Below are 144179 nucleotides of genomic sequence, written 5' to 3'. Positions count from 1 at the left end.
CACTTCCGGTCTACTTCCGGTTCACTTCCGGTTCACTTCCGGTCTACTTCCGGTTTACTTCCGGTCCACTTCCGGTCTACTTCCGGTCCACTTCCGGTCTACTTCCGGTTTAAGTTCAATTGGACACCAGGCCCATCTTGCATATCTAGTACTAAGACAATGCAATATGCAGAGACCCTCTAGAATTGCTCCGTGACTCTCTCATTTCTTACATCATAAACATATGATTTTTCACCTATGAGAATGACACTACATATGGTGTCATCTGGTAAAGCCTCGTGGAATTCACAGATAATTTTAATGTTTGTCCTGTCATTAACCACAACTTGTTTCCTTTTTGAAGTGTTGATTACAAACATGGGTCTCTGTGTTTTGAATTCATCTGGTGAGTAATACATATCAGTACTGCCAGTAGTGACACGTTTGAAAGCCGAAAATGCCTCATATAATTTGAGGAAATCATCCTTGGACATGTCTAAATTGTAATTTTCTCTAGGAAAAACCTCATTTCTGCCATTTTTAAGATATATGTTCTTGATGTTGCAGCTATCAAATTTACTTGAATTTTTTTCCTGATTATTGTGTCTCCCAGTCTGAAACAATACCACTACAAAATCAGGCATGTCGTATTGTATGCTGGAGAATGAATTTGTGGCATCAAACTCATAATATGTACCAGATGCGGGCTTCTGTACACATTGATATGTGTAAAATTGCAGAGGAATCTGTGGATTTTTTATTATATCAGCTTTGTATTTAAGAGCATAACTGGCCTCATATTCAACAACTGGGATTCTTAACTCCATAGTCTGAATAATGCATTTGCCTGCATCAGGTAGGGTATTAGGCAGAGCTTCCCCTGTAGAGTTTAATGTGCTGTACCTCATCAAAGCATTATTATCATTTGCAGCTCTTCTAAATGTAATTCTTAACCCACCCTTCCACATAATATCTTTGTAATCCGAGAAGAATCCTGGCAACAGGCGCATGGGAAACAGCACTGTGTGATTTTTAGATAATATCTTATCACCAGCCTCAAATCCACCTATTTTGTAGTAAGAAGCCTCGGTTTTGGATAATTTTAGAGTGGCCAAAGCCGTGGAGGTAATGCCGGGATAATCCACTCTGTTTATAACAACACCATGTTTTCTGATCTCAATTTCAGAGAACAGATGCGGCACAAAATTGTCCACCAATCTTATATTTGAATTTGCCGGATAATCTGTTCCATCGAGCTTTACAACATCAAATTTGATGTATAGATCTGCTCTGTGGGGGTGTATAAATCCATCCCCTACATCAAGATCAACCTCAATCTCTGTGTTGGGTTGATTTAAATTTGCAAATGTCCTCCTGTTTGGAGGGAATGATTGTAGCTCATAACTCTCAATATTTTCCATTGTATGTATTTTTATTTAAATATTAATCTCTATGATAGCAGTTGTTGTGGCTCCAGCAAAATCAACTAATTCTTCTTTTTCATTAGTGACCATCAATTCAATATAATCTATTCTATTATGGCACACAGGAAAATATAATGTTGGGGATGGATTGTAGATGATTGGCTCCATAAATTCGGAATTAGGTTTGAATGTTGCAATGATGCCAGTTTGTTTGTGAGTGCCTATGCCATTTGATTTGGTGATCATACCCTCAGCCACATTACAGTGAATATTCAGAGTCTCTATGGCTAAGAATTTGGGTATATTCATAGCAGTGTGTTTGATGCCTGCTTCAAGTTTTGTGTTGTTCTCAAAGCCTAACAGCTCTCCTATAGTACCCAGATGCACTGTTTCTGTAGCAGATACAATCTCTACTCTGTGAGTGACAGAATTTTGACTTAACACTACACCTCTGGGTAATTGAGCATTTAGAGTAGATAGATTATATTGCCCTGGAGTGATGACAATTTTTTGATCCCCTACTGCAATTTTGTTGTTGTGGTGCGTAATATTAGGGATCAAGTACATGCCGTAAAATGCCCTGAGAGCTATTGTTTTGGGATACACTATGTCATCATGCAATTTGAGTTTCAATATTGAATTTTGGCTGGTGAGATGGAATACCCCCATGATGTTTCAGATACCACAAGGCTTTTTGAAAATCTTCAATTGATGGTTTATTTATTTGAGACATATATCTAAGAACAGATAAACACAAATGTCCGCAATTAACATCTTTGAAGTTTTGAACACGGGCATTATTGTAATAAAGATTAGGTGATTTTAGATATTTTACTAAATTTTCAGGTGGAACACCTCCAAATGAATCAAACACAAATGCCTTATTGTTTAAATATTTAAGATAACAGATCCAGTGAGTGCCCTGATTTTTGTACTCATCCAAATTAACAATGCCACACTCTCTGTTGAGTGGTTGCTCTGGTAAAGAATCAGACATGTACACACCTCTAAAATGTTTGATGCCCAGTGGCTTGATTAAAGCTTCAATATCTTGGTTTGTAAGCGGCTCTTGTTTTTTTTAAACTTATTCATGGCTCTCTTAACACCTTTGCCTTGTTTCTCCATGGCCAGGTTATGGCGCCTCTGCTCATCTAATTCTGCCCTATTTTTCTTGGCATCTATTACTGTTTTTGCTATGGCAGCTGATCCCCCAGCCAAGCTCCCCACAGCCCCGAGAGCAGCTAAGATGGCAGGGATGGTAAATATGAAACCCCCCACATGTGATTTTTTTCTAGATTGCTGTAATTTTTTTAATTGGGGGGTACTAAGCGACAATTTCATACCATGTCCCTTTGCAAGACAAGAGCTTTTTTTCTTGCGCTGCTTTTTGGTCAAAAGACTATCAATAGTTTTAAGAGATTTGAGACCTGCATAAGGTATTTGATACATAACACCCTTGGCCTTCATTGTAGGTTTATTATATACATATTCACAGCCCCCACCCCAGTTTTTGTTTGGTGCTCATAGCTATGGTGGTCCCCAATGCTGCTATTTTTTCACTCAAAGAAGCATCTTTGCTTACAAATCTACCAAATGCAGCCTCTTCTAATTTCTTGTCTGCAACATGTCTCTTGTCAAGGTCGGTATGTGTATTGTATGCTATGTCATGGTCTCTACAAGCAGCATCTAGGGGATTAACACCAGGATCCCCTCTGTTTAATCTATGATCCAGTTTTGTGCCTGGACCACAATACTGATAGCCTGGAATATGTAGTTCAAATGGCAGCTTGTTTATAATATCATTAACCAACCCCCGACCCTCAGAAATATTCCAAAATTTAGGTGGTAGAGTATTAATAATTTTTATGAGATATCCAATCCCCTTAGGGTCATTCACTATAAAATTAGACAATTTTGTGCTTATCATGTCCATAATTCCAACCTTTTCATTGTAAAAATTGTGGTTGCCAGCATTTTCCTCCCCAGCTATCACCAATAACCTATCTACAAGTTTCCTGACATCATCAACCCAGACAAATTCTTTGGGCAGGGTGTTGTATTGTTTGATTCCACTGCCAGTCTTGATCTGTGACCATATGGGCTTGATTAAATTATTGTATTTTGCCCCACTGCTAGACTTGACTCTTTTTTGTGTGGGATCATTGTTCTGGTATAGAGCATCTGATTTTATTAATATTTCTTTGTAATCCTCATAATCTTGCTCTGTATAGCTGCCAGGCCTCTTCCGAGTCATCAATTCCCACAATCCAGGTGTGCCGAGATACTTAACAAAAGCACCTTTTTCTCCGAGACGAGATTCTGAATAAACAATTATATCATCTCCCATAAATGTTACTCTGAAATTGCCAATTCTATGTATGATGCTACCATCAAGCTCTGTGTCAGCATATAAGCCAAACACCTCATCTTTGTTGTCTTTAGGTGTGGTTAAATATTTTTGAGCAAGAAGACCCAATTCAATAGGATCCTGAGTAGCTTCAATTCTTCGAGGAGCAACAGGACTAGGTGTATGAATACTGGAAAGTGGGGTGAATGGATAATCTAATATGTTCCTTGCAGCTACAGGTACAAGCTCTGTGATCAAATCTTGATTTTGCTCTGTAACAGTTTTGATATTCTTACCTAAATTATTAATAGCATCAATTACAGGCTGTTCAGTTTGTTTGTGTTTTTCATAAATTCCTCGGTTCTCTGATTTCCATCCCTTAAATCTTTTTACAAGATAATCTCTTAATTTAAGATCGTCAATAATTGGCCTTTTCATGGTTATTTATATACGTCTCAACGTCTAGAAAATCGTTGATTTTATTTCTGTATTTGCCACTATTGGGTGTTCTTGTCATATCAATTGTGACAAACCCATAACTGTCCTGGTTCCAGCACCTGCTGCAAAATATAGAAAAATCATTGTAGCTCAAGTCCCCACCTACATATTCATCATGTATGTGTTTGAGGTTGGTATGATCTTGATGAAACACACATATAAAATTGCTGTTGTCTCGGATCAGCTGCTTCGGAATTTTAGAAAAAGTCTGTGCCAGGTAGAAGCAATCAATGTTTTTGTGCCGCCCCTGTGTAAAGAAATTCCTAACCTTGTTTTGATTATCCAGTATAACGTCATCAAACACAACAACAGAATTATCGAGACATTCATGAAGTGGCTTAACATCTGGTTCAAAAGTGGCTATATGATGGATTGGATATAGCCACTTTTGAACCAGATGTTAAGCCACTTCATGAATGTCTCGATAATTCTGTTGTTGTGTTTGATGACGTTATACTGGATAATCAAAACAAGGTTAGGAATTTCTTTACACAGGGGCGGCACAAAAACATTGATTGCTTCTACCTGGCACAGACTTTTTCTAAAATTCCGAAGCAGCTGATCCGAGACAACAGCAATTTTATATGTGTGTTTCATCAAGATCATACCAACCTCAAACACATACATGATGAATATGTAGGTGGGGACTTGAGCTACAATGATTTTTCTATATTTTGCAGCAGGTGCTGGAACCAGGACAGTTATGGGTTTGTCACAATTGATATGACAAGAACACCCAATAGTGGCAAATACAGAAATAAAATCAACGATTTTCTAGACGTTGAGACGTATATAAATAACCATGAAAAGGCCAATTATTGACGATCTTAAATTAAGAGATTATCTTGTAAAAAGATTTAAGGGATGGAAATCAGAGAACCGAGGAATTTATGAAAAACACAAACAAACTGAACAGCCTGTAATTGATGCTATTAATAATTTAGGTAAGAATATCAAAACTGTTACAGAGCAAAATCAAGATTTGATCACAGAGCTTGTACCTGTAGCTGCAAGGAACATATTAGATTATCCATTCACCCCACTTTCCAGTATTCATACACCTAGTCCTGTTGCTCCTCGAAGAATTGAAGCTACTCAGGATCCTATTGAATTGGGTCTTCTTGCTCAAAAATATTTAACCACACCTAAAGACAACAAAGATGAGGTGTTTGGCTTATATGCTGACACAGAGCTTGATGGTAGCATCATACATAGAATTGGCAATTTCAGAGTAACATTTATGGGAGATGATATAATTGTTTATTCAGAATCTCGTCTCGGAGAAAAAGGTGCTTTTGTTAAGTATCTCGGCACACCTGGATTGTGGGAATTGATGACTCGGAAGAGGCCTGGCAGCTATACAGAGCAAGATTATGAGGATTACAAAGAAATATTAATAAAATCAGATGCTCTATACCAGAACAATGATCCCACACAAAAAAGAGTCAAGTCTAGCAGTGGGGCAAAATACAATAATTTAATCAAGCCCATATGGTCACAGATCAAGACTGGCAGTGGAATCAAACAATACAACACCCTGCCCAAAGAATTTGTCTGGGTTGATGATGTCAGGAAACTTGTAGATAGGTTATTGGTGATAGCTGGGGAGGAAAATGCTGGCAACCACAATTTTTACAATGAAAAGGTTGGAATTATGGACATGATAAGCACAAAATTGTCTAATTTTATAGTGAATGACCCTAAGGGGATTGGATATCTCATAAAAATTATTAATACTCTACCACCTAAATTTTGGAATATTTCTGAGGGTCGGGGGTTGGTTAATGATATTATAAACAAGCTGCCATTTGAACTACATATTCCAGGCTATCAGTATTGTGGTCCAGGCACAAAACTGGATCATAGATTAAACAGAGGGGATCCTGGTGTTAATCCCCTAGATGCTGCTTGTAGAGACCATGACATAGCATACAATACACATACCGACCTTGACAAGAGACATGTTGCAGACAAGAAATTAGAAGAGGCTGCATTTGGTAGATTTGTAAGCAAAGATGCTTCTTTGAGTGAAAAAATAGCAGCATTGGGGACCACCATAGCTATGAGCACCAAACAAAAACTGGGGTGGGGGCTGTGAATATGTATATAATAAACCTACAATGAAGGCCAAGGGTGTTATGTATCAAATACCTTATGCAGGTCTCAAATCTCTTAAAACTATTGATAGTCTTTTGACCAAAAAGCAGCGCAAGAAAAAAAGCTCTTGTCTTGCAAAGGGACATGGTATGAAATTGTCGCTTAGTACCCCCCAATTAAAAAAATTACAGCAATCTAGAAAAAAATCACATGTGGGGGGTTTCATATTTACCATCCCTGCCATCTTAGCTGCTCTCGGGGCTGTGGGGAGCTTGGCTGGGGGATCAGCTGCCATAGCAAAAACAGTAATAGATGCCAAGAAAAATAGGGCAGAATTAGATGAGCAGAGGCGCCATAACCTGGCCATGGAGAAACAAGGCAAAGGTGTTAAGAGAGCCATGAATAAGTTTAAAAAAAACAAGAGCCGCTTACAAACCAAGATATTGAAGCTTTAATCAAGCCACTGGGCATCAAACATTTTAGAGGTGTGTACATGTCTGATTCTTTACCAGAGCAACCACTCAACAGAGAGTGTGGCATTGTTAATTTGGATGAGTACAAAAATCAGGGCACTCACTGGATCTGTTATCTTAAATATTTAAACAATAAGGCATTTGTGTTTGATTCATTTGGAGGTGTTCCACCTGAAAATTTAGTAAAATATCTAAAATCACCTAATCTTTATTACAATAATGCCCGTGTTCAAAACTTCAAAGATGTTAATTGCGGACATTTGTGTTTATCTGTTCTTAGATATATGTCTCAAATAAATAAACCATCAATTGAAGATTTTCAAAAAGCCTTGTGGTATCTGAAACATCATGGGGGTATTCCATCTCACCAGCCAAAATTCAATATTGAAACTCAAATTGCATGATGACATAGTGTATCCCAAAACAATAGCTCTCAGGGCATTTTACGGCATGTACTTGATCCCTAATATTACGCACCACAACAACAAAATTGCAGTAGGGGATCAAAAAATTGTCATCACTCCAGGGCAATATAATCTATCTACTCTAAATGCTCAATTACCCAGAGGTGTAGTGTTAAGTCAAAATTCTGTCACTCACAGAGTAGAGATTGTATCTGCTACAGAAACAGTGCATCTGGGTACTATAGGAGAGCTGTTAGGCTTTGAGAACAACACAAAACTTGAAGCAGGCATCAAACACACTGCTATGAATATACCCAAATTCTTAGCCATAGAGACTCTGAATATTCACTGTAATGTGGCTGAGGGTATGATCACCAAATCAAATGGCATAGGCACTCACAAACAAACTGGCATCATTGCAACATTCAAACCTAATTCCGAATTTATGGAGCCAATCATCTACAATCCATCCCCAACATTATATTTTCCTGTGTGCCATAATAGAATAGATTATATTGAATTGATGGTCACTAATGAAAAAGAAGAATTAGTTGATTTTGCTGGAGCCACAACAACTGCTATCATAGAGATTAATATTTAAATAAAAATACATACAATGGAAAATATTGAGAGTTATGAGCTACAATCATTCCCTCCAAACAGGAGGACATTTGCAAATTTAAATCAACCCAACACAGAGATTGAGGTTGATCTTGATGTAGGGGATGGATTTATACACCCCCACAGAGCAGATCTATACATCAAATTTGATGTTGTAAAGCTCGATGGAACAGATTATCCGGCAAATTCAAATATAAGATTGGTGGACAATTTTGTGCCGCATCTGTTCTCTGAAATTGAGATCAGAAAACATGGTGTTGTTATAAACAGAGTGGATTATCCCGGCATTACCTCCACGGCTTTGGCCACTCTAAAATTATCCAAAACCGAGGCTTCTTACTACAAAATAGGTGGATTTGAGGCTGGTGATAAGATATTATCTAAAAATCACACAGTGCTGTTTCCCATGCGCCTGTTGCCAGGATTCTTCTCGGATTACAAAGATATTATGTGGAAGGGTGGGTTAAGAATTACATTTAGAAGAGCTGCAAATGATAATAATGCTTTGATGAGGTACAGCACATTAAACTCTACAGGGGAAGCTCTGCCTAATACCCTACCTGATGCAGGCAAATGCATTATTCAGACTATGGAGTTAAGAATCCCAGTTGTTGAATATGAGGCCAGTTATGCTCTTAAATACAAAGCTGATATAATAAAAAATCCACAGATTCCTCTGCAATTTTACACATATCAATGTGTACAGAAGCCCGCATCTGGTACATATTATGAGTTTGATGCCACAAATTCATTCTCCAGCATACAATACGACATGCCTGATTTTGTAGTGGTATTGTTTCAGACTGGGAGACACAATAATCAGGAAAAAAATTCAAGTAAATTTGATAGCTGCAACATCAAGAACATATATCTTAAAAATGGCAGAAATGAGGTTTTTCCTAGAGAAAATTACAATTTAGACATGTCCAAGGATGATTTCCTCAAATTATATGAGGCATTTTCGGCTTTCAAACGTGTCACTACTGGCAGTACTGATATGTATTACTCACCAGATGAATTCAAAACACAGAGACCCATGTTTGTAATCAACACTTCAAAAAGGAAACAAGTTGTGGTTAATGACAGGACAAACATTAAAATTATCTGTGAATTCCACGAGGCTTTACCAGATGACACCATATGTAGTGTCATTCTCATAGGTGAAAAATCATATGTTTATGATGTAAGAAATGAGAGAGTCACGGAGCAATTCTAGAGGGTCTCTGCATATTGCATTGTCTTAGTACTAGATATGCAAGATGGGCCTGGTGTCCAATTGAACTTAAACCGGAAGTAGACCGGAAGTGGACCGGAAGTAGACCGGAAGTGGACCGGAAGTAAACCGGAAGTAGACCGGAAGTGAACCGGAAGTGAACCGGAAGTAGACCGGAAGTGGACCGGAAGTGAACCGGAAGTAAATATGTGTGGGTGGGTGTGGGTGGGTGTGGGTGGGTGTAGGTGTGTATGGGTGTGGGTGGCCTAGTTTTAAGTGTGGCCAAAAAAAATATCAAGAGGGGCATATTTTTAACAAATTTATGGACAACAATCTCACAGAAATGCCTTTTATAAGTATAGGCAAATCAATCTGAGGGTGGTCATACTTTCTCATGGAATCCATGAGGGCTTTTTTACAAAAATCTTGGATTAAACAGGGGTTCCACACTAGAGCAAAAAACTCATATGGCCATGTTGAGCAAGTTTTAAGTATAAGCAAATCTGCTAGAGGGGGGTTCATACTTTCGTGGGTTTATAATATATACTTTTATACTACTAACCAACGATAGTTGCTTTCACACTCTCCAAAAAAGCATGGATATCACACCCTACGATGTAAACGTGCGACGATTCAAAGTTATGTTCAGAGCAGTGTTTTCAAATTCGTATCGTGCTAGCTTGCTACTTGGAGCATTGACAATTTCTCAAGTTTGGCGATATTTCTTCAAATGGCGGGCCATATGGGAGATGGTAATCAGCTTTTCACAGTTACCCCAACGCTATTTAGCTCCTTTTGGAATAGTGCCAAAGGGACCAGCTTTTCACAACATTCCAAAATTTCTGATATGTCTTATTTACATAGAAATGTTGACTGGGCGATTGTGATGAGACTCGCAATACAGTAAAGTGATGTGTTACCAAGTCAAATTCTGCATGCAAGCTTAGATGTCGAGGGGGTTGCTGCTCTCGTAAAACTCAGTAACCCAAAGGGTGTTCGTATAGAAGACCGTAAACCTGGCTACCATCAGCGAGCTCCTGGGCTTCGAGAATCACACCAATCTCAATCCAATAGGAGTAAGTACACGTACTATATGCCGATTACAATAGAAAAAATCTAACTCTCTGTAAAATTTTGTTTAGAAGTTATAATCAATCAAGAATAATTTTGTCAAGTGGGCAAAACTGGGAAGGGGGACATGTAATTTTCGAAAATGGCATGTACGAGTAGTTAACCCACGTCCTTTTCTATAAACTTTTGCCGGATTTCGTCAGTTTCGTTCTATCTCTACCCGTTTCGAGATATGGACCACCCAACAATTTTGAGGGTTGGCCAACATTGATCGCAGCCTGTATATGGATCCTCCACCATCACAAAATGAATGTTTAAAATCAAACCTTTTGTCCATTTTGCTATATTTCTTGCCGTTTTCGTGATATAGAGCACTTAAAACACTTTTGGAAAGTGGGCCAAAGTGGTTACATCGTTTTCGATTGCCAGCTGCTAGGTATAGCTTAGCGTAACTTATAAAAATCGCATAACATAGGAGAATTTGCAAGACGCGAGTTGGATAACACTGCTCGTACCATATTGTCCCCACAGCTTGAAAGACTAAGCTGAGCTATGAAACCCACCAGGATCCCTTTTAGAACACGCAGCGAGAAGCTACGCCGTGGAAACCATGAAGTTTAAGCAAATTGTAAAAACGCAGTAGGCTTCTTAAAAAACACACATAGTCAAACGCTAAGCCCCATAGGGACCCCCTCTGACAGGTCTAGAAAGGCCCCTATGAGGTTTAAGCACGTCACCAGTAGCTAAGGGTCCCTACGAAAATACATCGTAAAATGCTATGCCGAGCATCCGTGTACCATCATATTTTTTGGATGCTCACAACCGGCCACTCCAATACTGATTAGGGAAAGATCTGCCACGATATAGAGTGATCATTTTAATTTCGCCTCTAGACCGGGGACATAAATTTGGCTAGTTAAGCGAGTCATGAAATTGCATGAAAATAGTACAACCCCTGAAACCACAGCTGATGAAAGGCAACAGGACTCACCCCAAGTCCGTGGCGAGTTGATGTGTGTTTTTGAACCGGGTGATTCGCTTGAATATGCTCACTAAAATGAGTAAAATCAGCCTCGCACAGGGGAAACAGCGTTCGAATCGAAGCTAAAACCATGTTCTTGAAACACACAAAAACCGGATGTGTTTTTAAATGAAGAGTTACTACCTACATGCAGACCATAATCCAGATCAGAAAGACTCAATATGACTTCGATCGCGTCAACGCCAACATCGCAAAATTGCGTGAACAGTTTCAGACCTTCGAAATTCGTACGTTGGAAAGCATCAAGGCAAAGCTTTGGATGGACGCCTTGCACACTGCCATCGCCGAAACCTAAACCAAGTTCCAAGCGCTGGAGACTTTCATTGTAAATTTGCATTCGTCCAGCGAACTTAACGCCATCGCCCGCAGCGTGGCCAATATCAAACTTCAACTCAAGACTTACCTTGTTTTCGGGAAGCTGCAAGGTACCACAGCCCAGTAGTGTAAGTTAAGCGTTTCAAAGTCGTACTTGGTACGAGCTCTTTTTTAGCCTCTTTTTTTATCAAGTGAAAATCGGTTTTTGACATATTTTGACAATTTTTTGTCGATGTTTTAGCGTTTAGCGATGTTTTAGTAAAATTTCCCTTTTTTCCCACTCGTACTTGGTACGAATGCCACGATCTTACGTGATATAACTTAACCTATCCTTTTTTTTTATTACGTGCTAAACTACACGAGAGCCTCTACATGCTTTGACCTACTTTAAAGTAGACCCAAATGGACAGTTCACAAACCGAAAATGAGGCTCGGAGTGAGGCTCGGTGAGGCTCGACTTAATGGTTTGCTCTTGTAAGACATAAGCCTCATTTTCTCGCAGTGTTGCCAACACCTTACTCGAAATAAAATCACCAAGGTTTTTTTTCTTGGTCTAACCTATGTTATTGAACTGCGTCGTCACGTCCAAACCCGCATGAATTCCGGACACTATTGGTTCTATTCATATTTTTTCTTACGTATAGGTGTACATGATGAATCCCCAAACAGATTTTTCCTAAGTCTTACAGTTTCCAAGATAATCCCACTTCCGGTCGCCATTTTGGATTTCCAAGCATAGGTTCTATTCATGCTTTTTCTCACATATAGGTGTACATGATGAATCACCAAACAGATTTTTCCTAAGTCTTACCGTTTCCAAGATAATCCCACTTCCGGTCGCCATTTTGGATTTCCGATCATAGGTTCTATTCATATTTTTTCTCACATATAGGTGTACATGATGAATCCGCAAACAAATTTTTCCTAAGTCTTACCGTTTCCAAGATAACCCCACTTCCGGTCGCCATTTTGGATTTCCGAACATATGTTCTATTCATACTTTTTGTCACGTATAGGTGTACATGTTGAATCCCAAAACAGATTTTTCCTAAGTCTTACCGTTTCTAAGATAACCCCACTTCCGGTCGCCATTTTGGATTTCCGAACATAGGTTCTATTCATACTTTTTGTCACGTATAGGTGTACATGATGAATCACCAAACAGATTTTTCCTAAGTCTTACCGTTTCCAAGATAACCCCACTTCCGGTCGCCATTTTGGATTTCCGAACATAGGTTCTATTGATATTTTACTTACATATAGGCGTACGTGATGAATCCGCAAACAGATTTTTCCTAAGTCTTACCGTTTCCAAGATAATCCCACTTCCGGTCGCCATTTTGGATTTCCGAGCATAGGTTCTATTCATATTTTACTTACATATAGGCGTACGTGATGAATCCGCAAACAGATTTCTCCTAAGTCTTACCGTTTCCAAGATAAACCCACTTCCGGTCGCTATTTTGGATTTCCGAACATAAGTTCTATTCATACTTTTTCTCACGTATAGGTGTACATGACGAATCCGCAAACAGATTTTTTCTAAGTCTTACCGTTTCCAAGATAACCCCACTTCCGGTCGCTATTTTCGATTTCCGAAAATAGGTTAGTAGATAGTAAATGTGACTCCCACGCCAACTCTGATTTCTTGACCAAGCGACCTCAAAAACCTGAAAAACTCACTTTCTCTCCACGTTCCGCGCCTCATTTATTGCGCTGACGATGTTTCACAGCGTAGAAAAGCAGTGATGAGTGAATTTCACTCTCTCATCCTCTCATCCTTTGAAGGATGAGTGCACCTTATCGTAATTTTCCAAGTCCGGGACCAATGTTTATATATCGTGACCTTTGTAAACCTCTCTCGGGGGAACGATGTGCCACACACGCGCGCGCGTGCCTCTCATTATTTCCGTATTGTGACGCAAACAAACAAATAATAATTGTTTTTTTAGGATCCCTGGCCCCTATAACCTCGCCAGGGGTGCGTGGTGCCCAACCAAAAAAAAAGTAAAAGGTTCTAACGACTGCGGTTATAGATAACCACACCTCTATAGAGTTTCACGTGTTTTATTTTCTCAAAGGTCCTATGGGACACCTCTGTTTGTCAAAAATTCGAGATATTTGCAATTTAACGCAGGACTTAGAAAATTTTCGTTTTGTGTTCGCCCTGAGAAAATTCTATATAAAATAACATACCTGAAAATTATATTCGCAGTAGATTGATTTTTTTGAGTTTTGTAATCACTTCAAGAAATTCTATATAAAATAACATACTTGAAAATTGTATTCACAGTAGATTGAATTCTTGAGTTTTTGTATTCGCACACAAGAAATTCTATATAAATAACATACCTGAAATTCTATTTACAGTAGATTGAATTTTTGAGTTTTGTAATCACTCCAAGAAATTCTATATAAAATAACATACCTGAAAATTGTATCGCTATATACTAGATTTTTTTATTTCTGTGATTTTGGAGAAAGCAATGGCATCCACCACCAGTTTCAATCATAAAAATGATAAAACTGAATGTGTTACTTGCGAAAAATTAATATCTAAAACTAATATTAGCAAACACAGGGCAAATGTAGCGAAACAGGTTCGAGAATTAATCGTTTCTTACCTTCTAAGTCTTGTGCTCGATGTGGAAAGATGATTAGCATTACAAATTTAAGTAAACACCTCAAAATTTGCAAACCATCGACCGGACAAGCATCGAAAAGGAAAATCGATAATGCAGATACGGAAGCTTCCACTTCCAAGCAAATTAAATTATCCAATGAACGCAAACCAATTAGATCTGCATTCAACGACCAACTCCAGGATTTTTCAATTAAGTCAGAAGCAGGCCGTGACATCCTTAGTTTCTTGCATGAAACGAAAACATCTGTACTAAATATTTTGAAAGATAAACTTGAAAACAACTCTATAAAAGTATACGTTGTTCTGTTTTCCGAATACGAGAAAGTTGATGGCACAACGAGTATTTTTTATCATCGTACAAAAAACCAGACTCTTCATTTTGCTGACGTCGAAAATTTGGACAACTTCTATTATAAAGTTTCCAACGAGCTGGTTAAGAAACACGACGATTTCGAGGCTAAAGGGTCGGGATGGTCTCTATGTGGAAGTCCTCACACGTTAACCGTTTACGTGAACCAATTCTCGCCTCTTCGTGCATCCAGCTACGTTCCTCTTCCACCGAACATTCAACACAAGAGGGCTGTGTTAAATATACAGAACAGCGATAACAAGTGTTTTCTCTGGTGTATATTGGCTGCACTGCATCCTGTTCATTGGTCAAATAATCCAGAACGGATTTATCATTACAAGCAATACGAGACCGAGTTTGAAAGTGTAATGTCTGGCATCGAATACCCGGTGACATTGTCGGATATAACAAAGTTCGAAAATCGTGCAGGAAAACGCATCGCTATTAATGTATATTCCTTCACGTCAGATAAATATCTCGTGCATCCCGTCAGGATAAGCGATATCGACGATGACGATGCTCGTGTAATAAATCTTCTTCTAATTTCAAACGAGGATGTTCATCACTACACGCTAATTCGTTCTCTATCACGTTTGGTCAGAAGTCAAACTACCAAGTATAAACATTGCATCGAAGTTTGCCCGAGATGCCTAACCACGTTCGACGATCAAAAACAACTCAATTATCGAAAATACACCGGACGTCAAATTGCTATCGAGAAACTTGCCGAACATAAAATTTATTGCGGTGACAACAGACCGGCTAGAATGTTGATGCCCGAAACGAACGAAGTCGAAGAATTCAAAATGCACAAGGCATTGTTGAAACATCCCGCAATCATCGTCGCAGATTTCGAGTCTTTCCTGAAACCACTCTCCTACTGCGAACCGGATCCTGAAATTTCCTCCACAACGCCGTACAAGCTTCATCAACCTAATAGTTTCGGCTATGTTGTTGTGCGACGTGATAAAATAAATGAAGCATATATATACCGCGGACCAAATGTAATCGAACACTTCCTGGAAAAAAATGGTGGAGGAGGTTGAGGTAATTGGTAGCGTACTGCTTACATCAAAACCGATGGCACCTTTAACTGAAAATGAACTTCAAAATTACAATTCCACTGAGGTGTGTCCGGTATGTGATCAAAGTTTCACTGATGAGAACAAAAAAATATTCCACCACGATCATTTCAGCGGAAACTACATAGGTGGAATTTGCAACACGTGCAATCTTAAAATCCAGAAACCTAAATTCATCCCCATATTCTTTCACAACGGAAGCGGATATGATTTTCACCACCTGGTGAGACATCTTGGCTACGATCCGAAACGTATAGGTGTCTTGGCCGAGAATGAAGAACGCTACATTAGTCTCAGCAAGCAAGTGTCGATTCCGGGAACGAAAAATACAATCGAGATGCGCTTCCTGGATTCGTATAGATTTCTCTCTGCAAGTCTGGATGCTTTAGCGAACAAACTCACCGACGATCAATTCAAAATAACTAGAGCTAGTTTTCCCAACGTAGACATAGAACTCGTTAGACGTAAAGGGGTTTATCCTTACGAATATGTTAGTGATAATTCTAAATTTAACGACGACACTCTCCCACCTCCAAGAGAATTTTACAGCAGACTCAGAGAGAAAGGAATCACGGACGAAGAATACCAACACGCGCAACTCATGTGGGAGAAATTAGAATGTAGGACACTCGGAGACTACCACGACGCATACTTAAAATTAGACGTGACGATACTCGCGGATGTTTTTCAAGCGTTCAGGAAAACGGCAACGAATATTTATAAATTAGATCCAGCGTATTTCTACAGCCTACCGGGATTAGCGTGGTCGGCAATGTTATTCCAGACAAAGGTCAAGCTGGAACTGATATCGGACGTTGACATGTTGCTATTCATCGAAAGAGGGATACGAGGTGGAATGGTGCAATGCGTACAGAGACATGCAAAAGCTAATAACGTACACATGAAAGAAGATTACGATTCAAATCGAGCATCGAATTACATCTTCTACGCCGACGTTAATAATCTCTACGGACATGCCATGGTTCAGAAACTTCCTTACGGGGGATTCGAATGGTTAGATCCCACTTCGATAGACATTATTCATTTCGACGATAGCGAGTGTGGTTTCTTCGCAGAGGTAGATCTCCAATTCTCCGACCACCTGCACGACACGTTTTCGGATTTGCCTCCGACTCCCGAAATCAAATGTCCACCCGACACGGTTCAAGACAAGCTTTTGTTAACATTGGACCCTAAACAGAGATACGTCGTCCACTACAAGAATCTCCGGTTTTTTGATTGGGAAGGGTGTTCAGATAGTAAATGTTAGAAGAATACTAAAGTTTAAACATTCCACGTGGTTAAGACCTTACATAGAAACTAACACACAACATAGAACAGCTGCCACTTCCGATTTAGACAAGGACTTCTTTAAATTAATGAACAATGCGGTGTACGGAAAGACCATGGAGAATGTTAGAAAGCACGTAGACGTGAAATTAATTTCCGATAAGAATAAATGTCGGAAGTGGATAGCCGATCCTAGATTCAAGTCGAGAAAAATTTACAACGAGAATTTGGCACTTTTCAATCTAGATATAAAATTGATGAAATTCAGAAAACCAATTTACGTTGGCGCAACGGTTCTCGACTTGTCGAAACTTTATATGTTCGAATTTCATTATGACGTGATGAAACCCTTCTTCAATGATAAGATGTCACTTTTGTACACGGACACCGACAGCTTCATTTACAGCATACAAACACCTAACCTATACGAAGACATAAAAAATCCTTCCATGCTTGAGTATTTCGATACTTCTGCGTATCCTCAACCCAACAGATTTGGGATTCCATCTCGTAACAAAAAAGTCTTAGGTAAACTGAAAGATGAATGTAACGGTGATATTATTGTCGAGTTCGCGGGTTTGCGTTCGAAGATGTATGCCATGAGAACAGAGAGTAGCGTCACGAAGAAAGCAAAAGGTGTGGGCAAAAATACGGTGGAGAACAAACTCACCTTCCACGATTACATCGATTGCCTTTACTCACAATCGACGATACTAAGTATAGAACAAAGAATCCAAAGTGTAGACCACGTGATTACAACAAACAAAGTTAGGAAAGTAGCATTAGATCCGCATGACGATAAAAGATGTATTTTGTCTTGTGGAATCCACACGTTGCCTTGGGGACACTATCGTTTAGAAATTAGTAAAAATTGTAGGCAATGCAAATGAAAAAAATGAACTTAAATAACTATAAAATAAAAAAAACTTTAACTATCTCACATACACAATAAATAACTAGCAAGGACAATGAATCACTTTGAATCACAACGTTGCAACGTTTAGAAAGTCGTTGATTTCGTTTCTTTATTTTCCGTCGTTGGCTTTCCTCGTCATGTCGATCGTCGCGAATCCGAAATCGTCACTGTTCCAGCAAGAAGAGCAGCGTTCCGAAAATTGATTGATCAACAGGCCGTTGAGTTTAGATAACATGGAAGGTAGAAATTCATGATCTGCCGTGCGGTGTACAGTCTCCATTGTTTGCTTTCGGAAACCAAAGTGATTCATTGTCCTTGCTAGTTATTTATTGTGTATGTGAGATAGTTAAAGTTTTTTTTATTTTATAGTTATTTAAGTTCATTTTTTTCATTTGCATTGCCCTCAATTTTTACTAATTTCTAAACGATAGTGTCCCCAAGGCAACGTGTGGATTCCACAAGACAAAATACATCTTTTATCGTCATGCGGATCTAATGCTACTTTCCTAACTTTGTTTGTTGTAATCACGTGGTCTACACTTTGGATTCTTTGTTCTATACTTAGTATCGTCGATTGTGAGTAAAGGCAATCGATGTAATCTTGGAAGGTGAGTTTGTTCTCCACCGTATTTTTGCCCACACCTTTTGCTTTCTTCGTGACGCTACTCTCTGTTCTCATGGCATATATCTTCGAACGCAAACCCGCGAACTCGACAATAATATCACCGTTACATTCATCTTTCAGTTTACCTAAGACTTTTTTGTTACGAGATGGAATCCCAAATCTGTTGGGTTGAGGATATGCAGAAGTATCGAAATACTCAAGCATGGAAGGGTTTTTTATGTCTTCGTATAGGTTAGGTGTTTGTATGCTTTAAATGAAGCTGTTGGTGTCCGTGTACAAAAGTGACATCTTATCATTGAAGAAGGGTTTCATCACGTCATAATGAAATTCGAAAATGTAAAGTTTCGACAAGTCGAGAACCGTTGCGCCAACGTAAATTGGTTTTCTGAATTTCATCAATTTTATATCTAGATTGAAAAGTGCCAAATTCTCGTTGTAAATTTTTCTCGACTTGAATCTAGGATCGGCTATCCACTTCCGACATTTATTCTTATCGGAAATTAATTTCACGTCTACGTGCTTTCTAACATCCATGGTCTTTTCCGTACACCGCATTGTTCATTAATTTAAAGAAGTCCTTGTCTAAATCGGAAGTGGCAACTGTTCTATGTTGTGTGTTAGTTTCTATGTAAGATCTTAACCACGTGGAATGTTTAAACTTTAGTATTCTTCTAACATTTACTATCTGAACACCCTTCCCAATCAAAAAACCGGAGATTCTTGTAGTGGACGACGTATCTCTGTTTATGGTCCAATGTTAACAAAAGCTTGTCTTGAACCGAGTCGGGTGGACATTTGATTTCGGGAGTCGGAGGCAAATCCGAAAACGTGTCGTGCAGGTGGTCGGAGAATTGGAGATCTACCTCTGCGAAGAAACCACACTCGGTATCGTCGAAATGAATAATGTCTATCGAAGTGGGATCTAACCATTCGAATCCCCCGTAAGGAAGTTTCTGAACCATGGCATGTCCGTAGAGATTATTAACGTCGGCGTAGAAGATGTAATTCGATGCTCGATTTGAATCGTAATCTTCTTTCATGTGTACGTTATTAGCTTTTGCATGTCTCTGTACGCATTGCACCATTCCACCTCGTATCCCTCTTTCGATGAATAGCAACATGTCAACGTCCGATATCAGTTCCAGCTTGACCTTTGTCTGGAATAACATTGCCGACCACGCTAATCCCGGTAGGCTGTAGAAATACGCTGGATCTAATTTATAAATATTCGTTGCCGTTTTCCTGAACGCTTGAAAAACATCCGCGAGTATCGTCACGTCTAATTTTAAGTATGCGTTGTGGTAGTCTCCGAGTGTCCTACATTCTAATTTCTCCCACATGAGTTGCACGTTTTGGTATTCTTCGTCCGTGATTCCTTTCTCTCTGAGTCTGCTGTAAAATTCTCTTGGAGGTGGGAGAGCGTCGTCGTTAAATTTAGAATTATCACTAACATATTCGTAAGGATAAACCCCTTTACGTCTAACGAGTTCTATGTCTACGTTGGGAAAACTAGCTCTAGTTATTTTGAATTGATCGTCGGTGAGTTTGTTCGCTAAAGCATCCAGACTTGCAGAGAGAAATCTATACGAATCCAGGAAGCGCATCTCGATTGTATTTTTCGTTCCCGGAATCGACACTTGCTTGCTGAGACTAATGTAGCGTTCTTCATTCTCGGCCAAGACACCTATACGTTTCGGATCGTAGCCAAGATGTCTCACCAGGTGGTGAAAATCATATCCGCTTCCGTTGTGAAAGAATATGGGGATGAATTTAGGTTTCTGGATTTTAAGATTGCACGTGTTGCAAATTCCACCTATGTAGTTTCCGCTGAAATGATCGTGGTGGAATATTTTTTTGTTCTCATCAGTGAAACTTTGATCACATACCGGACACACCTCAGTGGAATTGTAATTTTGAAGTTCATTTTCAGTTAAAGGTGCCATCGGTTTTGATGTAAGCAGTACGCTACCAATTACCTCAACCTCCTCCACCATTTTTTTCCAGGAAGTGTTCGATTACATTTGGTCCGCGGTATATATATGCTTCATTTATTTTATCACGTCGCACAACAACATAGCCGAAACTATTAGGTTGATGAAGCTTGTACGGCGTTGTGGAGGAAATTTCAGGATCCGGTTCGCAGTAGGAGAGTGGTTTCAGGAAAGACTCGAAATCTGCGACGATGATTGCGGGATGTTCCAACAATGCCTTGTGCATTTTGAATTCTTCGACATCGTTCGTTTCGGGCATCAACATTCAAGCCGGTTTGTTGTCACCGCAATAAATTTTATGTTCGGCAAGTTTCTCGATAGCAATTTGACGTCCGGTGTATTTACGATAATTGAGTTGTTTTTGATCGTCGAACGTGGTTAGGCATCTCGGGCAAACTTCGATGCAATGTTTATACTTGGTAGTTTGACTTCTGACCAAACGTGATAGAGAACGAATTAGCGTGTAGTGATGAACATCCTCGTTTGAAATTAGAAGAAGATTGCGGGATGTTCTAACAATGCCTTGTGCATTTTGAATTCTTCGACTTCGTTTCTTTTCGGGCATCAGCATTCTAGCCGGTCTGTTGTTGCCGCAATAAATTTTATGTTCGACAAGTTTATCGATAGCAATTTGACGTCCGGTGTAATTTTGATAATCGAGTTGTTTTCGATCGTCGAACATGGTTAGACATCTCGGACAAACTTCGATGCAATGTTCATGCTTGGTTGTTTGGCTTCCTAGTAATCGAGACATTGAACGAATTAGCGTGTAATGATAGACATCCTCGTTGGAAATGAGAAGGAGATTTATTACACAAGCATCGTCATCGTCGATATCGCTTATCCTGACGGGATGCACGAGATATTTATCTGACGTGAAGGAATATACATTAATAGCGATGCGTTTTCCTGCACGATTTTCGAACTTTGTTATATCCGACAATGTCACCGGGTATTCGATGCCAGACATTACACTTTCAAACTCGGTCTCGTATTGCTTGTAATGATAAATCCGTTCTGGATTATTTGACCAATGAACAGGATGCAGTGCAGCCAATATACACCAGAGAAAACACTTGTTATCGCTGTTCTGTATATTTAACACAGCCCTCTTGTGTTGAATGTTCGGTGGAAGAGGAACGTAGCTGGATGCACGAAGAGGCGAGAATTGGTTCACGTAAACGGTTAACGTGTGAGGACTTCCACATAGAGACCATCCCGACCCTTTAGCCTCGAAATCGTCGTGTTTCTTAACCAGCTCGTTGGAAACTTTATAATAGAAGTTGTCCAAATTTTCGACGTCAGCAAAATGAAGAGTCTGGTTTTTTGTACGATGATAAAAAATACTCGTTGTGCCATCAACTTTCTCGTATTCGGAAAACAGAACAACGTATACTTTTATAGAGTTGTTTTCAAGTTTATCTTTCAAAATATTTAGTACAGATGTTTTCGTTTCATGCAAGAAACTAAGGATGTCACGGCCTGCTTCTGACTTAATTGAAAAATCCTGGAGTTGGTCGTTGAATGCAGATCTAATTGGTTTGCGTTCATTGGATAATTTAATTTGCTTGGAAGTGGAAGCTTCCGTATCTGCATTATCGATTTTCCTTTTCGATGCTTGTCCGGTCGATGGTTTGCAAATTTTGAGGTGTTTACTTAAATTTGTAATGCTAATCATCTTTCCACATCGAGCACAAGACTTAGAAGGTAAGAAACGATTAATTCTCGAACCTGTTTCGCTACATCTTGCCCTGTGTTTGCTAATATTAGTTTTAGATATTAATTTTTCGCAAGTAACACATTCAGTTTTATCATTTTTATGATTGAAACTGGTGGTGGATGCCATTGCTTTCTCCAAAATCACAGAAATAAAAAAATCTAGTATATAGCGATACAATTTTCAGGTATGTTATTTTATATAGAATTTCTTGGAGTGATTACAAAACTCAAAAATTCAATCTACTGTAAATAGAATTTCAGGTATGTTATTTATATAGAATTTATTGTGTGCGAATACAAAAACTCAAGAATTCAATCTACTGTGAATACAATTTTCAGGTATGTTATTTTATATAGAATTTCTTGAGGTGATTACAAAACTCAAAAAAATCAATCTACTGCGAATATAATTTTCAGGTATGTTATTTTATATAGAATTTTCTCAGGGCGAATACAAAACTCAAAAATCCAAGACAGTTCAGTTTTAACGTGTTCATATTTGAAAAAAAAATGCAAAATACGTCTTGGAGATTTCAACCAATCCACTTTACTAGATTGGCGAAACTCTAACTATTGTTATTTGGAACCTTTAACCTTTTTTGGTGACGTAGAGTTGGCGTAGAGAGGTTGGGTTTAGTGTGTCGGTCGAGTCTCGGTGTCCTCTGTGTACCCATACCAAAATAAACATAGGTCGTCATAGAACCAATTTTTTTCATCAATCGAAAATTTTCTAAGTCCTGCGTTAAATTGCAAATATCTCGAATTTTTGACAAACAGAGGTGTCCCATAGGACCTTTGAGAAAATAAAACACGTGAAACTCTATAGAGGTGTGGTTATCTATAACCGCAGTCGTTAGAACCTTTTACTTTTTTTTTGGTTGGGCACCACGCACCCCTGGCGAGGTTATAGGGGCCAGGGATCCTAAAAAAACAATTATTATTTGTTTGTTTGCGTCACAATACGGAAATAATGAGAGGCACGCGCGCGCGTGTGTGGCACATCGTTCCCCCGAGAGAGGTTTACAAAGGTCACGATATATAAACATTGGTCCCGGACTTGGAAAATTACGATAAGGTGCACTCATCCTTCAAAGGATGAGAGGATGAGAGAGTGAAATTCACTCATCACTGCTTTTCTACGCTGTGAAACATCGTCAGCGCAATAAATGAGGCGCGAACGTGGAGAGAAAGTGAGTTTTTCAGGTTTTTGAGGTCGTTTGGTCAAGAAATCAGAGTTGGCGTGGGAGTCACATTTACTATCTACTAACCTATTTTCGGAAATCGAAGATAGCGACCGGAAGTGGGATTATCTTGGAAACGGTAAGACTTAGGAAAAATCTGTTTGCGGATTCATCACGTACGCCTATATGTAAGTAAAATATCAATAGAACCTATGTTCGGAAATCCAAAATGGCGACCGGAAGTGGGGTTATCTTGGAAACGGTAAGACTTAGGAAAAATCTGTTTGGTGATTCATCATGTACACCTATACGTGACAAAAAGTATGAATAGAACCTATGTTCGGAAATCCAAAATGGCGACCGGAAGTGGGGTTATCTTAGAAACGGTAAGACTTAGGAAAAATCTGTTTTGGGATTCATCATGTACACTTATACGTGACAAAAAGTATGAATAGAACATATGTTCGGAAATCCAAAATTTCGACCGGAAGTGGGGTTATCTTGGAAACGGTAAGACTTAGGAAAAATTTGTTTGCGGATTCATCATGTACACCTATATGTGAGAAAAAATATGAATATAACCTATGATCGGAAATCCAAAATGGCGACCGGAAGTGGGATTATCTTGGAAACGGTAAGACTTAGGAAAAATCTGTTTGGTGATTCATCATGTACACCTATATGTGAGAAAAAGCATGAATAGAACCTATGCTTGGAAATCCAAAATGGCGACCGGAAGTGGGATTATCTTGGAAACTGTAAGACTTTGGAAAAATCTGTTTGGGGATTCATCATGTACACCTATACGTAAGAAAAAATATGAATAGAACCAATAGTGTCCGGAATTCATGCGGGTTTGGACGTGACGACGCAGTTCAATAACATAGGTTAGACCAAGAAAAAAACCTTGGTGATTTTATTTCGAGTAAGGTGTTGGCAACACTGCGAGAAAATGAGGCTTATGTCTTACAAGAGCAAACCATTAAGTCGAGCCTCACCGAGCCTCACTCCGAGCCTCATTTTCGGTTTATGAACTGTCCATTTGGGTCTACTCTAAAGTAGGTCAAAGCATGTAGAGGCTCTCGTGTAGTTTAGCACGTAATAAAAAAAAAGGATAGGTTAAGTTATATCACGTAAGATCGTGGCATTCGTACCAAGTACGAGTGGGAAAAAAGGGAAATTTTACTAAAACATCGCTAAACGCTAAAACATCGACAAAAAATTGTCAAAATATGTCAAAAACTGATTTTCAATTGATAAAAAAAGAGGCTAAAAAAGAGCTCGTACCAAGTACGACTTTGAAGCGCTTAACTTACACTACTCAGCCCACATCGAGGATGCCTCGGCATAATATAAAACGGTTTGGCGAACTTTCAAGAAGCGCTGGAAACCAAGTTGCCGGTCATCCTGGGCACCTTGTTCAGGGTTCAACAGCAGATTACGAAATTCGAAAACCTGAAGACCGAATTCGAGCCGTCGCATTTCCATCACCTGATCGACGACATACTTGGTAATTTGGAAACTCTGTAACAATCCACGCCTATCCAAGATGATATAACGTAACTGCAAGAAGGCATGCGTGCTGCTGCGAACGCCTTCGAATTGGACGCGGGGAAGAAAGCTTTGACGACTCTCCGAACATGGTGACCACCTTGCCAACCTTTTAGGAACTAAAGGCCGTAAAAAGAACTATGGCCTGATTACTCAAAAACGAGGACATCAGAAACATCCAAACCGAAATTGCGTCGCTTCGAGACTGCATCGCCACCCTGCCTGCCAACCAAAGCATGAGTGAAATGCATACGCTGTTTGCAGAGATTGGGAAGCAGGTGCACGAATACAAGGCCCATACTTCGAAGTTGACGTTCGTCTAAACATGCAGCAGATCATCTTGAACGTGAAATTTCCATTCGGCATCATCGAGGCTAGAAGGGAATGGGCCCTGGTCACTTTCGGCAGTTTGCTTTGCAAGTTGAAAGAGGAATTCAAACATTTTACGTCTACGTGAGAATCAAGCCATTCTGCAACGAGGTTTTGCCAACCATGGGCGAGCATCTGATATCCGTGCAGAGCAGAAAGATGGTGGTGCAGATCTAAGTTTGAGCCAACGTGAACACCCTATACACCGGCTTCGTCATCGAACTGTAGAGTTCATCTCAGCCTTCAATCCGAATGGCAAACTGTACATGCTGACTCCGGCCAAAGCCTACCACCAGTTTTTCCTCGACGGCAAACTTCATTTCGTTAAGGTTTCTTAGTGGTCTACCATGGCTTTGACGAACATTGGAGACGAACCTAAAATAACCAACGTGGATTTGGTCGTTTTCACGCATCCGGAAACTCGCGAGACGGTTTTCCCCAAAGATGCCACTCCAATCATCAACATCGAAATGGGCGACAAACAGTACATCGAGAATCTGGTCTTCTCGTCGGCCAAAACCCCGATCGTAGCCATATTCATGTTTTCGCATCATGTCTAGGCAGGCCATCGTGGGCGAACGCCACAAACTGGCATGACATAAATACCCATGTCTACCGGTGGTGACCAAAGGCATCGACGAAATGTGGCAAGACGACCTGGTCGAAATGAGCAAGCGGCAACCTGGGGATTTTACATGAAATCAACAATGTTAACAAGTAACTTCTGACGGTTACAGACAACTTTCCAAGTTCGCATGAGCCCTACCCCTGAAATCCAAAGTGACGTGTGACCCATGGAAGCCTTCAAATCTATTTTCGAGCAAGGGAGAAGATCGCCATGCCATCTGCAGACGGCCATAGATAAATAATTCTACAACTCTATCTTCCAGCAATTCATTCGAAACACACCATAGAGCATCCATCATTCGAATTACTGCGACATATAAGCCAGCATCATGAAGCGATTCAGCAAGACTCTGAAGAAGCGCATGTGGAAAAGGTTCGCGCTTCAGGGTAACTACAAGTGGGTCGACATGGTACCGGAAGTCGTGGACAATTACAAGCACACCGTCGACGGCACAATACGCAAAAAACTATAAATGCGACGAGACAAGTTTGATCTCCACCGTTTTGTGTCCAAAGTGTTGTCACACTTCCAAGAAACCAAAGTACAAAGTAGAAGAACGAGTGAGAATCAGGAAATTGAAAGGTGCGTTCGAGAAAGGCTTCACCAGAAACCAAAGCACCGAACAATTCAATGTAAGTCGAGTCTTGCCAGGAAGCAGGCACACATGTTTAACAATGGACAACAGCGCCAATATTTTGAGAGAACGCTCTTACGAGGAGGTGCTTAGCAAACTCTATTCCGTTACACGTAGCTCATCGAATAAGGGTTGCGTAGAAATAAGAATAAACTGCTGGTCAAATTCCTGGGAGTTCCGAAAAAAGTTGGATCGACGGCGGCGAGGTGATCCTGTGACAGCTTGGAACGTGGTGATGACCTTACCGATGCAGCAACACCAAACTCGAAAGAACGGTGAATTGCTACACGACATCATCCGTTTTCTCATCGTTGGTCCTTCGGGCTGCCTAAAAACTAGGCTCTTCGTGGACATCTTCCTACTTGCACCTTACTGCTCACGCCTAACTGGTTGGACTGGATGAACAGACATCTTTACGTGCTCTCCAAAGGTTTGGAACAATCAATGTATCCGCAACTGGCAAAACTGTACGAGGGACAGGATATAGCCACTTTTGCATCAGAAACAGACACAATACAAGGTTTTTAAATCCATGGAAGTGAAGTAATCGAGAAAGCTGGAATAAGTAATATCCAAGGAGCAGAAAATTTATCTGACGCAACACAAAAAATAGTAAACGCTATAAAATAATGCACATTGCAAAACAGACAACCGTTATTTTGAAATTTCCGTCCTGGTTTCCGACGACGTGATTTTGAAATATCAATATTAAATCGCTACTTCTTCACGCAGGGTCGTCACAGGAGCACGGACTGTTCTTACCTGGCGCAAAACTTTTCCAGGATTCCCACACAGCTGGTTGGCTACGATGCCAAACTCAGCTAATTGTTTCGTCAGGACCACACCAACCTTTAGCACGTTTACGACGACTATGTGGGTGGAGACATCGACTACAATCAGTTTTTTGAATTCTGCACTTATTGTTTGAATCGAGACGATTTTCGATTTCGACGATCGAAATGACGCGAAAGCCAATCGACGGAATGTACAAAAAAATCTACAACTTTGTAAATGTTGCAACGTTACGAGAAACGTTGTGACGTTTAAAAAAAAAACTCGCGTCGAAAATGGCTAAACGTAAAACACAGGATAACTTGAAATTGCGCGACATCCTGACGAGACGCTACAAGGGCTAGAAATCCGATAATCGCGGTTTCTACGAAGATCAAATGTGTTATAGACAAAACAAATATATAATAACCAAACACGTACCGCTTGCAAGCTCGAACCTACACAAATTATCATCCGACACCTCTCTCCAGCATTCACACTCCGCTAACATTAAAAACACCCATACCTAAAACTCAAAGACATTGACAGTACTTTCACGGACAAGATCGACTTGGGTACCTCAGCAAAGGATTACCGGAATACTTGAAAATTTGACAAAGACAAGGTATTCGGATTGTACACGGTCATGGGACAGAACGAAGGCGGCGTGGTCTGGAAAATCGGGAAATCGAGAGACACCTTCGTCGGCGACGACGTGAAAAACAACCTAGGCGAAAAAATGTTTGAGCCAGGTATCACTGCACCGTGGAAGTGTGGGAACTAATCACCACAAACTATCCCAAAAAGACTACACGGACGAAGATTATCAAAATTACACGGAAATATTAACGAGGTCGGATGACATGTACTAAAACAACGATGCCACGCAGAACCGCGTCAAGTCCAGCAGTTGGGAGAAATAGAATAACTTAATCAAGCACATATGGAACCAACTGAATACGGTCAGCGGCATTAAACGCTACAACACACTGCCTATTTAATTCGTGTGGGTATGCTACGTGAGGGAGCTCACGAATCGCTTGCTGGTTATCGTGGGCGAAGAGAATGTAAGCAACGAAAACATCCACAACGTGAAGGTGGGCATTGTGGACATGATCAGCGTCAAGTTCGCAAACGACATAGTGAACGACGGAAAGAACATCGACTACCTCATCAATATCATCAACACCCAGCCTCCCGAATTCTGAAACTTGGCCGCGGTTCGAGCCTTAGTGAAAGACATCATCAACAAGCTAGCCTTCAGAATGCACTTTCTGGGTTACCAGTACTGCGCTTCGGGTACCAAACTCGACCAATATAAGGAGGGGCGTCAACGCCACGAGGCAGCATCCAAGATTCACGATATCGCATACAACACGCACACTGACGACATCGACGCACGTCACGAAGCCGATTAAAAACTGAAATATGCGGTGTTCAGAAGTTTGGTCAGCTAGATGCCTCTTTAGGAGAATGGGTTGCAGCGTGGGTCACGACCATCGCCATGAACACCAAACGTAAATTGGGATGGGGCACATCAGAGGCGTGGCGTGCATGTAACCGCTGTTACCGCAGGTAACAGAAAAATATCAAAAATTGAAGAACCTGTTTTAAAATATTATTAAGTACATAAACTGGTAATATTGTCGTAAAGTAAATATTGCAGACTGACTTTTTTCTGACACCGGCAAAAGCGAAGAGGAGGACTGTTCCGGTACCCTCCTGAGGCAACCTGAGGAAAGGGCCCTGAGCCCACGCAAGGAAGATTTCGCGCCCCGGCAAAGACTGTTACGGCGGGATGAGGAGGCGGGTTATGTCATGCCTGTTTAGCCGCCACAGTTGCCGGTGATCCTTATCGGATACAGATCAGTGTTGCCATATTCAATTGACAGAAAAGAGCTAAGTCGCCTAATCGGGTCTATCTTACTCTGAAGGTGTCCACTCACACTGGGGAAAAGCAACCTACCAAGTGATATTTTGTATTTACACTAAATATCAGGGATTACGAAATTCCTCTTTGTTCTTTTTCGACATAATGGGCGAGAAGGAGAGGAGAGGGATGGATATGGTCAAGGAGTCCGCTGTCCTAAAAATGTCAACCTAAAATTCTATATTTCACACATATAATATTATTTCGGCTACAGGAATTTGTGATAATTGATAACTGTTGAAAGGGCCGATTGCGATTGACATACGTTGTCGCAGGAATGCGATAATTTCGGATTTGAAGCAATGTTTTTGGGTGAAAACATTACTTACAAGCATAATTTCCGTTTGTTATCTTATCATGCTCTGAAGTGTCGGGTGTCGCAGGTTCGAATCCTCAGCAAGAAATGGTTGGTTATTTCAATGTTTGTTGTTATTATTTTACTTACATAATTATAAAAATTAATAATTACATCCGCAAGAAAATAATAATTTTATTTCAATAATTCACCACGCATCCTCATCGTGACTATTATCCTATAAAGCGAAAGCCTTAAAGCTAGGAAGGGACGTAAAATATACGAAATAGTATTGGTGTCAGAAATGAGATTTCTGTGGATATGGGCCGCGTCCGAATCGGCAGCAGATGTCACCTAGAGCACCGTTCCATCCCGGGATTCAGCAAACCTCCGTTGTCCGAATTCGCGGCAAACGTGGAATCGGAGTCAAGAGCAGATAGGCGCGACAGATGCACGCTTGAACTCGTTGTGACGCTGCGCTTGGCAACCATATTCTAACTTTCACTTTGTACAGGCAACATATACTGATTAGAGGATGTAAATCTCAGTTATACTTTAACATTTTATCAATAATACTAAGTGTAGAAAAATTGTAAATGCTGAAATAGCGTGTTACATTTTTAATATGAGTAGCAAATAGGTGGAAATCATTGTCATGTTTGTTTGGCGTCTGCCTTCTGCTTTCGTGCGATGCGCCTGCGCCCCAGAGCGCGATGGGTGAAGTTCGGGCTGACACCTAGCGGGAAAAGTGACAACCGTACTACCAGGGGACATGTAGATTCGGACGACTTGGACGTGACTTCGACGGTACGCGAGAGCAACGGGAGAGAACGGGACGGAGCGCTTGCCAATCCGGACACGGCCTTAGCAAAACATGCGAGTGGGAGTAGTTAGGAAACAGATGAAGACTACATCTACTCTACATACGTCTTATTTGAAAAGAAAAGTTTCACGATTTGGGCAAATCTGGTGTCTTTCGCCTTTGTGTGGTTTTCGGGCATTGTCAAATAATTAACAAGCGAAATGGAGCTTGCTCTGAGTTCCGAGGTGGTGGGTTCGTCCTATCTAAACAGTGTGTGTACTTGTGCGATAGATGGTATTTCTGTATGTATCAAATTACGTATTTCTTTATTAGGCTAATGTTTATTGTTTCAACAATCAATGTTTGCGATTTCACTTCAGTGCTTAAGCCAACATTTTTTCTCCTAGTTGGCGCTGGACTGGCTACCAATTTGCTAGTTTTCGACTCACACGATACTTATCAGCGTACTTGTCGATAGACTTCTGTTCCCATACGAGGGAAGTTGTAATGGCGGCCGCGTGAGATGTAAACAATGTATCACTTCACATTTTTAAAAGCCGATAACTATTCAACCGAGAGGAATAACGTTTCGTATAAAACGTTATTAGGTACAAAACAATGGCGCTGATTATATACATACATTACAACGTTTACTATACAGGTATGGAAGAATATTTTAGTTGTTTCAAATGTAAACACCGTGCACACAGTGTAACTCAACGCGCATTTCATGCTGTATACGTTATACATTGCGGGAGTGACACTCGGAAACCACAGACAAAAGCGCTCATTTGCACATTCACAGATTATCTTCACATGGCGAAACTTTGCTCTGATTGGCTGTTCCACAGAATCCAGTCGAGGAAAGCAAGTAGCAATTAGAACATGTCCTATTCCTCCAAACCAGTGAAGCAGTCAGCCAGGTGGCCATGATTTCTACCTAGAAAGTTAGTTCAGCGGCAACTGGGGCATTCCTACTAGAAATCCAGTTCCATGTGATAGGGCCTTAACTTTACCAAAACTAGTATCGAATTGCAGTCGTACCAGAATAATATTATACGAACTACTTGTAAGATATGGGGGGGCATGAGGTGGGAGGCACCCAAGTCTTACGGCTCCTCACTTAAATGTCCTACTGATAACCGGTAACACTTTTAAAAATCACACGCCACGACACTGGGGCCCATATATAACACGTCGTAGAAATGGCACAGCTTTCCATAATAGAACTTCCTCTCGAACTGCTGCATGAAATATCATTATACAAATTCGACGGAGGTGATGAGATTGTTGAAAAACTTTTCAACTTTGCTAAAATATCGCCGGAATTTCGTCCACTGCGAGAGATGGTTCTCATGAACCATTTTCGCAATATGAGCGGCATGAAGAGCTTGGAAAATCCCACATGACGCGCTACACGAGATTCGGAAGGCAACGAAGAGAAGACTATGATATTCCGATGATTGGTATTGCTCGAACGCAGAAACAGATTGGATCATTACGCACCTCATTGCGTTGTCCGAAGCGCGAACTTTTTTTCCTTGCCTCCAACGATATATAATGTAACACACCGTCAACATAAAGCCAATGGAAGTCGTGTACCAGTTGCCTTTCGCTAATCTGAAAGCTCTGATGGGCCTCGACGGATTACTTGCCAAAAAACATTGAAAGGCTACGGGATGAAATTAAGGCACAGCACTCCTCAGTTGAGGAGATTGCAGCGTTCGAGAGAGAAAAATCACACCGCAGGTTTCGTATTCAGTATACCGCCCATCCTGGCAGATTTTTTGGCTACGAAAACTTCAGACGGGTTTCCATGAGTAGTATAAAAGTGTATTTTCCACCACATCTTTTGAAGGTTTTTTTTTCTATGGATTTAGCCTTAGTTGTATCATATTATGACGACTTTTCTGTGGATTTTATAGCATTCGATGACGTTCCAGTACAATTTTCACAGCATCTCGGTTTTTCCTACCTCATCCTTTTGTAGGTATGCCACGATCGTAAGTGATATAACTTAACCTGTAATTTTTACGATCATTTACGGGCTAAGGTAACCTGCAAGTTTTTTTTGTTACGTATTTTTTCTTACGATCGTACGTGATATAACTTAACCTATAATTATTTTTTCACGATCGTTCACTAGTAGTTGGAATCGGTATGAGGTTTCACCTACTTATGTAGGAGCTGGAGGCAAACCTTGACCTACTTTTGTAGTATTTGAAACGGTGGAGGCTGGCTGCGCCCTTTGACCTACTTTCTATTTTTAAGTAAGTAAGTAGCGCCCTCAGAGTAACCTTCCATAGGCACTTCTCTAATTTTTCACGTTACGTTCGAACCTCGAGATCCCTCAAAGTAATCTTCTACGATGAACTTCTTATTTTACACGTCCTCGAGGGCCCTCGGAGTAATCTTCTACGATGTATTTTTCTTTTTTTGATGTTTCACGTCCTCAAATTCAAATTCAAATTCAAATTCAAATTCTTTATTTACGTGGGCGAGGTTCAGCCTGAGGCTGTTCTGCCACCTAACCCGTGTCATCGATTACATTTAAATTTACATTTCTTATGTTATTACAATATTAATACAGTGTACAATGAACTGTATGATTTAGTTACAAAATCTATTGATAAAGTAATTGTAATAAATGTATGAATAAAATGATACAAAAATTGTGAAAAGACAACTACATAAAAATAAAATAAAATGAATAAAAAATAAATAAAAATAAAAAAATATGTAGACAAAATACAAAACAAAAAACATACAAGTTACATCATAGTATTTGAACACAATCTCTGCTCTGCAAAAAGAAAATTCTTTACTTCATTTCGAAAAGATTCTATTTTAGATATGCTCGACATGCTCTTAGGTAGGGCACTCCATATTTTTGCTGCAAAATATGAAAACGACGACTGATATGCCTGTGTGTTGCAGAGTGGAAGGGTAAATTTGAAATTATTTCTTGTATGGTGGCTGTGAATACTGGTGCGAGGGATCAACATGTCTGCCAGATACGACGGCTTTCCAGATGTAATAATTTTATGTATAAGGCAATATGTATGCAGTAGTCGCCTACGGTACATATTGAGGATATTATTATTATTGATGGAAGGTAAAATATGTTCACGCCTGGGGATGCAAAATATGAACCGCATACACGCATTTTGGCATTTTTGAATTTTTGCTTGTAAAGTTTTATTTATTCTACCAGAGTATACTACGTCACAGTAGTCGAGAAATGGATATATGAGTGATTCAACTAATCGCTGCTTCATTTCTGAAGATAATAGTTTGTTAAATTTAAACAAGAATCTAAGTGTTCCAAATGATTTATTGATTTGGCGGCTAATATGCTCATCCCATGATAGACGAGTGTCAAATATCAGTCCAAGACTTTTAACTACTTGAGCTCTAGGTATGACATCATCATTTATTTTAATTGTTGTATTAGTGTACTCGACCGAACCAATAGCATTTCGAGTTCCAATAAATGTATAATATGACTTATTAGCATTAATTTTAAGGCCATTTGCATCACACCATGTTTTTATCGCACCCAAATCATTACTTATGTATTCAACACTTATTGCAATTTCTGTTGGATTGAATGATTTGGTTAGTTGAGTGTCATCAGCATATGAATGTACGTTACAGTATTTGACAACTGAGGGTAAGTCTGCAATATAAATCGTAAACAATAAGGGACCTAGTATAGATCCTTGTGGAACACCAGATGAAATATATAAATTATTAGATAACAAAGTAGGCGACAGTTTTACACGTTGATTTCGGTTACTTAGATATGAAAAATACCAGTTAAGGGTAGATTGTGAAAAACTGTAATATTTCAGTTTACTGAGTAGTAATTTATGTTGTACCGTATCAAATGCTTTGGACAGGTCCAATAATATTAATGCAGTGAGGAATTTCTTATCCATAGCCTGGAGGACGTCATTTGTGACTTTCAGCAAAGCCGTAGCAGTGCTGTGTGCCGGCCGAAATCCTGACTGTGAGGCTGGAAGAATATTGTTTTGGGCAATGAAGCTAAATGTCTGTTTATAGATTATTTTTTCTAGTAGTTTTGAACACACAGGCAGAACACTAATAGGTCGAAGGTCGTTTACACTAGTTGGTCGGGTCGTCTTAGGGAGTGGTGTTATCAAAGCTTCTTTCCATTTCCTGGGAAATACGGATTTCTCGAGCGAAAAGTTAATAATATGTGTGATAATAGGCAAAATAAAAGATAGCGATAACTTCAGCATTGTAGTTGATATTCCATCTGTACCAATAGCAGTAGACTTGATTTCGTACAAGCATTTTCTTACAGTATAGTCATCCGCTTTTTTAAAAGCAAATTCGGGAAGCATATTATTAAACTTTTGGTTACTAAATTTTAAACATTCTTGAGATATCAGACGTTGGTCGATATTTAGACTATCAATTGAATTAATAAAGTGTTCATTTATCTCGTTTGCATTGTCAAACGTGGAGGGGAGATCATTTTTATTAGAGCCAATGCCTACAGATTTCAGTTGCTTCCATAAATGCTTTGGTTGTCTTGGTGTTTTATTAATGTTATGCTCAAAGTAACACTTTTTTTCTTGCCGAATAACGGATGTCGTGAAATTTCTCAGTTCTTTGTATTCCTTCCATGCAATTTCACTTCCGGTTCGTTTGAATTTACGAAACGCATTGTCCCTTTGTTTCATCAACAGCTTCACATTCGATGTAATCCACGGCATACGTTTGTTACGAACTCGTGTTTTACGGACTGGCGCGTGCTTGTCAAAGAGATCAAGTAAGTTAGCATTGAAGTACTCTACTTTCATATCCAAGTTATCGGTGTTATATATTTTTCCCCAGTTAATTTTTCTGCATCCTTCACGAATTTATCATAATCAATATCACCGTATTTTCTGTGGTATATAATTCTGTTCACGCTTTCTGGTTTGGTATACGCAAGTACAACGTGCGTCATTCTATGATCGCTATTGCTGACTGGCTCACCGACACCATGTTGGATTATATTTTGCATGTTGCTGACAAACGTCAGATCAATTAATGACTTAGTCGTGGAGGTTATAGTGGTCGGTTTATTGATTATTTGCGTTAATTGAAATTGATTAAACACATTTTGAATGTAAACGACGTCAGCACAGTCTGGATGTAAGAAATTAATGTTGAAATCTCCAGCTATAACAAGGTCATTAACTAAGGGATACATTTCGGTCAATATATCTTCTAAAATTGACAACTGTGTATATGGAATACGCTTAGGCCTGTATACGGCACAAATACCGAGACGTTCCTTTTTTATTTCAACCGTAGCTGCAAGGTACTCAACGTCAAACTCTCCTTCGATTTCGAAAGACAACGGATGTAGTTTTAGTCCCTCCCGTGCGTACATGCAGACACCCCCACCCATGCTGTAATGGCGATCAGAGCGTATTAAGTCATAACCTGGAATTTTCAATGCATTATCCGTTATATTGCAAGTTAACCACGTTTCTGTTATAACAAGAATGTCAATCTGTTTCTCTGTAATTTCGATGCATATTTCTTGAAGTTTGGGGAATAATGACCTGACGTTTACATTTGCTATTTTGAGACCCAGGGAGCAACCGGTTCTTTTGTCATCGGCGAGAGGGTGACGGAGGACATGCCCTAAAGCAGTGGAGTTCATTTCAAGGGGGGTGGTAGGTTCTGTTAGAGGCATAACGGTAGAAGTAACTTCTGGAGGGTTGCAGAGCAGAGAGAGGTTGCAAACTCACTACATTTATCCGCAGATGCATAAAGGTCACAAATATAAATAAAAGTTTTCTGCTTTTTACGGTACTTTTGATCATTAGAAACTTATGAATATGTTTATTTTCATTTACTAACAATTAAACTTTGCTTATGTACAAGAACGTAACTCACATTTACGAAACTAAACTGTAAAATTATGCAGTTGAGATTAAAATATTGAAAGTAGTAAAGAATAATGAAAGAAGCAAAACACGTATATATCAAAGAAAAGAGGAACTTAAACATGTAGAAGCTACAACTTAAGACTAAATGTTTTCCCGATAAATAAAAATTATAAGAGTAATGTCATGTTTGAATTTTATGTTATGAAAGGTAAAAGAGATTTTAAAAATGATAAAGTTTACAGATCACTCATATCTTTCCGGTAAGCGTTCAAAGTTCATCTAATTGCTTTTTGCAAGTGATGAAGTGCTTCACGTTTCCAATGTTTATTACGATATTCCCATCTTGGGTTCAACAATTCTTGTAATTGTATTTGCTCGTCGCCAGTTTCAGAAGCTCGAGACGTGCGCGGCAGAGATCTTCTGTGATGGTGATATTAGAACCCTTCAGTTTCCGTTTATTTCGAAACACACTTGCTCTCTCACGGTAAGTAGTAAATTTAACAAGAATGGCTCTTGGCTTACCTCCGTTCTTCTGTCCTCCTACCCTGTGGCTTCTGCAAATATCACCATGCTGGATTTTGATTCCCAGTTGATCTTCAAACAAGGTGGTTGCTATGTTATCGGTATTCTCGTTGGAAGTTTCGGGAATACCGAATATCCGGATGGAGTTCCTCCTCTGGTACTGCTCTAAGTCGTGCAATTTGTCCCTGAGCCCTCGGAGTTCCTCATCCTTCTTCTTCAGTTCATCCTTCATGCTGTGCATTTCTTCAACGTTAAAGTTTAGTGTTTCCTCCAGACTTTGAAGCACTGATTTTGTCACTGCCTCGACTATCGAATCCACCATAATTTTCATCATTTCAGGTGCCTGCACAGCAATCTTCACTTCCTCACAAACACGTTTCACAAATTCTACGTTGTTCCAGTTGGAAACACTGCTTACGCTGTTCGGTGATCCCTGGTTCTTTCCAGATTTTTTCGGTGCCATACTGAACGGTGAATTAGAAAATAGTACAATACAAGGCACAAAGTAATAAACCGAAGGCGTGTTATCTGCAAATGCACTTCTCAGATATTAATCTCACCTTACAATATTAGTTTGACCATTAGAATGTTAATTTACTGCAGTTGTTTACGTTATTTCGGGAGCACAAACGTTACGGACTAGCGACCATACGCCATGTTCTCGGTGTAATCGTCTACGATGTACATTTTTTGTATATTTTTTACGTTACATGCGAACCTCCCAGCAATCAAAAATGTTTTGGTGGACCAAAAAAAATATTTCGTACACGTACTCTACACATCTTCGAAATGTCCCCATGTGTGTGTGTGTGTGTGTGCGTGTGTGTGTGTGCGTGTGTGTGTGTGTGTGTGTGTGTGAGTACGCAGATATATTCTTGTGGGAACCAGCGTATGTTTAAACAACTTTCTTAATGGGACCAAAAAAATTGTTGGGACTTTTTGCAGGTCCCAACAAAGAAAAGACCATTGCGAGACTCCTCAGACCCCTTTCGACATGTACGCGAAGTATTTCGAAGGTACCAAAAAGTCGCTATTTGTTCGATTTGTGTGTTAACCTGTGTGTTCAACTCTGCTAGCTCTGGAAGCTTCACGTCTGTGTAAAAGTGTGGTGTTTAATCGCATCTCTTGGGAACAGGAAGTGTGGGTGTGTAAAATCTTGGATCTATTTCGCATGTATTGGTACTGAACATCCCAGGGGGTTGAGAGGCGAGGAAAGGTACGTGCGGCGGCCGACGGGGTTCCCCTCTCGCCTGGCCGTCTTGTTGCTTCCGAGCTGTCAATGTTGCCAACTTAAAACTTTGGAATCAGATCTGTTTTTCTATTATCTTCTTACCCTCCAAGTGTAATTGTAATTGATTTATTTTATTTTACTTCGCTTTTTGTACCACTGTTGGCTAATTTGCGAAGATGTGGATGAGCGATGATATCATGAAATTGATGAATCGACTCCCACAACATCCATGCCCAGACCGGGATTCGACTTCGGGAACCCTGGTGTCGTAGCGCGATGTGTTAACCACTCCACCACGAGGGTCGGCTTTAATCCTGCAATCAAACAAAATGCTACCATTGAATTTATTCCTCCAAATGTGACCCTTCTATATGTGCCTATAACAAATTATTAGTTGGGTTTTACTATAATACTGGTAAATACAGAAATCCATTTGTAAAGCTCATTTTCTTCCATTACCAGGAAACAAAGAGTAGAGTTATCAGATGTTATCAGTAGAAACTCGTTACTTGTCTCCTTTCGGCCATGATGAGGATAAGAATGGAGATGTCTGACCAAGGCGACAAGCGATCCGGCAAAAGGGAGGGGGTGTTCATATCGAAGTGACAAGTGACACGATACCTCTGTCTACAAAGAAAGCGTTTTTCTCAAATGCTCTAACAGACCAAGGCGACACGCTGCATGATATCCATGACTTTCAGAAGCTGAAGCCGAAAAGCGACACGTTTCGAAACGAAGAAGCAAGTCTCGCCTGTTAATTCCGTTTGTCAATATCCTGAATTGGGTCGCCTAGGTCTGGTGTTCGGGCTTAACAGTGAATGCTTACTTGAAGACTGAAGTGGCTTGTCTTTCTTTTCGCTTGTGACTTCGGTATGAACTTCAGTGTCATTTGCAGCCGTCGTTTGCTACTTGTTGCCTGTCGTTTCGGTTTAAAATCTCTCTGTAAGAAAGCATTCAATGCGTAGGCATGACCATCAGACCGAAGCAACACGATAACGTCCCCAGTGCGTGAAACAGTCAAGTGGCACGTGTAGTTTGTCGTATCACATTTGTTCGAAAGTTTTATTTATTTAAGAATTTTTGTTTCCAAAGCCATTTATCGCTTCGGTACGAAAGTTCAATTGGGACGAAGCGACGAGCAACGAGGGGTTTCTCACTGAAGTAACACTACCCGTGCAGCATAGGATATATCATTGAGTGTTTGTTTCCAAGTGACACGTGTCGCTTCTCGCTTCGGTCTGGAAGCATCCCAAGACTCGTACGGTATTCGAACGAAGGATCCCTATTCGTAGAACACGAACACAAACGTTTATACTTCTCAAAGTTAACGGCTTGATTGCAATCTTTAACTACATTTAATTTCAATGCAGTTCTTTTTTTAACAGTCGTGTTTGGCAACACTGATAAGTGAAGCGAAGTTTTCACTCTCGCCTCTGCAGCCGCGCCGAAACCGTGGACAGAGAGCTGTTGATGTATTTTTGCGACGTTGCATGCTACACTTATTTGACGTCTTCTGTACTCGCTCCCTCTGTTTAACGTGCGACTAGACGAGAGGGGAAAGTCTTCACCCGACAACCTCGCAGGGGCAAAACAATCGCTTCCCTGCTTGTAGTAAGTTTACCGCGCATTTCCCCCCTGTGTCTGTTGTCACGGTATCTTACGCTTGATCTCTCCATTGCGTTATTTTCACAAAGTAGGAACTGTGTCCTGCTCGTCACTTCGGTTTGCGTGTGTTTCTTCAAAGTTCAAATGTAAAAAGATAACATACAAATGCTTAGGCAGAGATATTCGCATTATTATATGCGTATAATGCATTTGCTTATACATAATTGATTGATTGATTTGGTGTTTTAAGTCCACTTTATACACAATAAGGCTAATCGGGACTGGACCAACAGTTTAAAGTGGGATCCGAACCACTATGAGCTTCCACCAGTTATCGAACCCGGGACCCCTTGATTACAAGGCAACGACGCTACCACTGCGCCATCTTATGCATAAAACAACCGAGAGAACAATGATATGTACATTTGATAATGGTCCCCACCAGAAAACTTTGAGGGAAAAAGCTCGAGTTGAAGATATCTATTTAATTTTTTATATAATGCCTCGAAGCAACACATTTGCCTTCTATGACCTTAACGAAAACATTAAATCCACTGTAGTAAACATTACTTTCTAGATATCAAAATAAAATGTAAACGACATAAATACTCTTCCCGTTTCTAAACCTGATAATTTATAGCCGTGTATTTGATTGCATTTTATAATTAATAATACAATTAAGTAAATGGTTACAAAGTATTCAGGTTTAGTGAAAGATAGCGTATTCCTTCCCTCAGTGTGGTCTTTATATAACAATACTTACAAAGTTACTGAAGCAAATGTACTTGAAGGGACAGCGAAGATTTTATGCCATCAAAATATATGTGGCGACTGCTACTAAAGTTAAAGTTCTCCCCTGTGTATGGCAGTCTGCCGTGACACCATTCGAGCAAATGATATGGCTCCACACATTCTCGATCTCTGCCGTAGTGAAGCATACATGAATGATACACACCACGCTCTGATGTATCTAGGGGTCGGGGGTTCGACACGCGGTGATGGAACATGGCAATGTGTTCCCTTGACGGTGCCCTTCATCATTTTCATCATATTATTACTCATCTTCGTCGTTTGGATTAGCCAAAAATGAAAAAAGCGACGCTAAAATTCATCTAATCAAATGTATTCATTACTTACCTTCCAGCCTCCATGAAGAAGTGGCTACGAAGCCAGAAGCCCTACTTTTGAATCCTGGGTGAGGAATGAATATATCATCGTGTTCATTCGGATTCCACCATTAATGCTCATTAACGATTAACCTACGACGTAGAAAAACGATAAAAATTAACGTAAATATACGTCGCATTCTTCAGTCGCTTCATTAACGTGGATCATTTCACTATCCTAGGGGGTAAATTTTAGTTTAGCAACGTAAAGAATATTCACTTTCGAGGCAATCCAAGGCATTGAGAAGCAGGGGTGTAGCAAGGGGTGGAAGAAGTGCGCGACCGCACGGAACTTCGCGCTTAAAGGAGGTTGATACGAAAAATGTTATAAATAGAAGTGGGGGGCAAGGAAAATGCTATTTTTTTGTGGGCAGTAATATTAAAACATTCTGTATTTATCTGGTTTTAAATTCTAGTTAAACGTTATAATTTGAATGAATACGTCCAATCAGAGGCATAACATACAGGCAGGCAGGTCTTAAGTCTAAGGGGCACGAAAGAAGTAAAAAATGATCGTCGTATTTCTCATGTGAAACAGTTAGGAAAAATTTACGATAACTTGTTTAGACATTTTTACACATTTCCTTTTTCATTGAATAGAACGTCCTTTGTCTTGTATTCTATTCATTCTCTTGACCTTGTACTCCCGATTTTAATAAGTTAACAACAAAAACCTCTAAGTGGTACGAAGCAAGCGCGAGACATTTAAATGCTTGCGTTGTTTTATTCCTTCCTAGAACAGGCCCGTGCCCAGAATTTGTTTGAGGAGGTTGGAGACAGATCCGAAAATGTGGAACAAAAGAGAACATCCGAAATGCTATTGGATTTGTTGAGTTAGGTTATTTTATGTCGATTTTCTCACACTTTTGGCTGATCGCGATGATGAGGATGAGTGATGATATGATGAAATTGATCAAGAAACACTCACAAAGAACGTCCATGCCCAATCCTGGATTCGAACCCGGAATCCACAGCATTGTGCTAACCGCTCCGTCCAGGTGGTCGACCCTGGTCGGCGAAATGCTGTTGGGAGTACTGGATGTGACCACCAACGTTTCGGTAGTATTATTGTAGGAGCTAGTGCTAGCTCGTAGATATAGTGCTAAGTGTACACCCAACGGTAAAATCAATATGTCCATCTCCACCGTACTTTCATTCAGTCTGTTTTCCACAGTGTCATGATAATGGGTTGAAATAGAAACGCAGTCAACATAAGCTTCGCATCAAAAGAATCAATGACCCCTTAGAAGAACACAGGATGTAGAGTAATGAGAGAATTAAAATGGTGGTGAACAATTTGCCTTCTATTATCTTTCCTAATTGTAGAATTGTAGAGTTGCAATGTTAAAGTCCAAAGTATCGGGAAGAAATCATTGTTAATTATTAATTAATTTTTATTAATAATTAGCAATCATTATTAAAATGAAGAACATGTCTAAATGGAGGTTTACGCCCTCCAAAATAAAACCTCGAAACATTTAGTCAAATTACGACTTGAGTTTGAAAGAAATTGGGACAGGGATTTGAAAGAATAGACTGTCCCGACTAAATTGGAATGTCTTTTAAACACGCATCAATGATTATAAAACAAAAATTACAAGGACAGTTTACTTTCCCTTGGCAGATAGGGTTTAGCACAGTTCTGGCGCAAAAGTGAAAAAAGGGGGGAGCGACTGCTCACTCCTACTTCCCTTTAATTTCCGCCATTGGATGGGGGCCTGGCATTCTAATCTCATCCAGGGCTTCGCTATATGTTGCTACGCCACTGTTGAGAGAGGATTACTAAATTCAAAAATCCATCTTTCGAAGCGTCATGCATGTTTTGTGCAATTGTTTTATACTTATTGTTAGTTTATTTAGTTTATTTGACATCGCATTTCTATCACTTCTGGCTAATTGCGAGGATGCAAATGAATGTCAGAAATGAATGAACGGTCTTAGCAATAGCAACCAATTTTCGCGACGTGTACCTCCTCCCCACTATCTTGCCACTCATGTGTGCCGTGTTCTTTGACATTCTGACATTGTCCTCGGTTTTCTTATAGCTTTTCTTTCAATCAAAATATGTGCACAATGACAACGTGACTACTGCTGCATTTGCAAACTGGAAGTAACAAAATGCAAGTCAATGTATACTGCTATAATCTAATTTTGTATTGGTATAATTGTTATTTTCGCTTGTCGATCGCTACTCCTCGCGGACTCCTGCCCAGATTTCGAGTCGCGATGCAATGGAAACAGCATGCGGCGTTTTTCCCAGGCTTGTTTTTCAATGAAGTTCAAATGCTATGGAAGAATAAAGCTTTGAATTCAAAGCGTTTTGAAGAAAAACTAAAGTAAATTTTGCATTTAATTCTAACGATTTTAATACAAAAGAATACCGTAAACTATGTAAACATGTGTAGAATTAGCAAATTAGAATTCAGATCGACAAGTTACTTTTCCTGGATATTAAGGTAAAGAGATAATGGGTTGTTGCAAGTCTGATTTGTGAACAGATAGACTAATCGGGACTGAATGGGATCCGAACCAATATGTGTCTCTTCTGTCTCTACTGGACCCCTTGATTACAAAGCTTGATTAGAAATTGAGGCGTTCTTAGTCCAGCATTATTATATGTATAGAAAAATTTCAAAACTGGGAAATATACAATATTGCAGGATTTAAAAAAGAAGTATAAAATAACTGTAAATTTAAGAGCGAAAAGGAGTTACGAATAATATATATTCAAAATTATGTTAATGTTTCGGGCCTAAAAGCTTAGAAGTATCAGTTAAATTGATTTGAGGTTTTATTATAAATCCACTTTATGTACAAATAGGTTAGTCATGGTGGACCTAGAGTTTAATGTTGAATTATAACACTACGTGCCTCCATCGACACAGGACCCCTTGCTTACAAGGCACCGAGATTGCCACCATCGGGGTGGCCCTACAGACATACTGTCTGGCTACCTTAGCTGAGACCATGGACGAAAGTGCGCATGCGTCAAATGGAAGTGTTCATTGGCAAAATAGGGGCACTTTGTTCAGGAAGCGGGTTTCGTGAAAATCGTCAGCTGTTGAAAAAACAATGAATTTTAAACGTAGTAACATCGCCGCCAAAATACGTATAGATGTTTACGAAATATGTAAGGGTACAGAATGAAAAAAAAATAACAATCCATATTCTATATAAGCAAACGGAACATATCAGGAAAGTATGCATTACGTCACATTGGTAGATAAACTTGTTTGTAAACATGGAACTTTATTTTCGGTCATTCAATTTAATTGGTATCCTTATTAAATCGTATAATTAGCACAAATGTACACAGCAGTAATCAGAATAGTATTCAACAGTATTGTTATGAAAACTATTATAAATACAGTAAAGAAAATGTAGTAACTGAATGGTTTGTGGTTTGTATTATATCAAGGGTGTTTTGTAGAATGTGCAACAGGAACCAATACGTCTTTGTTTTCTTTGTTCCACTTCGAAACGGTTTGTTACGAATTGTAAGATACATCACAAACACAACACAGAAAGCAGTAATAAACACAGCAAGCGAACCCTACAGAGCGACCACAAGGAAAAAAAACCTTCGACAAAAAGTCCCAGCGTAGCTTTCCCTTCTTCCATTCAGCTCGTGCCATAAGGAAGCCTATTCCACTCTCCCCCTCCCTTCCTCGCTGGAGTACGGTGCACAGGCTTTGCGGGTCGGCGCAGGTTTTTTTGCTTGTGCTTTACTTTAGCAGTCTAGAGCCACAGGGTGGTGTTCTACCTGCTTCCCCTCTCGCGTTCGGAATCGTACTTTCCAGCCAGTTTCGTTTCCCTTGGCCGGACTGTACCAGTCAAATTATAATTTAGAACTCCAAGTTACTAGGTGACAAAAAAACTACAATAGTAGTGCAGTAAATATGCCTTTGAAATCAACCCTGATTTTTTGACCTCTAAGAAAACCGCACCAAAACCTCAAAAATTCACTTTTTCTCCACGTTCCGCGCCTCATTTATTGCGCTGACGATGTTTCACAGCGCAGAAGAGCAGGTATGAGAAAATGCACTTCTCATACTTCAAGTACGAATGCACCTTATCGTAATTTTCTAAGCCCGGCCATGTTTATATATCGTGACCTTTGTAAACCTCCGGAACGATGTGATATTTCTGCCACACACACGCGCGCGCCTCTCATTATTTCTGTATTGTGACGTGTTTTTTTTTCAAGCAAACAAACAAATAATAATAATAATTGTTTTTTTTAGGATTCCTGGCCCCTATAACCCCGCCAGAGTGCGTGGTGCCCAACCAAAAAAAAGGTTCTAATGGCTGCGGTTAGATAACCACACCTCTGTAGAGTTTCACGTGTTTTTTTTTCTCAAAGGTCCTATGGGACACCTCTGTTTGTCAAAAATTCGAGATATTTGCAATTTAACGCAGGACTTGGAAAATTTTCGAGTGATGAAAAAAATTGGTTCCAAAACGACCTATGTTCATTTTGGTATGGGAGGACAGAGGACACCGAGACTCGACCGATGCACTAAACCCCGACCTTTCTACGACTATTCGTTGAAAAGATACGAGTGATCAAAAGTTTTGGAGGGTGGGTTAACTTCTTACCCCTTGACCCCAGGACCACCAAAAACTTGGTACACGTATTCTACACCTCCAAAATCGACAGGGGTATTTAACGATACCGGATGGGGGTGTTTTTCGATATATTTTTTCGATAACTCTTACCATTTTCGAGATATTTGCAATTTAAGATTTTTTTAACGCTGGATTTAGAAAATTTTCGATTGATGAAGAATTGGTTCCATGACGACCTATGTTTATTTTGGTATGGGAGGACAGAGGACACCGAGACTCGACCGACACACTAAACCCGACCTCTCTACGCCTACTTTACGTCACCAAAAAAAATCGACAAGGGGAGATTTTTCGATAACTCTCAGTTTCCGAGGTACTTTAATTTTTTTGATAGACGACAATGACGGAGTCGTGAATGAGTAAACATCTGAACTCGGTGAACAAGTCAACTTTTTTCAGTATGTCAATATTTTTTTTTTCTTATTTCTTAGTGAATAGGTTAGGTGACTTGCATCGACGAAGGCCTTCTGGCAACACGTAATTCGCTAAAATATGTCTTTAACTATTGTCATTTAGGAACCGCCTCAGTCCTGTTGTTAATTTGGAAAAGGTAATTCATCAAAAAATAACAATGAGGGGCGGACAATTAAAGTTTCCAAGTGACAATAGTTAGAGTTTCTCCGATCTAGTAAAGTGTGGATTTGCTGAAATCTCCAAGGCGTATTTTGCATATTTTTTTTTCAAATATGAACACGTTAAAACTGAACTGGGCTAATAATTTCTTAATTGCAATTATTTTTCCAAAAGAAACTTCTGCAACACAGAAATGTTGGCAAGAATACCCATGTAACCTAGTATTTTTTTCTCAGACAAAATCAATAGTTTTACATTCCAAACATTCCCCGAGTGTGCGTGCGTGTGTGTATATGTGCCGTCGACCTGTTAAGAATGTCACGTCAATAATACTAGCTTGGATATGTCATGACCTTCTCTTTTTTATAGAGAAAAGAAAAAGTGAGAGAGAGGGTCATGTAACTGGTGATTTCCTTGGCTAAGGGGAATTTTCTGAGAATTCTTTCCATTCCAATTATTCTTGTATATGTGTGTGTGTGGTTGTGTAGAGATTGATGCGCTTATGTATGTGTGTAAACATTAAGGCATTGACCTGTTAAGAATGTTACATCGATAATACTGTCTTGGAATGTTATGCCCTTCCTTTTCTCTATAAAAAAGAGGGATTTGTGTCGATTGCTTGTTTAAAAAGAATTTCCCAATTATTGGTTTTGTCACAAGAATTGTTTGCATTCCAAACATTCCTGAGTGTTTGCATAAAGATTGATACACTTACAGCTATATATGTGCATTAACTTGTTAAGAATGTCACATCAATAATACCGGCTTAGAAATGTCATGTCCTCTTCCTCTATAGAAGGTCATATAAATGTGCTAATTGGTTGGCTAAGGGGGATTTCCTGATTAGTAAATTGAGGTTATAAATACGTACGTATAAAGGTTTTGCTAATATGGAATGCTAAAGCTCAGTATTTGGCTCTCTCAGGGATTCGAATTCTATTAGGTTTAACAGCATAGAAATTTCACAGCAAGAATTCTCATATTTACTGACGATATTCTTAACAACCTGTGTTGTGATTCCACTATAAACTGTATACAAAATATGCAGTCCCTAGAATGAGATGGATGAGGCTTATGAACCTCGACCTATACAGTTGTACAATCTGGCAATGAATGGATGTTTTTTTTTATTATTAAGCATAGCAGAGTGTTTTCGCTTATTTTAATATCAGGCAACAATGTTAGAAAGTGTGTGCATGGCCCCAAGAATACAATTTAAAATCACTAATGTGATATGGACCTCCCCGATGGCGCAGTGGTAGCGTCGTCGCCTTGAAACCAAGGGGTCCCGGGTTCGATACCCGGTGGAGGCACAAGTGGTTCGGATCCCACTTTAAACTGTAGGTCCAGTCCCTTACTGTGCATAAAGTGGACTTAAAACACCAACTCAACTCAACTAATGTGATATGAACTTTTTTTTTCATTTGTGTGTATTTGAATATGAAAGTGAGGTACTTTGAATGATTGAGGGGAACAATCACAAATAAGCTTGCAACGGTTAACAAACGTTGGAACGTTTCGGTAAACGATGTTGATGCATCCAATAGAACGTTGAAACTTTTATATAGGAACGAGAGAGATGGACGCATTTCTGAACGAATACTGAAAAAAAAAAAGTTTTGTAGGAATTCCCTTGTCAATATGAATACCATGTTGCTGCCTTTTGGTTTCTTAAATATGTTAAATTATATTACATTGAATATCAATTAACTAACTAACTCTCTAGATTTCTTGAATCCGAAAAATTCATGGCTGCAGCAATATAGTTTTTCCATTTGTCCTTATCCTGAGCAAGATTTATATATTCCATTTCCATCTTTACCGATTTCTTTTTAGGTTCGCCTCCAGCTTCGTTTTGGTCTCTTACCATCAGGTGTTCCCCAACAAGACTCCTGCAAAATCTCCTTTATTCCTTTCTCATTCGTGCCCACCTAAGTATTCGTGATTTAATCATCAATCTAATAATACTTGGAAACTAACATAAATTATGTACTTCTAAATTATATAAACTTCACCATTCACTTGTTTCTTTATCCCTTTTAGGCTGAAATAATTTTCCTAAGGATCTTATTTTCAAATACTCTCAATTTATGATCCCTTTCAATATAAGAGACCAAGTTTCACACCCATATAATACTACAGGCAAAATTACTGTTTTGTATATTTTAACTTTTAGTTTCTTAGATATTAAAAACGAGAAGACAAAAGTTTATGAAGAGAGAAGTAACATGCATTTCCTGAATTAATCCTACTTAAGAGACCTGTAGGAAGACCAAGACGAAGATGGAGGGACAAAGTTGAGATGGACCTAAAGGAAATCGGTAGGGATGGAAAAGAGTATGTAGAACTTGCTCAAGATAGGGACAGATGGAATGCCTGTGTTGCTGCAGCCATGAACCTTCGGGTTTAAGAAGGCTAGGGAGTTAGTTATTTAGTTAGTTAGTTAGTTAGAATGTCTCACTGCTACACGGAAAATTCTACAGGAGTTTTATTTTTCTTGGAAGTCTGAGATTCACCAAACCCACATATAGTACTAATTATCTTCATCGTTGCAATATAGAAAAAAAAACATAAGTATTTGTGTTGTGAATATAATAGCCATGTCACGGCTTTCGATGTTATCTGTATAAAAAAACAACAAAAAAAAACTTGAGGATCATGTCGGAAATAAACTTGTAAAGAGCGAGGCTTGCAGCATGAAGCTTCGAGGATGCCAGTTCCAAATTAGCTCCGTATTAACCAACTAATTCTCTTGCCTTCTTAAACCCAAAGGTTTAGCAACAAAAGCCTTCCACCTCTCAATTTTGTACTAATCGCACAGCTGGAAGCTTGCGTGTATCACCCTCACTGTTTATTCAGAATTTTGACTTTAACTATTGATCATGAATTTTTATTGCATGTTTCCCATGTCAACACAAAATATATATTTTCTCTTGGATTAATTTTAACTATGATGATGAAAATTTAAGAACGAGTAGAGAGAGAAAGAGAAAGAGAAAGAATACCATAACTAATAGCTTCTAACATTTTAAAATATATCCTACCATATTCTACATATTCAACGAATTCATTTGATTACAATGCAACAACATTTTATTATTACATCATATATTTCAATATTTTCATAGTCCTCCAAACATTTGACAAAAAATGTTTTTTAGTTACGAAGATAGGAAGAGCAACAAAAGTGGTTGGATAATTTCGAGAAGTATTTCTTAATAGGGGACAATGTTTTTTTATTTTTTTTATTTCTTTCTTTCGTGTAACCACTATGTTATCGATGGGAACAAGGCAAGACCAACATTACCACTATATTATTGTGTTGAAGAGGATTTTTCCGTTATCAATTGTGTCCACACACAAAAAATTAGTACATGTCTGCATCCATACCAAGATAAAAAAAGATCGAACCATGTCTCACCCCTTGTAACTTATTTCATTTTTTACGCTTGTGCTTGTATTTGCTCTCTTCGGGTTTAAAAAGCCTAGAGAGTTAGTTAGTTGGTTGTTTCCCACTGTACTATTTCAATTTTTGAATAATCACATGTTAGTTATAAACGCATCATTCACATCCTGTCTGATCATATATGTGTTTGGGTTGAGGCTCCGTATCTACCTGCAACATTTCTTTTCTTCTTTTTCTTGTTATCTACTTTCTATATTGAACATTAGAAACAACACATTCCCATTAACAGTATTTCATGTTATGCAAAACATTTAAGTTTATACACCATCAGAAGTTGGATTGCAACAACGTTACCACTACGTCATCCGACAAAAGTCAGGATCGGTATTGTTATATTTTATTGCTCAGGTCATTTCTTTTTTTTAAATATGTATAGCTATAATGAACATACTAACTTAAGCCCTCAGACTCGTAAACCAACAAATATACACCTCTGTTAACTGCCTTGTATTTGGGGAGGGGGGGTGTCAATTGTAGCTGTTTTTGCAAATTTTCGTACTGATATCGCCTTAGCAGATCAACAGAAATCGTCTGAAGTTTAAACTCGTGGCACCTCCCAATACCGTTGCAAGTTTATTTGAGACTGTTACCCTCAATCATTCAAAGTACTTCACTTTCATATTCAAATTCACACAAGTGAAAAAAAAGTTCATATCACATAAGTTGAGTTGAGTTGGTGTTTTAAGTCCACTTTATGCACAGTAAGGCTAATCGGGACTGGACCTACAGTTTAAAGTGGGATCCGAACCACTTGTGCCTCCACCGGGTATCGAACCCGGGACCCCTTGGTTACAAGGCGACGACGCTACCACTGCGCCATCGGGAAGGTCCATATCACATTAGTGATTTTAAATTGTATTCTTGGGGCAATGCACACACTTTCTAACATTGTTGCCTGATATTAAAATAAGCGAAAACACTCTGCTATGCTTAATAATAAAAAAAACATCCATTCATTGCCAGATTGTACAACTGTATAGGTCGAGGTTCATAAGCCTCATCCATCTCATTCTAGGGACTGCATATTTTGTATACAGTTTATAGTGGAATCACAACACAGGTTGTTAAGAATATCGTCAGTAAATATGATAATTCTTGCTGTGAAATTTCTATGCTGTTTAACCTAATAAAATTCGAATCCCTGAGAGAGCCAAGTACTGAGCTTTAGCATTCCATATTAGTAAAACCTTTATACGTACGTATTTATAACCTCAATTTACTAATCAGGAAATCCCCCTTAGCCAACCAATTAGCACATTTATATGACCTTCTATAGAGGAAGAGGACATGACATTTCTAAGCCGGTATTATTGATGTGACATTCTTAACAAGTTATTGCACATATATAGCTGTAAGTGTATCAATCTTTATGCAAACACTTAGGAATGTTTGGAATGCAAACAATTCTTGTGACAAAAAAAATAATTGGGAAATTCTATTTAAACAAGCAATCGACACAAATCTCTCTTTTTATAGAGAAAAGGAAGGGAATAACATTCCCAAGACAGTATTATCGATGTAACATTCTTAACAGGTCAATGCCTTAATGTTTACACACATACATAAGCGCATCAATCTCTACACAACCACACACACACATATACATGAATATTTAAAATGGAAAGAATTCTCAGAAAATTCCCCTTAGCCAAGGAAATCACCAGTTACATGACCCTCTCTCTCTCTTTTTCTTTTCTCTATAAAAAAGAGAAGGTCATGACATATCCAAGCTAGCATTATTGACGTGACATTCTTAACAGGTCGACGGCACATATACACACACGCACGCACACTCGCGGAATGTTTGGAATGTAAAACTATTGATTTTGTCTGAGTAAAAACAACTAGGTTCAATGGGAATTCTTGCCAACATTTCTGTGTTGAAGAAGTTTTTTTTTGGAAAAATAATTGCAATTAAGAAATTATTAGCCCAGTTCAGTTTTAACGTGTTCATATTTGAAAAAAAAATGCAAAATACGCCTTGGAGATTTCAGCCAATCCACACTTTACTAGATTGGAGAAACTCTAACTAGTGTCATTTGGAACCTTTAAGTCCCCCCACCATTGTTATTTCTTGATCAATTACCTTTTCCAAATTAACAACAGGACTGAGGCGGTTCCTAAATGACAATAGTTAAAGACATGTTTTAGCGAATTACGCCGGCATAAGCTAAGTACGTGTTGCTAGAAGGCCTTCGTCGTTGCAAGTCACCTAACCAATTCACTAAGAAATAAGAAAAGAAAATATTGACATACTGAAAAAGTTGAGTTGTTCACCGAGTTCAGATGTTTACTCATTGATGACTCCGTCATTGTCGTCTATCAAAAAAAAACTAAGTACCTTGGAAACAGTGAGAGTTATCGAAAAATCTCCCCTTGTCGATTTTTTTTGGTGACGTAGGGTAGGCGTAGAGAGGTCGGGTTTAGTGTGTCGGTCGAATCTCGATGTCCTCTGTCCTCCCATACCAAAATAAACATAGGTCGTCATGGAACCAATTCTTCATCAATCGAAAATTTTCTAAATCCAGCGTTAAAAAAAATCTTAAATTGCAAATATCTCGAAAATGGTAAGAGTTATCGAAAAAATATATCGAAAAACACCCCCATCCAGTATCGTTAAATACCCCCTGTCGATTTTGGGGGTGTAGAATACGTATACCAAGTTTTGGTGGTCCTGGGGTCAAGGGGTAAGAAGTTAACCCACCCTCCAAAACTTTTGATCACTCGTAAGTTTTGAACGAATAGTCGTAGAAAGGTCGGGGTTTAGTGCATCGGTCGAGTCTCGGTGTCCTCTGTCCTCCCATACCAAAATGAACATAGGTCGTCATGGAACCAATTCTTTTTCATCAATCGAAAATTTTCCAAGTCCTGCGTTAAATTGCAAATATCTCGAATTTTTGACAAACAGAGTTGTCCCATAGGACCTCTGAGAAAAAAAACACGTGAAACTCTACAGAGGTGTGGTTATCTAACCGCAGCCATTAGAACCTTTTTTTTGGTTGGGCACCACGCACCCTGGCGGGGTTATAGGGGCCAGGAATCCTAAAAAAGACAATTATTATTATTATTTGTTTGTTTGCTTGAAAAAAAACATGTCACAATACAGAAATAATGAGATGCGCGCCCGTGTGTGTGGCAGAAATATCACATCGTTCCGGAGGTTTACAAAGGTCACGATATATAAACATGGCCGGACTTAGAAAATTACGATAAGGTGCATTCGTACTTGAAGTACGAGAAGTGCATTTTCTCGTACCTGCTTTTCTGCGCTGTAAAACATCGTCAGCGCAATAAATGAGGCCCGGAACGTGGAGAGAAAGTGAGTTTTTGAGGTTTTGGTGCGGTTTTCTTAGAGGTCAAAAAATCAGGGTTGATCTCAAAGGCATATTTACTGTACTATTTACACTAACCCCCTCAAAAAATACCTTACCTCACAGAATATAATACTATAACACGGAATTATCATTACCTGCAAACTATATGAGTGTTTCCAAAGATCTGCTGCATATATATCTTCCCTCATAACAAAGATCAACTAAAAATTAAAAAAAAACGAGCGTTTCTCTATTTGCAGTCCGTCTTTGTTTACGTGTAGCGCGAAAGGTTAAAGTTTTAGTGTTTGAAACCCAGAAAAGCATGTTTTTGCACTTGTCCTTTCTTGCATCATGATCAGATGTACAAATGCCTCAGCTCGATATATTTCAACTTCAGAGATCTTCTGCTGCTTGCAGGAGTGGATGTTATCTGCTTCAAACTCACTTGTTCCACCTGCCAGGCTGCGAGAGTAGTGCTTTCAATTATTTTGACTGGTATGTAATTTTCGCTGCTGGCTGCAAGCAATGTGTAACAAAATTATACCTCATGTGAAATAACATGGCGATTGTTATTATTATTATTATTATTAAAGATTAATTAGTGAAATAGTTTTCTCTTTCGCTAAAATTAACATAAAGAAGATAGCAAAGAATGAACTATGAATCAACGAAATTAATAACAGCGTTTGCTTTTCTTTGACGATTTAGTTAGGAAACAGACCTGTGATCCAATATTTCGTTATTATATATTATATTATTCTTCTTTAAATCTTGTATCTACAAGGAAAATGAAACAAAGAAACATAAGGACGTCTTATTTGAAATTTTTAACCCCGTAGCGTGAAACGAAAAGTGAGAGGGACTTCGAAATGCAACAGTTAACTTTAGTAGTTGGTTCTTGGAGAGAACGTGCGTAATATTAATTTAGTGAATGGTTTGTCCAATGAATGATTAAAAATTGCAACAGACAGGCGGAGCAAGGGGCGAAAATCCCGTGGATAGAACGAAATCACTATTTGCATTGGGAACCATCAAACATGATTTAGTTACCTAACAACCACTGCATACCCAACCCAAAACTTGACAAATTAAAAGTAAAAGCGAGCAAATGTAGAAATATTATGCAACAGATATTGGTCCCTCATTCCCAGCTGAATTGTATCCTTAAACATCTCTCACAAGTGACTTATCGAAAGTTTCATCTGCACATGATTTTAACACTACCTCTCCAATTCTACCTCTCTCTACAGAGGTATAGCATGTTAGATAGCCGGTGGAGGCACATAGTGGTTCGGATGTCATTTTAAAAATATAGGTCCTGTCCCATTTAACCGATCTGTGCAAAAAAAAGTGAACTTAAAACTATACATTAAAATACTCCGATCTCCGCACGGACTGCTTAGCACAGAGTTTACGAAGCCAATGGTTACGGTTCGCATCTCCTCCTGGACGTGGGTGTGCTTTGTAAGTGTTTCTGCATCAATTTCATATTTTCATACTATCATCACTCATCCTCATCGTCGCGATTAGGCAAAGTGGTAGAAAAGCGACGCTAAATAACAAAATAAAATCTTTGCAGACACTCGCAAACAACATACATAAATAGAAGAAACTGAACAGGAGGAAATGTTTTGTCATTTCCTTTCACAAGTGTGTTTGTTTTACATTCAAGGGAACTTAAATAATGCTTTGTGATGGGCCAAAAATATGTAGATTCCTCACTGACAGTCATTTGTTTTCTCCTCTCCACATCGCTTTTAGCCGAGTACCGCCTTGTTGCCAGTTTCCTTCCGTGCTTCGTTGTCAAAAGCTTCAAAAAAGAAAAATATTACATCTCTACTTTCGATGTCTAAGGTTCATGATGATACAAATGCTTAGCACTGAATAAAGGCGACGACCATCTGTTCAAGAATGATGAACATTTTGACAACGCAAGGAAAGGATTACATTGTAAAGAACTGCTTGCGTCACCCACGCTCCGACCGCTCGCTTACTGTTGGACTTATGCACGTTGTGTTTCGGATACCACGTTTAATTATAGGTCAGCACCGATTAGCCCATCTTTGCATAAAGTACACTTAGAACTAAAGTTAGCGTGATCACAGGTTCCATTACCGAACATTTCGGTTTCTTGAAGGCAATTGGGGAGCTACGTGAAATAGAGGATAAAGGTAACAGCGGCAAAGGGATTCGATATGCTGATCCCGTGTCAACTTATAAGAAAGCCACTTAACAGGCCTTTGTTATTTATGGGCGTTTCGCCACGGAGTTTTTCATCGTAACTGTTATGGAGATGATTAATTTTATATAAGATTGGCGAGAAAATATTAACAAAACATGCTATTATTGTGTTTCACGTGAATTCTGTTACTTGGTGATAGATGGGTGTTTATTTATTTATTTATTTATTAATGCCTTGTTTTAAATGGCGGAGTTAAGGCCGTACAAAGCCTTTTCTTCCACTCAACCATACATTTAAAATTATACATTATTATATAATACAGAAAGTACACTAAGTCATTTCACATAGGTCCACACACACACATTATACTCATACACACAAGTCTTAAAGCCCTGAATATAACACACAAAATACAAAATATATAATACACAAAAAACTAAATATGGAATGAAAGAATGCAAAATTTAAAATTGTATTTAAGTAACTGCAAGGTATTTTAAGAATTCGTTCACTTGCACATGCTTTTTAGTCTGCTTGACAGGGGAAGATCTAACGACTACTCTGAAGAGAGTGGCGAACACGTCTGCTAAAGGAACCGACGGAGCTTACTGCTCTAGTGCTTTCTGGCAGCTGATTCCATAGTCTTACAGCCGATACGGAGAAAGAGTTGGAGAAGAAGTTTGATCTGTGGACAGGGGTAGAGAGATATGTCAGAACAGTGGCGTATTTAGAAGGAGTTTTAGAGCTAGGTAGTCTTATTTTTGCTCAACTTTCCTTAAAATAAAATAAAAATCAAATTTAGGAAAATATGGCATGATCTAGGAGTGGTAAGAAATATCTGATAACCCCTTATGATTTGATTTGATTTGATTTGTTGTTTGAAGTCCACTCTATGCACAGTAAGGCTAATCGGGACTGGACCTACAGTTTAAAGTGGAATCCTAACCACTAGTGCTTCCACCGGGATTCGAACCCGGGACTCTTTTATAACCCCGTTACGTTCACATTAGGGATGGCCAAACGGATCCGGATCCGGATCAAAAGGTTACGGATCTGGATCCGGATCCGAAAATTCCGGATCCGGATCCGGGTCTGAAAGTTTCGGATCTGGATCCGGATCCGAAAGTTCCGGATCTGGATTCGGATCCGAAAGTTTCGCATCTGGATCCGGATCCGATAGCTTCGTATCACAATCCCATTATAATATTATCACACCTTAAAAGGTATTATGATCTTCGATTACAAAGAAATTTTTCATTATTTAGTCCTACAAGATTTTTTTTCAAGTGTTGTTCCTAAAATACTTTGCTACGCATCGGGTAACACACTCGTGCACAAAAATAATCTTACTTGTTTAACATAAAATGTCAGAGGTGATTTTGTAAATGCCATTGAAACGAATATGTATTCATTCGAATGTATTGGAAATGGAAACACACATAAATGTGAGACATTCCATTCCAGGATGAACCCTTTAACACATATAACAAGATAGAAATGTTATACAAAAATTATACAATAGTTCTACAGTTACAGTTTTACAAATTAAAATAAAACATTATAATATATGCAGTGTTATATAATTACAAAGTGTAAGATGAGGACAAATTGAAGTGGGGATCTGACCCCTGTGTCCCGATCCGATTTCCATGAAACTTGGCAGGTGTGTGTATAAACGGGCCCAAATGAAGAAGTACGTGTTTTTTGTTTCGGCTAAAAATATGTTCTAAGGGCAACCTCCCCTCAAACGTGAAAATGATGACAAATTGAAGTCGGGATCTGACCCCTGTGTTCCCCTCCGATTTCCATGAAACGTGGCAGGTGTATAGAGGGGCCCAAAGGAAGAAATATGTGTTTTTTTTGTTTCGGCTAAAAAACTGTTTTAGGGGGCAAAACCCCCTCAAATGTCAAGATGAGGACTAATTGAAGTGAGGATCTAACCCCTATGTCCCTCCCACTTCCATGAAACTTGGCAGGCGTATAGTAGGGCCCAAAGGAAGAAATACGTGTTTTTTATTTCAGCTAAAGAACGGTTTTAGGGGGAAAAACCCCCTCAAATGTCAAGATGAGGACAAATTGAAGTGAGGATCTAACCCCTACGTCCCTCCCATTTCCATGAAACTTGGAAGGTGTATAGTGGGGCCGAATGGAAGAAATACGTGTTTTTTTGTTTCAGCTAAAAAACGGTTTTAGGGGGCAAAACCCCCTCAAATGTCAAGATGAGGACAAATTGAAGTGAGGATCTGACCCCTGTGTCCCCCTCGGATTTCCATGTTACTTGGCAGGTGTGTGTATAAACGGGCCCAAATGAAGAAATACGTGTTTTTTTTTGTTTCGGCTGAAAAACTGTTTTAGGGGGCAACCCCCCTAAAATTTGAATATGAGGACAAATCTAAGTGGGCATTTGACCTATGTGTCCCCTCCGATTTCCATGAAACTTGGCAGGTGTATAGTGGGGCCCAAAGGGAAAAATACGTGTTGTTTTTTGTTTCAAATATAAAACGGTTTTACAGATAAAAATCCACTCAATTGTCAAGATGAGGACAAATTGAAGTGGGGATCTGACCCCTGTGTCCCCCTCCGATTTCTATGAAACTTGGCAGGTGTGTGTATAAACGGGCCAAAATGAAGAAGTACGTGTTTTTTGTTTCGGCTAAAAATATGTTCTAGGGGCAACCTCCCCTCAAACGTGAAAATGATGACAAATTGAAGTCGGGATCTGACCCCTGTGTTTCCCTCCGATTTCCATGAAACGTGGCAGGTGTATAGAGGGGCCCAAAGGAAGAAATACGTGTTTTTTTTTTTTTTGTTTCTGCTAAAAAACTGTTTTAGGGGGCAAAACCCGCCTCAAATGTTAAGATGAGGACAAATTGACGTGAGGATCATCTGACCCCTGTGTCGCCCTCCGATTCCCATGAAATTTGACAGGTGTATAGAGAGGTCCTTTGTCCCCTGTTTCTTCCTATGCTATATTTACGTGGTTTCGGGGTCAGATCCACACTTCAATTTCTCCTCATCTTGACATTTAAAAGGGGGGCTCTATACACCTGCCAAGTTTCTTGGAAATCTGAGCGGGAGACTTAGACCTCCCTTGTAAGTGTATTAATTAATTACAAATCGCGCACCCGCGCACACACACTATACATATATATATATATGTGTGTGTGTGTGTGTGTGTGTATGTATGAATATTATATATATATATAAGTATATTAGCAGGTAACAAAATGTTATAAGCACATTCTTACTTTCCAGAGAGGCGCATGTGGGATGGCAAAACGGATCCGGATCCGAACGTTCTGGATCCGAAAGTACCGTATCCGGATCCGGATCTGAAAATTTCGGATCCGCGGATCCGGATCCGAAATATTTTAGGATCCGGATCTGGCCATCCCTAGTTCACATCCCTCTACTGCATTTGTGAGTACGGCACTGAAAGCGTGGGGAATACTGCCCGCTAATAAAATGTAGAGGGTTTCTTAAATAACGATAACAGCAACGGGGTGTGTAACGACCCTGCTTGGTCGCCATTTAATTATTATTAGACATTGCGTGGTCGCTATATTCTTTTTAATCGGATGAAAGAGTTAAGCGGAATGTCCCTGCGAGCCGTAAGCTTTTAAATGTATTCTGAAAACGTTAACGGTTCCACCTCTACGTTTACTAGCTTCATTCATTATTAGACCCTGCGTGGTCGGTATATTCTTTTTAATGTTATCAATTATTGGCATTTACACTGTTCAACGTGTTGTTTAGAATAGCAGAGTCCTGCGAGGCTCATTATTAATTGTATTGTCTGAATGCACACAGTTTTAGTTGTCACGTGCGTCTAGTGATTTTCCCACTAGTGATTTCTCAATGACAAAACCTTGATATTTCTCAGTACGAAGTTTGCAATATGTAAAAAAATTAGTTAGGAACCCGTACGTGTAGTTAAAATTGTCACCACCCATGCGCCACCGCGAGTATAAAACCCAGAGCAGCGAGGCCGGAGCTCAGTTGGCTCCTGGATGTCAACTGGCAAACATCCTGGGAAAAACCGGCCATCCAGCCAGAAGCCTAGCAGCCATCCTAGAAGGAAAGAAGGAAGGAGGAAGAAAGAAGAAGAATAGCCTAGCAGCATCCTAACTACCCGGTCTAGGTGCCAGGTTCTACCTGCCCAGCTTGTCTAGGAGCACCTAGACCTCCTTCCTAACCTGCCGCCCTTGTACAGGAGACACCGGTCGGCTTGCCGATTCCTAGCTAGCATCGGGGGTGTCGCGACATCCTTAAATCCTTTACCCAGCGCCCGCTTGTCGGAGGTGCTGGCTGGCTACGGCTAGTTCCCAGCTGTGGTTGGGGGTACCGCACACATACTACTTTCTCTTACAGGGGAGTCCGTGACGTCAGCAGCGAACAGCGCCTTAATAAAAATAGGTTCCTATACTCCCCCTGGCGCCTCACTGCGAGGAATAAATTGAATGGTCCCTTCCCCCCTTTTGAATCCAGAAGTGGTGAATGCACGTGTATGGTAAATGTAAATGCACTTAAGTGATAAAGGTTAAAGACTAGTGTGCTAACAGACTTTCTTACGATAAGTTTATAATAAACATATATATATATAAAGCTGTTGTTCACGTTTTACCCAGCAAGCCCTGAGATATCTAGAATCTGTGTTCAACGACTGGTAAGAAGTTAGCATTTATGGGTAGACTTTTGCCGTCCTCCTAATTGAAGTGTTTAGATTGTGGTAATTTTGTGTAGGTGGGACGTTGCAGGTGTAATGCATGGCTTTACTGCAAGAGCCTAAATGTCAACCTCTCTTCCACGTCCTGTACTCAGGGAGGAAGGGGGGTTGCCATTAGGCTATCCTAGGCTATAACCAAGGGCCAGACAAAAATTAGATGCTGAAGGGTCAGAAGTGAAAACCATGGCAAACTGAAACATGCCAAATCCCTCTACTTGCTTATTTCGTTAACGAAGGACTATCTAGCAATTAAATAAGTTCTTTCACCATGGCCTATTTTCAAACTCACCTAGATCATACAAACAGTATGTACAACTCTATTGTTCGAATATAAGTAATTGTTCCTCGAAAAAACTAATGTAAACATTTTGAATGCCAAAAAATAAAAGTCAATTGGGGGGATATTGGCGACCAGAATCAACATCATTGTATACCGGTTTACCGGTTCGCGTGCAGTGTGGCTACCATAATAGAGTGTTGATTCGTTTTCCTTTAGTGCGTGCGGTATTAGTGTTGTCTGGCGAAATATATATTGAAAGTGGATGTTTCAAAGGAAAACGAAGTTTAATGAGTAATTTTTAATCAGATGTATCAATGTTTTGATCTTTACAAGTGTTATTAGTACAGAGCATGATGCAGTTAGTGAAAATGAAGTACCATGAGAACAAATTATTAATATAAATGTCTACAGTGCCCAAAAGAAATGATAGTCCAAATTCTACATATCCCGCTCTGGATGGGCTACATTTTGCAGACAATCGGTGCTTTCGCGTCTAGACTCAGATTCAGTCTCTTTGTCCATATATTCTTGTTATTGCCCTCACATCAATTCCATCCTAATCTTAGCGATTGACCAAAAGAGACAAAAGCGAGAAGTAATATTATTCAAATTAATCTCTATATAACAGCAGCAAATGTCTGTGTCTTCCTCAAATTGAGGATTCCTCTCGCAGATATCCCATATAACATGAAGGTTAGGATGACTGATGAAACAGATTGTTGGAACAAAAAGAATTTCATGTCCAGGTTTTCCAGGGTGCGAACCTAGGACACCGAGTTTTGTTGCACGCTACGCTAACCATTCAGCCACAGAGCCGACCTGAAATACTTTGTGCTTGCGGGAGTTATTCTCGAGACGCACACGATATAAGTGGCTAGATGAATAAGACTTGCATTAGCGCCTTCCGGTGTGCGCCGAGCATTCAACCATATCGGTATCAATACCTCAACTTGATGTGGTTTCAAGGTGAATAGTATGTATGCCCCCATACTTCAAGTTGTTGTATTTCTGCCGTCCAACTTACAGATATGTATGTGTAACACAGTGTTAATGACCAGTTACATATGAAAAATGGGATATCCGTTAAAATAAAATAAATTATAATTGCATGATTGTGGATTAAAGGTGTTGCTTTGTTAGCTGACTTTCGCAGTTATAACTATCGAAAATTAAATATGTGTGGTTAAACTTGCCTAAAATCAATTGGTAAATTGCTTTACATTATCACACAAATGTCAAGTTAATGTACTTGAAGCTAATATATATTTTAAGTTTGAGACATCACAGAGGGCGAAGGGGTGGTTGTTGAAAGACTGCTGAATTCGCCGCATTGTTGCTTCAAGGGAAGGAGGGAAACTCGTTCAAAACGTAAATACTCTCATCTAAAACTAGAAATGCTAGTGGCAACAAAGAAAGAGAGGAGAATTGTTTTCAGCACTCTGTCCTCAATATTTCGCATGCATGTACTATTAAGAGAAGCAGCAACTTGAACTTTCCTAAAGGATAAATGAAAAATCTGCTGCTACCAGGGGCTCTACTTTCTACACTAACTCCGTGCTATTAATTCGAGGAGACGGTTGTTTTCACATATTGACTCACATGATAGTCATTTATGAAAATCCGCGCTTTTGGTAGATCATTCCCAATCAGTGACATGAATAGATATTGATACTTTTTAACATTAAAATTCAAGAAGCAATTTTTTAATGAATAATTTCTTCTTTTGTTGCAAATAATTGCAAAATTATCATCATAATAAATAAGGAACGAATTATTTCACGAGTGTTACACACGTCATATTTTATCATTCTCTAAACCTCAAAATAATATGTTAATATCAAATCAATGCTTTTTCTTGTTCACATCACAGCACCTCCAAATTAGCCGCGATTGAAGGATGTGGGAGGCCCTACACATCGTTTTACCTAGTCTAATAGATAGTCTTGTCATTGTTAAAAGACTAAACAAAATGCAGGACTACATTTAGAATATAATCGTTATATTTGCACCTTCAATCACTGCCACAATCACTGAAGGTGCAATGTCTATAAAGTGTTTGCAACACGCTCCGAAACGTTTGCCGTAATCATTTCAATGGGTGTGATTTCGCGCAAACAATTGTCGGGGAAGTTGTTGGCTGAATATCATCCAATAGAAACAGCCGCTGAGGTTCTAATGGTGATCAAACGCCGAACCGCACCTTTAAATGTGATACCGTTACCACTACACCATTGGGGACAATTGCGATAGCAGAAAACGTTTACACTTTTTCGCCATCTTTATTTGCAGTTGAAGTTAATAATACAGCGAACTTGAATCATATTGGGAGTACTGTATTCCCAACTAATTGCCCCCATGCACACGCCACTGTTGCTTGTGTATATAAGTGTTCACTCACTTACAAGCGAAACCGAAACTCGAGCTCTCACCGAGACAACTCCAGGCGCCGTGAAACAGATAACGGTTAAGCCACTGACTTTCGTTGGAATATGCATTTCTATTGTCGTGGCCTTTGAGCCACTGCTTTGGTTGCGATGAAGTATTTTGGCAGGTGTCCTATTTCGCTCCAGGATACATGCAAGGCTTAACAGAATAATGTTAATGATATGCATATGATATAAAATGGTGATTATTATTCGGAAATTAATACGTGATTTTTCTTCTGTAGAGTGTAAGAATTTTTTCTTCAAAATAAAATTATCAACAATGAAATAGTAAAAAAAAATATTTAACCAGAAATCAACAAAGTGAATAACAACGTTTGCTTTGCTTTTGATATATTACCAAAGCAATTACCGACCTTTTTTTAATACTGCCGATTCTGTGCGTAAATGCAGTCAGTACCCCTTCCTCCAAAATGATATGTTTACTGTATCTTTATATATCTCTGGCTCTAATTGATTATTTATTTGCCACGTAAGACAGATGAAACTGACGTAGGAATTCGAACCCAGAATTTATTGTGCTAATATAATGAGTTGACCGACATTTAACAATCGTGGCGTCCTTTAACTTTTCCAGGCAGTCATAGCCGAGATATATAAAACAACGTTTCGATTATAATTTGTTGGTTAAAGTTGGATAATTTTTTTAAGTAACGAAAACGCTTTGCTCATTTCCGAATATCACCTTTCAGTAAACAAATTAATAGATTGATCGAGTTCGTGTTTTAAGTCCACTATACATACAGTATTGTTAATCGGTACAAGACGTACAGTTTAAACTGGGATCCGAACCATTTTATGTCTTAACTCGTTATCGAACACGGGACTCCTTGATTACAAGGCGACCAAGTTTTCTACTACGCCAACAGGGAGTCCAGGTAACCAATATATATATATATATGTTTATATATACTTTTTTGTCTATAAAACACCCGATATTAACACATTTTCAAACAACATCTTGTATATATGAAGCAAATTAAAATTGATATGTGAGGGCATAGGAGTGCGCACGGTGGTTGCAGTGGTGCATGAACACCTCAAAATGCGTCCTCAAAAAATTAAGAATGTAGAAAGAACCATTATAATAATGAAAATAATGTCTCCCCTGCTGTCTCGAGATTTGAATTTTAATGGTCGGATCTTTCTAAAGTTAAAGCCAGAAGAGTGAAACGATTTGAAGCCAAAGTTGAAATCCGCCTAGAAAGATGACCCTTCGTTCGGGATTCCCCAGTGATAAGAGGAAATCCTTGATTGCTTAACGAGTGTCAAGCAAGCTATTTTGACAAAACAATAATAATACAATGCCAACAATACCCACAATAATTTGCAAAATGATCTACGTAATCAGTGCGATGTGTGTAGTGGTGCAACAGTCTACGTTAGAGAAAACAGGGTTTGAAGTAGAGTCCCATTGATTTGATTTTTTTAACGTCGCATTTCTTCTTCTTTTGGCTAATCACGACGATGAAGGTGAATGATAATAGGATCGGATGGATGCAGCAGTATTCGAATGAAGGGGTGAAACGGGGAATCCCCCCCTATTTTCCCCATGTCCTGCTCTACATTTATATTTTTATTCCCAACCATGGGAAGAAAATTTCCCCCTCTGAACGTGTACTTTGAATGGAATGACAGTCATTCACTGTTTGAGTCATAATTTCGAGCTTGCTCTTCAAGATGTTTTTAAGAAAGATAGCCATTGCACCCTAAATATTTTATGGATGCACTTTACTTTATGTTCAGTCAAAACAGAAAAAATTAAAAGGATCTGTTCTAGAGTGGTCAAGCAGTAGAAACAACAATGATGGAAATTAACTTAATGTTTGACATTTGTTGGGTGCCATCAAATCAATCTGTGTGGGTAATAATAAATAATTATCTGGTTCTTGTACATTTCTCTTAGAATCGTGAACTCAGTGCAGCTATCAGTTGAAAAGAAATAGAAAGTGCCAAGGAATGCTGAAGAAAGTACCAACTTAGTTATTTGTAGTACAATTTTGACTTTCCCCTGTTTTATTAGATTTCCTCAAACAGTTTCCATTGCCTCTTCAGAGAAGAAGTGCACGTCAGGAACTGGCTGTGGCAATAACTTACTTTAGCGAAGTACAAACTTTTCAACCTCACAACATTTATAGTATTCATCACAAAGTAGGTAAAATAGATCAATATTCTCCTTATTATTATTCCATTTACTAGACATGGCATACAGTTTTTCTTGCATGTCAGTTGCGTTACTGAATTATAATTAGATTTATTTATGTGTGAATAACGTAAATATCTTCACAATAAAAAGAAAACGTGTGCTAATGTGAAAACTCATATTCATAAACCATAAGTTAAAATTTCATCTTCGCACATCTTATGGTTTCTTTGAAAGGGGAAAATTAACTTGTGACAAATAGGCTAACATTGTCCAGATAGTCAACTGAAACACACCTTTAGGCACTCCCATATGAATTAGTCTGTACATGCACATGTGTAGGGGGAGGAGGGAGAAAGGAGACCGTATATTTGAAAAATTCATTAACCAAATGTATGAGTGACATTTCCAGAAGCTGAATATTTAATCCCCGGCATCATGATGCATGACTGAGACTGCGTATCGTATCGTTATCTAAATAACGACAGAGAAACTGATGCTCGACCGGTAATGACACACTACTAATTGATTAATTGATTTGATTTTACTTCACTTTTCTTCCACTTTTGGCAAATCGCGAAGATGAAGATGAACTCTAGTTTTATCCCGATATTTAAGTCGAATTAGTCATCACGCACTGTTATTTAAAGTAAACCCTTCTTCCACAACTACACGAGTTTGAATAGAAACGAAAAGCGATAAGAAATGCAGTAATCTGCTGCTAAAAGAGCGCGATGTGTGCGCTTTAAAAATGTACGAGCAACTTTTTTTTGCTCCGTGATTAACACAACTCCCAACTTTTTAGTCGCTTGCCGCCATAAGGCTTAACTTACAAAATGTCACAGGCTCAACTACAGTGTTTGCCTCGATCAATACTCTCATCAGAAGCAATGTAGGATAAAACGAAGAAAGAGTATCTTATATATACCTTAGAGTGTCATAGTAAAGCTTACTCTCCTTTCTCTGAACTTGTTGGAATTAATATTCCACATTTGATTAATTAAAAATTATTTATTTATTATGGTGGCCAAAGGACTGATACTTTCTTAATACTGATACTTTCTTAATGCCACTCGCCCACAAAATATTTAATAACATTTTGAGACGTTTCGGGCGAAAGTATCCCATTTCCCAGTTAATCCGTCCATGACTAAATTTACATTGGAGGGGCTATTTTACGCTTAATGGAGAGAGTTTCTTCTATCTCTGAGTCCCATTTTGGTTATGTTATGTTGCTCTCACCGTAGAATGATGAAGTAATGGCATGATAATTGCACAAACACAATGAATCGTCTATGCCTAATGTACGTATGCCAATAAAATTGCTTATAATGATAGGTTTCATTAGATATATTTAATTCGCTTAGTTTCAGTTAACCGCAAAGAATTTGGATCGAGTGTCTTCAGCACGTACTGCAGGGTCCGTGGTAAATATGAAGTTAAGGAAACTGTCCCGTAATATTTCAATTCTACCAGAAAATACACCTGGAAAAATAGGGAGACAGAAGGGTGTGTATTTTAGGGACAAGATATCATTGGACATACCCATAAAAACATATGAAGATAAAATATATGGGTTTCAAAGATCGTTTATTGATTGTACTTATGTTGAACTTGCTTTCAGTGAGGTGAGAGGTTGTACAGAACTTATCCCCTTTATGTTGTCGCCGAAGTATGCCGTGCTATTTTATATTCTGCCGTTGACCTCGGTCTCCTTAGCGATTTTCTTTCAATCCTTAAATTTTGTATTGCATATGACATAGTTATAAACATAGTGAAGGACAACTTGCCTGCTGGAGCAACTGCAAACTTAAAATAAGAGAATGCAAGTAAAATTATGCTACTACAAGCAGTGGCGTGCCCAGGATTTACAAAAGGAGGGGTTACCTATACTTTGTCTTGGCAGTCTGCCCTCATTTTGTCATATTTTCCTACCTTTGACATTTTTCTTTTAGGAATGCTGGGCCAAACTGGGGGGTTATAACCGCCACTACATCCCCTTGGGCACGCCACTGACTGCAAGTTTAATTTGTGGAAGCAAACGTTATATTTCTCCTTCCTTGATTCCTACTCTTCGCCGACCCTTCTCCAGACTTCCAGGAGCCATGTACTGACACAGCTTGCAGAAGCATTCTTCCCAAACTTGTTTCTGTCCGACTCAAATGCTAGGGGGAATAAGGCATTGGTTAGCATCGTTTCTCAACCTATGGGGGGCGACTCACAGCTGGAACCCGAAGGGGTGTTTGGTTTGTGGCGAAGTCGGACTTGAGAATTTATTTGCTGTCTTACAAAACTATTACGTTTGAAATACTAATATATATTATTTCAATATTTTAACCCGTGTTGTACCTACTGTAAGCTATACATTTCTGTTCATCGTAACCTAACCTCTGGAATTCAAGGCGCCTTGCTGTTGGACGCGCTCTTCTTTTCTCGGTTTATTGTTTCCTGCCCTTGCGCAAAGTTTGATGATGGAAATGGACAATTCCGTCTTTCATACAATACTGGTAAAATACTTCTATCCCAAATAACGTAGTTCAGGACACCACATTATTTGTTTATTTACCTAGTACCTACAGTACTGTGCGCCCATTTTACACCGATTACAAAAACGAAAACAAAGGAAGTTTGACACAAAACATTTACACGTAGATTGTTATTTTACAAACACAGACGAAGCATAAGGTCTGGTCAGGGCTCGAAATGGACCGTAGCCGACCGGAACGGCTTCCGGTTCGTGATTATCTGGAACCGTTCAGTTCCGTCTCGTCAGTTCAGTTTCTTAGATATTTAGACATGGCTACTCTTTAAGCATTGAAAACAATTGATTCACCTTGAAGGACGATAGTTTCGGAGTTAAGGATAACCATGTTCCAAAGCATTTTCTTCTTTGGTGAATAATATGAATAGCCGGTTTGAAGACTCAGGTATATTTTCGCACACAGTCCCATAAATTGCACATACATGGTATTTAGATAATTGTGAAGGTGTGTGAGATGTCAGGCAAACTTTGTAAGCGAAAGGATGTGTGCGTCAGTAGTTAAAAATCTTCGCACCTACAAAGAAACTCCACAACACATTTCCACGTCACTCAAAGTTTATGTGAATTCTATCAAAATTGTTCCAATATCTACATCTGAATGTGAACGCTGGTTCAGAGATTATATCTTTTCTTGGGTCATAGAATAAGCTACATCGCTGTACGTCAATTTCGATAATGTCCCTTTTTTTATCAGATATGAGCTCCAAATACGATTTAAACCTTCGTTTTAAAAGTTATTGAAAGACAACAATGGTTATCGGGGATTACTTTAATGGAGTGTTTCACGACTTTTCTGCTTTCATTTGTTTATTTTATAAAAATATCAGGGGCTGTAGCCCATTTAGCCCAACTCCTTGTGCGTACGCCAGTGGCCTGAAGTGACTACACCAAACAACAGAAAAGCTTAGTCAGGCTGCAGCAGATGGGACCTTATCAAACTATCTCTCAAATACGAACTCGTTAAGCCTCTTGCAACGGTTATTCGATTTGGACAAGACGGCGCCACGGAATCACGATGCGTACCTTACAGTGTCTTCTGTTCCACCCTTCTTTCTCCCTCTTCTATCTCTTCTCATATTTTTCCCCCATGTGTTATATTATAGAATTAATAAATAGATTTTTAATTCCGATACATTTACAGCGTAATTGCCCTTACAATTTTGAGAAATCTTTACGTGATTCTGGGATTAGTTTTTCTGATTAGCCAAATTGGTTTCAAATTCACTTTATTCTCTAATGTCGGATTCAAATCACGGTTCAATGTGTCTCGCCAGGAATCGTACCTGGTACTCATTTTTTTACAAGGCGTCGCGTCCTTCCCGACTGGAATTAAGTTATATTGTAATAATACATAACAACCTTTTTAACAGACCCTCTGTTCGCATCTCTGTCTGGTTGAAAGGATTTTGTAACGTAAAGGTAACTTCCCCGTGCATACTGCATCATGCCACATTCAGGGGAACTGGGTTAGAGTTCCACACATTCTCGATCTCGGCCATTTTGCAGGTGTTGGGATCAGCACCAGCTCCGCCTTTAACCTGCAGGTTTGCCTCCAGGTACACACTGATTTGAAGGTGGATAGCCCCCAGAGCCGCTTAATTCGGTGACAATTCCGGGAAAAAATTCTACTTTAGATCAGTCACACCGAGAATAGAACTTTTGTATCCCGTGTGGAAGTCAGACGTCAAACCGATTAGAGCCAGTAATTGGGGTTAATTGGGACTGGATATAGAGTTGAAAATGCGGTCCGAATCACTGTACCATAGACATTCAGGGCTCAGCATAAATCGTTTAACTTGGATACGATTTCAGATATCATGGAAGGAATCATTAGTGACTGGGATGGATGTCACTTCAGTTTACCTTTCTACGTATTTCTTTAGGCCATGTTTGAGTCAACAGCCGACTGGTTCCATCAGCACTATGAGGTAGAGGTAAGGGACTCGTCGATTAGGGGGTCGAGGGGTGTAGTCTCCCCTACCCACTTTTTCCAACTTTTGTCCCCGCACTATGCTAAATCTTATGTACCAAGGGAAAGTAATTTGTCCTTGCCCCACCCCCACTTTTTGCACCTTGTCCCCTAATTTTGGAACCCAATCGCCGCCACTGCCTCTGGCAGTCGCTTCGGTTGGTTGAGTTTTCGACTCGCGATTTCGAAATTGTAGTTTAAAGGTTCGAGTCTTGATCAGGACATGTTGGTTCATTTGTGAGTGAACTTCATATAAAAATCATGCATCATTATCGATACAATTTCTTTTTAATAGGTAGAAAATAAAAAAAATCATTAGAAAATAATATTAAATATATGACACAACATTAATTAGGTGAAACCGTTAATTGAATTTGATATTCAAGGGTACGTCATAACCTACTCCTGCTGACGTCACACTTCAAATCGCCGAAACAAGTATAATGGACCCACCTGTATATTACTACCTAACGACGCTCTGGATTGAAAACAAAAGAACAGCGAGGGATCCACAAGAACACGGCAACCGAAAAGGGAGTCCAAGTATAGATTGTATTTGCGTTTTTCTATTTTGGCGACACGTGAAAGTACGGAGGATTGAACGGACATTCACAAATATCCATACCCAGGCCGGGATTCAAGCGCAGATCCCCTGCCGTCGTAGCGCGATGTTCTAACCACTCCGCCACGGGGGAGGTGGGGCTGCAACAAAATGAATATTACACGAAAGAAGTTTCAAATGTAAGTTGCAACAGGATATTAAAGAGGTAATATTTTGTAAAGTTTGGAAAATGTACAAAGTATGTTTCTAGTAAGCTAGGAAGAATAAAGGAATATGTGATATATTTTACTGTACACGAGTTACAACTGTCTGTCAGAACAAATACACTCGTATTTTACAATGACATTCTGACGGGCAGAGATTCCAAAGAAAAATGTCACTGAATCAACACAGAGACGCAGAGGACACATTGCTGCAATGTTACTACCTCATAACGTCACTCGAAGTTTCATAATCTTGTATATGAAAGGCTGAGAAGAGGTTGGTCTCAACCTTGCCTGCGCCGGCCCCTTGGCCGAGTGGTTAGCACATCGCGCTACAACGCCAGGGTTCCGGGGTTCGAATCCTGGCCTGGGCATGGATATTTGTGAGTGTCCATTCATCAATTTCATCATATCATAACTCATCTACGTCTTCGCAAATTAGCCAGAAGTTACACAAGAAGCGAAGCAAAATAAATCAAATCTTTCATTCATTCAACCTTGCCTGCTCCCTGCGGTTGCCTATCGCAAGGATGAAGTGTTTCGAGGCAACAAGGTGGTAAAAAGGGTTATTTTTTGTATCCCGCGTTTGAGACAGGGGATCGACATCCACACACGATATTTAAACGTGACTGTATTCTTGCTTTTGGCGCAGGTGGAACTCGTATTTCTCGTGCTTCACTGCAGGGAGAAATCCCGAAATAAGAAAGGAGCGGAGTCCGGTAAAAAAAGGCGCAAAAACGAAAGGCTAATTGTCTATGAACTTGGACGAAAAGAAGCACCAGCAGATTTCTTGGATGACGTGGAAGTAGAGGTCAGGTGACCAACAGTTATCGTGATTGGGTGGTTACAAAGGATGAGATTTAGAAAACGTTTTCTTCTTCGCTTCACTCGCGAAACAAACATTTCTGTAAACTTCACATTACGTTCATACTCTCTACTTTCAATTAAATATTTATTCAATTATGCACTATTCAATTAATATTGAATTTGTTTCAGATGAAAGATTCTATTGAAATTTCCATTAAGAGACAGGATTTTATTCTTGTAAATTTACTGTACTGGATCTCTGAGAAATGAACACTATTAAAGAGTAAAGTGCTCCTCTGTGCGTAGCACCACGCCATGAAGGCGTATAGGGGGTGTGAGGGTAACGCCCCACACTTTCTTGATCCGGTCGTGAGTGCAGGTGATGTGATCAGCATCATGCCCCTGTCCCCTGTCATTCGAAGCTAGGTGGACGCCGGGGCCGCAACCAACGTTAGAAAAGTTCCCGGATATGAACCGGCCGGGGATCGAACCCGGAATCTTGAGCATGGTAGTCAGACGCGTTACCGACTGAGCCACCGCGGCCTTCTAAAATTAACACTATTGTCATTTTAAAAAGGAATGAAATAAGTGACTTTTTCCTTCGCTCTCTTTGTTGAAATATAGTATATTCGCAAAAGCCACGTGATGCGACCTCCTCCTTCCCCAAGCAAATAATTCCAACAGAGGTAAAATTTTAGTTAAGTGGGGAAGTGGCTAGCACATCGCGCTGCGATGCCAAGGGTCCAGGGTTGGAATCCCACTCGGGCTTGGTTGTTTGTGAATGTCCATTCATCAATTTCCTCACATCGTCACTCATCCCCATCTTCGCAAATTAGCCAAGAGGCACAAAACGCGAAGTAAAATAGTAGGGACAAATAGAGAGTTCTAAGCCACCCTCATTGGGGCTCGTGGGGCTCGGTGGGGCAGAGCACAGTTTGGTTGCACATATTCGCTTTCCCGGCACACAAGTACGACAGTGTCTTTGAAAATGTAGTAGTACAGGTGGCCCGGTACTCAATCTTCATTTGGGGCTCGTGGGGCTCGATTGCCTTAATGGATTTCTCTCGTAAGGCGCAGTGTTGCCAACTCCTTACCCGAAAAAAATCACCAAGGTTATAACGCTCGTCGTAGCCTTTTATGATGTATATTTTGAGAGCAGTGTTGGCAACACTGTGGGGGCACTGTAGCCTTTTATGAGGGGGGGTTTATTGCCCTCTGTTTACATCTGGCAACACTACCGTAGATTTTTTGACAGTGTTGTTAACCTACTGGGTTTTTCACTGTAAATTTTCATCAAAGGACCTGAGGGGTCCATGTATTTTTTATGTCTGGCAATACTGTTGGGGGCCTAGTGTTGGCGACACTGTGGGTTTACTGTAGCCTTTTATGAGGGGGGTCTATTGCTCTCTTTTTATATTTGGCAACACTATTGGATGTTTTGTTTGAGGCTTGGGTTTTGCCAACCCATCCGAAGAAAATTCCACTATATGATCTTTCACTGGCTAAGCTAACCTACAAATAGGAATTGGCAACACCGACGAGTCTTGAATTATTATTTGAGGCTCGTCGGTGTTGCCTACCCACTCTACAAAAATTCTACTATATGATATTTTGAAACTTTTGAATGCAACTTATCGTAATTTTCCAACTGTGGGACCAAATGTTTATATATCGTGACTTTTGTAAACCTCTTTCGGGAACAATGTGTCGCACACACACACGTGCGCGCGCGTGCCTGTATTGTGACGCAAGCAAACAAAAAAAAAACTTTGCGTGTCATTACAAAAAAAACTTTGACCGTATTCTTAAATAACTAACAAAGACAATGAATCTTTTTGGCTTCCGCAAACAGATCAACATGGAGACTGCACCACCAAATTCCAATAACCTCTTACCTTCCGTATTATCTAAACTCAATGGTTTACTGATTGTTCATCTCAACAGCATTTGGACGAAACTGAATGACGATGTGGGCAAGATGTTTTATGTTTTTAATAACAATTTACATTTCTACGAAATTCCGATCGACGGGAAACTTCAAATCACCGTGAATCCGGAAAACGCAGGCGAAATCAAAATTTCTACCGGAAAGAATATTTTTCGAATCAAGCACGACAAGATGCTTTCTAACATTACGTACGATGTTTCTGCAGGAGATTATCTTTACATGGAACTTCTCGGAGATTACGACAAACTCATTCCTCTTTTTGTAGAATTACGAATCGTCTATCCTATTATAAATAACCGTTAACCAAAAATGCCTAACGACATTTTCGGCAACACCAAGCGTGTAGACCACGCAGAAGAGATTCTCATGTTGGACATTCGAGTTAAGAAGTTGAGGACCGATTTGATTGCTTTGCAGGAGACCTTAAACAAAAGTTTAGAGTCGGAAATCGCTACGCTCCAAACGCAATGTCTCGACCCCATTCTGAAAATCGATTCCGAACTGAAAACGCTCATAAAAAATTATGTCGACGTACCTTCTTACGACAGCGTTCAAAATATACAGTTGAGCGTGGATTCGCTTCAAAATGATTTGGCCAAATTACAGCAATTTCAATCGAAAAATGAAGATTTGGAAAAATTGAAACTCGAAATCGAAGAACGAACTTCCGCAATAGAAAAGAATTTCTCTGAACTTCAAACCGTCGTGAACGATATAGACGCAGAACGCTTGCATGTCGTTGTTTCCAAATTACAAGAAGAATTCACCAGCACGTTGGAAGAAATTAAATCCAAGTTGCAGACTTTGGAAGATACAATGACGAACCTACCATCGTCGGACGAACTGCAGGTCATCGGTAAAAGCGTCGCGAACATAAAAATTCAATTGGAGGCCTATCAAGATTTCGAACACATTCAAACCACCATCGCTACGCTTCAGGCGTCCTTGGAATTGATCAACGAAGAAATTAAAAATATTCACGCTGAAGCGAGAGCGTTGACGAGCATTCAAGACACGTTAAGCACGGTTCAGCAGAAGATCGAATATTTAGAAAATTTAAACGTCGAAACGAATCTCGCTCATTTTCATCACGTACTCGACAACATACAGGGTGACTTGGAATCGTTACGGACGAGCGTACCTTCGAGCGAAGATTTGGAAAAATTGAAAACGGCGGTGACGGCACTATCCGATTCGAACGACATCAAAAGTTCATTAAGCGATCTCGAGAGTAGGGTGGCCAATCTCCCCACCTCCAAAGAATTGCACGCTTTGAAAAGAAACATATCTCGAATGCTGAAACGACTAGAAACGGAAACGGCGAACGTGGAACAGATTCGAGACGAAATTAGTTCGCTGGTGTCGACGCTGCCCACTTCCCAGAGCGTCGCCGACCTTCACACGCAGTTTACAGAGATGCGAAGCATCGTGAACGATCTTACCGAGAAGAGCTCGAAATTGAATCAAGTCGAGAACCTTCAGAACATCGTCGTCAACATCAGAGATCAAGTCGGAGTGCTGGAATCCACGCAGGAATCGACGCTGGCCTCTTTCGGTGCCAAGTTGCAAGAACTCAACGAAAACTACAAGCAGTTGAACGTGGAAGTGAAAATCAAACCGTCGTTTTCTGCCGTAACGGATACTATAGTCGAGCATTTGCTGCCCATCGAAAATAAACTCGGACAAGTTCACAGTAATCTGCTCGGCGTCGACACTAAATTCGCTAAACTGCATTTTCTGCAAGCCATCGAAATCAACAGCGTACCCAATCAACAGAGAATCTCCACGTTCGTCGAAGGTAACAAACTGTACATGTTGCATCCTTATCATCCGTACTACAAGTTTCTCCTCGATGGCACGATTCAGATAAACGAATTTTCGTACTGGTCTCACGGTAGAAAAGCTAGCGTTCCCACCATGACTTTGATATCGAATCGTGGTGTCCAGAAAGCAGGAAACATTCCTCTGGCACGTTGGAACGAAACGCGCAACATATATGAAATACACGAAGACCAAGATCTCACCGTTTTCGACGTGAGTGCCGGCGATAAGCTGATCATTCAAAACACGAGCGAAGTGCCACCCTCTTTGAATCCCATCACGCTTGTACTTCTCTTGAAACGTAATCTCTAAGAAAAAATGTCTAGGCAAGCCATCGTCGAAGAATTGCATAAACCTGCACGCCGCAACTACGAACGTTTGGCTGTGGTAACCAAGGGCATCGACGACCTCTGGCAAAGCGACCTCGTGGAGATGAGTAGCGGCAATTTGAAAAACGTACATAAATTGAACAAGGGCAACAAGTTCCTCCTCACCGTCATAGACACATTTTCGAAATTCGCATGGGCTCTACCTTTGAAGGCGAAAACGGGAACATGCGTCACGGAAGCATTCAAATTAATTTTTCGCGAAAGCGGTGGCAGACGACCACGGTTTCTGCAAACGGACAACGGTAAAGAATTTTACAACGCCGTATTCCAAAAATTTATTCAAAAACACAAGATTCGACATTATTCGAGCTTCAGTCACATCAAAGCCAGCATCGTGGAAAGATTCAATCGAACCTTGAAAACACACATGTGGAAACGATTCACGCTTCGGGGAAATTACAAATGGGTCGACATCCTGCCGGAACTCGTCGACACCTATAATGATACGGTACACAGAACGATAGACATGAAGCCAGCCGACGTTACCAAGTCCGACGAGCAGCGTTTAATTTCTACAGTTTACTGTCCAAAGTACACACCCACGACAAAAAAGCTAAATACAAAATTGGAGACCAGGTGAGGATCAGCAAATTCAAACGCACCTTCGAGAAGGGATTCACAAAAAATTGGAGCACGGAACTCTTTACGGTGGTTCGAGTTCTACCCGGAAACCGACACACGTATATAATAAAAGATAGTAGCGGCGAGATTTTGAAAGGAAGATTTTACGAAGAGGAACTCTCTAAAACAAAACACCCCGACACGTACCTCATCGAGAAAGTATTGCGTAGGAAAGGTGACAAACTTTTGGTCAAATGGCTGGGACTTCCGGAAAAGAGTTGGATCGAACGAAGTGATCTTGTGAGTACGTGGAACGTGGTGAAGCGTCTACCGGATCCGGAAAGTCAAACGAGAAAAAAAAAGAACGGTAAGTTGCTTCCCGACAGCATCCGCTTTCTGATCGTAGGTCCTTCGGGGTGTGGGAAAACGACACTGCTCGTGGACAATTTTCTCCTCGCACCGAATTGGTTAGATTGGAAGAACAGGCACCTGTACGTGTTCTCGAAAAGTTTGGAGCAATCCAAATACCAGCAACTGATGAAAGTGTACGATGGTCTGGACATTACAACGTTCGCCTCGGAAATAAAACCACTCGACGATTGTCGTGAAAATTCAGTCGTTGTGTTCGACGACGCCATCCTGGAAAATCAAAATGAAATTCGCAACTTTTTCACGCAAGGTCGTCACAAAGAAATGGATTGCTTTTACCTAGCTCAAACGTTTTCCAAAATTCCAAAACAGTTAGTGCGCGACAACGCTAATTTCATAAGTAGTACAGGTGGCCGGGTACTGGGCCATCAATTGGGGCTCGTGGGGCTCGCAGTGTCGCCAGCTGCTTATTCGAAAAAATCACCAAGGTTTTTCTTGGTCTAACCTAACCTAAAGCAAGGAGCTGGCAATTTTGCTTGAGAGTTCACAAACCGGAAGTGGGGCTCGGTGGGGCTCGCAGTGTTGCCAACTTTTTACTCGAAAAAATCACCAAGGTTTTTCTTGGTCTAACCTAACCTAAAGCAAGGAGCTGGCAATCTTGCTTGGGAGTTCTGCAACCGAAAGTGGGACTCGCAGTGTTGTTAACATCTTACTCGAAAAAAATCACCAAGGTTCTTGTCTTGGTCTAACCTAACCTAAAGCAAGGAGCTGGCAACTTTGCTTGAGGCTTGTTTTACAGTGCATAAAGCAATTTTTGGTAACCTACTGGTACTTTTGCCATAGCTTTTTACAAAAATGAGAGAGGAGAGAGAGAGAAGGAAGAGTTAAACAACCGACAGCCTACCTACAGCTTTTTTTTTCTGGTCTAACCTAACCTAAAGCAAGGAGCTGGCAACCTTGCTTTATGCACTGTAAGGCAAGCCTCAAGCAAGGTTGCCAACCTACTGGTATTTTTGCCATGGCCTTTTACAAAAAAAAAGAGAGGAGAGAGTGAGAGGGAAGAGTTAAACAACCGACAGCTGCCAACACCCACCCTAACCTAACCTAACCTAACCTAACCTAACCCACCCTAACCTAACCTAACCTAACCTAACCTAACCTAACCTAACCTAACCTAACCTACTCTAACCTAACCTAACCTAACCTAACCTAACCTAACCAGGTCTAACCTAGCCTAAAGCAAGGAGCTGGCAACTTTACTTAAGACTTGCCTTACAGTGCATAAAGCAAGGTTGCCAACCTACTGGTATTTTTGCCATAGCCTTTTACAAAAAAAAAGAGAGGAGAGAGTGAGAGGGAAGAGTTAAACAACCGACAGCTGCCAACACCCACCCTAACCTAACCTAACCTAACCTAACATAACCTAACATAACCTAACCTAACCCACCCTAACCTAACCTAACCTAACCTAACCTAACCTAACCTAGGCTGTGTCCGGATTGGCAAGTGCTTTGTCCTGTTCTCTACTGTTGCTCTTGCGTGCCGTCGAAGTCACGTCCAAGTCGTCCGAATCTACATGTCCTCTTGTAGTACGGTTGTCACTTTTCCCACCAGGTGACAGCCCGAATTTTACCTACCGCGCTCTGGGGCGCAGGCGCATTGTACGGAAGCAGAAGGCAGACGCCAAACAAACATGACAATGATTTCTATCTATTTACTACTCATATTAAAAATATAACATGCTATTTTATTATTTACAATTTTTCTATATTTAGTATTATCGATAAAATGTTAAAGTATAACTGAGTTTTACATTCTCTAATTAGTAAATGTTGTCTGTACAATGTGAAAGTTAGAATATGGCTGCCAAGCACAGGGTCACAGCGAGTTCAAGCGTGCATCTGTCGCGCCCTTCTGCTCTCCCCTCTGACTCCACGTCTGCCACGAATTCGGACAACGGAGGTTGGCTGAGTCCCCGGATGGAACGGTGCTCTAGGTGACATCTGCTGCCGATTCGGATGCGGCCCTAACCTAACCCACCCTAACCTAACCTAACCTAACCTAACCTAACCCACCCTAACCTAACCTAACCTAACCTAACCTAACCCACCCTAACCTAACCTAACCAAACCTAACCTAACCTAACCTAACCTAACCTAACCTACTCTAACCTAACCTAACCTAACCTAACCTAAACTAACCTAACACGAGAGGGCTGTGTTAAATATACAGAACAGCGATAACAAGTGGTTTTTTTTGGTGTATCTTGGCTGCACTGCATCCTGTTTATTGCAAAAATAATCCACAGTAAATTGGATATTACAAACAATACGAGTCCGAGTTTTGAAAGTGTAATGTCTGGCATCGAATACCCGGTGACCATTTCTGATACATCAAAATTCGAAACACGAGCACGAGATGCAGAAGGAAAACGCTTAATCATCAACGTGTATTCCTATACGTTGGATAAACATGTTGTGCATCCCGTCAGGATAAGCGATGTCGACGATGATGATGCTCGTGTGATTAATCTTCTTCTAATTTCAAACGACAGTGTTCACTATTACTGTCTCAGGAATGTTATGCTTTTTTTCTCTATAAAAAAGAGAGATTTGTGTTGATTGTTTGGTTAAAAAGAATTTCCTAATTATTTGTTTTTTTGTCACAAGAATTGTTTGAATTTCAAACATTCGTAAGTGTTTGCTTAAAGATTGATGCATTAACCTGTTAAGAATGTCATATTAATAATACCGGCTCGGAAATGTCATGTCCTCTTCCTCTATAGAAGGTCATATAAATATGCTAATTGGTTGGTTAAGGGGGATTTTTTGATTAGTAAATTGAGGTTATAAATACGTACGTATAAAGGTTTTGCTAATATGGCATGCTAAAGCTTAGTACTTGGCTTTCTCAGAGATTCGAATTCTATTAGGTTAAACAGCATAGAAATTTCACAGCAAGAATTCTCATATTTACTGACGATATTCTTAACAATCTGTGTTTTGATTCCACTACAAAAACTGTATACAAAATATGCAGTCCCTAGAATAAAATGGATGAGGCTTATGAACCTCGACCTATACAGTTGTACAATCTGGCAATGAATAGATGTTGTTTTTTTATTAAGCATAGCAGAGTGTTTTCGCTTATTTTAATATCAGGCAACAATGTTAGAGAGTGGCCCCAAGAATAAAATTTAAAATTACTAATGTGATATGAACTTTTTTACTTGTGTGTATTTGAATATGAAAGTGAGGTACTTTGAATAATTGAGGGGGACAATCACAAGTAAGCTTGCAATGGTATTGGGAGGTGTCACGAGTTCAAATTTTAGACGATTTCTGTTAATCTGCTAAGGCGATATCAGTACGAAAAAATTTGTAAAAAAAAGGAGAGGCTAATGGCAACGATGAGGATGAATAATGATAATTATGATGAAATTGATGTGTGGCACTTAGAAAACAAAAACTTCAAAGTGTATTGCACCAACAGCTACAATTGTCCCCCTCTCCCCAAAATACAAGGCAGTTAACAGAGGTGTGTATATTTGTTGGTTTACGAGTCTGAGGGCTTAAGTTAGTATATTTACTATAGCTATACATATTAAAAAAATGAAATGACCTGAGCAATAAAATATAACAATACCGATTCTAACTTTTTTGTCGGATGACGTAGTGGTAACGTTTGTTGCAATCACACCTCTGATGGTGTATAAAACTTAAATGTTTTGCATAACATGAAATATTGTTAATGGGAATGTGTTGTTTCTAATGTTAAATATAGAAAGCAGATAACAAGAAAAGAAGAAAAGAAATAATGTTCCAGGTAGATACGGAGCCTCAGCCCAAACACATATATGATCAGACAGGATGTCAACGATGCATTCATAACTAACATGTGATTATTCAAAAATTGAAATAGTACAGTGGGAAACAACTAACTAACTAACTCTCTATGTTTTTTTAAACCGGCACGAATGAGAAAGAAATAAAAGAGATTTTTACAGGAATCTTGTTGGGAAACCTGATGGTAAAGGACCAAAACGAACATAAAGATGAATCTAAAAGAAATCTGTAAAGATTGGAATAGAATATATATAAATTTTGCTCAGGATAAGTACAAATTGAACTGTAACTACGAATTTTCAGAATCAAGAGTGCTAGAGAATTAATTAATTAATTAATATTTAATATAATGAAGGTAGTAATATAGTATTCTTATTGAGAAGAGAATTTCTAAAAAACTTATTTTTCCTCGTACGTTTACTAATAGCAGTTACATTTGACATGTTTGACTAATCGCGAATCAACGTACGGAAGCCGTTGGAAGCAGTTTGAAGACTGAAATGGCTATGGAAGGACACTTATTATAATGTTAATATCTTAGTATAATGTTTTGAGAATTGCTTCTCGATAATGTTTGGTATATAATTTAATCTGTTGTTAGATAAAATACATAATTATCAGAATTTAAGAATAGAAAATATGAAGAGCGAATGAATGATACGTTTGACTAATCGTGAAGATAAGTATCACAGTACGTTTTATCGTTTCTTATATAAACGTTAAAACGTTTAAGAACGTATAAGAACGTTTACTGAAACGTTTCAACGTTGTTACTCTGACCAGGGTAACAGGCAAGAGAACAAAACTGAGAGCAACGGGCGGTGTGGGGTCTTTTGCCTGGAGTCGTCGAACAAGTAGCAACTGAGGAGATTGAGCGGTGGATCACAATTCGATTCGATCAGCTTTCAGCGGAACTTTATCATCAAAGACAGACAGGTATAGTCCATTCCAACCATGTTGATCTAGACTTGTAGGTATAAATCCAAATGTTCGTGTTTTGCTATTTCCAAGTGTGTAGTTAGTACCTCTTGCTCGTTACTATTAGACTTACCATGAAGAGCGAGTGCTCAAATCAAGAGAATGAATAATACCTCGAGTTGCATTACCCACCTCAATAGTTCAAGGTTCTTGGTTCGATCTCACGAACCTCGGAGTTCGTTACGATATGCCTCCAACGGGGATCAACCCCGGGACCCGTTGATTATAAGGCGGCGACATTACCACTATGTTCTCGAGGAGGGCCCTTACCCTGGGACAGTTCCTAGCACTGTGTAGTCCAGTGGTTCCCAACGTCCTCCTTCTCACGGCGCACTATAGTACTTTGTAGTAGATCCCGCGGCACACTAACGTACGAGTTGGTCACAGTGCGAGTGGTGACTGACGTTAGAATAACATGGCACAATATTTTCCCTCTATTACTGTCGACAATTATGATTGGGTGCGCAATCCATATGCTATGCCCCCAGCATCAACCACCGAACTTTCTCTGGAGAAAGAAGAGCAGTTTTCAGACCGAACACTTCAACTGAAACATGGTGTACTACCACTTACCAAGTCTTGGATGTTAGCAAAAAATGAGTACCCACCAATAGCAGCGGAACCAGTTAATACCCTGTCTAGCGTAAGACGCATTCTGAAGGGTGCACAGTGGAAAGTGTACATTCCAATACTGCTACACGCGATCAACGAGGACGATCCGGATAGTAAAATCGAATACTGCGAATGGTTTGAGCACATGGTTCGCGAGGATAGAGAATTTGCAGGGACAGTTGTGTGGTCTGACGAGGCGCAATTCAAACTTAACAGTACTGTGAACCTCCACAATTGTGTCTACTGGTCGCCCGTCAATCCTCACGTTTATATGGAGAAGGCGGTGAATCTACCGGGGCTTAACGTGTGGTGTGGTCTGTCATCGCGTGGTTTGATTGGTCCCTTCTTCTTCGAGGGTACCGTAACCGGTGAGGTGTATCTCGAAATGATTCAGTCAAGGATTCTGCCTGCCATCCGAACCCTATTTGGCGATGAAATGTTTTACCTGCAGCAAGATGGAGCCCCGCCTCACTACCATCGCGATGTCAGGTCGTACCTGGATGACACACTCCCCGAACGGTGGATAGGTCGACGCGGTGCTATTGAGTACCCACCTCGGTCCCCTGATTTGACACCAGTGGACTTCTACCTGTGGGGGACCATCAAGAATGATGTGTATCGACAAAACCAACGAGCTAAGTGAAAAAAAATAGCATCATGTGCTGCCATTATGCCAGATATACTTACGGCCGTAGTACGGTCTGCAGTTTGGCGCCATAGGAGTTGTTTACAAGTTGCTGGTGGTTATTTTGAACATCTAACATAACCCCCTGTATTTGTTAGCTACCAGAAAACGCTGAAGTATGTACCATACAATGAGCTGTTCTCAATTCGTATGTGGAAAATTGTCATTAAAAAATTAGAAATTCGATTATCTCGAAAACTACTAATTTTCGGACGGGGTATCATATGGTCAAATTTATTGCAAATTGCCTCTACTTTAACCCCTTTTAGGGAATACATGTAATTACCGGTTACCCTGTATACGTACAACTTGTGTGGCTATCGTGTTGCGACGGGACGCCTTGAATATCGCATCAGAATCCAGAATCGATTCTCGGCTAGTGTCGTGCGTTTGCTCAATCAAAAGCAACTCCACTTGTTGTAATAGACCTGGGAAAATTATGTAGTGAGGTAAAAGCTCTTTCTCGCTTGATAATTAGAATATGAGAAAATTAACCGGGAACCGGAGAGTGTGAAGGGGGGTGACGTTAAAAATGAACACACTCAAATGCCAACTTCTCTTCTTCGTAGGATGTTCAATAGCGTAGTGGTAATGTCGTCGCCTTGTAATCAAGTCATCCCGGGTTCGATACCCGATAGAGGCACAATTAATGCAGATCCCACTATAAACTGTAGGTCCAGTCCCGATTGACCTTTATGTGCATAAAGTGGACTTAAAACCAAAACTCATCTCAACTCAACTCGTAGTACGTTCTGCGCAGCATTCTTGCAGGCTAGATAGGCTCTGACGCCTAGACCCACGGCCAACCCTCTTTGGAGGTTGTTTTATTCTCTTAATATATATTTGTCAGTGCCACTTCAGCTATTTCATCACCATTCATTTTTATTTTGCGCATTGCAGAAGGTTCCGGGTTCGAATCCCGACATGGCCGTCCTTTGTGAGTGTCCATGCATCAATTTTAATTTAATCATACCATCACTCATCTTCATATTTACGATTAGCCAAAAGTGGCCGAAAAGCGAAATAAAACAAACCAAATCAATCAATTATACCCCAGCGTTGCGACTGATCTAAAGTAGAAGTAATAACCTAATTGAAATGCAAACTCGGACGTCAACATCGGGGCTTCGAGCGATCAAGTTCCTTGCACTGTTTTGGGCTGAGGTCTCCTTTGTGGCTTTCTCTCATAGTTCTCCAGACGATCACCAAATCATACCGTAACGCCACAGCCCTTCGAGAGCCGTCCGCCAGTCTGACTCCCACTTGTAGATGTAGATCCAACCAGTTATGGACTGACGTGCGGTCAGCACGACGAACCCCCCAGTCGTTATTGTAGGTTTCCATGACCGTGTTATGCTACTCATTCGTAGCTCACAACTTTTTTACGATGGTGGGTGGCCACCGGTCCAATAAAAAAGCCCAAGCCTCAGGTTATAACGCTTCCCCAAGGAGACTGGAATCTGCGCGCGTCCCGTAGCCGGTGACCAAGGCATGACGTCTTAAACCGCACGGCCACGGTGAGAAACTACCTTGAACTTGAATAGAAAAAAATATATATATTGCTTTTCTGACTCTTAAGTCAATAACAAAGATAAGGATGAATGCTGATTAGATTAATGTGACCAAGGGACTCGCACACAGCAACTCCTATGCCAAAACCAGGACTCGAACCGGAAACGTTCAGTAACGAAATTATGAATATGAATAAACCTCTGTACTCCCAAGGCCACCAAGGTGGCTACAAGTCGTCAATTTCGGCTGATATCCATTTACCGTAAAAAAAATTAACAATAACTTTTTAAAAGTAGTATCGACTATTAACAAACTTAACTATAATTGATGTAATTTAAATAAAGTGTATTTTAAATCCACTTGCGTACAGTTTAAAGTAAAATCCGAACCTTTATTTACCTCCACCGTGTTATCGAATCGGGACCCTTGATTACAAGCCGATGACGTTACCACTACGCCATCGGGGAAGCTTAATGTAATTTTACCGTTTCGGTTTACAGAAATATATTTATGGTGCACACAATTGTAATTGATAATGTTTATAGATGTTTGTGCAAAATAAAATATTCATATTTAAATTTGAAAGATTTTCGTATATCTCAATATTGTTCAGCCAGCGGAAAATTGTACATCACCATGTTCATTTTGTTTCCCGCAAACGTAGTGTTCAAGAATTGAAACAGAAACTTAAGCAGATAACAATATCTTCTCCAGGAGAAGTATGATTTCATTCCATAGAATCACAGAAAAAATAAGAAACAAGTGCGAAATTAGCAATCGACAATTTACATGTGTGTATGTGTGTGTGTGCGCGCGTGCACGTGTACGGGTGCGTGTGTCTGTCTTTAGTATTACCAACGCCATCTTTACTTCTCATTCTTGCCACGGCGCTGACATCAATTTTAATTCATAGTGTTTGTGTAAATTAACAGGAAGACTTAAATTTTAACGATAGAGTATTGTAAATTTTTACAATGACTTCCAACAGTACTCAACAATACTTGAAAATATAGTAACCAGGGCGAAATTTGCTTCACTAAATGAAAGTTCAGTCCTTAGTCGCTACACGCAAACACAATGTGGCAAAATGTTCATAAATGTTTCAACGTTGTTGAAACGTTTCAGTAAACGTTCTTATACGTTCTTAAACGTTTCAACGTTTATATAAGAAACGATAAAACGTACTGTGATACTTATCTTCACGATTAGTCAAACGTATCATTCATTCGCTCTTCATATTTTTCATCTTTAAATTCTGATAATTATGTATTTTATCTTACAACAGATTAAATTATATACCAAACATTATCGAGAAGCAATTCTCAAAACATTATACTAAGATATTAACATTATAATAAGTGTCCTTCCATAGCCATTTCAGTCTTCAAACTGCTTCCAACGGCTTCCGTACGTTGATTCGCGATTAGTCAAACATGTCAAATGTAACTGCTATTAGTAAACGTACGAGGAAAAATAAGTTTTTTAGAAATTCTCTTCTCAATAAGAATACTATATTACTACCTTCATTATATTAAATATTAATTAATTAATTAATTCTCTAGCACTCTTGATTCTGAAAATTCGTAGTTACAGTTCAATTTGTACTTATCCTGAGCAAAATTTATATATATTCTATTCCAATCTTTACAGATTTCTTTTAGATTCATCTTTATGTTCGTTTTGGTCCTTTACCATCAGGTTTCCCAACAAGATTCCTGTAAAAATCTCTTTTATTTCTTTCTCATTCGTGCCGGTTTAAAAAAACATAGAGAGTTAGTTAGTTAGTTGTTTCCCACTGTACTATTTCAATTTTTGAATAATCACATGTTAGTTATGAATGCATCGTTGACATCCTGTCTGATCATATATGTGTTTGGGCTGAGGCTCCGTATCTACCTGGAACATTATTTCTTTTCTTCTTTTCTTGTTATCTGCTTTCTATATTTAACATTAGAAACAACACATTCCCATTAACAATATTTCATGTTATGCAAAACATTTAAGTTTTATACACCATCAGAGGTGTGATTGCAACAAACGTTACCACTACGTCATCCGACAAAAAAGTTAGAATCGGTATTGTTATATTTTATTGCTCAGGTCATTTCATTTTTTTAATATGTATAGCTATAGTAAATATACTAACTTAAGCCCTCAGACTCGTAAACCAACAAATATACACACCTCTGTTAACTGCCTTGTATTTTGGGGAGAGGGGGACAATTGTAGCTGTTGGTGCAATACACTTTGAAGTTTTTGTTTTCTAAGTGCCACACATCAATTTCATCATAATTATCATTATTCATTCTTATTGTTGCCATTAGCCTCTTCTTTTTTACAAATTTTTTCGTACTGATATCGCCTTAGCAGATTAACAGAAATCGTCTAAAATTTGAACTCGTGACACCTCCCAATACCATTGCAAGCTTACTTGTGATTGTCCCCCTCAATTATTCAAAGTACCTCACTTTCATATTCAAATACACACAAGTAAAAAAGTTCATATCACATTAGTAATTTTAAATGTTATTCTTGGGGCCACTTTCTAACATTGTTGCCTGATATTAAAATAAGCGAAAACACTCTGCTATGCTTAATAAAAAAAACAACATCTATTCATTGCCAGATTGTACAACTGTATAGGTCGAGGTTCATAAGCCTCATCCATCTCATTCTAGGGACTGCATATTTTGTATACAGTTTTTGTAGTGGAATCAAAACACAGATTGTTAAGAATATCGTCAGTAAATATGAGAATTCTTGCTGTGAAATTTCTATGCTGTTTAACCTAATAGAATTCGAATCTCTGAGAAAGCCAAGTACTAAGCTTTAGCATGCCATATTAGCAAAACCTTTATACGTACGTATTTATAACCTCAATTTACTAATCAAAAAATCCCCCTTAACCAACCAATTAGCATATTTATATGACCTTCTATAGAGGAAGAGGACATGACATTTCCGAGCCGGTATTATTAATATGACATTCTTAACAGGTTAATGCATCAATCTTTAAGCAAACACTTACGAATGTTTGAAATTCAAACAATTCTTGTGACAAAAAAACAAATAATTAGGAAATTCTTTTTAACCAAACAATCAACACAAATCTCTCTTTTTTATAGAGAAAAAAAAGCATAACATTCCTGAGACAGTAATAGTGAACACTGTCGTTTGAAATTAGAAGAAGATTAATCACACGAGCATCATCATCGTCGACATCGCTTATCCTGACGGGATGCACAACATGTTTATCCAACGTATAGGAATACACGTTGATGATTAAGCGTTTTCCTTCTGCATCTCGTGCTCGTGTTTCGAATTTTGATGTATCAGAAATGGTCACCGGGTATTCGATGCCAGACATTACACTTTCAAAACTCGGACTCGTATTGTTTGTAATATCCAATTTACTGTGGATTATTTTTGCAATAAACAGGATGCAGTGCAGCCAAGATACACCAAAAAAAACCACTTGTTATCGCTGTTCTGTATATTTAACACAGCCCTCTCGTGTTAGGTTAGGTTAGGTTAGGTTAGGTTAGGTTAGGTTAGAGTAGGTTAGGTTAGGTTAGGTTAGGTTAGGTTAGGTTTGGTTAGGTTAGGTTAGGGTGGGTTAGGTTAGGTTAGGTTAGGTTAGGTTAGGGTGGGTTAGGTTAGGTTAGGTTAGGTTAGGTTAGGGTGGGTTAGGTTAGGGCCGCATCCGAATCGGCAGCAGATGTCACCTAGAGCACCGTTCCATCCGGGGACTCAGCCAACCTCCGTTGTCCGAATTCGTGGCAGACGTGGAGTCAGAGGGGAGAGCAGAAGGGCGCGACAGATGCACGCTTGAACTCGCTGTGACCCTGTGCTTGGCAGCCATATTCTAACTTTCACATTGTACAGACAACATTTACTAATTAGAGAATGTAAAACTCAGTTATACTTTAACATTTTATCGATAATACTAAATATAGAAAAATTGTAAATAATAAAATAGCATGTTATATTTTTAATATGAGTAGTAAATAGATAGAAATCATTGTCATGTTTGTTTGGCGTCTGCCTTCTGCTTCCGTACAATGCGCCTGCGCCCCAGAGCGCGGTAGGTAAAATTCGGGCTGTCACCTGGTGGGAAAAGTGACAACCGTACTACAAGAGGACATGTAGATTCGGACGACTTGGACGTGACTTCGACGGCACGCAAGAGCAACAGTAGAGAACAGGACAAAGCACTTGCCAATCCGGACACAGCCTAGGTTAGGTTAGGTTAGGTTAGGTTAGGTTAGGTTAGGGTGGGTTAGGTTAGGTTATGTTAGGTTATGTTAGGTTAGGTTAGGTTAGGTTAGGGTGGGTGTTGGCAGCTGTCGGTTGTTTAACTCTTCCCTCTCACTCTCTCCTCTCTTTTTTTTTGTAAAAGGCTATGGCAAAAATACCAGTAGGTTGGCAACCTTGCTTTATGCACTGTAAGGCAAGTCTTAAGTAAAGTTGCCAGCTCCTTGCTTTAGGCTAGGTTAGACCTGGTTAGGTTAGGTTAGGTTAGGTTAGGTTAGGTTAGGTTAGGTTAGGTTAGGTTAGGTTAGGGTGGGTTGGGTTAGGTTAGGTTAGGTTATGTTAGGTTAGGGTGGGTGTTGGCAGCTGTCGGTTGTTTAACTCTTCCCTCTCTCTCTCTCCTCTCTTTTTTTTGTAAAAGGCCATGGCAAAATACCAGTAGGTTGGCAACCTTGCTTGAGGCTTGCCTTACAGTGCATAAAGCAAGGTTGCCAGCTCCTTGCTTTAGGTTAGGTTAGACCAGAAAAAAAAGCTGTAGGTAGGCTGTCGGTTGTTTAACTCTTCCTTCTCTCTCTCTCCTCTCTCATTTTTGTAAAAAGCTACGGCAAAAGTACCAGTGGGTTACCAAAAATTGCTTTATGCACTGTAAAACAAGCCTCAAGCAAAGTTGCCAGCTCCTTGCTTTAGGTTAGGTTAGACCAAGACAAAAACCTTGGTGATTTTTTTCGAGTAAGATGTTAACAACACTGCGAGTCCCACTTTCGGTTGCAGAACTCCCAAGCAAGATTGCCAGCTCCTTGCTTTAGGTTAGGTTAGACCAAGAAAAACCTTGGTGATTTTTTCGAGTAAAAAGTTGGCAACACTGCGAGCCCCACCGAGCCCCACTTCCGGTTTGTGAACTCTCAAGCAAAATTGCCAGCTCCTTGCTTTAGGTTAGGTTAGACCAAGAAAAACCTTGGTGATTTTTTCGAATAAGCAGCTGGCGACACTGCGAGCCCACGAGCCCCAATTGATGGCCCAGTACCCGGCCACCTGTACTACTTTCATATGTTTGTTTCGTCAAGATCACACCAACCTCAAGCACGCGTACGATGACTACGTAGGCGGAGACATGAACTACAATCAATTTTCGGAAGGCTGCTGCTCTACTTGCTGGAACGGTGACGATTTCGGATTCGCGACGATCGACATGACGAGGAAACCCAACGACGGAAAATACAGAAACAAAATCAACGACTTTCTAAACGTTGCAACGTTGTGAGAAACGACGTGTATAAATAACGTCATGACGAAACGAAAAATCGAAGACGAAAATCTCAAGCTTCGGGATTACCTCGCGAAACGCTTCAAAGGTTGGAAATCCGAGAATCGCGGATTCTACGAAGAGAAGAAACGTCAGGATCAACCCGTGATCGATGCCATCAGCGGTCTAGGTAAAGAAATTAAAAGTGTCACGGAACAAAATAAAAATTTGATTAATGAACTCGTACCGCTCGCAGCTAAAAGTTACGCCGTACCCACACCCATTTCGAGCATTCCTTCGACGCCGTTCGAACTGAAGGATGCACCGGCACGACGTCGTGCCATAGGCAGCACGGCTTCGGATAAAATCGAGTTGGGACCTTTGGCACGAGACTACCCGAGCACGGGGAAATTCGACAAGGATGAAGTGTTCGGATTGTATCCTAGCATGGAAACCAGCGAAGGCGGTGGTGTGGTGTGGAAGATTGGGAAATCGAAGGTGACCTTCGAAGGCAATGATATTAAAGTCAATTTAGGCGACAAGGATAGTTGGAACAGGTATCCGGGTACGGTGGGACTGTGGGAACTCGTCGCCAAAAAGCAGCCGAAAGATTACACCGACGAAGATTACCAAAGTTACAAGGAAATTCTGATCATGACGGATGCCTTGTACCAGAACAACGACGCCTCGCAGAATAGGGTGAAATCGAGCAGCGGCGAGAAGTACAGGAATCTCATCAAACCGATTTGGAACCAGGTCAAAACAGGCAGCGGCGTCAAACGCTACAACACGTTACCCAAAGAATTCGTTTGGGTGGACGACGTTAGGAAACTCGTGGACCGATTGTTGGTGATAGCCGGCGAAGAGAATGCAGGCAACCGTAATTTCTACAACGAGAAGGTTGGCATCGTGGACATGATCAGCACGAAACTTTCCAACTTCATCGTGAACGACGACAAGGGCATAGGTTACCTGATCAAAATCATCAACACGCTGCCTCCGAAATTCTGGAACGTGGCCGAAGGAAAGGGACTCGTGAACGACATCATCAACAAGTTACCTTTCGAGATGCATCTACCTGGCTACCAGTACTGCGGATCGGGTACCAAACTCGAGAAAAGATTGGAGAGAGGAGACAAGGGTGTGAATCCGTTGGACGCCGCATGCAAAGATCACGACATCGCCTACAACACCACGCAGACGGATCTGGACGCACGTCACGAAGCAGACAAAAAATTGGAACATGCAGCTTTCGAAAGGTTCGTGAGCAGAGACGCATCGCTGGGTGAACGGGTCGCCGCACTGGGTACCACCATCGCCATGAACACGAAACAAAAATTGGGGTGGGGTATATAAATAACATACCGTAAAAAAACTACACAAGAAAAAATCTCAGAATATATATATAAATAACATACCGTGAAAATAACACATAGAGCATCAACATGAAGCCCAAGGGTGTCGTGTACCAGATACCATACTCCAATCTTAAAAATCTAGGTGCCCTCGATGGGTTACTCACCAAGAAACAACGCGAGAAGAAACGTTCTTGCTTGTCGAAAGGACATGGAATGAAATTGCTGCTCAGCACACCTCAATTGAAAAGATTGCAGCGTTCGCGGAAACAGCAAAAGATCGGAGGTTTCATATTCAGCATCCCGGCCATCCTGGCAGCATTGGGGGCCGTTGGAAGTTTGGCCGGCGGAAGTGCCGCCATCGCGAAAACCGTCATCGACTCGAAGAAGAACAAGGCCGAGTTGGAAGAACAGAAACGTCACAACCTGGCCATGGAGAAGAAAGGAGGAAAGGGCGTGATGAGAAAGTTTAAAAAAAAGAAACAGAAGCACTCACCAACCGAGACATTGAATCTCTGATCGAACCGTTACAAATCAAACACTTCAGAGGAGTTTTCATGTCCGACTCGTTACCTTCAAGCGTTAAAAGAAGAGAATGCGGAGTAGTCAACTTGGACGGTCAAGAAAATCCAGGCACGCATTGGATATGTTACCACAAAAACGACAATGATAAAGCATTCGTTTTCGATTCTTTCGGAGGTGTTCCACCTACAAATTTAATTCATTATCTGAAAACGAACAAAACCTCTATATACTACAACGACGAACGCATTCAAAATTTCGGAGACGTGAACTGCGGTCATCTCTGAATCTCCGTGCTCGCGTTTCTCTCTAAAATAAATAACCCTACGATCGAGGATTTCCAGAAAGCATTGTGGAACCTCAAACAGCATCACTAGGATGGGCGTGTTCCATCTCACGAGCGAATCTTCAATCTTGAAACTCACGCTGCACGACGACATCGTCTATCCTAAATCCGTGGCTCTGCGTGCATTCTACAGCATGTACCTCATACCTAATGTTACGCAGCACAACAACAAAATTAGCGTCGGAAGCGAACACATCGTCGTCACGCCAGGACAATACAATCTTTCCACTTTGCAAGCTCAATTACCCAAAGGCACATACCTTTCTCAAAATTCGGTCACACACAGAGTGGAAATCCTATCCGCGACGGAGACCGTGGACCTGGGCACCATGGGAGAACTTTTAGGTTTCGAGAACGACACCAAACTCGAAGCTGGCATCAAGCACGTAGCAACCAACATTCCTAAATTCTTGGCCATAGAGACTCTGAACGTACACTGCAACGTGGCGGAAGGCATGATCACGAAATCTTCGGACGGATTGTTAGGAAGTCACAAGCAGACGGGAATCATAGCCACTTTCAAACCAAGTTCCGAGTTCATGGAACCGATCATCTACACGCCCTCTTCGCCGATCTATTTTCCAGTATGTCGCAACCGCATAGACGACATAGAGTTGGTGGTGACGAACGAGAAAGGAGACGTGGTGGATTTCGCAGGTGCCACTACGACGGCCATCGTGGAGATCAACGTATAATAAATAACCATACATGTAAAATGGAGCAAATCGAAAGTTACGAATTGCAATCTTTCCCTCCCAACCGTCGCACGTTCGCCAATCTGAACGAAGCGAACAGGGAGATCGAATACGACGTGGACGTAGGCGACGGGTTTATTCATCCTCACAGAGCGGACCTCTACCTTCAATTCGACGTGGTGAAGAAAGAAAGCGGAGACGCGTTTCCCGCAGCAGCAAACTTGATACTCGTGGACAACTTCGTGCCTCACCTGTTCTCGCAGGTGGAGGTGAGGAAACACAACACCGTCATCGACAGAATAGATTATCCAGGCATCACGTCGACGGCAGTGGGAACGTTGAAATTATCCAAAACGGACGCAGCGTACTACCAGGCCGGGGGATTCGAAGCCGGAACCAAAATATCGACGAAAAGTCACACGGTGCTCTTTCCCATGCGTCTGCTGCCTGGTTTCTTCTCGGACTACAAGGAGATCATGTGGAAGGGAGGACTGAGGATCACGTTTCGAAGAGCGGCCAACGACAACGACGCACTGATGCGACACGCTACTTTGGGTCCGGACGGCACCACGCCGATAGCCAACACTTTACCCGAAGCGGCGAAATGCGTCATCCGGAGCATGGAATTGAGAATGCCGGTGGTGGAATACGAAACGAACTACGCCCTCAAGTACAAAGCGGAGATCTTGAAAAGTCCGCAGGTGCCGATTCACTTTCACGGTTACCAGTGCGTGCAGAAGATGGCGTCGGGAAGTCACATGGAATTCGACGTGACGACGCAGTTCAACAACATACAGTTCGACATGCCAGATTTTGTCGTAGTGCTTTTTCAGACCGGACGCGATAACGATCAGGAAAAAGATTCCAGCAAGTTCGACGACTGCAAGATCAAGAACGTTTATCTGAAGAACGGTAGGAACGAAGTGTTCCCGCGCGAGAATTACAACCTCGACATGACCAAAGACGATTACCTCAAACTTTACGAAGCTTACACGGCTTACAAACGCGTGACCGAAGGAAGCGTGGACGTGTACTACGCGCCCAGCGAATTCAAAGCACGGAGACCCATGACCGTCATCAACACATCTAAGAGGAAGCAAGTGGTGGTCAACGATCGTACCAACATCAAGATTGTATGCGAGTTCCACGATGCCTTGCCTGCAGATACTCTGTGCAGTGTCATTCTTATTGCAGAGAAAACATTTGTGTATGACGTCAAGAATGAAAGAGTAACTGAACAGTTTTAAATAAATAAAAAAAAAATAGCACACAATAAGAAATGTGGAATTTTATATATATAAGTACAAATTGCAATTAGCAGTTTCCAGAAGTTTAATTTTGCTGTGCCATGCATGCATGTAATCGAGGAAGTGGAAGTAAATTAAAATTGTTTTTTTTCGCATTGCCTATTACTTTTTGTTACACTCTGGGCAGGTCTTACTAGTTTGGAGGCGATAGTGGCCCCACGGAAGTGTATGGACCCCACATTCAAGAATACACCTCTTGTCGTCGTGTGCATCCAGAGCAACTTTCCTGACAATATTAGTTGTAAGCACATGATCGACGCTTTGGATACGATGCTCTTTTTGTAGAATGGGCGATTTTGTTCTGAGGCACTCGAGGTAATCCTCAAACTTGAGGTGCTCCCGAACCACTTGCCTGCTTACACCCTTTGCCTTTTTTGTTATAGAACCCTCAGCCCGGATCGCATAGGCTTTGGCACGAAGTCCAGCAAACTCCACAATCACATCCCCGTCTTTCTCGTCCTTGAGTTTGCCGGGTATTTTTTTGTTCCGGGGCAGAATTCCATACCGGTTTAGCTGGGGATAGCCCGATGTGTCGAAGAGCTTGACAAGAGCTGGAACTTTGGCTATATCACCATATGCATCGGCCGTGCGAACATGGTACACCAAGCTGTCTGTGTCTGTGTAGAGGAGCGAGATATTGTGGTTGTAGTGTGCACGTAGTATGCCGTAATATGTCTCGAACATGCACAACTTGCTCAGATCCAAAACTGCAGCTCCCACATAGATGGGCTTGTTGAGTAGCACCTTGCCCCGGTTCATGTGAATCAGAGACATCTGTTCGTTGTAAATTGTTCGAGACCTGAACAGTGGGCTTGCAACAAGTCGACGACACTGTGTTTTCTTCGTCACCAACCTCACATCAACGCGATTTCGCACATTCTCCATGGTCTTCCCAAATACCGCATTGTTCATTAATTTGAAAAAATCGCGATCAAGTTCCGAAGTGGCAGCAGTGCGATGGTTGGTGTTCAGTTCGATGTACGGCTTCAACCATGGAGACTGCTTGAACAAGAGCACGTGGTAAACTGCTTTGACCGAGACCCCTTGCGGCATTAACCACTGGAGGTTCCGGTAGTGTAGCACATAACGCTTTTTGGGCTCCAAGTCCATGACGAGCTTCGGTTGATCCGAGCCAGGTGGACACTTCAATTCCGGAGCAGGCGAAAGGTCACAGAATGTATCCTGCAGCTTCTCGGGGAAGTCAAGGTCCACCTCGGCAAAAAACCCAAACTCGTCGCACTCTTTTTCGATGTCGTGGTATAAAGGATCAACCCACTTAAACTGTCCTGTTGGGAGTGGCTGCATCATGGAGTGCCCGTAAAGATTATTCACGTCAGTGTACATGATGTAGCTTGATGGTTGGGAGGGGTCGTAACCAGTGGCCATGTGGTGATTGTTGGCGTGTGCGAAGCGTTGCGACACTTGGACCATGCCGCCCCGGATAGCTCTCTCGATGAAAAGCATGATATCATTATCGGAGATAAGTGAAAGTTTAACTTTAGTCAGCAGGAGCATGGCCGACCATGCCAGTCCAGGAAGGCTGTAAAAATATACAGGGTCCAGGTTGTAAATGTTTATCGCAGTCGCCCGAAACGCCTGGAACACATCGGCAAGAAGCGTCACATCAAGCTTCAGGTATGCATCGTGATAATCACCGAAAGTTCGGCAACCCAACTCGACCCACATAGACTGAGCATGCTTGTACTCCTCGTCGGTAATACCTGAACCTCTCAGCTGGCTGTAGAACTTATCCTGGGGAGGCAGCAACTCTTCTTCGAACTTGGAAGGGTCTGTGACGTATTCGTAGGGGTAGACCCCTTTACGCCTGATGAGTGCGACATCTAAGTTCGGGAAACTTGATGTGGTAATAGCTAGTTGGTCGTCTCTGAGCTTCCCAGCAAGAGCATCGAGGCTTGCCTGGAGGAACCTCAGAGAGTCGAGGAACCGAAGCTCGATGCTGCTGCTTGAGTCGGGGATCGGCACCCACTTGCTGATGCTAATATAACGCTCCTCGTTCTGTGCCAGGACATTGATTCTCGCATTGTCGTACCCTAGATGTGTGACCAAGTGATGGAAATCATATCCCGAGCCATTGTGAAAAAAGACCGGTATGAAGCGCGGGTCCCTGGCTCTCAAGTTACATCTGTTGCACCACGGGCCAATGTAGCTTCCGGTCCCATAATGGTCATGGTGGTGGACCTTTTTGTTATCGTCAGTGAAGACCGACTTGCAAACAGGACAATTTAGAGCTATTTCGTGCTGATGCTTGTCTTCCGGAGACAGAGGCAGCATGGGCTTGGGGGCCAACAGCACCTTCCCTATCTTGATGGCTTCCTGTTGCATTCTCTCCAGGAAGTGTTTGACCGGGTCGGGACCGCGATACACATAGGGCTCGGAGGCAATATGTTGGTCTCGCCACACCACAACATAGGAGTAACTCGAGGCCTCGTGGATTTGGAAAGGAATGGTAGAGGATGTTTCGGGGTTGGGCTCGCAGTTAGACAGAGGTTGAAGAAAGGCCTCGAAGTCTGCTACAATATAGGCAGGATGCTTCACCATAGCACTGTGCATGCGAAAGCACTCTACTGCACCAGGTTCGGGCAGGATAATTCGTGCAGGCTTGTTGGTACCACAATAGAGCATGTGGCGAGCTAGCTTCTCAGCAGCAATATTGGGTCCTCGAGAGTGTTTGAATTTATAATGGTTTTGGTTGTCGAAAGTGGACAGGCACCTGCGACACACCACGATGTGACCATTATGTCTATTTTTCTGATTTGAAACAAGTCTGGAAAGAGAGCGAATAAGGGTGTAATGGTGATGGGTCTTGTCCTTGATGAGTAGGAGGTTGATTTCTCGTACCTCGTTGTTGTTGCTCACGTTGCTCACCCGGATGGGGTGGACCTCATTTTCGTTCTCGGTGAGACCGTAAACATTGATGGCTAATTGCAGGCCCAACAAGTCACGAGCACGAGCCTCAAACTTGCGAATATGCGAGACTTCTACAGGGTAGGCAATCCCGGCCATTGCATCCTCCAGTTCCGACTCATACTGCTTGTAGTGTGCAACACGGTACGAGTGGTTTTTCCAGTGAACAGGGTGCAATGCTGCCAGCACCGACCAGAGGAAGCATTTAGTGTCTTTGTTCTGAATATTGAGAACAGCTTTCCTTGCTTCAACCTCGGGTGGCAGGGCAATATAGCTAGACCCTGCCAGTGGCAGGGACTTGCTAAGTTTCAGACAAAGTTCGTGGGGGTCGCCACACAGCGAACCGCCCGAGCCTTTAGCCCGATGCTCCTCGTGCTTTGCCACAAACTCCTTGACAAACTTGTCGTAGATGCTGTCGAGGTCAGTGATATCTGCCTGATGCAGTGTTTTTGCTTTTGTGGCATGGAAGAATTTATATATTTCATCAGATGGTTTCTTATACTTGCAGCATAGCACAGCATAGAATTTAGTGGAGTATGTAGCCAATGCATCGTTGAGGATGGATATTATCTTAGCTCGCTCGCTCTCCAGAAAACTACGCACATCGCAGAAGCTGTCTGATGTTATGTTAAAGTCTTCTAATAAATGCTCAAACGCAATTCGGTCTGCTTTCTTCGCCAGCTTGACGCGTTTGGCAGGTGGCGATGTATCGAGGGAGGTTACTTCTACCTTTCGCTTGGAAGGTTGCGGTAGAGATGTTCCAGTGCTCTTGCAAGTAAGCTGGTGTCGCTTGAATTTATCAATAGAAAAATTGTTTCCACACTTAGAGCACAGTTTGGTCGCACATATTCGCTTTCCCGGCACACAAGTACGACAGTGCCTTTGAAAATGTTTACTTGACATAGTAATTTGGCACGTAGGGCAATTTTTTTCAGAACGCATAATGCAGAGATTTTTTGGGGGTATGTTATTTAATACCTAATGCTGTGCAATGCAAAATATAATTGTTTATTTTTTTTAACTATTTTCTATGACTTTACTTGGTTTTTTTTTCGCCAAATTATATGCTTCTAGTCTCCTATACAATACAATATACGTACAATATTGTCAACAGTATCATATTTGAGCAGGTCGCTTGTCACCTAAACACTACAGCTCACAGGTTGGGAAAATCTGACATGAAAGCAGATAATACGCTTATGCCTTATTTATATATAATTTTCACGGGGCGTACAATATTGTCAACAGTATTATATTTGAGCAGGTCGCTTGTCACCTAAACACTACAGCTCACAGGTTGGGAAAATCTGACATGAAAGCAGATAATACGCTTATGCCTTATTTATATATAATTTTCACGGGGCGTACAATATTGTCAACAGTATTATATTTGAGCAGGTCGCTTGTCACCTAAACACTACAGCTCACTGGTTGGGAAAATCTAACATGAAAGCAGATAATACGCTTATGCCTTATTTATATATAATTTTCACGGGCGTACAATATTGTTAAGAGCGTCAGTTTCCGTAGAGCTCTCTTTTTCCATCTTCCCTCTATACAGTGAAGCTGTAGAAGACACAATTAGCTAACCTAGCATACAACATACTTTCCTAATTAATATGGATATTGTCACACATTCCTCTTATTTTATACTGTTGTAAATGGAAAAGATTATGTACGGTAAATGTTTTGTACATTATAGGGAAAAAATGCAAAATATCCCCCAACTTTAATTCGATCCACCTCTGAATCGAATTTTTTACATATTTTCACGCCGCCATATGTTGTTCTATTTTGCTTCTTTTACTTGCCTTGCTTAATTAACTCTCGCTAATTAGCATTTTGTACACGCAAACATTCACATGTGCTTTTTATTATTTTGTGTTCGGTAAGTACAAGTATATTCTTACATAAATTATTGTTTAATTTAATAAATTGTAAACTCGGAGCCTGCTATACTAACACTCCTTCTGTCTATTGAAAGCAAATGTTGCATGCATACGGAAATAACACAGAAAAAAAAGCAGATGGAAGCAATTTAAAATCAGTAGAGCAAGGTTAGTATTACGAGAGCGTAAAAACATGTGCTTTCATTCAACTTCGAAAAATAAGAATAAATGTGTGCATACAGAACACATATGCTTTCTTTTCACAGTTGTAAAATCATATAAATTGTACATGAAGTAAGTTGCGGGAAGGCTCTCTCTTTTATGTCTGTGTATATGTTGTACAATTAGGTACAAGTTGTTGTACAATTAGGTACAAATTGTTGTACAATTATTTCCCCCAGTTGCCCAGTTGGAGTTGGGGGCACAACACTGGTACTATTTGTAATCACAGTGCTTACTCATGTATTTTGTTTAATATTTTATTTCAAATTCACTGTCAGAAACTAGTGTTGCTAGTTCCTGGATGTAGGTTTACCTACTCACTGTCAAGCTTCCAGTATTCGTACAGCATAAAAAAGCTATAACCCCCCCTCTCAAAATATACACATTGTATACGCCAAGATGCTCAATAGCCTAGCAACACATCATGAAAAAACATGCCAAGAGAACCCAATGGGTTTATAAGTCAGTGCTGCCAACTCATATTTGAACAGGTCGCTTGTCACCTAAACACTACAGCTCACAGGTTGGTAAAATCTGACATGAAAGCAGATAATACGCTTAACTCTTCCCTCTCTTTCTCTCCTCTCTCTTTTTTTTTGTAAAAAGCTGTAGGTAGGCTGTCGGTTGTTTAACTGTTCCATCTCTCTCTCTCCTCTCTCTTTTTTGTAAAAAGTTATGGCAAAAATACCAGTAGGTTAGCAACCTTGCTTTATGCACTGTAAGGCAAGCCTCAAGCAAGGTTGCCAGCTCCTTGCTTTAGGCTAGGTTAGACCTGGTTAGGTTAGGTTAGGTTAGGTTAGGTTAGGTTAGAGTAGGTTAGGTTAGGTTAGGTTAGGTTAGGTTAGGTTAGGTTAGAGTAGGTTAGGTTAGGTTAGGTTAGGTTTGAGTAGGTTAGAATAGGTTAGGTTAGGTTAGGTTAGGTTAGAGTAGGTTAGGTTAGGTTAGGTTAGGTTAGGTTAGGTTAGGTTAGGTTAGAGTAGGTTAGGTTAGGTTAGGTTAGGTTTGAGTAGGTTAGGTTAGGTTAGGTTAGGTTAGGTTAGGTTAGGTTAGAGTAGGTTAGGTTAGGTTAGGTTAGAGTAGGTTAGGTTAGGTTAGGTTAGGTTAGAGTAGGTTAGGTTAGGTTAGGTTAGGTTAGGTTAGCCAGTGAAAGATCATATAGTAGAATTTTTGTAGAGTGGGTTGGCAACACCGACGAGCATCAAATGATGATTTCAAGCCTCAAATAATAATTTCGAGCCTCAAAAAAAGGAACATCCAATAAAATTGCCAAATATAAAAAGGGGGCAATAAACTCCCCCCCTCATAAAAAGCTACAGTGCCCCCACAGTGTCGCCAACACTAGGCCCCCAACAGTATTGCCAGACATAAAAAATACATGGACCCCTCAGGTCCTTTTATTTAAATATTTACAGTGAAAAAGCTTTCATTTTTCATGATGTCAAGAGCATCTACCTCTAGCGCAGGTTGCTTGTTGCTGACTTACAGACTGATAAGAGCTTATGCAAGAGCACCCTGCTTGGCGAGCTGTAGAAGCCACAATTACCTAACCTATTTTTTTAAAAATATATTTGTAAAATCCATCTAATGTCTGAATTTAAAAAAAATATATATTATATTTGTTAACTGTTTAAGGAAAATTTTTGCAAAATACCCCGACAACGTTTCAGCTACTAGGACCTCATTACCATGAGCCTAATCCTAGTAAGCCACATACACACCTGTTCTTCGTATCGCATATACTAGTAAGTCAGATGACATCATGGGAGCATCACATTTCCCCCAAGAAGCCCACCACAACAAACGTCGCACATGCTAGAAGAAACAGGATCAGGATATTTTATGCTAAATTTACGGCTGCCTGTATGCAGTTATAGGCAAATCATTAAAAGAGCGCTCTAATATACAATGATTTCTCCTACCATGTACCCTAACATACAATTTAACATAACAAGTAAAATTTCGATTCGTCTATATATACCCAACAAAACTCAGAAACTGTCATACGCGAGAGCTAATATTTTGCAACAACTGTAATTACCCAACACTAGCAACAAGAACAAAAAAAATATATCAATTACTTGTATAATATTAATTAGTAACTTTAGATAATATTAATTATTAGTTTTCAGTTGTAATTAATTTTAAAAAACAATTAATAACATGTTAGGTGATGATAACCAAGTGCAAAAAGTATTGCATTTTTTTTTTACACACAAACAAAACACCACATAGTTCACAAAACCTCTAACAGATGGCAGATAGTTACATGGTTCTAGTTAGGATGATTTTTGGGTTGTTGGATTGGGGTTGAAGAAGACTATTTGTTGTAGTGACCACAGTATTGTTTTTTTGTGTGTGTGTGTTTTCTGTTCTTTTACGAGAATTAATATAGGTTGTCATAGAACCCTCCAATTTTTGACTTAGGAAAAATCTGTTTGGTGATTCATCACGTACACCTATATGTGAGAAAAAGTATGAATAGTGGTAGTGTTGCCAGATGTAAACAGAGGGCAATAGACCCCCCTCATAAAAGGCTACAGTAAACCCACAGTGTCGCCAACACTAGGCCCCCAACAGTATTGCCAGACATAAAAAATACATGGACCCCTCAGGTCCTTTGATGAAAATTTACAGTGAAAAACCCAGTAGGTAAACAACACTGTCAAAAAATCTACGGTAGTGTTGCCAGATGTAAACAGAGGGCAATAAACCCCCCCCCCTCATAAAAGGCTACAGTGCCCCCACAGTGTTGCCAACACTGCTCTCAAAATATACATCATAAAAGGCTACGACGAGCGTTATAACCTTGGTGATTTTTTCGGGTAAGGAGTTGGCAACACTGCGCCTTACGAGAGAAATCCATTAAGGCGATCGAGCCCCACGAGCCCCAAATGAAGATTGAGTACCGGGCCACCTGTACTACTACATTTTCAAAGACACTGTCGTACTTGTGTGCCGGGAAAGCGAATATGTGCAACCAAACTGTGCTCTGCCCCACCGAGCCCCACGAGCCCCAATGAGGGTGGCTTAGAACTCTCTATTTGCCCCTACTTAAAATAAACTAAATCAATCAATCAATCAATCACATCGCGCTACGACGCCGGGGGTCCCGAGTTCGAATCCCGGCCTGGGCATGATGTTTGTGAATATTCATTGATCAATTTCATCATGTCATCACTCATCTCCATCTTCGCAAAGTAGCCAAAAGTGGTACAAAAAGCGAAGTAAAATAAAGCAAATCAATCAATCAATATGTTGTAGTTGACTGAAGGGTATCCTAAATCTGTTCACGCCCAGGGCGCAAGGATCTTAACAGCTGTATTGTGAGTGACATTTCAGAACGTTGAAAAAGGTGAAAACTTAGTTTCAGCAGTATTTTTTTAGGGTCGCATCAGTAGATTATAGTGCACACTGAGTGTGAACAGAAAATATGTAGTGAGTGGCTTTGCAAAAGTCCTGCGGATACTGCCTTTGCGTAAGCATTTATTTCCTTCCCTTAGGTGAAGACAATAGAATAATAGCTTAATGTAGCTTCGAGAGGAAAGAAACACGCGATAAGGCAAGCTGCCTGCTTCGCTTGTCGCTCGCGTATTGCTCGAATTGGGCTTTTATAATCCTGTTGTCTCAGTCCGTTGTTCGCAGTGAATGTTTAGCTTTAGAGAGATTTCACACCTTGCGACAAACGACAGACTACAAGCGACACGAGTCGCTTGGAAACGAACCCCCAGTAATCAAGTGAACCTTTCCAACAGAAGCGAAAGAACAAACCGCACGTGCCGCTTGTAGCTTGTGTGTCGCTCAAACTGGCCCGTTTTCTCAAAACCGTCCATGGTGTCGCTTGTCGCTTACAGCTTCTGTGTGAATTCTCCGTATCGCTTGTCGCCTGTTGCTTCCAGCTTCTCGCTTTGTAAGGGAAATTTCACACTGAAGCGAAAACGACACGTAACAGGCGACAAGCGATTAACCACTTTTGGTTAATCGCGGCGATGAGTGATGATCACATGAAATTGATGAAAGGGCAGTCACAAAGAATATCGATGCCCACGAGTGACTCGAACTCGGAAACTTTAATGACGGGATCCAAAATCAAACACTTAACGCACTTGTCCACATTGGCCATCGAGCTGGCACGAGTTTGTTTTTGTTCTTCATTGTTATTACGTGCTGTAAACTTCTTCATAATATTGCCTAGATCTTATTCCTTGCTTTTTGCCTAATACCCTACAGTAGAGAGGCAGCACTTCCTACGCGTCAGCAAAAATTCGATGCGACTGGTGTTATGTTACATCCGGTGTAGCGGGGTACGAGCTGTTTTATTGTTGACTCAGCAGAACGTGTCTGATCACGTTGAAGACATCGGAAGCGTTGGGGGGGAGGGGGTCAATGGATTTGTCACGTTGTTTCTTGATGTATGCTAACCTAACACGTGCGTATGTTTGTGTGTGTGTGGAGGAAATGCGCGCGCAACCATTGCGTATGATTCAAAGACATGAAGAAATGATTTAAAGATGGCGCCGAAGGTGCTTTACCATGAAAGCTTAGCGGCTAAGGTTATTGCTCTGTAAAATAAGAGGCGTCGAAGGTTCGATTCCTGGTAGAGTCAATATTGATTGATTGATAGATTGAGTTAGTTTTTTTAAGTCCGTTTTATGCACGGCAAAACTAATCAGGATTGGAGCTACAGTTGAAAAGTGGTGATTCGCACCACTATGTGCCTCCACCGAGTATCGAACCTGGAACCCCTTGATTACAAGGCGACGATATCAATATTGAATGGTCTCGATTAGCCTGTGTGTAAATAAAGGCAACAAAATGGTTGAGTTCGAAAATCGAGTTGGGTTAGAGGTTAATGTTGTCACCTGGCAATGAAGAGATCGCGGGTTCGATTCTCTAGGTAGTTAAATTAGGCCAATTGTTTAGTCCCGCCATTATAGGTCCCCGATTAGTCCATCTGTGCATAAATAGTGTTTGAATAAAATCAATATGGCGGCCTTTTGTTAGTGGTTATTGTTGTCGCCTGGTAATGAAGAGGTCGCGGGTTCGATTTTGTAGGTAGTTAAATGAGGCCAATTGTTTAGTCCCGCCATTATAGGTCCCCGATTAGTCCATCTGTGCATAAATAGTGTTTGAATAAAATCAATATGGCGGCCTTGGGTTAGTGGTTAATGTTGTCGCCTGGTAATGAAGAGGTCGCGGGTTCGATTTTGTAGGTAGTTAAATGAGGCCAATTGTTTAGTCCCGCCATTATAGGTCCCCGATTAGTCCATCTGTGCATAAAAAGTATTTGAATAAAATCAATACGGCGGCGGCGTTTTGTATTTAGCGGCGGCGGCGGCGACCGGGCGCGGCGCGGCGCGGCGCGGGGGGGGTTATTCCGCGAGATGTTTTAAACAAGTGGTTGAGGGATCGATTCCCAATGTTGGTGAAAATTGGATATTTAATTGTATTTGTTTAAAAGTTCCGATTAGCTTTTTGTGCACAAAGAGAAAATGAACTAATTGGAAATAGGATGTTTATGCTGTAATGAAAACTTCCCCGGGTTCGAGGCGCGGCGAAGCGCGGCGTGGGGTGTTTTTTATTCTGCGAGATGTTTTAACCAAGTGGTTGAGGGTTCGATTCCCAATGTTGGTGAAAATTGAGTAGTGTAATTGATGCTACAACCATTTCGATAAATGATGAACCCCCCTCAGGCAGATTTGGCTACACTTAAAACTTGCTCAACATGCCCATATGAGCTTTTTGCTCAAGTGTGGTACTCCGTCTAATCCAAGATTTTTGTAAAAATGCCCTCGGGAAGTTCCTGTGAAATGATGAGCCCCCTCAGATTGATTTGTCCACACTTACAAAAGACACTTCTGTCAGATTGTTGTCCATAAGCTTGTTAAAAATATGCCCCTCTTGATTTTTTTTGCCCACACCTAAAACTAAGCCAAGATGCTCATAAAACACACACAGACACACACACACACACACACACACACACACACACACACACACACACACACACAAAGCACACTGCTGAACCCAACTGATATTTTTTATTAAGTATAGAGTTTTGATTTGAACCCCAAGAAATTTTATATAAATACCAAAGCCAAAAAATATTAACACACGTACACACACACACTAAATATACAAAACACACTGCTGAACCCAACTGATATTTTTTTATTAAGCATACAATTTTGATTTGAACCCCAAGAAATTTTATATAATAAACATTATAAAATTCTAATATTTATTTTTGTTTAACAGGCACAACAAGTTCTGAGCACATAAGCAGTTTCTGAGGAATACAAGGCAGCAGCAGCAGCAAGCAATTAACTTATAGAAGGCAGTGTGTATCCTATCTAATTGCATGGATAATCTTGACACAGGATTTTTTGAGAGAAGATGTGTTTCAAAATACATAAAATCTAAGTCACTTGTTGATGATTTAAAGCTTAGATTCTTTGGCCTGTCCGAGTATGACCTGTTTGCTGTACAGAATGAGACTGAGATGCAGTGGGTGCTTGCCAGTGACAGGCCACCATTGTTCCTATATAAACGTTTCAACATATCAGAATCAGATTATCAGCAGCAGCTATAAAGCAGCAACAGTGTCTTCTGGATTTACCTCCAGGGTCACTGTCTTGCCTGTCAATGTTTTCACAAATATCTGCATTATATGTATATTTATAATGGCTGCTTCTCTATCAGAGCTATGCTGTGATGCTATTATTAGGTACAGGCTTCAGAAAATTATACCCAAGCAGATTTCAAACAAATATCTTGCCTCTTCCTGCACACAGACCCGAGCCTGGCTGATATTTCTACAGCACTGATGGGCAGGGATTTGGAAATGTGAAACAAGACAGGAAATTTTTACACTGATGAGTTAGAATTAATTACTGACAAGATTATTATTGATTACAGATATGTTTTCAGGTTTATTTTTTTGCATCGATTATGAAGTTGTTAGATAGAACATGTGGCAGATATTATTATAGTGATGGCAATGTTGAAGAGAGAAACAAGATTGTAAGAAGAGAGCCTGAAAAATACAGAAACAAAACATCTCATACATCCAGATTGTTGCAGGTTGTCATATCTTATAGAGGTTTGTTCTGAATATAATTTAAATTTATATTCAATGTCCCTATCTCTGACAGAGCTGTGCTGTGATGAGGTACAGGCTTCAGAGCAGATTTCAAACAAATATCTTGCATCTTCCTGCATACAGACCCGAGCCTGGCTGAGCACTGATGTGAAGGGATTTGGAAATGTGAAACAAGACAGGAAATTTATTACACTGATGAGAAGAAAATTAAACTTGTTAGAATTGATTACTGACTTATTGGTTACAGATATGTTTTCAATTAAATTTATACTCAATGTCCCTATCTCTGACAAAGTTATGCTGTGATGCTGTTATTAGGTACAGGCTTCAGAGCAGATTTCAAACAAATATCTTGCCTCTTCCTACATACAGACACGAGCCTGGCTGAGCACTGATGGGTAGGGATTTGGAACTGCATGCAAAACAAAACAGGAAATTTGTTACACTGATGAGAAGAGCTACTGACAAGAAAAATTATTATAATTACAGATAAGTTGTTAGAGCATATAATCATAGAACATGTGGCAGGGCAATGAGATTGTAACAAGAGAGAACCTGAAAAATACAGAAACATAAAAACAATAAAATATCTCATACATCCAGATTGTTGCAGGTTGTCATATCTTATAGAGGTTTATACTCAATGTCCCTGTCTCTGACAGAGCTGTGCTGTGGTGTTATTATTAGGTACAGGCTTCAGAAAATTATACCCAAGCAGATTTCAACTATGCCTGTTCCTGCATACAGACCCCCCGAGGCTGGCTGATATTTCTACAGCACTGATGGGCAGGGATGGAACTGCATGTGAAACAATACAGAGAAGAGCCTATTAAGAATTAAACTTGTTAGTGACTTATTGATTACAGATATTTTTTCACAATAAAGTTTATATTCAATGTCCCTGTCTCTGACAGAGCTGTGCTGTGATGTTATTATTAGGTACAGGCTTCAGAAAATTATACCCAAGCAGATTTCAACTATGCCTGTTCCTGCATACAGACCCCCCTAGCCTGGCTGATATTTCTACAGCACTCATGGGCAGGTATGGAACTGCATGCGAAACAATACAGAGAAGAGCCTATTAAGAATTAAACTTGTTAGTGACTTATTGATTACAGATATGTTTTCAATGTCCCTATACTCAATGTCCCTATCTCTGACAGAGCTGTGCTGTGATGAGGTACAGGCTTCAGAAAATTATACCCAAGCAGATTTCAAAATTTTATGTACCACTGCAGGTATCATGCCTCTTCCTGCACACAGACCCGAGCCTGGCTGATATTTCTACAGCACTGATGGGCATTTGGAACTGTATGTAAAACAAGACAGGAAGAGCCTATTAAAAATTAAACTTGTTAGAATTGATTACTGACAAGAATAATTATTAATTGTTGATTACAGATATTACTCAATGTTCTTATCTCTGACAGAGCTATGCTGTGTGTCTGTTATTAGGTACAGGCTTCAGAAAATTATACCCAAGCAGATTTCAAACAAATATCTTGCCTGTTCCTACACACAGACCCCCGAGCCTGGCTGATATTTCTACAGCACTGATGAGCAGGGATGGAACTGTATGTAAAACAAGACAGGAGAAGAGCCTATTGAAAATAAAATGTTAGAATTGATTAGATTACAGATATGTTTTCAGGTTTATTTTTTTTGCATCGATTATGAAGTTGTTAACATAGAACATGTGGCAGATATTATTATAGTGATGGCAATGTTGAAGAGAGAAACAAGATTGTAACAAGAGAGCCTGAAAAATACAGAAAATAAAACATCTCATACATCCAGATTGTTGCAGGTTGTCTTTTCTTATAGAGGTTTGTTCTGAATATTTTATTGATTATGAAGAAACACAGCAATGTTAGATGGGGCAGGTTTTAAAATATAGTGCAGTAATAATTTTATACTCAATGTCCCTATCTCTGACAGAGCTATGCTGTGATGAGGTTCAGGCTTCAAAAAATTATACCCAAGCAGATTTCAACTACAAACTTCCTGCACACAGACCCAGATCCTGGCTGCAGCACTGATGGGCAGGGATTTGGAACTGCATGTGAAACAAGACAGGAAATTTGTTACACTCTGACATAGCTGTGCTGTGATTAGGTACAGGCTTCAGAAAATTATACCCAAGCAGATTTAAAACAAATGTCTTGCCTCTTCCTGCATACAGACCCGAGCCTAGCTGATATTTCTACAGCACTGATGATGGGTAGGGATTTGGAACTGCATGAGACAGGAAATTTGTTACACTGATGAGAAGAACCTATTAAAAATTAAACTTGTTAGAATTGATTACTGACAAGAATAATTATTAATTATTACTCAATGTCCCTATCTCTGACAGAGCTATGCTGTGATGGGTACAGGCTTCAGAAAATTATACCCAAGCAGATTTCAAACAAATATCTTGCCTCTTCCTGCATACAGACCCAAGCCTGGCTGCAGCACTGATGAGCAGTGATTTGCATGTGAAACAAGACAGGAAATTTGTTACACTGTTGAGAAGAGAATTAAACTTGTTAGAATTGATTACTGACAATATTGATTACAGATTTTATACTCAATGTCCCTATCTCTGACAGAGCTGTGCTGTGATTAGGTACAGGCTTCAGAAAATTATACCCAAGCAGATTTCAAACAAATGTCTTGCCTCTTCCTACATGCAGACCGGAGCCTGGCTCATATTTCTACAGCACTGATGGGGCAGGGATTTGGAACTGCATAAGACAGGAAATGTGTTACACTGATGAGAAGAGAATTAAATTACACTTGCAGCAAATATTTATTTACCTTGATTGCTGTCTCTGCTGAAATAATCAGGGCTGCCTGCTGCGGGTTGATTCCCAACTGCCAGATTCCTGTGCCTGAAATCACACTGAGAGGCTGGATAAAAGTCTCCCACAGTTGCATATGTTATGCAAATTATTCTGCCACAGTGCCTCAACAATACAATCATAAGTGCAATCTCTAAAGTTTTGCCTTATAAAATACATGACAAGCTCATTCAAATATATATAGTCGGAATGAGATACAAACTCTGGATTGAAATCTTCACCACTGTAAAAATTCCCATTATCAGTTGTAACAAATTCAATCTTCTTATCTTTAGATATCCTGTTAATAATTTTATTTGAATATTTATAATGTCTCCAATTTAAACTCTGAGATGCAATCATGGGCATCCTATACTCAAAACAATGCTCATAGCAATTGTTGAACCAATAATTGTCAAACAATTTCAACCTTAAATAATAATGGCACATGTCTGTATAAAAATTAACAAAGGATCCAACAATTCTCCTGAACCTGCTGTAGACAAGCTTATCAAAATTGCTTATAAAATTGAGATATAGGCATTGGAATGGCCTGTCACTGGCAAGCACCCACTGCATCTCAGTCTCATTCTGTACAGCAAACAGGTCATACTCGGACAGGCCAAAGAATCTAAGCTTTAAATCATCAACAAGTGACTTAGATTTTATGTATTTTGAAACACATCTTCTCTCAAAAAATCCTGTGTCAAGATTATCCATGCAATTAGATAGGATACACACTGCCTTCTATAAGTTAATTGCTTGCTGCTGCTGCTGCCTTGTATTCCTCAGAAACTGCTTATGTGCTCAGAACTTGTTGTGCCTGTTAAACAAAAATAAATATTAGAATTTTATTATGTTTATTATATAAAATTTCTTGGGGTTCAAATCAAAATTGTATGCTTAATAAAAAAATATCAGTTGGGTTCAGCAGTGTGTTTTGTATATTTAGTGTGTGTGTGTGTACGTGTGTTAATATTTTTTGGCTTTGGTATTTATATAAAATTTCTTGGGGTTCAAATCAAAACTCTATACTTAAAAAAAATATCAGTTGGGTTCAGCAGTGTGCTTTGTGTGTGTGTGTGTGTGTGTGTGTGTGTGTGTGTGTGTGTGTGTGTGTGTGTGTGTGTTTTATGAGCATCTTGGCTTAGTTTTAGGTGTGGGCAAAAAAAATATCAAGAGGGGCATATTTTTAACAAGCTTATGGACAACAATCTGACAGAAGTGTCTTTTGTAAGTGTGGACAAATCAATCTGAGGGGGCTCATCATTTCACAGGAACTTCCCGAGGGCATTTTTACAAAAATCTTGGATTAGACGGAGTACCACACTTGAGCAAAAAGCTCATATGGGCATGTTGAGCAAGTTTTAAGTGTAGCCAAATCTGCCTGAGTGGGGTTCATCATTTATCGAAATGGTTGTAGCATCAATTACACTACTACTACTAAATTGGATATTCAAATGTATTTGTTTAAAAGTTCCGATTAGCTTTTTGTGCACAAAAGAGAAAATGAACTAATTGGAAATAGAATGTTTATGCTGTAATGAAAAGGTCCCGGGTTAGATTCACAATGTCAAATTGGCTGATAATGATGTTGTTTATATAATAAAAAAAAGAAGTGTGTTGAGTCCCCATTAGTATTTATGCAGGAACAGATATTAAAAATCAAAACAAAATGTCTGTGACTGGTGTTTAGTATTCGAAAGGTTCCAAGTTCGAGTCCAAATGTTGGCTAATTTTTAATTTAATAGTTATAAATTTTTTTTTAGTTTACAGAATTCTTCCCCGTTTATTGCATTTTGGCGAACATGTCCCCCCCCCTTTGTGGCATTAGGGCATGATGGAGATATACATAGAAATTGTTGTCAAAGTGCCTAATAATATTTTTCTGTTTAAATAAAAAAAAAGTGTGTTATCAGTCCCGATTAGCATGAATAGATATTCAAAAACAAAACAAAATAGCTGATATTGTTGTTTAGTATTCAAAAGGTGTTGGGTTCCAATGCTGGCAGATTGCAGAATAACATTGATTTGTTTAAAAAGTGAGTTACTATTCCCTATTATCCTTGATACACAAATAGAAAATGGGGGTGATTTTGGAGTTTTGCAACCAACGGGGGTCGAGGGTTCCATTTTCACTAGGGGCTAATGTTGGCGTTTTTTACGCAGTCCCGAATAACCGTAATGCATAAAGTTGTTTCAACGAATATCGAACCTGGAACCTTTTGATTACAATGCAAAGATTTTACCACTAATGTATGCTATGTTTTAAAACCAAAAATAAATAATAGTATCGAATTTTTAAAAAGATGCGTTACCACTCTCGATTAGCCATTATGCACAAAGAGATGTGTTTTGAAACCAATGGGGTCGAGGGTTCGATTCCAACTGGGTATGTGTGTTGAGGAAACTAAAGGCCAACAGGCATGGAAAGTTTTTACTCGCCATCTGAAAATAAGTTTTTGGGCTTGGTACAGGTAGCTTTTTGTAGAAAGCCCCACAGCGGCAACAACGTGGCTACCATCTGTGGGGGCCTCTTTTTTTTAAGTTGGAGAGGGGCACAAGGCCGCTTGTACCATACAACCTTGCACCGAAGAACCAACTTGTCAACTAGTCACTCACTCCATCATTAAAGTGCACAACATAATATCAGATTTGCACTGATAATAAGCAAAGAATTATAGCGGCTGCACAATTATATTTCAATGACAGCAAATGGTTTCAAATGAATGGTTTTCATTTTATTTTTTACTAAGTAACAGATTTGGTAATGAAAAGCTTTAACATTTGCATATAATATGAGATTTCTTTTGGTATCCAGTTTGTATGTTGACCAAATCACAGATATACTATTACTAAGGATAGCATTAACTTAATCTAATAAAAATATATTCCAGTGCATTACAAAATTAACTCATTCTGTTTTCTGTTGTTTGAATCCATATGGTAAAGTCTCGAAACTTGATGCACATCTTTTTCTTTTGGTATATACCACCTGAAAAACCCTTATTTCCGGCTTACTAACAACGGAATGTCTTTTTGTGCGTACGATTTTGTTCGAGTTGAGTAAAGTTAAAGAGGAGGTGTTGTTGAGAATAGCATTGGTGAGTGATTCGAAATTGATTGTGCTGCTGTTTTTATGGTTTAGACATATGCCTTTCACCTTGCAAACAGTAGTAACATTAGTATTGTCTGGATTTACTACCTCAAATGCATAACTTTTCGGCCCACTGGATGAAAATGCTCTGATATAAGCATTTTCCCCATAGAGTTCTAGTTCATTTGTTAACTCCCCTAGGTAGTCTCCAACAGGCAGATCAACATCACCTGGCCTTTGAATATAAATGACACTATCGGTATCATAGTACAATACATTTTCGCCTAATGTATCCAAATATTCATAAAGCTCTAATCGTGCATGGGTTGTAGTGTATGCTGCAATAACTACATTTACAGTCGATAATGGAAGTGCAGATTCTTCGAGATATTACCAGTGAACTATCAACATATCTTCATTTATAGGTATAACTTGATGTACTTCAACATTGGGACTTTCTAGTTTATCGAAAAAATGCTTAGGATTGTTGATAATACTAACTTGATCAGGGTTTTCTCTCTGTCCAAATTTACCCCAAAATGAATTCAGCATAAGTTTTGCTAAGCTTCGTAATCCAGGATTAGCACATATTCTGTTTTCATCCAACAACACACCCTCCTTTTCAAAATAGTCAGCTATGTATTTTTTTTTTTTTTTTGGATTCTTCATCAATACACCACAATGGCCAGCCGCTTGCTTCAACTTTTGCTTTGAGAAATGTATTGATGTACTCTGCAAAAACACCACCTGATTTTTTTGCAGGATCATATTGTTCAACATTATATTCCCATACCTCACGTAATTCTAAAATTTTGTATTTCTTTTGAACTGCCTTCTGAACTTCATCCACAACCCAGGTTCCAGTTATAGCTCTTTCCCTAGCAGTATGGTTACATTCCGCCTGGTTTATTTCATCGGCACAAGTTCTACATAGAGGGAAAGTTAATTTTGAATTGGTTCGATATGGTAACACAGGATGGTACAGATCTCTCGGTGGAAGTATTGTTGCTTTGACAAGCCCTTCAAAAGAATAAATATCGGGGCATTCTTCCCCCACATAAATTTTCACCGGATGGCCAACTGGAAACTTTTTAACTTTGCAACAATAAGGGTACAGGCTACATACATCCTTATATTGAATTGTTTCATTTTCTTTCACAGTGTAATGTAGTTTGGTAGCATTAGTTCTACCACCATAAAACGCCTCCCGGGGAATTATGGGGACTTTAATTGATAACGGATGTTTTTCAACATAATGTTTCATGGTTTTGTTATTTCTCAACTGCTGATGAAATTCGCACCCCCACATCTCATGGACAATGTAGTTAAGTGCTTTTAATCTGGTAATTTTATTTTCTGTTCTTTCATACCGAAAAGACAAAGTATCATATGCGTCATCATGAAGAGGTTCTGTACGTGAAGTAGGGAAACATTTGACACAACCATGTGTTCTGCATCCTTGATATTCAAATCTTGCCCCTTTTGATCTTTAAAATATCCATCTACTTTCAAGTTTCCTCCAACTTTTACTTCTGGTCCTCTGGCTGCATGTTGGATTTCGATTTTATGTTTTTTTTCCTCCCATACCAACCATTGAATAGCCTCTATAGACTGAATATCACACCATCTGTATCCGCTTTTAGGAATAATTCCTATATGTTCTGCTTTCAAAAATATTTTACGGAATACTTTATTACAAGCTGAAGCGATGGTGATGGCTTCCAATAATGGGTTCACTGTTGTTTCTTTTTCAAAAGTGGTCATGAATTTCAAACAGGCAGCACGTAGTACATTAACATCTTCTACACAGTACTTTCTCAACTCCTTCTGCATATCGAAAACTACCCCTTTTTTCTGTTCTTCACTATGCCATTCCAAAAAACTGGTTCTCTGATTCTCCATCATAGAATCAACAGCGTAAAATTCAGTACCGGGGACACATCCGACATATTCTTTATTTTTCAAAGTATTAAAAAAATGAGGAAAATACCCTTTGGACATTGGGAGATCAAATGCTTTCGGTAATTTGTTGAGCGCCATTGGAATATAGTTGAGAGAATCTATGAAATGGATATTATGCATCTTCAAAGATAATATTTTGGCTCCATTCATGATAACAGACGGTGTCCATTTCATTTTTTCGATCATAGTTTGCAGTACAAAGTGCGAATCATACCCTCTACTATTGTGTGCAATACACACAATATTTTTAATTTTGGTGCGGTGAGCTGAAACAAATTGCAGAAAATTGTAAACAGGTTCTGTACTATCAAAAATGTGCTGTTTTTTCCCGCATACACTGCACCATTGAGACATATCTTTGTTCTCAATGCAATTATAGCATACATTTTGGCATACCAAAAGATTTGGAATATGCAGAAAATTGTTCTCAGTGCCTTTTAGTTTTGTGTCCTGCCTCGATTCAATATCGTAGAAAACAAGCATTGCTTTTTTTGATATAAGAGAAGATATTTGTTTGCCATAAATTTTTTGGATGTGACATAGATGTTCAGATGGTACCATATTTTTACAGCTGACACAGAATTTCACCCCACATATATGAGGATTTCTGTTTGTACGGATAGCATACGGTTTCATGCATTTTTCACAACATTTTACTGTCTGACAAAGAGAGTTTTTTCTATTGTAACATGTTTTATGATTATTGTAACACTTTTGACCATAGAAAAATCTGTTACAATCAGTGCACTTTATCTTGGTTTCTGAAACAGTACATTTGGGCTTTTCTTGGCATTGTGAACAAACAGCTGTACAGGAACCTAGGTGTCTAGAAACATGATCATATTTCTTATGGCAAGTTTCAAAATATAAATTAGCGGAGAATGCAGCTGTAAGAGATGTTATAACATTAAAATGGTTGTTTATGTACACCAAATTTAAAGTTTCGCGCCTAGGTAATAAAGGACTTTCATATATCACATCACTCCCGGAAAATCCATTATATACGGTAATTTTGAAATCAGATAAATAGTCCTGAAATTTTTGAATTTCGGTGGTTCCTCCACCACCACTCAAATTTTCCCCAGCTTCTCTGCACAGTATATCCACTTCTTCTTCCATAACACATTTATGTTGTCTAACATACTGATAACGTTTTTTAGGTTCATTTTTGTAAACATTAATACCTCTTGCCACAACCAACGCATAAGCCAAACACCTGCTATCGGAATTTTTAATAGTTATAATTCATTTTTTTAGTTTACAGAATTGTTCCCCATTCATTGCATTTTGGCGAACACGTCCTCCCCCTCGTGGCATTTGGACATGATGGAGATATACATAGAAATTGTTGTCAGAAAGAAATGTTGTATTGCTCTGCAATACTTTTTCCAATGCTGCCCACAATATCTCCATATCTATCGCCTATGCTTCCCGAAAAGATAACCACAAAGGGAGATCAGGGTGATCTTCATTCCTGATAGTAATACCAACTTGGTCATGCTCGGCCACATCACGTAGAAGATATTGGATCAGTTCTTGCAATCCCTCCTGAACCCATATCACCGGATTCTCATTCTGTGGTGCCCCCCGCAACCGAGCACGCACCATTCGTCCTTCCATATTGAATCTTTGGTAACGCCTTCTTGTCTCTTCTATAACTTCAACATGATGTAACACTAAATCATCGCCACCGCCTACCTGTCTGCACACTTCCGCTTCCTGAATACAATCCCGAAGAACCATTTGGTATAACACTGGCGAAATATGATTTGTACATTGCTCCAATTCTTTAGTCTCTAAAACAGATTCTAAATGGAAAATATTTTCACATTTTTCATCGGTTGTTCCAATACACCCAAATATCCCTGTATCCTGGTTGTTATACTTGTTAGGAAACATTTCAACATGTTGGTTGGTCTCACTAGAAATAGAGACAGAGGGTCTGGATTGATTGCTGTTAATAGCAGTAGAGGTAGAGGGGGTAGAATGTTCTGCTGACTCAACATTAAAACCGCTACGACAGGATGTAACATAACACCAGTCGCATCGATTTTGTGCTGACGCGTAGGAATGGCGTAGAAATTATACATTCCTACGCGTCAGCAAAAAGAACCTAAAAAACGTTATCAGTATGTTAGACAACATAAATGTGTTATGGAAGAAGAAGTGGATATACTGTGCAGAGAAGCTGGGGAAAATTTGAGTGGTGGTGGAGGAACTACCGAAATTCAAAAATTTCAGGACTATTTATCTGATTTCAAAATTACCGTATATAATGGATTTTCCGGGAGTGATGTGATATATGAAGGTCCTTTATTACCTAGGCGCGAAACTTTAAATTTGGTGTACATAAACAACCATTTTAATGTTATAACATCTCTTACAGCTGCATTCTCCGCTAATTTCTATTGTGAAACTTGCCATAAGAAATATGATCATGTTTCTAGACACCTAGGATCCTGTACAGCTGTTTGTTCACAATGCCAAGAAAACCCCAAATGTACTGTTTCAGAAACCAAGATAAAGTGCACTGATTGTAACAAGTAGTTGTCAATATGTACCTTTGACAACAATTTTGATTTCTTGACCCCACGACCGCCAAACCCTCAAAAACTCACTTTCTCTCCACGTTCCACGCCTCATTTATTGCGCTGACGATGTTTCACGGCGCAAAAAAAGCCGTGATGATTGAAAGATGAGCTCTCATCCTCTCATCCTCTCATCCTCTCATCCTTGAAGGATGAATGCATCTTATTGTAATTTTCCAAGTCTCGGTCAAATGTTTGTATATCGTGACCTTTGTAAACCTCTCTCTTTCGGGAACGATGTGCCACACACACGCACACACACGCGCGCGTGTGTATCACTTTCTCCCCACGTTCCGCGCCTTATTTATTGCGCTGACGATGTTTCACGGCGCAGAAAAGCAGTGATGAGTGAAAGATGCACTCTCATCTTCTCATCCCCTCATCTTCTCATCCTCTCATCCTCTCATCCTCTCATTCTCTCATCCTCTCATTTTTTCATCCTCTCATCTTCTCATCCTCTCATCCTCTCATCCTTTGAAGGATGAATGCATCTTATCGTAATTTTCCAACCCCGGGGGACCAAAAATGTTTATATATCGTGACCTTTGTAAACCTCTCTCGGGGAACGATGTGCCACACGCGCGCGCCTGCCTCTTATTATTTCCGTATTGTGACACAAACAAACAAATAATAATTGTTGTTTTTTAGGATTCCTGGCCCCTATAACCTCGCCAGGGTGCGTGGCGGCGAAAATCGTCACGAGTTTGGATTTGTATTGCAAATGCTGCCAAAAATTCAATCAACGTTGTTTGTTCTCAATGCTGGAATCTTACGTAGATTATTCTATGAAACATAAATCGATAATCCTATACGAAACCTCAACGGTGTTTATTGCCATCCGCTTCCGCAGTGGACGACTCCACCCTCGGCAGCCACAAACGGCAACAAACTCCCCGAACCTAATCATCTCCCATCTGCTTCCGCCCGAAGTGAATCTGGTTTAGGAAAAATGATTGAATACCATGACAAACACGCATAAGGTGGAACTGTCAACGGTGTTTATTGCCATCCGCTTCCGCAGTGGACGACTCCACCCTCGGCAACCACAAACGGCAACAAACTCCCCGAACCTAATCATCTCGCACCTGCTTCCGCCCGAAGTGAATCTGGTTGAGGAAAAATGATCGAATACCATGACAAACACGCATAAGGTGGAACTGTCAACGGTGTTTATTGCCATCCGCTTCCGCAGTGGACGACTCCACCCTCGGCAACCACAAACGGCAACAAACTCCCCGAACCTAATCATCTCGCATCTGCTTCCGCCCGAAGTGAATCTGGTTGAGGAAAAATGATCGAATACCATGACAAACACGCATAAGGTGGAACTGTCAACGGTGTTTATTGCCATCCGCTTCCGCAGTGGACGACTCCACCCTCGGCAACCACAAACGGCAACAAACTCCCCGTTCCTATATAACACACCAGTTTCTCTTTTTGTACATCATTATCATAGTGAACCTCAATCGTGGCAGTTCAGTATTCTTAATTGTTTGTCTGATAGTATACATATATATCATCGTGGAAGTTTTAGTGAGCTACAAGTTTTATTTTGAAGTCTCTCTATCTTTCTTGAAAGGTGAACGTCAATTGTGGCAGTTCAGTATTCTTAATTGTTTGTCTGACAGTATACATATATCATCGTGGAAGTTTTAGTGAGCTACAAGTTTTTTGAAGTCTCTCTATCTCTCTTGAAAGGTAAGTTTTTTTTTTCAAGTGTGTTTTATTTTGTTTTCACGATATATATTTCTTTTGTTTTGCGTCTGACACACACACACGCACATATTGAGAGGCGTCATAAAAATTGACACACACCTCCTACAACAGTGCACACACTGTTCGCGTCTAATATATATATATGCATTTTTGTGTAAGGAAAAAATATCTAGTACTTTTCAGCTTTTTTGATCTATTTTTTTTCCTTCTGTTTCAGTGCGCTTTCCCCTACCACCACCACAACCCCCCCCCCAAAAAAAAATTTCTCGGTATATATAAATAACAGAGAAAAAAATGGAACCGCAACCAGGTCCTTCCGGTTTTTGCGGGAAAGTGGCATGTCGTAACTGTGGAAAATTAATTTCTAAACCCAATATTGCCAGGCATTTGAAAAAATGTCGTCTACCTGAACATGATGTCGCTCCCCCCCCGGCAAAGAAATCTCGCATTGATGCGCATGAAGGCGGTGCTTTGAATAAAGGTGCACGCATCATGACGTATAAATCTGGAGGTGACGAAAAATGTGACTCGAGCACCTGCCTCGACAATGTGAAATCTCTGGTAGTTGATCAATTACGTGATTGCCTCGTCAATGTTTCAATTAAAATTCATCTCGTCTTGACCCTCATGTATGAGAAAGTTGTCTCATCCAAGACAAGCACTTTCAGCTTTTACGTAGGGTGTGAAGACTTGCATGAGGGCAATCACAAGGATCTGGACGAGATAGTGACACGGCTATTTGAGCACCTGACACAAAAACAAGAAAAGTTTGAAGGTAGAGGAAGTGGATGGACCCTTTGCGGTCGCAGCCACACGTTACAGCTTCGAGTGTGCAATTTCAAACCCTTACGTAGCGCTCAAAAAAACAAGCAAAAAAAAAAGCAAAATGCAGTGTTAAACATACAAAGTAATGATGAGAAGAGTTTCCTATGGTCTGTCATCGCCGCATTACACCCAGCTAATAATGTTAACCCCCAACGCCTGTCCAATTACAGACGATACGAGGGGAAATTCAAGAATGTCATGCGAGGAATTTCCTATCCTGTGCCCGTGAATGAGATCGATCAATTTTTAAAAAACTATAGAGAGGAAAAAAAAGAAGATATCGATATTTTTGTGTTTGGGGTTGACGATTGCGACAACATTCGTGTGTTAAGACCTGCGAGAAGCCAGAATAATGTAATTCGACTCTTGCTTGTAGATGGCCGTTACAGTTTGATACGGAATTTCTCACGATTAGTAGGAAGACAGATCAGCAAGCATCACGATAAGATCGAAATTTGCGATCGATGCTTGAGAACTTTTCGCGTGGGAAAGAAGATGAGAGAACAGCACAAGTGTTTTGGTTCCGTGAATGCAGAACCCGAAGATGTCATGCCGGAACCCGGAATCAAGATGAAATTTCAGAAACACCAGGCTCTTCTCCACCATCCCGTCGTTTTTTATGCCGACTTTGAAAGCTTCCAAGTTCCCATGACGTCTTGCAACCCTGATCCCTCTACCTCAAGCACAATCCAAATTTTTCACAACGAGCCTTGCAGTTTCTCCATCTACGGAGAAAAATTAAATGATGTCATCTTGTATTGCGGACCCGATGCGGCAAAACATTTTGTTAAGAAGATAGCGGAATGCGCGAGAGAACTTGCACCCAGCCTGAAAGGCTCTTACGTTTCTCCACCTGCTCTCACGACGGAACAACAGCGGAGACATGACACGGCGACAAGATGCGCGGAGTGTAACCAGACTTTCACCCCCGAAAATCACAAGGTCGTACACCATGACCACCAGAATGGATTATTCCTGAGCACCATCAGTAATTCGTGCAATCTTAAAATTAAGGAGTCGCATTTTGTTGCCGTGTTTCTGCATTACACGGAAAAATACGATACGCATCTGTTCGTCAAAGAGCTCTACAACATAACGACTCGAATCAGCATCATTCCGAGAACGAGCGAGAAGTATATTACAGTGAGAGTGTGGATCCCTCTCGAAGAAGGAGGAAGTGTGGAAGTTAGAATCCTGGACTCTTACAATTTCCTGTCCTCCAGCCTCGCTACTCTTGCAGCTCAACTTGGCGACGAAGATCTTGTGGCCACCAAACAAAAATGTTTTTCGGGGAGAGATGAGAATTTGAATCTGTTGCGTCGCAAGGGCGTCTACCCCTACGAGTACGTCAACGATTTCGACAAATTTGACGAGGCGGAACTTCCACCCCGGGAGGCATTTTATTCTCATCTCACGGAGGACGTCTGTTCCGAAGAGGACTACGAACACGCTCGTAGTGTGTGGACGGCCTTCAATTGCCAAACTTTTCGTGATTATCACGATCTCTATCTCAAATTGGACGTGACTCTTCTCATGGACATTTTCGAATCGTTTCGCAAGAGATGCATCTCGATCTACAAGTTGGATCCTGCGTATTTCTTCACGACGCCGGGATTGACTTGGGAATCGATGATGAAATACACCAACGTGGAACTGGGACTCATCGCAGAGAAGGAACAGTATGCCTTCATGGAGAGTGCGATACGCGGTGGCATCGTCCAATGTCCTCGACGCCATGCCCAGGCAAATAACCCTCATACGCCTGGTTACGATGCATCGAAGACCAACACCTACATCGTCTACTGGGATGTCAACAACTTGTATGGCCACTCCATGTCCCAGTGTCTTCCCATCAGCGACTACGCGTGGATGACCGAAGAGGAACTCTCCTGCGAGGATTTTCTCAACTGGAGCGAAGATAACGAATGGGGCTGTTTCTTGGAAGTGGATCTCGATTATCCCGAAACGCTTCACGAGAAACATCGCGGATTGGCCCTGGCCCCCACCAAAGAGAAGCCACCTGGAGGATCGGAGCCAAAACTAATACTAAGCATGGAGAACAAGCGGAATTACGTTCTGCACTACCGACTCCTCCAATTTTACGTGAGTCACGGCTTGCAGCTGAAGAAAGTACATAGAGGATTGAAGTTCCGACAGAGTAGGTGGCTCGAACCGTACATAGCCGAGAACACGCGACGCAGAGCGCAATCGACATCGCCTGCAGACAAGGATCTGTACAAACTGTTCAATAACGCCATCTACGGCAAGACGATGGAGAACGTGCGTAATTACATCGACGCAACGTTGGTCACGGAGGAAAAGAAATTTGAGAAGATTGTCGCGTCTCCCTACTTCAAAAACTTCACCATTTTCGACGAGAATCTAGTATTCGTCGAGAAGAACAAGAAGCAAGTGATGCTCAACAAGCCGATTGCCATAGGTGCCACCGTCCTTGATCTATCAAAATTGCACATGTACCAATCGTACTACGATCAGTTTCAACCTTTTTATGGAGATAACATCCAAATATGTTACATTGATACGGATAGCTTCATTTTTCTAATCCAAACACCAAGCCTCGAACATGATCTGAGTTCGATGAAGCATCTTTTTGATTTTAGCAACTTACCATCAGGCCATCACTTGCATTCGACAGAAAATAAAATGACCATAGGAAAGTTCAAAGATGAAACGGCTGGTAATTACATCAGCGAATTTGCGGGGCTTCGTGCCAAAATGTACTGCGTCAAGATTGCAGAAGAAAAAGAGATCAAGAAAGCGAAAGGGGTAGGAAAAATAAGTACCAGCAAATTTAGCATGAAAGACTACAAAGAATGCCTGTTTCAAGGTAAAAGACAACTCAGCACAGATCATCGCATTGCGAATAAATTACACGAACTGTACACGACGCGCGTAACCAAGGTCGCATTGGATGCCAGAGACAACAAGTTACGTGTTCTCGATTGTCAAATCCACACGAGAGAGTGGGGCCACTGTAATGGAAGCGATAAATGTGACGTGTGTTAACCGTAACCCCATAGCCATGAAGTCCGCTGTGTCTTTTGGCATTCTTCAAAAACATATGGAGGAAAAGAGGAGCCCTCGGGGGATGAAAAGTTGGAAGTTGTTATTATGTCGTTAAGCTCGCTCTAAACGAGGCCTCATTAAATTCAACTCTTATTTTTTTCTTCTTCATCCTGATCTAATGACATAATTACACGTTCGAGTCTTTTGAATTGCATCGCCGTAGATAAAATCTTCTCTTCTTTTTATTCGATCTACAAAGGGGCACAGCATATAGAAAATTTAAATAACTAACAAGGACAATGAATCTTTTTGGTTTCCGGAAACAGATCAACATGGAAAGTGCACCACCAAATTCCAATAACCTCTTACCTTCCATGTTATCCAAACTCAACGGTCTACTGATCGCTCACCTCAACAGTATTTGGACGAAATTGGAGGACGATGTGGGCAAGATGTTTTACGTCTTCAATAACAATTTACATTTCTACGAAATTCCGATCGACGGGAAACTTCGGATCACCGTGAATCCGGAAAACGTAGGCGAAATCAAAATTTCTACTGGCAAGAACATTTTTCGAATCAAGCACGACAAGATGCTTTCTAACATTACGTACGATGTGTCTGCAGGAGATTATCTTTACATGGAACTCCTCGGAGATTACGACAAACTTATTCCTCTCTTCGTAGAATTACGAATCGTCTATCCTATTATAAATAACCGTTAACCAAAAATGCCTAACGACATTTTCGGCAACACCAAGCGTGTAGACCACGCAGAAGAGATTCTCATGTTGGACATTCGAGTTAAGAAGTTGAGGACCGATTTGATCGCTTTGCAGGAAACCTTAAACAAAAGTTTAGAGTCGGAAATCGCTACGCTCCAAACGCAATGTCTCGACCCCATTCTGAAAATCGATTCCGAACTGAAGACGCTGATAAAAAATTATGTCGACGTACCTTCTTACGACAACGTTCAAAATATACAGTTGAGCGTGGATTCGCTTCAAAACGATTTTGCCAAATTACAGCAATTTCAATCGAAAAATGAAGATTTGGAAAAATTGAAACTCGAAATCGAAGAACGAACTTCCGCAATAGAAAAGAATTTCTCTGAACTTCAAACCGTCGTGAACGATATAGACGCAGAACGCTTGCATGTCGTCGTTTCCAAATTACAAGAAGAATTCACCGGCACGTTGGAAGAAATCAAATCCAAGTTACAGACTTTGGAAGATACCATGACGAACCTACCATCGTCGGACGAACTGCAGGTCATCGGTAAAAGCGTCGCGAACATAAAAATTCAATTGGAGGCGTATCAAGATTTCGAACACATTCAAAACACCATCGCTACGCTTCAGGCGTCACTGGAGTTGATCAACAAAGAAATTAAAAATATTCACGCTGAAGCGAGCGCGCTGACGAGCATACAAGACACGTTGAGCACGGTTCAGCATAAAATCGAATATTTAGAAAATTTAAACGTCGAATCCAATCTTGCTCATTTTCATCACGTACTGGACAACATACAGGGTGACTTGGAATCGTTACGGACGAGCGTGCCTTCGAGCGAAGATTTGGAAAAATTGAAAACGGCGGTGACGGCACTATCCGAATCGAGCGACATCAAAAGTTCATTGAGCGATCTCGAGAGTAGGGTGGCCAATCTCCCCACCTCCAAAGAATTGCACGCTTTGAAAAGAAACATATCTCGAATGCTGAAACGACTAGAAACGGAAACGGCGAACGTGGAACAGATTCGAGACGAAATTAGTTCGCTGGTGTCGACGCTGCCCACTTCGCAGAGCGTCGCCGACCTTCACACGCAGTTTACAGAGATGCGAAGCATCGTGAACGATCTTACTGAGAAGAGCTCGAAATTGAATCAAGTCGAGAACCTTCAGAACATCGTCGTCAACATCAGAGATCAAGTCGGAGTGCTGGAATCCACGCAGGAATCGACGCTGGCTTCTTTCGGTGCCAAGTTACAAGAACTCAACGAAAACTACAAGCAGTTGAACGTGGAAGTGAAAATCAAACCGTCGTTTTCTGCCGTAACGGATACCATAGTCGAGCATTTGCTGCCCATCGAAAATAAACTCGGACACGTTCACAGTAATCTGCTCGGCGTCGACACTAAATTCGCTAAACTGCATTCTCTGCAAGCCATCGAAATCAACAGCGTACCCAATCAACAGAGAATCTCCACGTTCGTTGAAGGTAACAAACTGTACATGTTACATCCTTATCATCCGTACTACAAGTTTCTCCTCGATGGCACGATTCAGATAAACGAATTTTCGTACTGGTCTCACGGTAGAAAAGCTAGCGTTCCTACCATGACTTTGATATCGAATCGTGGTGTCCAGAAAGCAGGAAACATTCCTCTGGCACGTTGGAACGAAACGCGCAACATATATGAAATACACGAAGACGAAGATCTTACCGTTTTCGACGTGAGTGCCGGCGATAAGCTGATCATTCAAAACACGAGCGAGGTACCACCCTCTTTGAATCCCATCACGCTTGTGCTTCTCTTGAAACGTAATCTCTAAAAAAATGTCTAGGCAAGCCATCGTCGAAGAATTGCATAAACCTGCACGCCGCAACTACGAACGTTTGGCTGTGGTAACCAAGGGCATCGACGACCTCAAAGTGACCTCGTGGAGATGAGTAGCGGCAATTTGAAAAACGTACATAAATTGAACAAGAGCAACAAGTACCTCCTCACCGTCATAGACACATTTTCGAAATTCGCATGGGCTCTACCTTTGAAGGCGAAAACGGGAACATGCGTCACGGAAGCATTCAAGACAATTTCTCGCGAAAGCGGTGGCAGACGACCAAGGTTTCTGCAAACAGACAAGGGGAAGGAATTTTACAACGCTGTATTCCAAAAGTTTATTCAAAAACATGACATTCAACATTATTCGACCTTCAGTCACATCAAAGCCAGCATCGTGGAAAGATTCAGTAAAACCTTGAAAACTCACATGTTGAAACGATTCACGCTTCGGGGAAATTACAAATGGGTCGACATCCTGCCGGAACTCGTCGACACCTATAATGATACGGTACACAGAACGATAGGCATGAAGCCAGCCGACGTTACCAAGTCCGACGAGCAGCGTTTAATTTCTACAGTTTACTGTCCAAAGTACACACCCACGACAAAAAAAGCTAAATACAAAATTGGAGACCAGGTGAGGATCAGCAAATTCAAACGCACCTTCGAGAAGGGATTCACAAAAAATTGGAGCAGAGAACTTTTTACCGTGGTTCGAGTTCTACCCGGAAACCGACACACGTATATAATAAAAGATAGTAGCGGCGAGATTTTGAAAGGAAGATTTTACGAAGAGGAACTCTCTAAAACAAAACACCCCGACACGTACCTCATCAAGAAAGTATTGCGTAGGAAAGGTGACAAACTGTTTGTCAAATGGCTGGGACTTCCGGAAAAGAGTTGGATCGACGCGAACGAAGTGATCTTGTGAGTACGTGGAACGTGGTGAAGCGTCTACCGGATCCGGAAAGTCAAACGAGAAAAAAAAGAACGGCGAGTTGCTTCCCGACAGCATCCGCTGTCTGATCGTAGGTCCTTCGGGGTGTGGGAAAACGACACTGCTCGTGGACAATTTTCTCCTCGCACCGAATTGGTTAGATTGGAAGAACAGGCACCTGTACGTGTTCTCGAAAAGTTTGGAGCAATCCAAATACCAGCAACTGATGAAAGTGTACGATGGTCTGGACATTGCAACGTTCGCTTCGGAAATAAAACCACTCGACGATTGTCGTGAAAATTCAGTCGTCGTGTTCGACGACGCCATCCTGGAAAATCAAAATGAAATTCGCAACTTTTTTCACGCAAGGTCGTCACAAAGGAATGGATTGCTTCTACCTAGCTCAAACGTTTTCCAAAATTCCAAAACAGTTAGTACGCGACAACGCTAATTTCATATGTTTGTTTCGTCAAGATCACACCAACCTCAAGCACGCGTACGATGACTACGTAGGCGGAGACATGAACTACAATCAATTTTCGGAACGCTGCTGCTCTACTTGCTGGAACGGTGACGATTTCGGATTCGCGACGATCGACATGACGAGGAAACCCAACGACGGAAAATACAGAAACAAAATCAACGACTTTCTAAACGTTGCAACGTTGTGAGAAACGACGTATATAAATAAACTTCATGACGAAACGAAAAATCGAAGAGGAAAATCTCAAGCTCCGCGATTACCTCGCGAAACGCTTCAAAGGTTGGAAATCCGAGAATCGCGGATTCTACGAAGAGAAGAAACGTCAGGATCAACCTGTGATCGATGCCATCAGCGGTCTAGGTAAAGAAATTAAAAGTGTCACGGAACAAAATAAAAATTTGATCAACGAACTCGTACCGCTCGCAGCTAAAAGTTACGCTGTACCCACGCCCATTTCGAGCATTCCTTCGACACCGTTCGAACTGAAGGATGCACCGGCACGACGTCGAGCCATTGGTAGCACGTCGTCTTCGGATAAGATCGAGTTGGGACCTTTGGCACGAGACTACCTGAGTACGGGGAAATTCGACAAGGATGAAGTGTTCGGTTTGTATCCTAGCATGGAAACCAACGAAGGCGGTGGTGTGGTGTGGAAGATTGGGAAATCGAAGGTGACCTTCAAAGGCAACGACATTAAAGTTAATTTAGGCGAGAAGGATAGTTGGACCAGGTATCCGGGTACGGTGGGACTGTGGGAACTCGTTGCCAAAAAGCAGCCGAAAGATTACACCGACGAAGATTACCAGAGTTACAAGGAAATTTTGATCATGACGGATGCCTTGTACCAGAACAACGATGCCTCGCAGAATAGGGTGAAATCGAGCAGCGGCGAGAAGTACAGGAATCTCATCAAACCGATTTGGAACCAGGTCAAAACAGGCAGCGGCGTCAAACGCTACAACACGTTACCCAAAGAATTCGTTTGGGTGGACGACGTGAGGAAGCTCGTGGACCGATTGTTGGTGATAGCCGGCGAAGAGAATGCAGGCAACCGTAATTTCTACAACGAGAAGGTTGGCATCGTGGACATGATCAGCACGAAACTTTCCAACTTCATCGTGAACGACGACAAGGGCATAGGTTACCTGATCAAAATCATCAACACGCTACCTCCGAGATTCTGGAACGTGGCCGAAGGAAAAGGACTAGTGAACGACATCATCAACAAGTTACCTTTCGAGATGCATTTACCTGGCTACCAGTACTGCGGACCGGGTACCAAACTCGAGAAAAGATTGGAGAGAGGAGACAAGGGTGTGAATCCGTTGGACGCCGCATGCAAAGATCACGACATCGCTTACAACACCACGCAGACGGATCTGGATGCACGTCACGAAGCAGACAGAAAGTTAGAGCACGCAGCTTTCGAAAGGTTCGTGAGCAGAGACGCATCGCTGGGTGAACGGGTCGCCGCACTGGGTACCACCATCGCCATGAACACAAAACAAAAATTGGGGTGGGGTATATAAATAACATACAGTAAAAAAAACAACATGGCTTGCATAACTGATTTGCCGCACGAACTACTATCTAAAATATTCAAAAAGGTAGTTAACGGAGATGTTAATAAACTTGTGATCATAGCTAAAACGACGCCGGCATTTCACATGGGATGCGAAATAGTTCTCAAGGACCATCTTCGGGAGATCAGCGGCCTGAGGTGCGGTGATCTCAAAATTCTGCTTTTGGCTGCAGGGGAAAAATTAAACGATAGGTTAGATGAATTGCACGAGGCAAGGCAGGGAAGAAGACGGTACACAGTAGATTGGCGCAAGTCTAAGCAGGAGACGGAAGATATCATTACGCACATCATCGCGTTTTCCGAAGCACAGACTTTCTTCCTCTGTTAAAAAATAATAATATATATACGTGTCAAAAAAAAAACTTGATATATAAATAACACACATCGTGAAAAAAAATAATCTTCGGTATATATAAATAACACACATCGTGAAAAAACAATTAAATTTCTCTCTAACACTCTGAAATTTTTTTTTGATATGACGACTGAAAAAATGAGTGATCTCCAAGCATTAAAACAAATGCTAAATTTGTCAGTCGAGTATGTAAAAATTCAGGAATTGGAAGTCGACAAACCTTACACGATAACTTCCGGTTCAATCGTTTCTACCCAGTATGGTCCCAAGGTACGCCTGTTGCTCAACGCACAATACAGTCTATTTTTACCAGATCGATACGCTAACATGTTATCCGACGAGAAGCTATCTATTTTAATCGAGAACTAAACTCGAATCGTGTACAAGGGGACAAAGGAACTTCTTGGCAAGAAAACGAAGCACGTAATAGAATTTGTGTAACGACTGCGAGGCCTTGAAAAAAATCTCAGAACATTTATATATAAATAACATACCGTAAAAAAAAAACTACACAAGAAAAAATCTCAGAATATATATATAAATAACATACCGTGAAAATAACACATAGAGCATCAACATGAAGCCCAAGGGTGTCGTGTACCAGATACCATACTCCAATCTTAAAAATCTAGGTGCCCTCGATGGGTTACTCACCAAGAAACAACTCGAGAAGAAACGTTCTTGCTTGAGCAAAGGACACGGAATGAAATTACTTCTCAGCACACCTCAATTGAGACGCTTGCAGCGTTCGCGGAAACAGCAAAAGATCGGAGGTTTCATATTCAGCATCCCGGCCATCCTAGCAGCATTGGGGGCCGTTGGAAGTTTGGCTGGCGGAAGTGCCGCCATCGCGAAAACCGTCATCGACTCGAAGAAGAACAAGGCGGAATTGGAAGAACAGAAACGTCACAACCTGGCCATGGAGAAGAAAGGGGGGAAGGGCGTGATGAAGAAGTTTAAAAAAAAGAAACAACAGCACTCACCAACCGAGACATTGAATCTCTGATCGAACCGTTACAAATCAAACACTTCAGAGGAGTTTTCATGTCCGACTCGTTACCTTCAAGCGTTAAAAGAAGAGAATGCGGAGTAGTCAACTTGGACGGTCAAGAAAATCCAGGCACGCATTGGATATGTTACCACAAAAACGACAATGATAAAGCATTCGTTTTCGATTCTTTCGGAGGTGTTCCACCTACAAATTTAATTCATTATCTGAAAACGAACAAAACCTCTATATACTACAACGACGAACGCATTCAAAATTTCGGAGACGTGAACTGCGGCCATCTCTGCCTCTCCGTGCTCGCGTTTCTCTCTAAAATAAATAACCCTACGATCAAGGATTTCCAGAAAGCATTGTGGAACCTCAAACAGCATCACTAGGATGGGCGTGTTCCATCTCACGAGCGAATCTTCGATCTTGAAACTCACGCTGCACGACGACATCGTCTATCCTAAATCCGTGGCTCTGCGTGCATTCTACAGCATGTACCTCATACCTAACGTCACGCAGCACAACAACAAAATTAGCGTCGGAAGCGAACACATCGTCGTCACGCCAGGACAATACAATCTTTCCACTTTGCAAGCTCAATTACCCAAAGGCACGTACCTTTCTCAAAATTCGGTCACGCACAGAGTGGAAATCCTATCCGCGACGGAGACCGTGGACCTGGGCACCATGGGAGAACTTTTAGGTTTCGAGAACAACCACCCAAAACTCGAAGCTGGCATCAAGCACGTAGCAACCAACATTCCTAAATTCTTGGCCATAGAGACTCTGAACGTACACTGTAACGTGGCGGAAGGCATGATCACGAAATCTTCGGACGGATTATTAGGAAGTCACAAGCAGACGGGAATCATAGCCACTTTCAAACCAAGTTCCGAGTTCATGGAACCGATCATCTACACGCCCTCTTCGCCAATCTATTTTCCAGTATGTCGCAACCGCATAGACGACATAGAGTTGGTGGTGACGAACGAGAAAGGAGACGTGGTGGATTTCGCAGGTGCCACTACGACGGCCATCGTGGAGATCAACATATAATAAATAACCATACATGTAAAATGGAGCAAATCGAAAGTTACGAATTGCAATCTTTCCCTCCCAACCGTCGCACGTTCGCCAATCTGAACGAAGCGAACAGGGAGATCGAATACGACGTGGACGTAGGCGACGGGTTCATTCATCCTCACAGAGCGGACCTCTACCTTCAATTCGACGTGGTGAAGAAGGAAAGCGGAGACGCGTTTCCCGCAGCAGCAAACTTGATACTCGTGGACAACTTCGTGCCTCACCTGTTCTCGCAGGTGGAGGTGAGGAAACACAACACCGTCATCGACAGAATAGATTATCCAGGCATCACGTCGACGGCAGTGGGAACATTGAAATTATCCAAAACGGACGCAGCGTACTACCAGGCCGGGGGATTCGAAGCCGGGACCAAAATATCGACGAGAAGTCACACGGTGCTCTTTCCCATGCGTCTGCTGCCTGGTTTCTTCTCGGACTACAAGGAGATCATGTGGAAGGGAGGACTGAGGATCACGTTTCGAAGAGCGGCCAACGACAACGACGCACTGATGCGATACGCTACTTTGGGTCCGGACGGCACCACGCCGATAGCCAACACTTTACCCGAAGCAGCGAAATGCGTCATCCGGAGCATGGAATTGAGAATGCCGGTGGTGGAATACGAAACGAACTACGCCCTCAAGTACAAAGCGGAGATCTTGAAAAGTCCGCAGGTGCCGATTCACTTTCACGGTTACCAGTGCGTACAGAAGGTGGCATCGGGAAGTCACATGGAATTCGACGTGACGACGCAGTTCAACAACATACAGTTCGATATGCCAGATTTCGTCGTAGTGCTCTTTCAGACCGGGAGGGACAAGAATCAGGAAAAAGATTCCAGCAAGTTCGACGACTGCAAGATCAAGAACATATCTCAAGAATGGACGCAACGAAGTGTTCCCGCGCGAGAATTACAACCTCGACATGACAAAAAACGATTACCTCAAACTTTACGAAGCGTTCTCGGCTTACAAACGCGTGACCGAGGGAAGCGTGGACATGTACTACACGCCCAGCGAATTCAAAGCACGGAGACCCATGACCGTCATCAACACATCTAAGAGAAAGCAGGTGGTGGTCAACGATCGAACCAACATCAAGGTCGTCTGCGAGTTCCACGATGCCTTGCCCGAGGATACCCTATGCAGTGTCATCCTGATTGCAGAGAAGTCCTTCGCCTACGACGTGAAGAACGAGAGGGTCACAGAGCAGTTTTAACAAGTTTTTAACATCTTTTCTTGCACAAATAAGAAATTTTTGTACTAGCACAATCAGTTACAATAGCACAATACGAATTTCACTAGTTCAGATCAGTTACAAATATCAATTTCATTAGTTATCAGTTACAATATCTTTTTTTGCACTATAGCACGAGAGACAAATCAGAAAATTTGCACAAAAAAATTTGTTGTTGTTTTTACACAAGAAAATTAACAATAAAATTATTTCTTTTTTTATCGTTTCAGATGCTGTCGAAACATCAAAAACACATACACACACACTAGAAAAAAAAGCATGCAACCTTATTTGTAACACACACACATATATTCTCCATCTTCATCAAGAAAATATTATAATAAACATAATTATTTTTATCTATATCTGACAATAAAACTCTATATCCAAAAATATTACAGCATCAAAATAACACTAGAGTCGTTAGCACACGTTGCATGCATTACGGAGGTCCTCTGTAGAGTTTCATGGAAGTTTGAGAAAAAAAAACACGTGAAACTCTACAGAGGTGTGGTTATCTAGAACCGCAGCCGTTAGAAAATCTTTTACTTTTTTTGGTTGGGCACCACGCACCCTGGCGAGGTTATAGGGGCCAGGAATCCTAAAAAACAACAATTATTATTTGTTTGTTTGTGTCACAATACGGAAATAATAAGAGGCAGGCGCGCGCGTGTGGCACATCGTTCCCCGAGTGAGGTTTACAAAGGTCACGATATATAAACATTTTTGGTCCCCCGGGGTTGGAAAATTACGATAAGATGCATTCATCCTTCAAAGGATGAGAGGATGAGAGGATGAGAGGATGAGAAGATGAGAGGATGAGAAAATGAGAGGATGAGAGAATGAGAGGATGAGAGGATGAGAGGATGAGAAGATGAGGGGATGAGAAGATGAGAGTGCATCTTTCACTCATCACTGCTTTTCTGCGCCGTGAAACATCGTCAGCGCAATAAATAAGGCGCGGAACGTGGGGAGAAAGTGATACACACGCGCGCGTGTGTGTGCGTGTGTGTGGCACATCGTTCCCGAAAGAGAGAGGTTTACAAAGGTCACGATATACAAACATTTGACCGGGACTTGGAAAATTACAATAAGATGCATTCATCCTTCAAGGATGAGAGGATGAGAGGATGAGAGGATGAGAGCTAATCTTTCACTCATCACGGCTTTTTTTGCGCCGTGAAACATCGTCAGCGCAATAAATGAGGCGTGGAACGTGGAGAGAAAGTGAGTTTTTGAGGGTTTGGCGGTCGTGGGGTCAAGAAATCAAAATTGTTGTCAAAGGTACATATTGACTACTACTGTAACAGATTTTTCTATGGTCAAAAGTGTTACAATAATCATAAAACATGTTACAATAGAAAAAACTCTCTTTGTCAGACAGTAAAATGTTGTGAAAAATTCATGAAAGCGTATGCTATCCGTACAAACAGAAATCCTCATATATGTGGGGAGAAATTCTGTGTCAGCTGTAAAAATATGGTACCATCTGAACATCTATGTCACATCCAAAAAAATTATGGCAAACAAATATCTTCTCTTATATCAAAAAAAGCAATGCTTGTTTTCTACGATATTGAATCGAGACAGGACACAAAACTAAAAGGCACTGAAAACAATTTTCTGCATATTCCAAATCTTTTGGTATGCCAAAATGTATGCTATAATTGCATTGAGAACAAAGATATGTCTCAATGGTGCAGTGTATGCGGGAAAAAACAACACATTTTTGATAGTACAGAACCTGTTTACAATTTTCTGCAATTTGTTTCAGCTCACCGCACCAAAATTAAAAATATTGTGTGTATTGCACACAATAGTAGAGGGTATGATTCGCACTTTGTACTGCAAACTATGATCGAAAAAATGAAATGAACACCGTCTGTTATCATGAATGGAGCCAAAATATTATATTTGAAGATGCATAATATCCATTTCATAGATTCTCTCAACTTTATTCCAATGGCGCTCAACAAATTACCGAAAGCATTTGATCTCCCAATGTCCAAAGGGTATTTTCCTCATTTTTTTAATACTTTGAAAAATAAAGAATATGTCGGATGTGTCCCCGGTACTGAATTTTACGCTGTTGATTCTATGATGGAGAATCAGAGAACCAGTTTTTTGGAATGGCATAGTGAAGAACAGAAAAAAGGGGTAGTTTTCGATATGCAGAAGGAGTTGAGAAAGTACTGTGTAGAAGATGTTAATGTACTACGTGCTGCCTGTTTGAAATTCATGACCACTTTTGAAAAAGAAACAACAGTGAACCCATTATTGGAAGCCATCACCATCGCTTCAGCTTGTAATAAAGTATTCCGTAAAAGATTTTTGAAAGCAGAACATATAGGAATTATTCCTAAAAACGGATACAGATGGTGTAATATTCAGTCTATAGAGGCTATTCAATGGTTGGTATGGGAGGAAAAAAAACATAAAATCGAAATCCAACATGCAGCCAGAGGGCCAGAAGTAAAAGTTGGAGGAAACTTGAAAGTAGATGGATATTTTAAAGATCAAAAGGGGCAAGATTTGAATATCAAGGATGCAGAACACATGGTTGTGTCAAATGTTTCCCTACTTCACGTACAGAACCTCTTCATGATGACCCATATCTTTTGTCTTTTCGGTATGAAAGAACAGAAAATAAAATTACCAGATTAAAAGCACTTAACTACATTGTCCATGAGATGTGGGGGTGCGAATTTCAAATAACAAAACCATGAAACATTATGTTGAAAAACATCCGTTATCAATTAAAGTCCCCATAATTCCCCGGGAGGCGTTTTATGGTGGTAGAACTAATGCTACCAAACTACATTACACTGTGAAAGAAAATGAAACAATTCAATATAAGGATGTATGTAGCCTGTACCCTTATTGTTGCAAAGTTAAAAAGTTTCCAGTTGGCCATCCGGTGAAAATTTATGTGGGGGAAGAATGCCCCGATATTTATTCTTTTGAAGGGCTTGTCAAAGCAACAATACTTCCACCGAGAGATCTGTACCGTCCTGTGTTACCATATCGAACCAATTCAAAATTAACTTTCCCTCTATGTAGAACTTGTGCCGATGAAATAAACCAGGCGGAATGTAACCATACTGCTAGGGAAAGAGCTATAACTGGAACCTGGGTTGTGGATGAAGTTCAGAAGGCAGTTCAAAAGAAATACAAAATTTTAGAATTACGTGAGGTATGGGAATATAATGTTGAACAATATGATCCTGCAAAAAAATCAGGTGGTGTTTTTGCAGAGTACATCAATACATTTCTCAAAGCAAAAGTTGAAGCAAGCGGCTGGCCATTGTGGTGTATTGATAAAGAATCCAAAAAAAAAAAAAATACATAGCTGACTATTTTGAAAAGGAGGGTGTGTTGTTGGATGAAAACAGAATATGTGCTAATCCTGGATTACGAAGCTTAGCAAAACTTATGCTGAATTCATTTTGGGGTAAATTTGGACAGAGAGAAAACCCTGGTCAAGTTAGTATTATCAACAATCCTAAGCATTTTTTCGATAAACTAGAAAGTCCCAATGTTGAAGTACATCAAGTTATACCTATAAATGAAGATATGTTGATAGTTCACTGGTAATATCTCGAAGAATCTGCACTTCCATTATCGACTGTAAATGTAGTTATTGCAGCATACACTACAACCCATGCACGATTAGAGCTTTATGATTATTTGGATACATTAGGCGAAAATGTATTGTACTATGATACCGATAGTGTCATTTATATTCAAAGGCCAGGTGATGTTGATCTGCCTGTTGGAGACTACCTAGGGGAGTTAACAAATGAACTAGAACTCTATGGGGAAAATGCTTATATCAGAGCATTTTCATCCAGTGGGCCGAAAAGTTATGCATTTGAGGTAGTAAATCCAGACAATACTAATGTTACTACTGTTTGCAAGGTGAAAGGCATATGTCTAAACCATAAAAACAGCAGCACAATCAATCTCGAATCACTCACCAATGCTATTCTCAACAACACCTCCTCTTTAATTTACTCAACTCGAACAAAATCGTACGCACAAAAAGACATTCCGTTGTTAGTAAGCCGGAAATAAGGGTTTTTCAGGTGGTATATACCAAAAGAAAAAGATGTGCATCAAGTTTCGAGACTTTACCATATGGATTCAAACAACAGAAAACAGAATGAGTTAATTTTGTAATGCACTGGAATATATTTTTATTAGATTAAGTTAATGCTATCCTTAGTAATAGTATATCTGTGATTTGGTCAACATACAAACTGGATACCAAAAGAAATCTCATATTATATGCAAATGTTAAAGCTTTTCATTACCAAATCTGTTACTTAGTAAAAAATAAAATGAAAACCATTCATTTGAAACCATTTGCTGTCATTGAAATATAATTATGCAGCCGCTATAATTCTTTGCTTATTATCAGTGCAAATCTGATATTATGTTGTGCACTTTAATGATGGAGTGAGTGACTAGTTGACAAGTTGGTTCTTCGGTGCAAGGTTGTATGGTACAAGCGGCCTTGTGCCCCTCTCCAACTTAAAAAAAAGAGACCCCCACAGATGGTAGCCACCTTGATGCCGTTGTGGGGCTTTCTACAAAAATCTACCTGTACCAAGCCCAAAAACTTATTTTCAGATGGCGAGTAAAAACCTTCCATGCCTGTTGACCTTTAGTTTCCTCAACACACATACCCAGTTGGAATCGAACCCTCGACCCCATTGGTTTCAAAACAAATCTCTTTGTGCATAATGGCTAATCGAGAGTGATAACGCATCTTTTTAAAAATTCGATACTATTATTTATTTTTGGTTTTAAAACATAGCATACGTTGGTGGTAAAATCTTTGCATTGTAATCAAAAGGTTCCAGGTTCGATATTCGTTGAAACAGCTTTATGCATTACGGTTATTCGGGACTGCGTAAAAAACGCCAACATTAGCCCCTAGTGAAAATGGAACCCTCGACCCCCGTTGGTTGCAAAACTCCAAAATCACCCCCATTTTCTATTTGTGTATCAAGGATAATAGGGAATAGTAACTCACTTTTTAAACAAATCAATGTTATTCTGCAATTTGCCAGCATTGGAACCCAACACCTTTTGAATACTAAACAACAATATCAGCTATTTTGTTTTGTTTTTGAATATCTGTTCATGCTAATCGGGACTGATAACACACTTTTTTTTTATTTAAACAGAAAAAACATTATTAGGCACTTTGACAACAATTTCTATGTATATCTCCATCATGTCCAAATGCCACAAAGGGGGGGGGACATGTTCGCCAAAATGCAATATACGGGGAAGAATTCTGTAAACTAAAAAAAAATTTATAACTATTAAATTAAAAATTAGCCAACATTTGGACTCGAACTTGGAACCTTTCGAATACTAAACACCAGTCACAGACATTTTGTTTTGATTTTTAATATCTGTTCCTGCATAAATACTAATGGGGACTCAACACACTTCTTTTATTTATTTTAAAAACAACATCATTATCAGCCAATTTGACATTGTGAATCGAACCCGGGACGTTTTAATTACAGCATAAACATTCTATTTCCAATTTGTTCATTTTCTCTTTTGTGCACAAAAAGCTAATCGGAACTTTTAAACAAATACAATTGAATATCCAATTTTCACCAACAATGGGAATCGAACCCTCAACCACTTGGTTAAAACATCTCGCTGAATAAAAAACACCCCACGCCGCGCTTCGCCGCGCCTCGAACCCGGGGACCTTTTCATTACAGCATAAACATCCTATTTCCAATTAGTTCATTTTCTCTTTGTGCACAAAAAGCTAATCGGAACTTTTAAACAAATACAATTGAATATCCAATTTTCACCAACATTGGGAATCGAACCTTAAACCACTTGGTTAAAACATCTCGCGGAATAAACCCCCCCGCGCCGCGCCGCGCCCGGTCGCCGCCGCCGAAGCTAAATACAAAACGCGGCCGCCATATTGATTTTATTCAAATACTATTTATGCACAGATGGACTAATCGGGACCTATAAAGACGGGACAAAACAATTGGCCTCATTTAACTACCTAGAAAATCGAACCTGCGACCTCTTCATTACCAGGCGACAACATTAACCACTAACCCAAGGCCGCCATATTGATTTTATTCAAACACTATTTATGCACAGATGGACTAATCGGAGACCTATAATGGCGGGACTAAACAATTGGCCTCATTTAACTACCTAGAAAATCGAACCCGCGACCTCTTCATTACCAGGCGACAACAATAACCACTAACAAAAGACCACCATATTGATTTTATTCAAACACTATTTATGCACAGATGGACTAATCGGGGACCTATAATGGCGGGACTAAACAATTGGCCTAATTTAACTACCTAGAGAATCGAACCCGCGATCTCTTCATTGCCAGGTGACAACATTAACCACTAACCCAACTCGATTTTCGAACTCAACCATTTTGTTGCCTTTATTTACACACAGGCTAATCGAGACCATTCAATATTGATATCGTCGCCTTGTAATCAAGGGGTTCCAGGTTCGATACTCGGTGGAGGCACATAGTGGTGCGAATCACCACTTTTCAACTGTAGCTCCAATCCTGATTAGTTTTGCCGTGCATAAAACGGACTTAAAAAAACTAACTCAATCTATCAATCAATCAATATTGACTCTACCAGGAATCGAACCCTCGACGCCTCTTGTTTTACAGAGCAATAACCTTAGCCGCTAAGCTTTCGGGGTAAAGCACCTTCGGCGCCATCTTCAAATCATTTCTTCATGTCTTTGAATCATACGCAATGGTTGCGCGCGCATTTCCTCCACACACACACAAACATACGCACGTGTTAGGTTAGCATACATCAAGAAACAACGTGACAAATCCATTGACCCCCTCCCCCCCAACGCTTCCGATGTCTTCAACGTGATCAGACACGTTCTGCTGACTCAACAATAAAACAGCTCGTACCCCGCTACACCGGATGTAACATAACACCAATCGCATCGAATTTTTGCTGACGCGTAGGAACGAAGTGCTGCCTCTCTACTCCTACTGTAAATGGTTGATAGAACCAAGATATGTACGATTAAAACTTAATACATTTCCCGCTCGTAAGTTTGCCTTGCTACGCGAGACTCGTACGCTTGACATACCTCTTGCTCACGTCAGAGCTTGTAGCGGCTCCTGGCCAATGGGAGACCGCTGTGTATCGGAATGCTCTTTCTATAATACTCTATAATCCTTGGTCACAGTATTCCAGCTCCATCTGGCAAGGCCGCGCCCAAAACTCGTTGTCTTCTGCAGAACTTTCTGTTTAAATGTGTGCATTCAAAGTAAAAATATAAAGAAACAACATACAAATACTTACGCAGGGAGATTAGCATTGATACTCGTATATGCGTATAATAAATTTTCCTATATACAAGACAACAGAGAGAACAATGAATGTACCATTGGTAATGGTCCCCACCAGGAAACTTTGGGGAAGGAAAAAACCACGAGTTGAAGATATCGATTTCTTTCCTTTATGACAGTGGCGTAGCAGCCGCCCCCGCGATGCAGGGTGGCCCCCGAGGCATTGGTCTCTCTAAGCTCCTGAAATTTTATACAGTGTCGGTTATTTTTTTTAAAAAAAAAATACGAAATAGTCGAAATGCACGTCAAGAATGACAAAATTTGAACTCGAAATTCACTGATGTGGGCACTAAATAGACGCGGTCTATGTTTTTCTTGTCGGTGAACGCCGCTCTGGATAAAGTGATGATAAAATTTGCTGACTGCACTAAACTTAACACTCCTAAGCAACTAGCAGGTATATATTTTTTACAATTATAATTCTAATACTGCCTACGTTGTTAGGTTAGGAGGGCAGGTTTAAGGCTCTTAGGCCTTAGCAGGTAATTTTCGCGACGTGTGCACGTTGCATTACATTATCTTCTCCTATCTCTCTTATCACTACTGTGTGCCTGTTATTTGACATTCTGATATTGTGTTCGGTTTTCTTAGAGCTTTTCTTTCAATCCTCGTTTTTCATTGCATACAACAATGTGCATAATATTCACAATGATGGACAACTTGCCTACTGCTGCATTTGGAAACTGGAAGTAACAAAATTAAAGTAATTGAATAAATCTAATTTTGTGTTGGTATAATTGTTATTTTCGCTTGTTCATCCCTAATCTTCGTATTGTCCAGACTTCAAGGTGCCAAACGTTCTTCTCATGCCTGCTTCCATCTGAAGCTCAAATGCTATGGAAGAATAAAGCTTTGAATTCAAAGCATTTAGAAGGAAAATTTTAATGTTAATTTTGCATTTAATTCTAATGATGTTAATACAAATAAATAAACTACATAAACATGTGTAGAATTATTTGAGATCAACAACTTACTGCTCCTGGATATTCAGGTAAAGAGCTAAAGATTTGCTGTAAGTCCGCTTTTTGAACAGATAAACTAATCGGGACTGGATGGGATCCGAACTATGTGCCTCCACCTGACATCCAATCCGGGACCACTTGCTTACAAAGCTTGATTATAAAGTGATAGCGTTCTTTGTCCACTATTAGTATATGTTCAGAAAAATGTCAGCACTGGGAAAAATACTATATTACTTGTTGGATTGTAAGAAGAAGTGTAAAATCATTGTAAAATTTAAGAGAAAAAGAACTTACGAGGATTTACGAATAATACTGCTGTCCTAAATGTTGTTAATGTTTTGTGCTTAATAGGCTAGATGAATCAGGGTGAGTTAAATTGACTTGAGCTTTATTTCAAACCCACTTTATATATAAATAGGCTAGTCATTGTGGACCTACAATTTAAAGTTAAATCATAATACTATGTGTCTCCATCGAACACAGGACCCTTGATTACAAGGCAAGGACGTTCCTCCTACACCATCGGGGAGGCCATACAGATATAACAGCCAAATTATAATTCATAACTCCAAGTTACTTAGGGACAAAAAAAATACTACAATAACACGAAAAAATACCTAACTTCACACAAGTTAATACTAAAATGTTCCTTTCTTTAACACGGAATTAGCATTAGTCGCAGCCAAATATCTGCTGCTTATACGCTCTCCTCATAACAAACTTCAATAAAAAATTAAAACAGGAATGTTTCTCTTCGTCAAATACTGGACAGTCTGAAAAACAAAAATGCTAGATCTAAATTTTACTTCTAGTCCGTCTTTGTTTACGTGTAGAACGCAAGGGTAACGTTTCAGGGTTCGAATCCCAGAAAAGCATGCATTTGTACTTGGCTTTTGTTGCATGATGACAAGTCACTAACATTTCTGGGTTGTAACGATTTCATTGACTTTCAGTTGGATAATTACAACCTAGAAGTGCCAGTGACTGTACAAATGGCCCAGTTCGATATTTCAAAGGAAGAGTTCTTCTACTGCTTGCACAAGTGAGTGTTATCTGCTGCAGTAATCGTCAAGTCGTTCCCCTTCTTCCACTCATCTGGCTGCCAGACTAGTGCGTAAGAATTATTTTGACCGGTATCTAATTTTCGCTCCAGGCTACAAGCAAGGTCTAACAAAATAATTAGTCATGCGATATAACATGACAATTATTATTAGAGATTATTTATGAATTGCTCTTTTGCAAAGTGAAATAGTTTTCCCTTTCGCTAAAGTTAACAACAATGAGATAGCAAAGTAAAGAACTATGAATCAAAACAAAGACAATAGCTAACAGACAGCGTTTGCCTTTCTTTGACACTTTACTTACGAAACTGGCCTGTGATCGAACATTTCGTTCCCAGTTTTTTTTTAAATTTATTATTATTTTACAAATATATATTTTTTTTAATCTTGTATTTACAAGGACCCCAGGGCGAGCCTCAGCTTCTGGGCGGGTCGCAGGTGGCGGATAGCGAACGGCCATCAGATATGGTGGTTAGCTGCGAATAAGGAAATACCAAATAAGCAGTCCCGGACCGAGGCGGTAGTGCTGTTGAGGTCTGGGGAGGAAGGATTATGGCAAGATCATCCTCATAAAATCCCAGAAAAGCCCCATAACAGCACTACGACATGGCGAGAAAGTGCCGCCATTAAATAAGCACTGCCCCTGCTGCCTTGCAGGGAGGAGAGGGATCTCCAAAGGCTAGGGGAAGGTCACCCCAACAGAAAACCAAAGGGTGGAAGGAACTCTTAGGCATAGAGAAGCCGATCCTTCTAAGGGGAGTAAACCCCTATCAGAAAATCCCAGGTCCTCCAAGGAAGTGGAGGTTGGAGCATAGAGCCCACAAAGAAAAAAAGGGGAGAAACATCCAAACCCCATTGCTGGCATAGCAGCAACAAGAAGGCAGCCCCTTCACTATGCTAGGAAGCTGCAGGCCAATCACCTACACTTCTTAAATAAAGATGATTAAAAGAAAAGACAGAGAGTTGGCCGGACGGATCTATAGGAAAGATAATTGGCGAAGACTAAGGTATACGACTTTTGGAACTTGGAACATCAGAGGCCTTAATGGAAAAGAAGTTGAAATAGTAAAAGAAATTAAGAACACCAAAGTAAAATATTTAGCCCTAACTGAAACCAAGAAAAAAGGAAATGGAGAAATTGAGTTAGATGACGGATATGTACTGATATATAGTGGAGTATCGAGAATGGAAAGAGCTAGAGGAGGGGTGGCACTTCTGATCCACGAAGAAAAGAAAAACAATATAATAGATTGGGAATTCATAAGTGAGAGAATAATGATTGTTAACATTAAAGAAGAAGAAGAAAATATAGCAATGATAATAGTTTATGGTCCAAATGAAGATGATACAGTAGAGAATAAAAACATGTTCTATGATTCACTACAGAAAATCATAGATGAAAGAAAGGAAGAAGTATTGATAGTAGGAGATCTAAATGGAAGAGTAGGAAATAATACGGAAGAATGGAGACAGGTAATAGGACAACATGGAAAAGGGACATTAAATGATAATGGTACACGAATCTTAGAACTATGTGTAACAAATGACATGGTAGTGGTAAATACTAACTTCCCACATAAAGAAATCCATAAATACACTAGGGAAGAACCAACAAGAAGGGAAAAATCTATAATTGACTATTTCATAGTAGAGAGAAATACGATGAGAAAGATAAGAGATGCCAGAGTCAAAAGATGGGCGGAAATTGGGAGTGACCATAAACTATTAATAATGGAAAGAGTAGTACAAAAAAGTAGAGTGCTAAAAACTAAAGGAAAAAGACAGGAAAAACAAAATAAAATAAGAATAAAGGCATATAAATTAAAAGATACAAGAGTTAAAGAAAAATATCAGCAACTAATAGAAGTAAAGATACAAGAGAAACATGAAAAGGAAGAAAGAGATGTAGATAAATTGTGGGATGAATTTAAGAAGATTTTGCTACAGTCTGCAGAGGAATGCTGCGGGACAACATACATCGGAAACAAAATGAAAAGAACGGCATGGTGGACAGATGAGCTGAAAGAAGAAGTCACGCACAAGAAAATACTGTGGAAAAAGTACCTATCAGTTAATGATTTAGAAAGCTTCGAAGAGTATAGGAGGCAAAGGGATATAGTCAAAAAGAAACTGTTAGAGGCTAAAAAGAACTCGTGGAGAAAATTTGGGGAAAGTATGGAAGAGAACAGCCGAGAAAATCAAAAACTATTCTACAAAGTTTTAAAGACCATGAGAAAAGATAAAGAAAGCCCATTAAAATACATAAAAGGAAAAGATGGTAAACTAAGAACAAAACCAGAAGAAATCATGCAAAGATGGAAGGAATACTTCGAAGAATTGCTGAAGGATGAAACACAAACTAACAGGACGGAGGTTCAAATAGGAAACGAAAGAACTGAAAATACAGAAATGGAGGATGAAGAAGAGGAAATAAATGATATCAAAGTAGAAGAATTAAAAGCAGCATTAAAGAAAATGAAGTTAGGTAAGGCCAGTGGACATGATGGTTTAACACCAGAAATGCTTAAATACATGGGAAATGCTGGAGAGCAACTGTTTTTGAACCTATTGAATGCTATATGGGAAAAGAAAACTGTACCGAAGGAATGGGAGATATCAGTAATAATCCCAATCTTCAAGAAAGGGGATAATAGAGAATGCAGAAACCATCGGGGAATCTCATTGCTCAGTGTGCCAGGGAAAATATATTCAAGAATCCTGGAGAACAGACTCAGAAAATATGTCGAAGAGCAATTGGAAGAAAGTCAAGCAGGCTTTAGACCAGCAAGAAGTGTACAAGACCATATTTTCACCCTCAAACAAATAACAGACAAGACAATAGAATACAATAAAAAGGCACATGTATGTTTTATAGATCTACAAAAGGCTTTTGATAGAGTTCCTTGGAATGAGATATGGAAATCTTTAGAGAAGAAAGGAGTGGATAAAAACCTAACAAAAGCAATCCAAAGTTGGTACAAAGGATGCAGATGCTACGTGAGGACGAGAAACCACCAGTCAGAGGAATTTGAAATAACAACAGGAGTTAAACAGGGCGATATACTATCACCATATCTATTTATAATCCTATTAGATGAAGTAATAAAGGAATGCCATATAAAAATGAAACAATTTCATGTAGGATACTGGAATATGAAATCAATTAAACTAACAGAGCTCATATACGGTGATGATATTATACTAATAGCTAATACACAGGCTAGTTTACAATATAACCTAAATATTCTTAATGAAGAATTAAAGAAAGAGAATATGGAAATAAATACGGAGAAAACTAAAACAATGATAATTAGCAGAGAAAAGACAAACCATAAGTTAAAACTGAATAACAAACCTTTAGAACAAGTGACAAATTTCAAGTATCTTGGAGTAATTATAAACAGTCAAGGAAAAGAAGAGGAAGAAATAAGAGATAGAATCATGAAGACAGGAAAGCTATATCAAATGATAAACCGAGGATTTATAGGGAAAAAAGAAATATCTACCCAAACAAAATTCACTGTATATAAAACAATTTATATACCAACACTTACATATAGCAGTGAAAATTGGACAATGACTGGAAAACACCTGCAAAATGTACAAACAATGGAAATGAGGTACCTTCGAAGAATAAGTGGGAAAACCAGGAAAGATCGGATAAGGAATCAAACCATCCGGCAATCTTTAAATGCTCAGCCACTACAAGAAACAGTTGAACGTAATCAACTCAGATGGTTCGGCCATTTGAGCAGAATGAGTGAGACGAGACTGCCAAAACAGATATGGGAAGCACGTCCACAAGGAACAAGACCAAAAGGAAGACCAAGAAAGACATGGAATATGAGTGTCAAAGAGATTTTGGAGAAAGGAAGCATAAGATGGAAAGAGGCACAGGAAAAGGCGATGGACAGAAACGTCTGGAGAACTCTCTGTAACCCCTCGACACCGGCAGGTAGAAGAGGACGCGACTAAGTAAGTAAAGTATTTACAAGGACAAGCAAACAAACAAAATTAAGAATGTCTTATTTCAAATTGTTAACCGCCCTTAACCAAAGGTTGAGGGAGTTTGAAATGCAAAAGTTAACTTTCGTACTTGGTTATTGGAGAGAACGTACATAGTATTAATATAACGAATGGTTTGTCCAATGTATGTATAATACTTGTAATTGTGACAGACAGGCGGAGCAAAGGACGAAAATCCCGTGGATACAACAAAACCAGAACTGCATACCCAGCCCAAAACTTGACAAATTGAAATTGAAAGTGCGCAAATGTAGAAATATTATAAAGCAGTTATTGGTCCATCATTTCCAGCTGAACTGTATATTTAAACATCTGTCGTAAGTGACTT

The sequence above is a fragment of the Lepisma saccharinum genome, chromosome 9, assembly GCF_977018435.1.
Source record: "Lepisma saccharinum chromosome 9, izLepSacc3.1, whole genome shotgun sequence".
Lineage (NCBI taxonomy): Eukaryota > Metazoa > Arthropoda > Insecta > Zygentoma > Lepismatidae > Lepisma > Lepisma saccharinum.
Note: the sequence above shows the minus strand (reverse complement) of the source record.